This window comes from Stigmatopora nigra, chromosome 22 (genome assembly GCF_051989575.1).
Source record: "Stigmatopora nigra isolate UIUO_SnigA chromosome 22, RoL_Snig_1.1, whole genome shotgun sequence".
NCBI lineage: Eukaryota > Metazoa > Chordata > Actinopteri > Syngnathiformes > Syngnathidae > Stigmatopora > Stigmatopora nigra.
This window is the reverse complement of record NC_135529.1, coordinates 71,008-211,996: the sequence shown is the minus strand read 5'-3', so window position 1 is coordinate 211,996 and position 140,989 is coordinate 71,008. Positions and strand designations below refer to the sequence as shown.

The window sequence follows — 140,989 nt, the reverse complement described above, 5'->3', positions numbered from 1 at the left end:
GTTCCCCTGGTGCTCCAGGTGGCTCAGTGCTGTGTGAAGAGCCACGGCGATAGCATCCTCAGTGGACCTGTTTTCCCTATAAGCAAACTGGTGCGGGTCAACTGAGGGGGGAATTGTCTTTCTGATGTGTCGGGCCACCAACTTTTCAAAGCACTTCATGATCACAGGCGTGAGAGCAACAGGCCTGTAATCGTTCAAGCTGCCGATGGTTGGCTTTTTGGGGACAGGAATGATGGTGGCAGATTTTAGGCAGGCAGGAACGATGGATTGTTGCAAGGACCGATTGAAAATGTCCGTGAAGACTCCTGCCAGCTGATCAGCACAGGCTTTGAGCACTTTGCCAGGTATTCCGTCTGGACCAGCAGCCTTCCTGGTGTTCACAGCCTGCATTTCCAGTCTCACTTCCTGTTCCTGAAACTCCAGTGTATTGTCGCAGGGTGGTGGTGGGAGTGTTGACACTTGGTTTGATTTGTCAGATTCAAAGCGGGCAAAGAAATGGTTCAGTTCCTCCGCTAGTGAGACATTCGCGTTTACAGACATGGAATTGTTCTTGTAGTTAGTGATATGTCGTATTCCCTGCCACATCTTCTTTGGGTTGTTTTCTTTGAAGTGCTCTTCGATTTTCTTAGTATATGCTGCCTTGGCCTTCTTTATGCCCCTTTTCAGCTCAGCTCTGGCAGCTCTATACTTTCTTTTGTCCCCCGATCTGTAGGCGGTGTTACGGCATTTGATAAGTGCTTGTGTCTCTTTGGTCATCCAGGGTTTTTGATTTGGAAAAACTCGTATCCGTTTGTTTGTAGTGACGTTGTCAATGCCGTTTCTGATGTAGGAGAGTACATTTTCTGTATAGTCCAGGAGGTCGTTGTGTTCAAAAAGTTCCCAGTTGGTGCGGGAAAAGCAGTCCTGCAGTTTAGAAAGAGCGTTCTCGGGCCAAGTTTTTATTGACTTTATTTTTGGCTTTGTCTGCGTTCGGAGTGTGTTGTACGCAGGGGTTAGAGATATACAAAGATGGTCTGAACCAGCTAGATGTGGGAGAGGATCAGCTTTATAGGCATGTTTGATGTTCGAGTAGACATGGTCGAGAATTTTGTCTTGTCTTGTATTGCATTTGACATATTGGATGAACTTAGGTAGGACAGTCTTTAAACTTGCTTTGTTGAAGTCACCAGCGACAATAAAGACTCCATCAGGGTGGTCGAGCTGTTGTTTATTTACAGCCGTTAGCAGTAAGTCGAGAGCCGTGTTGACGTTAGCATTTGGAGGTATGTAGATAGCCGTTACTATGACGACCGTTAGCTCCCTCGGCAGGTAGTATGGTCTGCATCGTATTGCCAATAGCTCCAAATCCGGAGAACAGTGGGTGTCAATGATCTTGTTGTTACAGCACCATTCATTGTGAATGTACATGCATAGTCCACCGCCTTTGCTTTTTCCTGTTAGTTCTTTGGAACGATCGTTCCGAAAAAGCGTTCGGCTAGCTAGCGATAGCGCAGCGTCGGGTATATGCTGGTGTAGCCATGTTTCCGTGATGAGAATAATGTTGCAATACCTTACGAAGCTGTTGGTAGCAACTCGAAGTTCCAACTCATCCATTTTGTGGGTAATGGATCGGGCATTTGTCAGAAAGATACTAGGAAGCGGGGTTCGGAAAGGTTGTTGTCTTAGCCTAACCGCTAAGCCTGACCGGCAACCCCGTTTCTGTTTTCTTTCTCTTCGTCGTCTACGTCGTACTTTTGGAGGGCTGGATATCCACTGAGATCCCGGAGGTCTCCGGATGTTCTCGGGGATATCGAATCTCTAGGCAGGTTTTAATTCTTTAAGGTATTTTAACATACTTTTCAAACCTTGATTAGGTGGACTATAAGTTGCAATTTGACAAAAGTAAGAAATGTTCTATCATGGATTTGTAAAGAATGAAAAAGGGTAGAATCAATTTTTTTTTTCTCACGAAAGAAGAATGTCTATGATTGCTTGTTGGTAATTTGTACATTTGGTGTATATTTTTTGAAAGAATACTACATTTTCTGGGTCAAAGTGAGGTATTATTGTTTTTCCACTGACTGACTTACCGGCATATGACCAGTCGATGTCCTCAGTGAACTTGCGCTGATTTCTGTAAGTGTAACTTCCAACTGGAAGACAAAATATAAAAAACACAACTTTAGAGAGAGCATGTTGAAATTACATTTAAATCAAATCACATTAAATTGAAATTCGTACAACTGACAGAAAGTGTGTAAAATTTGAAAATAACGGCATAAAAAATGAGAAACAATAGCATACAATAGTAAATTGAAAACTATTAACAAATAATAAATACTACTAATAAAAGTGTTTATTTGGTCTAGAACAAAATTGCTTGTTTGGTCTTATTGGTAGTATTTAGAATAAAACCTCCATGTTGGGAGGGGGATTACAGTACACACTAAAAATACTGCAATGCTGTCCTATAACTTGATGAAGTAAATAACCATTTTCAGAAGAAGTCTTAGTAACATTCCTCACCAATCCAGCAAGGCATACCTGTCAATTAGTGTAATGTTCCTACAATAGTAAAAAAAAAAATACTTGGTTGTTCTCTTTGACTCTATTCATGGGAAGGAACTCCAAAGACAACATTGGTGCACGGACATAAACATTTTTAAATCAATCCTGTTAAGCTGCCCCCAGTTTGAGTCTGCAGGAAATTATGAGATGATGCCTCCTGCTGTGCCCATCTTTGGGATGATAGTGCTGTAATCCAGGATTACATCTTTGACAGTCTGCACACATATACTGCCCTCTTAGTGACCTACTGTACATATGGATTCATAAAGGAAGTGGTGACTAGGCGTTGTAGGGGCAGCTTGCCATCCATCCATCACTTAGAACGATGAGAAGCACTCTTGTAAACTGTCCTCTAGTCGATAAAAAGGCCCCAGTATCAAAAAATCTGTGAGTGATGCTATTAATTGATGAGTTATGAATTTTTTGGAAGGTTTGTTTTTTTCAAATCATCTGCTTCTTAATTAAAGGAACATATTTCAAAATGATTATCATATTGTTTAAAAGAACAATACATTTTCTTACTGTTCTTATTGAGTAAAGTCTGTAGGAATATTGCAACAGGTCTTGGTGTGGCAATAGTTTAAAACCAATGCAAAAACTAAATGCCTCTTTGGAGGAATACTAGTAGTATAGTGAAATCAGCAAGTGGACTATTTCTTCCTTGGGTGCAATTTCCATGTGCCCGAGTGTTATTTTTATCTGGACAACACCTTGTGAATGTCTAGCCATTGTTGAGCTCAGGAAGAAGTTTCTGTGATACAGGTACAGTACTTTTGGTCAAAGATAGTATTATTTCACAGGATTATTATTAAATCCAGAGAGAGCTGGGAATGAGATATATACTGCGCTATGAAATTAAAAAGTAGAGATCAAGTGGTTTAGCCTGCCTGCCTCAAAGTTCTGACCCTTGTAAGGATAAACGGTTCAGAAAATAAATAAAATAAACCAAAATGTCTGTCTTTTAATTCATCAAACATGCAAAGGCAGAATTTTCCTTTCAAAACAAACTGACCAAGCACCCAATGAAACCAAGTTGAGGTCATAACGCACCACTGGGCGCTTTCCCATGATGCATTGGGTGAGCATACAGCGAGAAGGATTAAGACCCAACAAAAAAAAGCAATGAAAGACACAATAATGGCAACAGGAAGCCACCACGCTTTGTTGGCGTCATTCATGCAACCATTCATTACTCGCCGATTGTTTGCATGGCAACAAGCGAGTACAACTTGTGTAATGTGAATGCAAGGCGAGAAATTAGCGAATGTTTGTTTACCGTGGTTTTATTCAAAAGTTGTTGGGACTAAATTTATGAATATGTAAAAGCTAGTATTTGGAAGTTGTATTTTTCCTGACAGTGACAGCATCTATTGTATAATAGGTGAACATACTGTCATTTTTCTAGTACATTTTTCATTCCTCACAATATACAGCTAATTTTAATTTCCAGTTCTGTAAAGAATGTCGCACCAAAGAGGTGTATCAATTTGACAATGTAAATGCAGTTTTTCAACCCTGCTAAGAAAGCAGATAGTTGTTTTAGTTGTTTCTTTGCCAATAAGACAAGTTCAAAAAACACAACAATTTTTTTTAAGGTTCACAAATCCACAGAATGACAAATGACTCATTATTTCTTATTTACCGGAAAATGTGAAGTTACAGATTGGAGACCTATCATTTCCTTACTAGAATCATTAAACACTAAGTGGTCTCTTAAATGAGCAAATGGCCCAATAAAAGATGAGAACTCTCAGGTTTGCACTCCTCTATTTAGATTACCATGATAAACAATGTAGGCCAGCGCCACACTGACAAAACACTGGCCACTATGACTCTTTTATTTGATTATGATTGTGAGTTGCTGTCCTGGGGAAACTTTGAGTTGTACTATCAAGCTGTCTGCTTCCTCTCCATCTTTGAGGGACAAAATGTTCCAGCTGTTCTTCTCCCATGTTTGGTCTCCACATTCAAAAGCACAATTTCCCTGATTGATAATAATTTAAAATTACAAAAAAATGCCATACATTTTAATGAAGTGGTATTATACTTCACTATTGTAAGCACAACTATATATTTAAAAACAAGACAAAGAAATTAATTACTAATGTTTTAAATGTTATTTTTTTTACTAAATTCAATGCAGATTGTGCTGCTTCTTTTGGAGTATGTGCCTTGGCACCTTTAAGTTCAAATAATGAACCACTTGTCAAACGGTAATAACATGCAATATGTCCCCTTGTTATTCATGAGTCCAGTATTGGCACTTCCCATTTTACGTTACTAGTAATCTAATACAATTCATGTTCAAGTTTAGAGAAACTTCAGAAAGGTGTGGCAATAAAAAGTTTGGATTATTCTTTATACTATAGATCAGGACGATGAGTACTTATACATTTTGCAAAAAAAAAAAAGTATAGAGCAGATAAATAGGCCAAACATTTTTATTGTATCTTGAAATATACTTAAATGAGGTCATTTGTTTATAGTATCATGGTCTCATAATGATACAAGACTTTATTCATGTTGTCGTTTGGCTTTCAAGACCCCTCGCCATGCTGACAACATTAGGATGGCTGGGGTGTCTAAGGGGATGTGCTCTGGGAGTGGGATAATCCTCTTATTCAGCAAGCGACGGCAAGGAGAATGAGGGGCTACGGGACCTCGACGGGCCGGCTGCACTCACACAGTCATGGTCACCGGGCCAGACTCGGTGGAATCCATCGGACTCTTTCACTCTTGTTCCAACCAGTGTGTGTACCCACCAAACCCCTTCAAATCCCCCCCAAACAACCTTGGTTCTGGTCAAAAGAAAGTGATTTACTCGACTTAACCCACACCCATATTGGCAGCACTAATGTCATGTAAAACCACAAATCATTGAATGTGGACACATGGAAGAACCGAGAGGAAAATACTCAGTCAGCGACTCGGTCTCTAGCATGAGATACCTAACACGGAGCTTGACATGTTTCATCATGTCATGTAATTTCCTCAGGGCAGGAATGAATCATCTTTGTTGCCAAAAATTTGACAGTTATACAAAAGGGAACAGAAGCAGGCAAAATGTAGCTCGACAAAAGTACCAATTAAAAATGATCATTTCCATCACTGATTATACAAATTTTTCTTTTAGTCTGTTTGGAAAACTACTTGATATAACATCTTGGAATCATGTAAAGATGGTTTTATAGAATAACAAGAAGTAGCAACTGACCAGAATTAAAGGAATATTAAAACTTACCTAATGAACTGAATAAATGTGAAATTTACATCAATCACAAATAATCACATGAAATTACTTTTGCTGTGTAGCTACCATTTTGCTAAATAAAACAATGGTTAAACAATTAACCAAAAAGGAAGACACTGGTGCAGGATTTGTAAAATTGTATCTTGAAGATTGGAATTTCAGAACCAACAAAACATTTTTGTCTGTTTTCTTGTCGAGAATTCAAAAGGTTATTCTGGGGAAAATGTGGAGCATCCAATGCCCAGATTTTAGCCCAAAAAGTCTGGAAAAAAAATCTCTGTCACAGTAACTCAGGACTCAATTGCTACTTGACATCGAGTCCTTGGTACTTACTCCCACGTCTGACATGAACACACATCAGTACATTCTAACATACAAACTCTGCTGGCATATAATAGTTTCCTGCTTTAGCAGATCAATACTTCACCTGTAAACAATTCTGACTAGATCGTTTGCAACATCTCCCGGAGCCAAAACCGGTCCACCATGCAAACATGCGCTTGCCCATGATTCACCGCTGCTGCTTTTATACACAGAGCGAGACCTCCGACGGCAAATCAAAGCGACTCATCGCGTGGCTGCTAGGCATTCAAAAGACTACTCCAAGAGTGTAAAAATCCAGCGCCGCCGTAAAGCTGCCACACATCGATCAAACACCCTCTTCTCTTGTCTATAAATGGACATGAACAAGACCAGCACTGCAGCCACCCTAAAAAGGAGGCCCTGAGGTAGATTTCATCAGGAATTTCTTCTTTCAACAGGAAAAGAAAAAACTATAGGGATCAACACACTCTTGGTGAAGTTTGTAGAAGTTAGTCATCTTCATTGAACATATGTACAGTAGCTACTGTATGCATGTCCGGTTGAAGTCAAATACAGTCATTCAAAGTGTTCGAATGTTTACATGCAAACCGTAATATCATCAACCAAGTGTCGGTCTTATGATTGACAGTCGGCACGGACAGTGCAAGCATTTTTTTCCATTCTTTTGAAATCCTTAAAAATGTACTCATTTTCGTATGTTCTTTCAAATTATCATGCTACTAACAACAAACCAAAAATGTATTCATTTTTACTTTAAGTTTCCATCACCCGGACTATTTCCAGTGAATGGTGAAATTCTGCATCCTGCAATATTTACCAGAAAATGTTCGGCCAACTCTGTGTGACCTGAAGCTGAAGAACACTTGAAGAGTCACAATTTTGTTTGACTGTGCGTATGTTAGCATTTTAACAGCGGATGGCTTCAATTTCAAGCTATCCGGATAGTTTATCGTGTGACCTGAGTGTTTATGTTGTCAAGTAGAACTTGAGGAGTTGAACGGTTGCTCCATGTGAACCAGACCCAAACAAATGAGGGTAGCATTTCTACCTGCTGACATGGCCGCTGTCCCTTACCGGAACACTCACAATGTTAACAAGTGAGATGTTTGGATTTCAACGAGAAAAAAACATGACAAGCTTCAGTGAAAACATCTGGTGTACACAGTCAAAAAAGAAATAGGTTTCAAAGACTTTTCATTCATTCATTAATTTTCCATATCACTTATCCTCACAGGGTTTGCAGGGGGTCCTGGAGGCTATCCCAGGTGGAGGACACCCTGAATTGGTGGCCAACCAATCGCAGGTCCGGGCGACCAAACGTCCGGCGACCAAGCGTCCGGCGACCAAGCGTCCGGCGACCAAGCGTCCGGCGACCAAGCGTCCGGCGACCAAACGTCCGGCCAAAATTTCCAGCCAAGATCTAGGGGCCTTGTAGGGTGTTCAATAAGCCTATCCTACATGTTTTTGGGATGCGGGGGGAAACCGCAGTGCCCGGGGAGAACATGCACACTCCACACATTGGGATTGAGGCCTTGATCTCAGAACTATGAAGTCAACGTACAAACCACTTCTCCACTGGGCTACCATCAAACTGTGAAAATAGGTGTGAATTAACACTAGTTACTGTCCATCACAGCCCTGTCACAAATAAAAGAGGAGAACAATCCTGATAATTGTTTTTACTGCATTAGTTACAATGTTCCATTCATTTTATTTATATATTTTTTACTTCGCGGTTCAATTGTTCAACTACTGCTATTCTTTTTCGTTACTTGTTTCTGGCTGCAGCGGAATCTACCGTGCCTCTCATTAACACGCCATCATTAAGTTAGGGTGCCTTGGGGAATCACGACTATTTAAAGGCACGACCTAATTCAAATGAACAGTGGCGGAGCAAATTATGGATCTGTCACTTTGTCCTTTATCTAACCTTGACACGCTTCTGTTCCCTCACCAAGTGAGCCCACTGATAGAGGTTTAAATTTGAAAGATGATCTAAGATAACATCTCCCAAGCTATATATCATTACTTATTCATTCACGTTCAACACTGCTTGTTCTTGTCAAAGTTTCAAGGTGCTGGAGCCTATCCCAGCTCCACCCAAACCGGTCGCCAGTCAGTCGTAGCTCTATATCATTATGCAGTATAAAACGCTTTTTTCCGCATGTGGCTTTCTTGAGGGGGAAAATATTTACTTGCAATGAAAAATAATTTGTGTGATCATATTCTGAAATACAGTCAACCCAGTTTGTGCAGGGCCAAATGCTTGTTCCAAGAAATAAAATAAAAAAAACTGTCAGCAAATACATTTTGGACATGGCAAAAAAAGGGAAAAAAACAGAGAGGAGGGCAAGTGAGGTTCAAATTACAAATTGCATGGTTAAACTGAGTTTCATGTAAATTAGGACCAGATTTTAAATTGAGTGTAGATCTTTTTGAGATTGTGCTATAATGTGTTTGATTTTAGATTTCGAGGTTCACATGGACACTTATTCACTGTTCATTAGTTTTAGACGGTATTTTAAGAAATCCTTTTTTTTATTTCATGAATACCACATTTTACAATATGCATTCATTTTCCGAACTGCTCATCCTCACATGGGTCGCGGGGTGTGTTGGAGCCCATCACAAAAGATACTTTAGAAAATATAGACAAAGTTACAAATAACCAGGTTTACTATTTGCCAAATATAAAACAAATTGGACCATGTCTCAAAAGAAAATTCATATTAATGATGATTTATTTTATTCATTATTTTCAAGCCTATTTAATTTCCTTTCCATGGAACACACATAATCCTGTTTTTCTTTATTTTTTTAAGAAAGTACTCCACATTTTCATCTTCACCAAATCATTTCCCATCTGAAAATACTAAACATTTTCCACATGTGGGAGTAATCAGTGTGAGCGACTAGTGCCAGATGTACGTGTCACTTTGTACCCACTGGAAATTTGATGGCTGCAATTTGGTTTAAGCACTTTCACTGACATCTCATTTCCCAGCATGCTTTGCTAGACATTAAATGACCTTCCCCAAATGTGGAAGACTCCAAATGGTCCCAAAGTAGAATTAAATAACTCAAACCATTTTTGCAGGCAAACTCTGGCCTTGATACTACTATCAGTATCAAAATGTGGATTTAATCCTTTTTATTTTAGGTTTTTTTTATTGATATACACATGAAATGGAGAAAAATTAATGACATATTTGAGGGGAAATCATCTCAAGATACTCGAAAAAGAACAGACTGCTTAATTGTTACCAGCTAATGTCAGGACATAAACAAACAATGTGTTGACAGGTCGTAAGCCAGTTGAAAGATCAATGGCATGGTCGCCAGTCAATGTTGGAGGACACATTAGGATTTCCTAACATGCCAAATTATTTTTGTTCAACTGCTGGTGTTATCCCTCCTTCTGCTTTAAAAACGTTGTGACCCCGACATCGTCATCATTGAACGCTCACCACAGGTTTACGCTCCTTTTTTTCACACCCAAAGCAGTTTAAGCTCCTTCTGGGGGTCGCTTACAAAAGGAGGCGATCCGCATAAGAGGATCAGAGGGACGGCTCGAGTGTAAAATGTTGCGTCAGGTCCCGAACCTTTTGTGTGGCCTTGCATCTGCCTCAAGCGCCTCCACTCGCCGCACAGCTTTTCCTTTTTTCATACCCCCTTTTTTTTGCCCCGGGAGTCGTTCAATTCAGCCTTTAGAGCATCACAGGCCCCTCGTATTGAGGAGCAACCACTCACTCAAGAGGAAGAAAAGTGGATGACAACGCCAATGACTCTCCACCAGCTTCTCAATGGGGGTTTTACTTGTTCTCTGTGGCAATGAGGCACCCCTACGCATCCCACGCGACCTCAACTCACCTCACCCTAAGTTCGAGCGCACACGTTTCAAGAATTTTTATCCCGGAGAGAGATATTTCGAGGTAGCTGCCCCATTATCATAGCATTAATTGAGCAGAACTAACATGGAGAACGTGGAATTCCATTGGAATTTAAATGTTGCCCTTTTTCAAGGGAGAAAAGTTAACATATTGACATCTCACCCCCAAAAAAAGCAATGAAGTCTTATAGAAGGGTTTGAAACCTTGTGATCCATGCAGAGGAGACACTTTTCCAAGGAACCCTGAATTAAACCTGAAAACCAAGTCTAACACAAGTTAGAAAAGTAATCTTGACAATGCATTTTAAAAGAATAAATGTGATTTACTATAGAAAGTCACATCATGATGTGTTTAAGTTAACTATTCAAAAATTATATTTTAAAAACTACTTTAAAAATAGATTTGTGCCTGGATTAAGGAGTGTAGTTTGTTCAGTGGCCACACTAGAAAGCATAGGAAAGGAAAACTAAAGTCGCGATGGAGTAAGTTTTGCTGGGTAGTCTTTTAAATATATGAGATACAATTAACAAATATTTCATGCTAAATTAATAGAAAATGAGAAAAATAGACAAAATTGGCAACAGGGGAGTTTTTTTATAACTAGACGCTAAAAAACAGAACTAGATCTTTTGGTGGTAAAAGGGAAAATATCAAAGGCATATAGGTCACACTTGGGTACAGCCAAACTATGGAAAAAGTTGACTTACAGTCCTGAAAATACGATAATGTGTTTTTAAAGAAACCAGAACTGGCATACTATATGACACACATGTATTTTTATTTCAGTTTGACACGAACTTAGGCCTTATATTTTCTCTTTTACATCAGTTAGGGTTACAATTTTATTTCTAATCGCTGAATTCCAGAAAATTAAAAGAGGCCTTGAAGTGGTTGAAGGATAACTAAGTCAATGATTTTAAGTGATCATCTCAAAGCCTTTATGTCAATTCCTTTTAAACTGGACAGAACTGAAAAGTCATTTAAACAATCAAATGTTGCTCAACTAAACCAGTTCCTGACAACAATTGTGAGACATTTCCAGAATGATAAGATAATGCATTTTAAAGATCATGGAATCAAATACTAATAAAATATGTTATTGTCCGACAAATGGCGAACTACATGAACAATTATTTGCTCATCATTCCAGTAACGACTTTTGGTAAGACACCTCTGTAATCACTTTTTTCAAAGCTTCTTTTTTTGTGGCGGAACTTTTGAGAATCCTTCAGCCTACCCCCCTACCCTTAACCCAACATTAATTATAGTATCTCCTCAGGATTTGGAGGGTGAGAAAGGTGGCAGGCTGCCAGGAGTACACCAGCAAAAGACAAGATGCTTGGCCAACCAAAAAGCTCTTAACAGCTCTCATCGCTCACTGGGGGTACAAATGAGGATTAAAAACATGAAGGGGGGTAAGCACTGGGGTGGGGAGGGGAATTTCCAAGTTGGGAAAATGTGGGACATCCTGATAGAGAAAGGAAAGAATACGAGAGTTTAAGAGGAACTGCAAGAAAAGAACCAAAAGAGAATAAATGATGAAGGACTCAAAGGTTTGTGCTCACAAACATTTGCTTGGAAAAGAAATTGCTGTGATAAATGTAATTCTTCTTAATTTTGTCCAGTAGCACCAACAACACTCTCTAAATTGTCCTTACTATGAGTGGGAGTGAGAATGGTTCATTTCTGTGTGCCCTGTGATTAGCTGGGAACTAATTCAGGGTATCCCCTGCCTAGCTCCCAAAATTGGCTGGGATAGGATCCAGCACCCCCGGGACCCTTATGAGGATAAGCACTTTTCTTATTGCAGTGATTTGAATGACTGGTTGAGATATAGTCAGCTCATATTTGTAAGCTCTGCTGTAGTGTGTGTATTCTATGTATGTTGTCAAAATGAAAAATGTATTGTATTATTTGTGTATAGGGAACCCGTTCATAGTCCTATTGATTCAGCTTAAGCCTTGGTATATTCAACTTGTCTTTTACAGTACTCGCCGCAGGGCGCAGTAGAAATGAGAAAACATTTAGCAAATAATTTCATCTCATCTCATTTTCTGAACCGGCAGAGTCAGCAAAAATTTCAAAATATCATCAAATACAAAGACATGGAAAGAGAAGAGAACATTCAGCCTCACTCACTTTCATGATTGCATATTAATAAACTAATGATCATTTTGCCATCCAAATACTTTTTCATTGCCTCATTTGTTCAGCAGATTTCATAATTACTTTAGTGTTGCTTTCTGGTGAAGAAGAGAAAAGTTATCTAAACGGAAGCTGCTAGTCAGAAATAGATGTAATTGTTAACATAGATGAATACATTTGATGCGTGTCAAGGTCTCTAACCAAAATGAGCTCCTCCACCTCCTCCTAATTCATGTGATCGCCAACACATGAATTTTTTCTCCTTGTGACGGCGTCTACAGGACAAATGGCTGGTTCGTCATGCTTAAATGCTTAAATGACCCCCACACTCACTGGTGCACCCCCACCCGTGAAACTCACCCCTTTCTATGAGCCCCCCTGAAGGACACTCAGTCTGCTACTGTTACTAAACAAATCTCCACTGTGACAGCATCATTCAGGTCTGCTGAGGCGATGGCGGGATGGACAGTGGGATAAACACATAATGGGATGGTAAGGACGATCAGGACAGACGGTGGGGCAGAGTGTATGAAAGACAATTGGACTGCCTGATGAATAGACTAAGGCCGATAACTTTATGGACGGGGAGAGGGACAGCAGGGTAGTGGTTGTACAGTTAATGGGAAAGACAGTGGTTCTGTAAATGATGGAATGGACTAAAGATACTGGAACGGTCAGCTAGATAAATAGGACACATAATGGGAACAAAAACAGGACTGAAAACAGGCTGTACACTGAAGCCACAAAGGGTAAGAATGAAGGGACAGATTATGATATAACCAATAGGATGGCAGCATTGATAGCGGGAGGCTCGTCAGGACCAACACCGTGAAGTTAGGTTGGACCACAAACTGGACGCAGACCGTTATTTTTGCCTCTAATGCTTCGTCGCAGTTTGCAAGCAATGCCATTGAACAACCAATCGTTCATTTTGAAATGCTTTACACAGATTACACAAAACACAAAGACTTGGACAGAGTGTATTTTGGGTTTTTTTGTGTGTTTGCGGCGAGAAACCTCTTCATGTGGTTCTTTCTGTCTGTACTGTTGTATTTCCTCCAATTTACCAAATACGAGAGGAAATAAAGTTCGAATCTAATCTAATCTAATTAATGCACCACAAATAGAACAGTATAATCGCTATTACAATGGAAGCGCAAAATTTGGCAAACACCACCAAAATATGTTGGGAGAAAATGATAATTTAGTCAAATTCCCAATGGATTACAGCTATGCACCAGTTTAGATTTAGAAAAGACGAATTTCTGACTGCGCATAACAACATTCAAACAGAAAAATATTGTGCTACTGATTAAATTAGTCGCACTGATAACTGTTTGTTATTTTTGAATTCCATTAAAAAACTGAAATTTCAGCTTTATTTTCATTTGGGAATGATTAATTGATCGTCCAATGCATTTAAAAAATATATATTCCTTCTTTCTTCATTATTTCCATTGTATTTTTGTCACGTTGGTATATACATACACAAAGTATAACTGTATACTGACTACTAAGAATATGAGTGGGGAATAATGAATTACTCTGAATGAGGTTTCAAGTTTTTGAGTGAAACTATCTTGATCACCTTTAAAAAGAAATTGCACCGAAGGAGATTAGGGAGTAAGGAATGAAGCAATGATTCTGCAAATCCAAACCCGACGGCTGAATCTCCAGAGCCAAAGTGGCTGCTGGCCTTCCAACAAAAGCGTCTTCACATCTCCACACTCTTGTTGCCAAGTTCTGGGCTAATCTTTGGAGAAAGGGATCCAGACCCAATGTTCCTCCTTCCTGGGTGCTTCTACTCCACTTCATAGTAAACAACGACATGCTCGTTAAAACGTGAATATTCATGAGCGTATTCAGACATGCAAGTTCCGCTAGGAAGCTCAATAACAGAGCTGGGAAAAGTAGAGAGATTTTTTTCAAATTATCATTTTCTTTGTTTCTAAAATACTGCCAAACTATCACAAAACAACACAAATCTAAGATTACTTCAAGATCAACATTGAAACATTTAAAACATTATTTATAATTTCATGAAATGAGCACAAAGATTGCCGCCGCCTGGCGGTGGATAAGCACAGTCAACTACAACACTGTCAATAGCCTGGTAAATTTCAAGCAAATTGTACGTATTTAATGCGGCACGAGGGCTTAGCACATCTGGAATCCGGGTCATGTACACCTGTGTGGAGTTTGCATGTTCTCCCAGGGTCTGCGTGGGTTTCCTCCGGGTACTCCGGCTTCCTCCCACATTCCAAAAACATGCATGGTAGGTAGGCCTATTGGAGACTCTAAATTGCACTTAGCTATGAATGTGAGCATGGATGGTTGTTTGTCTCCTTGTGCCCTGCGATTGGCTGACCACCAATTCAGGGTGTGCCTGTCTATAGCCCAATGTCAGCTGGGATAGGCTCCAGCACCAACCCTAGTGAGGATAAAGTGGTTAAGAAAATGAGATGAGAAATGAGACATGTAATGAATGTAAAATGGAAAATCTAAAATATTTACTACTTTCTTGAGAAAACCGGGAATCAGGTTGCCAATTGTGCGGCACAAGAAGAAAGGACAAATAATAATATTCACTCATCTATTCATTTTCTGTACTGCTGATCCTCACAAGGGGCCCGGGTAGTACTGGGGCCTATCCCAGCCAACTATGGGCACCAGGCTGGGAACAGGAAGGTGCAGAGCTGCAACCGAGAACCACCAGGCTGCCCACTTCATGTCACAAAGCAATTATTTTTCTCATACTAATCGGGGGCACACTATAGAGCGATTAGCATGTCTGCATTACAGTCCGGAGATCAAGGGTTCAAGCCTGGGTTCTATTATTCCTGTGTGGAGTTTTCAGGTCTTTAACTCATTTTCTATCCAAACAATCTAAAGCACAGCTTTTGTCTAACCATCAACAATCAGTTGAATAATAATTTCTAAGGTTATTTGCCAATTTTCTTTGTGGACATCATGTACTTGTTTATTTTCCTTTTGACAAATGACCTGTGACTTGTCATATCAGAAAAGGGCTTACCATAACCTAACATTTGAAATTCAACTGTCACATGTCCTTTTGAAAACATACTCACACACTATATATACTGTATCTGTTGTGTACAAGTATATACATATTTCAGACTGCAAGAAATACACAAGAACTTGCAGAACTACTTTTAAAAGCATACTAAAACAACTTCATATATAACCCAGTGTATCAAAATGCTCTACCTTTCACAAACTAGCCCACTTTAAGTACGATTTATACCGGAAAATTAAACTGTTATGAATTAACATTTTAAAAACTCCCCCAATCTTTTAAAACTTGTGGTTTTATTTGAAATGTGACATTCAGTTTGCAGCTGAACCACAAAATTGCAAACAAGTTGAAGCACAGGCACTGTCAGAAAGGACCAGAAGCATAGTTTTTTTTACTTTTAGACATGTAAATGGCACCACATATACATGCACTAGAGCAACACTCATATTTTGGAGCAAAAGCATCTAAAATTAGATCCAAACTACCTTGGCATTGTTGTACATTATGAATAATGTTCTTATTTTTAAGGACTGTACCTATATTATTTTCCTTCTTCCTTTGTTTGAATTTGAAAGTCGTTCTTTGTTTTAATTATCTCTATTTTTTGATAATGCCCAAGTGTTGGATGTTGCATTTGTTTCTCCAACACTTTAAATAAAGTTGAATAAACACACTTGATTAGTTGTGAATGCCTAAAATGTTGTGCGGGTCTGACCTTGCTGGAGCGTCAATAAGATGTGTAATACGGCTCGCAGCGTCACGCTGTTCACATCCATGTCCGTCCGTCGGACTCGAACAGGATTCCGAGTACAGCGGTGCAGCGCGTGAGCGTCCGTCGATCAAGCCTTCCTCACAGCACATCCATAACGCTCGGATCCTCCGAGCTTCCTAGTGGGGCGTCCTCAAGAAAGTCCGACGAGTTGTAGTGTTTTTCTCGTTCTCCGAGGACTCAGACAACCTTTTGGCTTCTCTCTTATTCTCTTCTTTTTTTGTCAATGAGCGGCGAGGCGGGGACGTGCCAGCTTGCGTGCAACGCCCCCACCCTACCACTCCCCCATTGAACACATACTTACACACAACTAACTATACGTAGACATTTTTTAATATATTATTGTTTGCTATAATCTTTTTCTCTGTACCAGGGGTGTCCAAGTCCATTCCCCGAGAACCCCTATCTAGTCTGTTTTTCAAATCTCCCTCTTCTACCACACCTGAATCTAATGATCAACTCATCAGCAAGCTGTCCAGAAGCTTGATGCCAACCCAGATTGTTCTATTCAGGTCTGTTGGTGGAGTGAGATATGGAAAACAGTCCAGATAAGGGCTCTCGAGGACCAGACTTGGCCACTCCTGAGATAGGGGGTCTGGAGGACTGGAGTTGGCCCCCCTGCTCGATATATTATAATTCAGGGCGGCCCAGTGGGGCGAGTGGTTAGCGCGTGAGGCTCACAGTGGGGGATCTGTGTTCAAATCCAGGTTTGTCCACCTGTGTGGAGTTTGCATGTTCTCCCCGGGCCTGCGTGGGTTTTCTCCAGGTACTTTGGTTACCTCCCACATTCCAAAACCATGCATGGTAGTCTGATTGGACTCTCTAAATTGCCACTAGGTATGAGTGTGAGTGTGAATGGGTGTTTATCTCTTTGTGCCCTGCGATTGGCTGGTCACCAATTCAGGGTGTCCCCCACCTCTGGCCCGAAGTTAGCTGGGATAGGCTCCAGCACCCCCCACAACCCTAGTGAGAATAATGCGGTTCAGAAAATGAATGAAAGAAATTTGATTGAACAATGATTGGGCAACCCCTTAGACCTGGCAAAGAATGTGAGTGCAACCTGTCAATCAAAGGAAAGTCAAGCGATGTTCACTCGGTTGGAAGTCATCCGCATTAGAACGCATATTAACAGGGAAAATGTAGCAGATGTGTGTGTGGTAGTGACTGAGTGTGCCTGTGTTTTGTGTGCATGTGTAGTAAGAGTGTGCATTAATGCTCATGTGAGCTTTGACCCCTATAATGTGACTGCCCCCTCCGAATGAGATGGGACTAAAACAGCAGCAGTGACCCAGAAATCATAATTCACTCAACTCCCGCTGTGTGCGTAAGCGCGTGTGCACATTTAATCTGGTAATTAACAAAATATTTTTTTTCTCCAGATATTTCTTTTATGTTTCTGTATATTTTTTAGATTATTCTATTTTTGTATAATTTATCTCTCCTCATATTCTGAACCGCTTTATCCTCACTAGGGTTGCTGGAGCCCATCCCATGCACTCACACACCCATACCAAGTGGCAAATTAGTGTCCAATCAGCCTACCGCACAAGTCTTTGGAGTGTGGGAGTAAACCGGAGTACCCAGAGGAAACCCATGCAGGCCAAAGGAGAACATGCAAACTCCACAAAGATCGTTTTACGATCTGGGACGGAGGACCCCAAAGCAGGCAAAAGCAGCAAGTCCGGATGTCAAATTCTTATTGGAAACATCTAAGAGGCGGGCAGAGGCACAAAAGGAAGCAGAGTAGGTAAATCGTTAGTTGTGGAAGGAAGGTCACTAACCGTAGGGTATGTATTGGAGTCCAGAATGTAGGAAACAATGCGGTCATGTTCCTCACTGGCTGATGAATCACACCTGGAAGTGTTTGAGTGATTAGGGGCTGGGCCTGTAATTGGGTGGCAGGCACAACCAGCCACCAATCATATCCATGCCCTGACAGATGGACATGATCTGGACTTGAACCCAGAACTCCAGAGCTGTGAGGCCGACACACTTTAGAAAGTCTTGGTTTAACTGTCTTATAGCATGTAGCATATACAGTAATGCATATTAGATCATTCATTCATTTTCTGTACCGTTTATGCTCACAAGGGTCGTGGGGGCCATTCACATTCATACCTCTGGGCAATTTGGTGTGTCCAACTAGACTACCATGCATGATTTTGGATTATGAGAAGAAACCAGACTACCCGGAAAAAACCCATGCAGACCCCAGGAGAACATACATCTCCACACAAGAAGGTTGTAACCCACCAGGGATTTAACCCTTCAATATCAAGCATTCTTCCACCGGTCTGCCTATATTTAATCAAGATTTTATTTATATATTGTGCATACAGTGACAAATTTATGAATGAAATTACTGATTTATTTCTTCTTTTATCAATTGATAGACTTTTAAGTATTGATTGATGCTTTTTTGACAACTGGCATTGAACATGGATGTATGGATTTTCATGTATACATTTTGTTTGACTTTTTATTTATTTATTGATCTAGTATTTGAAACATCTTTTACTGATGTTTTTTTAATTAATGTTTTCTGGTACATTTTTAAACAGCACGATGGCTTGGATAGCCTTTACAACCCTTGTGAGGATACTCAGTACAGACAATAAATTATTTATTGTCATATTGATGTATCTATTAGGGAGTTAAGTGGGACTACATATTGATTATTTATTGATGTATTTTGTATACATGCACAAATTAGTTCACATTTACAATTGTGAAATGTTTGTACTCTTTAATTGTCTAATAACAAAAGTGTTTTTAAACTTTTCCTCCTTGAGCGTGCGAACATATTTCAAAGTTGACAAAGAATGAGTTGACTGGCATCTTGAAACCAGAGAATACATTAGCATAATTCACACCGGATTAGCTCTAATGTATGCAAAAACTGCTTTACACTTGTTAGTGTCAATGTTCACAAGGGTAGTGGTGAGATGGTGGGGGGCAGATAAACTTTTTTTGCCTCCTCCGAATAATAAAAGAGTAGAAATCATCAGAGGACATCATTAGCTTTTATTTTTGAAAACTGTGACTCGTTCATTGGATTCTTTTCTCCTCAAGCCCCGCCCAGTCCATCACGCATGAGCAGCACTGTGGTTACCGTGGTGAAGCTGGGAAGCAGTTACCACGGTAACACCCAGACGCCCCGTTGCTGCCGTGGATCTATGTGGCTTTGTTTTTTTGATTGTTTTTTTTTCTTTTATGACCAAAAATGAAAAAAAGAAAGTATTTGTGATGTTTGGAAAGTAAAATTAATAAAATTCACCTCACAACTAAAACACAACAGAGTAGTTGCACCATAGCGATATATGGAATAAAGATCTCTCACGTTCTCCAGAGTTTCACTATATTCAACTTTTTTTCATGCTTAATGATCTATTTGTATTAAAAACAAACAAAGTTATCATCCTGTGTTAATTTCACACATTCATAGAACTCATCTTTAACACAACATTTGTTAAACATGTCGATGGTTGCAAACCTGGAACACCTTATGGACCTATTTTGAATCTCCCATCCCTGTCATGGAAAGTTGAGTGACTTCCATTTTTGAATGGAAAAGGTGTTGTCCAGTGTCTCCACCCAAGATCAAGTTACCCGGGAAAGGACTGCAACCATTGAAGGTGACAAAAACAGCGCGTGTGTAGTATATGTGCAAGTGCATGGAATTGTGATTTGTTGTTGAATTGTAGTTGTACTGTATAATCCCCTCAACATCATGGATTGAGGTAATGAGGTCACACAGAAGAGCATAGGGTATCATAAAAAAAAACCTCCCCCTCTTTAATCCGCCACAGCCGCAACTCTTACTCTATGATACCTCACACACACCTCCCTCCTTGGATTACTCCCCCTACTGAAGGGTCCGAATTCACACAAGAGCTAATGGTCCTCAGTAGGTCCACCGTCAAATGAAGAAAATAAAGAATTGCTTTGCCTTTTCATATTTTACTTTTCACATTTTGACCTACTGTGAATCTGAATGATGATGTTTTGTTGAACATCATGTCACTCAAACCCTTTAAGAAGTGGTAATACAAAATGAATTGGGACAGCGAGAAATTCCGCTTGCCACCTAAATATTTTTACCCAAGGAAACTATAGTTGAGATAAACCACTCAAAAATAGCAAATGTTATCAACCACTTCATCATCCCAATTCTAAGTCAAAGCCTGGAAATTTTGCTGAGAAAACTAATTTCGGTTGCTACTATCCTGGATCTTCACTCGGTCACAACGCACAACCGTGACCAGTGCTTAATTTTTTAAATTAAAAGTCCAGGTCCTACAGGACTTTTTGGAACGATATGAAAACACGTGATGAGTATGCCTGCCATTCAGGCGTTTTCCGTGGTGTTGATTCAATGGCTAGAAACGCTTTATCAGCCTTTGAAGTCCGGCTGTCATTGAGGTGGGCGGCTCAGATCCGCCCGCCCGCTCCTTTGTCGCCCGTTGAACTGTGGAGATGGGATTGAGCATGGCTAATGATGACTCTCAGCATACCAAGCAGCCTCGGGGAGGCTAGACATTCTTCAAGGGCCCTACAAGTACAAATAATTCTATTGCGACAATATGATGAACATTAGAACACACACACTTGCATGTACAGACACACACACACACACACATTCGCATGCCTCGAGTCTAACCCAAGACAAAGATTTACTTCCCTTCATCTAAAATGAAATACCACTTGAGGAGTCTCGGTGGGGCGAGTGGTTAGCGTGTCTGCCTCACAGCTCTGGGGTCCTGAGTTCAAATCCAGGTCACGTTCCTCTGTTTAGAGTTTGCATGTTCTTCTCAGGCCTGCGTGGGTTTTCTCTGGGTACTCTGGTTTCCTCCTACATCCCAGAGACATGCATGGTAGGCTGATTGGACACTTTAAATTGTCCCTAGGTATGAGTGTGATTGTGAATGGTTGTCTGTCTCATTGTGCCCTGCGATTGGCTGGCCAATGAATCAGGGTGTCCTCCGCCTCTGGCCCAAATTTAGCTGGGATGGGCTCCAGCACCCGCCGTGACCCTCGTGAGGATAAAGCAGTTCAAGGGTGTCATGTCCAAGCCAACAAAGTCTAGGACTGTCTTATGTTGTCTCCAAAACGAAAAACCTTCGTTTTCCCTCTTAAACTTTTTTTTAGGTCCACTATTTCCACTCTCCGCTTTGATTCAAGGCGCTTTCATCTCCTTTTCAGTAAAGTGGCAGGAATTTTATTGTTCATGTAATTTCTGCTTCACAATAAATATTGGGGGATAAACATAAGTGACAAGGCGTTAATCATTATTTTAATAATTATTCATCATTAAACTTTTAAATTAATAATTGAGCTTAGACAATATTCTATTGTCAAAATAGATTATCTTAATTACTTAATTTGTTACATCGGCCGTGGGTTCGATCCTAGGATGATCCTAAATGTGTGGAGTTTGCATGTTCTCCTCGAGCCTGCGTGGGTTTTCTTCAGGTAGTCCGATTTTAACCACATTCCAAAAGTGATGCAAGTCAGGCTGATTACTGGTTGCCCGACTCCTTGTGCACCGGAAATGGCTGGCCATCGATTTAGGGTGTGCCCCGCCTGGTGCTCATAGTTAGCTGGGGTAGGTTCCAGAACCCCCGCAACTCTTGTGAGGATAAACAGTTCAGAAAATGAATGAATGTTTGAATAAATGAATATTGTGGGCCCATTTAAAAGCTAAATGTGTCCAATTTTACCATTCACGCTCGTTCTCGCATCTCCAGCCAACATTTTGACCTTTTTAGCCATTCTGCTTTTATTCCGACACACTGAAGCAAAAATCCTTCAGAAAAGATTTTTCCCTTAACACTTTCATTAGAAAACCTTTCTTTTCTACATTTGCATTGACCACTGTAATCTATCTGCCGCCTCCCAAAGCCCAAAGACAAAAGGTGGGAATGCATAATTCATAAAGTCCTGCTGGAGCTAAAAGTGTGGCGTCGCTTCGAAGTTGCCTCAAAGGATTTTTAGGGCCTTTCAGTTCACAACACAAGCAAGACCCCCGCCCCGTTCTCATGGTGGAGGAGTGGGCACAATGCACTTCCGTGGCTCGCACACACACTCAAGGCACTACACACATGCACACAACTCGTGAGGTCATTTTATTTGTCGCAAAAATTACTTGACTCTGTGCAATAACAGCAGGCAAAGTGTGGTTATGCACATTCTAAAGTTGTCGTTTCGGCATTTCTAAGTATTATGTGTGGACTCAGTCTTGAGCAAAGCATGAACAAATCACTGGCCAAGTATTATTCTTTTGAATTAAACTGTAATAGCATTTCATAAGAGTTGTTTGTTGTATAAAATTAGTTCAGGCATGATTCTTTATTTCATACATCATTACTTTTTGCCCATTTAACTCAAGTTTCTTTTCAATAAATAAATTCAATAAACAACTCTTCCACTGTGCCACCCTAATAATAACAATAATAATGAATTATAGTCAACCAATCCACACAGTATATACACTAATGCATTGTATTGTTTTTATCAAGTTTCTCAAAGCACGAATAAGGAGACGTTGATTCTCTCTAGTGGACACTAGCTTGAACTGCAGAAGCTTTTGAAATTTACTGTTTCATTCATATTGGCTGCCAGTAAAACAAAATATTTGCACTAATTATGAAAAAATACTATAAGTACTTCGATTATATTTAAAATTGTGTTTTTGCTTCACGTTTCACAGCGTTAATCAATTGCAATGATTGCAGGTTTTTAATCTTCAAATTTACAGAGTTTTACATTTTGTGTTGGCAAATAAATCAGATAGGACATCATTTTCTTGAGCATACTCTAATATGAGATTGCACATTTTCTACCACGTTTTGTTTTACCTAGCAAATAACACAAAATGCATTTATTAACAGCCGTTATTAAAGCGTTTTATTTTGTACTGTGCCTACTTACGTCATATTGCTGCGCCGTGCTGTCAGGAGTCCTTGGCAGGTTAGCTGGGCCTTCTGGAGGTGAAACAACTTGCCTTTGACGGGAGGGCACGCCGACAAAATGCATACTTGGACGCAGTTATATCGAACAGTCGCCACGGTAAGGAGTCCACTTTGCAACGTGACCATATGCACTCGTTGTCGGTGGCAGATGATCGTTTTTCTGTGGTTTGCTTGGTTGCCGCGAACGCCCGGCTCGCCTAGCTTGCCAGCTATGTACGCAAGCATTCATAGTGGAAAAAAGTCCTATTTCTCATTTTGAATGTACGTATCACCAGAAAAAATATTCACTCTAGTGTAAATTACTATAATTTCCTCGTTTTGTGTGATCGATCGGCTTTATTCGGGATTCGCAGACGGTTATTGAACTGTGTGCAAAGCTTACCCAAAAAGTTATTCTTTTTGGTCCAACTAGAATGTTGAATCTGGTATTTATCAGCACTTTTCCCAAATTACTTGATTCTATTTACTCGTTTAATGACACAATTATTCACATGAATTTAAATACAAAAGTCTCTGACACGCCAAGAGTGAATTAGCTTAGCTATGTCTTAGCTAATGTTACTCAATGTGTTGTTATGTAAGGCTGCCTCGACCAAATCCTCATCTCATTAATTTATGAATATGGTTATATTTTAGTAAGATCGCCTCAACTGTGTTTATAAAAACGGAAGTCATCCAAAGACTCGTCTTGTTTAGTCACTACTGTCCATTAAATCATAAGATGTTTATTAGAATGGCTACAAACAATTACTTGTGTATTAAATCTTGTGTACATGACAGCTATATTTCCATATACATTATCACCTTTTAAAATACCAATCACACCAAGGTAATCACTTTAAAAAAATAAAACGTTTGGATCCACCTGATTTGTTTGCAGTTTGTGTTTCCTGACAGCATTTCTGACTAATTTTTATTTTGTCGTCACCCCATAGCGAAGTCATCAATTCCCATGCAAACTACAAGGTGCAGGAGTTTTGTCAGTCCGAACGTATGCTGACAAAGCAGCGAGTAAGATAACACAATCAGCTTCTGTACAATGTTTAACACCTGTCAAAGTACCTGATTTTTTTAAGTGTTGTTGCCTTTTTTTCTGTGCGCAGTCGATGCAGACGTTACAGTGGTCGGTTCCGGTCCAGGAGGCTATGTTGCTGCCATCAAAGCTGCGCAGCTCGGCTTCAAGGTAAAAAAAACCCCTCAAATTTACAGTGTTTGCTGGCTCACAAAAAACAAATGCCATACATTGGCTATAAGGACCAAGCCAGTTAGCAAATTTCCATAGTGATTAGAAAATAAAGCAGGATTTTACTTTTTATCATTATTATTTTTTTTTAGAAATTATGCATTTTTTATGTGTTGTAGTACAAGGTTTTGTCATTGTAGTAGTAGAAAAGTACTTTTGGGAATAATTTGATTTTGGTGCCTTGACAGACGGTTTGCGTGGAAAAGAATGCCACGCTGGGTGGAACCTGCCTCAATGTGGGCTGCATCCCATCCAAAGTAAGACCTTTCAAATTACGATTTTCATTGAGTTCTGTTCTTTCAAAGCATGTATGATAATACAAAGTATCCACACTTATGTTAAACCTGAGGAATTGTGTGCACACAGGCTCTTCTGAACAACTCCTACTTTTACCACTTGGCACACGGCAAAGACTTTGAGAGCAGGGGAATCGAAAGTAAGGTGGAAGGATGACGCCACACGGAAGCCCGAATGGCGGCCCTTGATAAATCCTGTCACATTGTATTCTTTCAGTTTCCGGGCTCTCGCTTAACCTTGAGAAGATGATGGCTCAGAAAAGTGGGGCAGTCAAAGCGCTCACTGGAGGCATTGCACATCTTTTCAAACAGAACAAAGTAGGACCCCTTTTGCTCTGACCCCCTCCCTGTTTTTGTGAGCCCTTGTTATATGGAGTGCCATCCCACCAGGTGACCCACGTCAACGGCTTCGGCAAGGTGACAGGAAAGAACCAGGTGACCGCCTTGACAGCTGATGGCAGCCAGCAAATCATCAACACCAAGAACATACTTATCGCCACTGGCTCCGAGGTCACGCCGTTCCCTGGAATTGAGGTGTGCCTCCCACGCTCCAAATGTCAAATACCCAAGGAAAGTTCAGGTTGGTGAAAAACATTGTCTGTTTTCGGTTTGGCAGATTGACGAGGAAACGGTGGTGTCATCGACTGGTGCGCTGTCCTTGAAAAAAGTTCCAGAAGAGCTGATCGTAATCGGCGCCGGAGTTATCGGTGTGGAACTGGTGCGCACTGTCTCTGCGGTCACCTGGCGCCTCATCAGCCAACGGGACTCCGCTGATCCTTTTTGCTGTCTGTGTTCCCATCAGGGCTCTGTGTGGCAGCGTCTGGGCTCCAAGGTGACGGCGGTGGAATTCCTTGGCCACGTAGGCGGCATGGGCATTGACATGGAGATCTCAAAGAACTTCCAGCGCATCCTCCAGAAGCAAGGCCTCAAATTCAAACTTGGAACCAAAGTGATGGGCGCTACACGGAGGCCTGATGGAAAGATGGACGTGGCGTGAGTAATGCTGTTAGATATAAAATATTTGTTATTATGTTATGCCATGATCATGTACACAAACTAAAAGGGTAATACAGTAAGTGGAATAATAGATGACAGATCATTTTTGCAAATCATTTGAGCTTTATTTCAAGATATTCAAGGGAATTAAACCTGTTAAAGATTTTGTTTTGATAACATACACTTGAAAACAATGTTGGCTCTTTAGAAACCAATGATGTATCAGTTACTTTTTAATGGGGATAATGTATTGGGTGAATGGGGAAAAAAAAAACAAATCTTTCTGCGGTTTTAGCGTGGAGGCGGCGGCTGGCGGCAAAAATGAGACACTGACATGCGATGTGCTGCTGGTGTGCATTGGCCGGCGACCATTCACCCACGACCTGGGCCTGGAATCCGTGGGAATCAAGCTTGACAACAGGGGGCGCATTCCCGTCAACAACCGCTTCCAGACTAGCGTCCCCAGGTACGTGACTTGATGATGTTGCAGACATAAATGGAGGGCCTTGCATATAATGTTTGTACAGCCCCTTTCCCTTCATGTCCATCATGTGATGACGATTTCACATACCATCCTCATCTTTGTGACAGCATCCATGCCATTGGCGACGTGGTGGCCGGGCCCATGTTGGCGCACAAGGCTGAGGACGAGGGCATCATCTGTGTAGAAGGCATGGCGGGTGGCGCCGTGCATATTGACTACAACTGTGTCCCATCTGTCATCTACACTCACCCAGAGGTGGCTTGGGTGGGCAAGACCGAGGAGCAGCTCAAGGAAGAGGTTGGCGCTCGTGCGAACAAAATAACTACCCGTCCACTTGCTTTACATTAGAACAGCAGGCAACATGGTGTAGTTCAATGCTTTCATTAATTAAAAAAATAACATTAGTATAGAGAACCATATTAAATAGGATTAGTATCTTATGAATTACTTAACAGGGGCTTTAAATAACATAACAATAAGTATTTTAGTTTTCTTAATGGATAAAGATGATCTAAAAAAAGAGCTCTAGACCAACTTTTCGCATATTGATTTAGTATTATTTAGATGCATATTGGGCTCCCATCCTTGACTTTGAGGGGCACACAAAATTGGACCTGTGTAATAAATGTTGATAACTGCTTACTAGGTTATCCATTATCTTCCGCAATTTTGGTTTTTCCTAGTTTTTTTAGCTTTGTCAAATTATACTGACAAAGATAATCACGCAATCTGGAGTCACTCTTCATTGTCTGAAATCGATGGTGCATAAAACTCAGATAGATAAAATAATTATGATTCCCTGAAAAGGTTGATCCTGACGATTTATGCACAATGTAGTCCGGAGAATGCTGGCATATCCAGTTTAAGTAGACTGTTATTATATTTCAAATGACTGATTCAAACTTAATAACTTGTTGCTGTTTAGGGTGTTCCCTACAAAGTGGGAAAATTCCCATTTGCTGCAAACAGCCGTGCCAAAACCAATGCAGACACAGACGGGTTGGTCAAAATCCTCAGCCACAAGGAGACTGACAGGATGCTGGGTTCTCATATCCTCGGAACAGTACGTTTTTTGCCGGGTCTATGCTGTATGATTTGCTATACCCCTTTTAATAACGCCACGTTGCCATCTGCTTATAGGGAGCTGGAGAGATGATCAACGAGGCGGCCCTTGCCATGGAGTACGGCGCATCTTGTGAGGACGTTGCAAGAGTCTGCCACGCCCACCCGGTACATTATAGCTGAAAGCAGCTGTCATTAAGTGTTACATTTGACATTTTAGGGAAAATTCAATTCTGTATTCAAATCCAAATTCAAACTACAACCAGGTAGCAACTAAATTGAATCCAAATAAAGCCCCTGGCAGGAATTATGCAGTAAAATTGGACACTTGTTAATCTTTGTTTCATTTTGGGGAATTCAAATTTGTTTAGAATTGTAAAAAAGGAATAATTCAAGAAATGAAAAGGGCTTCCCCATAACACATGCATTTCTTTTTTTCAGACGGTATCAGAGGCATTCAGAGAAGCAAACCTGGCCGCCTCCTTTGGCAAGGCTATCAACTTTTGATCCCCCATCATTATTTTCATGTCACAAGCGGCAGAAACAGAAGGTTGCAATACTATGAACGCCCCACGTTAACGCTTACTCCAGAATACCTATGAGCTTTATCATCAACTAAATATTCGATTAGAACTATATCCAGAGGGGCAGATAAATATGACACTTTTTTTTCTTTTTTTTACAGTGTAACGCGCAAACATTAATCAAAGCATTCGTTCTGAGCATTTATTTATTTTTCTTTGTCCTGTATGTTGGCACTTAGCATGTGTCGCCTTAGCCAAAACCTGTTTGGCTTGTAGGACATTTTTATCCAAATTGCAAATCTGAAATAAATACATCATGTGGTCAAACATGTATGTTTCTGTTTTTTTTAATATCTCATGTTAAAAGACATTTTCTGGGATTTCAAGGCTTTGATGGACATTTTTTTTCATTAATACATTTTTGCGGTGTTGATTTCCACTGAAACATCAGGGACAACTAGATGTATATGACTTCATGGTGTCCACTACAAATATTTTAGACGAACATTCCTTCACCTCACACCAATCACAAAGAACCAACCACTGCCATCTATTATAGTAGATGGAAAATTGTGATATTGTACAATGGCAAAAACAACACACAAAGATCCCCAGTACTTGTGTCTTGGAGAATGTCAGAAGCCACTACCTCTCCTTCCACAAAAGAAAATAACAGAAAAACCTTTATTACCATAATACTAATTATTGATTCCTAGGTTTTTCACATAACAACCTCCATAGGTATGTAGCTAGCATTCATCACATGAATTTTATTTGGGAATTTGACAAATAATATGTCTTCTATTTAAAAAGCATCAACTGCCAAGAAACCAGATAATACATTCTAAAATGCTTGACATAGTTCTCGTATACAGTCGTACCTCTACTTACAAAACTGATTGGTTACAGAACATGGATTTTTTGTTAGTAGAGCAGCATTTTATATGTAAATTCTCTAAATGTCTTTTGAGATATGCAGCTGTTTTGCCAATATATCTCTATTTTCAGATGTAATTTCAGTTTTTCCACTTGGAATTTTCAATCCTTGACACCTCTCTGGGTTTACCTTGCACTCATCATTTACCTAAGATAAAAACAAACCTTTTAGTGTGTACTGAAAAGGCGTGACACTTGTGCTGGTCTTGCAGGTGAAAGTTGAAGCTCTGCTAAAGGCAGAGGAGAAGCGAGAAGAGATAAAAAAAAACATGGTTAGAAAATGGACATGATGGATTCAGGTAAAGTTATTGTTATCAATATAATATCTATGTTATATATATCTTGGCCATTGCGAGATTGTTTTTCTTGGCTTTGTTAATATCATCACCCTAATTGCTTTTTGGGAATGTTGTCTGATATTATTTTTTATATGCTTTTATTTCAAGTGAATGACAACACATCAGATGCCTGCACCAAACTGAAGTGTTGAACACGGCCTTCATCAAGTGTCACACTTTGCCGTTTAGAACAAAGTCAACAACCGAGCACGCTACACTGGTTCTAGACAAACATTTTGTGTGCACTTGAGAAGGATCAGGATGTGTTTCTCTCACAATCCTAAAACAGATCAAATATCAAAACCTATTTAGACCGTAACCTTATTCTTTGTGGTTTCCACCCAGTCGCAGGCACTTATTTTTTTACCTAGTTAGAGGGCAAACAAACATTAGACAAGCCCTAGTGCTATTTTGTCTAAAACCTGAATTTACTTAGACTACAAGTCTACAATCTAGTACAGTAGTCTGACAGCAATCTATGCAGTTGAAGTAACTTGGGATTGTTGTCCAGGAAATTCCTGGCATTTAAGGAGAGAGAGGATGCATTTGTGCACCCATCAAACATTCTTTAAGATGTTTTGAGCTTGTTCTCTCCATGCTGAACCCAGCTTCCGTCCTTTCTTGCTCCTTCCCTTCGTTTGTCAATGTCCCAGCTGAGTGAGTGGCTTCACAATATCTGTCTTCAACATGCAGGCTTTCTGGAATATCAGTGAGTAATTTTAATGGTTTTATTCATCTTTAATTTGGTAACTGTGCTGGCGAAAATGAATGAAAGAGTTGATTTTTGTCAACAATACAACCTGTTTTTTTTGTTGACAGAGGAGCAGTTCCTCCTCAGTTCTTTTAATTGCTTCAGTTTCACCAAAAAAGCACATCATATTGTGTTTAAATTTAAATTTGTATAATGTATTGATTGTTAAGACGTTTAATATTACTGCTGTGAATCTTGAGTGATCACAATTTTTGAGTTTTAGGTTGGTCAGCGTGTGACATTGTGTTAGATTTGCAGCACTTTTTAGTCAAACTATATTTATTTTGTTGACATGTAAATGTGTCACAATTCAACTTTTCAGGGGGAAAGATACTGTAATACTGCTACTGTAAATTTATGTCATATAATATAGACATATATCTTCTTTTTCAATGGTTAATGTGAATTAAAATTAAATATATATTATACTGATACTAATAATGTACAGCAAAACTTAATCTGAATATAATTACACTCTCAATGGGAGCCAATAAAATACATTTGAAAAATATTACAAAACAAATCTGCACTTTACCCGGATCGAGAACCCTGGGTCTATAAAATGGAGGGAATGACAAAAATATATCAGTGATATTGATCATTCATTATTGCTTAAAAGGATTCAGTCTGACTATAATGTCTACATTGTAAAACCTTTTGATAGTCTTCTTATTTCACATTCTTTTCCCTCATCTTCCTAATGTCATTGCCAGGCATTGTTCCACGTTTAGATATCAGCCCACCTTCATTTTCATTCATCAATGACATCTTCGATACAAACGAAACAGCCAGTGGCTTTGTACAAGGAATCATCGATGAAATTCCATGTTGGTAACAAATTCATGGTTATAAGAATATACCTATACAACGAGATGTAGTAGGTAGGCATGCTAAACCTTTGAGAATTAACTGATTGTGTTGCATGTGGTTTTGTGCTTATGTTTCAGTGCCTCAATGGGCCATCTATGTGTTGGCGATATTGGCTGTCATTGTAATCCTGCTTCTTGTGTTATGCATCTGTATTTGCTGCTGCAAACACAGAAGGAAGAAACGACAGAAAAAGCAGCAAGAGGCTCTTGTTAAACTGAAGCAATACAGTGGACAAACCAACACTGAGCATGTAAGCAAAATGTTTATATAATCATAATTATTTGTATATATTTGACTGATTTAAAAATTCAAGGAACTTTATAGTTAAATTCTTCCTTTTGTTTTGGCACAGAATGTGATAACTGAAGTCCAAATAAACCCTAAAACCTGAAAAAAGACCACAAAATATATTATATGTAAATAATATTGTAAGATTGCGTGATTATGAGAATCATTTGTCATACATTTGCTTTTGCAACAAAGAATGCTTGCGTCATAGAGAAATTTAATATACAGATGGTTCATTTTTTTAAATGTATTTATTAATAGAGGCTTTATTAAGGATGCTAAGATGTAGACGTGGTTGGAAAGTTCAAGTTCATCACAATGTGGTGGCCTGATGAATTTAAAAACATGTCTTGTTATGTCTTGGCCAGGGTTTGTTATCTGAGATAAGCTTAAAACTCCACCTACATACACATTCATGCCGACCAAACTCATAGAAAACAAGAGGGTCTGTGATTACTTCTAGTTTGGTGGTCCTAGTCCGGTCTTCTGTTTATTTCTTGCAATGAAGGTTCAGTTTTGTCCTGTACTTTGATGTATGTTTCAAGTCTTTTTGTTGGTTAGCAACTTTGATTATTGGTCAGGGACTATCATTGATTTGGCACTTTCTAATGTTTACTTTTTGCTATCAGGTTCAACTCGGCACAAAGGAAGTGCAATTTGTCACCAAGCAACAACGAGGGAAATTGCTGTACTCGCTAGAGTTTGACCCCACTCTCTCTGAGGTGAACAAAATATTTTGACCCCGGGCCCCAAGAGCCTTTACACAATAAAACAGACAAACCCATTCATTTTGTGTATTTAGTGAGGGGTGCTATGTGCTATTCTAGAGAGGCATTGCTCTGTCAACAGAAAGTGCCTCCACTGGGAGCTGGTGGATAGATATTGCTGCTACAGGAGTATTAACAAGTATGAGAATAAGGGCAAAGTGGGAAGACAAAGAAAAATTGGATAAAATCAGAACAAAAGAGTTTAGGCCTATAACTCAGATATTCAAGACTTGATCGTGTTTTTTTTTTTGCTGTAAAAGTTCTGGCTCATTGGTGTCTTTAGCTCAAGGTGGGCGTGAAGCAAGCTACCAGTCTGAAGGCCATGGACCTGGGAGGGTCTTCGGACCCCTACGTCAAGGTTTACATCCTACCTGAAAAAAACAAGACATGCGAGACAAGAGTCCTGAAGAATACACTCAATGCCACCTTCAATGAAACCTTTAACTTCCAGGTATAACATGATAACAATCAAATTTACAGCTTGCAGCCAAAAAGATCATGCATAGTATTTCTTTCTTTGTAGCCTTCTACTATTTACACCAAAATATAAATCCAGTAATCAAGAGCTCCTATTTAGGCTATTTTACACCATAAAAGTTACGCCCAAAATCCCAAAACCCAGTCACTGGTAACTTTGAGTACAATTTGCCTTATAAACCTAGAACCTAAACTCAGTTACCTGAAGTTTACATCTCAGTAGCAATGATTCAAGTGAGAGTGTACCCAAAAATTACTATACAATGAGGCAAATACATCTAGACAACATCCTACAATAGTTGGACTAAAAACTATATCTCATTCCAATCCATTCACAATTGAACGGATATAGAAAGTTAGATTGGAAACTGAATCTGCCTATAGAGTGGAACCCAGTCCAAGTTTAACTATAACCTAACCCTAGTTAGAATGGAATTTAAACCTACTAAGTAGATTGCAACAGTGGTTAACGTGAAACTGTTTTTCAGTGGTTCAAATCTTAGTCAAAAGATGGGGATTTCTTTGTGTCAATCAAAAATCCATACATACCATGTACAATGGTCATTGGTCAAGCATATTAAAAAAAAAGACCAATACCAAAATATAGCTGTAGATTAATTGAAGTGTTTTGATTTTGTTGTCAGATGTCCAAGGCAACGTTAGTGGAGTCGACAGCTGTACTCCAGGTTTTCGACTTTGACCGCTTCTCTAAGCACGAGATCATTGGAGAGCTACGTATAAAATTATCACAAGTGGACTGGAATCACGTCTTGGAAGAATGGAGGGACCTCCGCGAGCCCACCAATGAGGAGGTTGTACATAAACCTACTATACTAAAACAGTAAAAAAAAAAAACATATCTAGTTCAATCCTATATGCTTTAATCCCAAACCTAGGTAGACCATTAATATGAATTTATTGAGACGAGATCTGAGTGCCCAAATAAACATCTACTACTCCTAACTCTATTTTCAACCAAATTCAGGAGGAGAACCTGGGTGAAATCTGCTTCTCTCTTCGCTACGTTCCAGTATCCAGCACATTGACGGTCATTATCCTGGAAGCCAAAAACCTCAAAAGCACAGACATCAACGGAAGCTCAGGTTAAATATTCACCTCACCACAAATTTAATCCTCTCCCAAAAATGACTTTAATCCTCGAATCCAGCTAAATTCAAACGTCCCCTTCAGCAGAATATGACTGGCTGATTGGACATTGCTTTGGCTATTAGATCATTTTCCATTTCAGTTGATGTGGTTGGATTTGTAATTTTACAAGGATTTGGATTTTTTTCTACGATCTGTTGTGTCTTTGGTTTTAACTTGACTTGGGTTCTAGTCCAGCAAAGTTTATGTACTAGTTAAACTGATATGTGATCTAGGCAAGATGTTGTTTGAGTGCTGGTGCCTAACTCAACCAGCAATGGGCAGTAGGCAGGGTTTACCCTGAACTGGTTGCCAGCCAATCACAGGGCACAAGTGGACTAGCAACCAATTACATACACACTCACACTGAGGGACCATTTTGGATTGTTCAATCAGCCTACCAAGCATCTTTTGGGGATGTCGGAGCAAACTCCACACTGGAAGGTCAGAACCCACCAAGAATTCAACATCTTAACTCAGAACTGTGAGGCAGGCGTGCTTACCACTCCTAAACCGTCTCGCCCATGTTTGAATACAGTGTAAAAAAAGGTATTAGAAACGATTCTGAAATTGGATTGGTTTAAAAAGAAACCTACATTTTAAATTTCTGTGTACTGCAAGGTGCCAGCACAGTATTCTTAAAGACTCTGAGCAGACTTCAAATAATCCAACACAAAATGGTTATAATGAAAACTGAAAGAATAAAAACAAGATGCTATTTAAGTCTTTCTGATCATTTCAGCCTGCACAGCAGGCTCTCAAAGGTTCTAGGCAATGCCACTGAACTAACAGAACTAAAGCTAATGCAAACTCCCAGAGGCAGAAAATGAAGGCAGGGCATCATATGACATAGGAGAGAAAGCAGTATGACTCACCAAGTTTGTGCCATTTAATGCAGCAATGTTTATAGTCTTGGATATCTAGGCCTGAATGTAGACCAGGAAGGGGCTTATACTTGTTTAATTCAAGATTCATGTGTCATCCTTTTATTGAATTAGAATCAACAGTTGAACTTTAGCCTTATATCATTGAAAATAATATTGGGTTTGTTAGTAGTAATTGATGTTTTCTTTTGTGCTTTTAAGATCCCTATGTGAAGATCCAACTAGCTATAGACAAGAGGAAGTGGAAGAAGAAAAAGTCAACCATCAAGAAAAACACACTCAATCCATACTACAACGAGGCATTCACATTCAAAGTGACTTTGGAGCAAATTCGGGTATGAGACTATAAGATCGATAAGAACATATATAGCAATTTTTCAAGTGTAATGCATTCTTTTGCCCTTCTTGCCTTCCAAAAATTTATTTTTCTTCCTATGCAATGGTGATGCTCCCCCCAAATTGAAAGAGTTACATCTTTTAAGGCCATTCTCATGCCTCTAAAAATATATTGTTTTGATGGAAAACTAAAATGAATTCACCTGAACCTAAAACCAGATATCTGTATTCCACTTTGCAACTTACTACCAACTCCACTGCACATCAGTGTACGTTTTAACACACCCGCACTAATTTATGGTCTACATCACTGATGTCAAAGTGGCGGCCTGGGGGCCAAATCTGGCCCGCCGCATCATTTTGTGTGGCCCGGGAAAGTCAATCATGAATGCTGACTTTCTGTTTTAGGATCAAATTAAAATGAAGATTATAGATGTATATTATATTTCCCAGATTTTCAACCTTTTAAATCAATAATTTCATTTTTTTAATCATTTTTTTCTGTTTTTAGTTCAAAAATAATTTAGTAATATCTGAAAATTATTTTCTTTTTTCCACTTTGATATGGAAAATAATTAAAGAACTACTGTCATCATGAAAGATTGCATTTGTGCTTCCCCAGCGTGTCAACCTGGTGATTTCAGTGTGGGACCATGACTCAATGACGCCCAATGACCCAACAGGCAAGATCTTCCTGGGGTGCGACGCACCAGGCAACCAGTTGAGGCACTGGGCCGACATGCTGGCCAACCCGCGGCGACCAGTGGCCCAGTGGCACACGTTGCTGTCAACAGAGCAAGTCAACGCCGCCCTTCCTCTCAAGAAAAAGATACCGTTTGCCAATGTTGAGAAAGTTCACCTTCTGCGTGAACTAGCTTTAAAATGAACCACTAAGTAGTTCAGGGAGTTCATAATTGAATTTTTTTAATGATCTAAAAACTAGATCAGAGTTGTTTCTTTTCTGCACAATGTGCATTTATGACATAGAGTGAGTTGATTTTTTTTTCTTTTTTAATGCCCAAAGGAATATATAATGTTTTAAATGGGTTATAATAGTAAAATATTAAAGGAAAACTAGGGCTTCTATTTGTCAAGTCAATTAAAAAGTAAAAGTGTGCTTGTCCAAGGCCAGACACAATTATTGTACTGTATTTATTACATTGGGGAGCCTTAATATTTGCTCTGGAAAGTAGAGTAGGGCTGTCAAGAAACGCCTATTTAAACATGAACTTGAGTATTTGTCAATAAGTTGAAGTATTATCCTGTTGATTCTCCATGGCAAGCAAGTTTTCTAATGTGGTAAAACCTCACTTTATTTTATTTATTTTTATATTCTGGAATTCACTCCAGGATTCTTTTAAACTTGACTCTATTTAGTCATTTAAAATAAATTACAAAATGCTAATTTAGGCCCAGTTTTTAAATTTTGTAAGCAAAAGAATTTTCTCTATAATAGATGATTTTTAAACAGTATTTTTTGCTGTTTGTATGTTTGATGTGAAACATGTTTTCTGCCAAATATACATATTTTTGTTACGGCCACTGTAAATACTGTAAGAATTGTGCCTCAGTTGATTCCTTGTGCTTAAATAAAAGTATGTATAGTGTACTGTATTAAGTAAACATAGTGTGTAAATACTATTTATGTGCACTATTTTGTGGTACTAGTTGTGTTCCCATTGGGCCTGTGAGGCAATCAAGCAGTTGCTGGGTCATCGTCTTTTTTTTTTTTTTGGCGTAGTGCTTAAAGCCTCCTGAGAGGACCTGGCAGGACTAATCATCTGCTTGCAGTGATGCCGACGGCCTAAGGGCTGCACATTGTATTTTCGTAGTTTCTTTCTTCAAAATGTAGTCTGTCCCCCATCAACCGCATGAGCAGTCAAGCAAAATATTTGCTTGTGTGTATAAAAAGAAAGAAGTGTGTTTTATTTTTTTTATTTTTTATATCTCGCTACTTGACAAAGGCACTTGATGACAATGAAGAGGTGGATGATGAACTGGGAGAATAGCTGTGACATCATGTTACCAGGTTACCAGTCATCCAATGACTCACAACACAGGAGGAGGAAAAACACTTAATAAGAGCAAGGGATGCTTTAATTAATGTGTGAATGCGGTTGACGAGCTGCTGCAAAAACACAGTGAGTTTGAATCTTCTTACTTTAACTTTACCTTAATATTTCACATTTCTTATTAACACTTTGTTTTTAAATAAAGTATTTCTTTTTTTGTTCACATTAATGTCAAACATTAAAAAAATGTTGGGGGGCTATTTCACAGCTGTTTAGAGTCAGTTATTCACTTACCCAAATTCATAATGACTTCAATTAATTAATTGGACATACATTTTGGGTTGTTTAGGTAGACACTTAGTATATTTTAGCATGTGCATTTTTATAGTGCAGTGATGCACCCCTTTGTTTAGTTATTTTTCTGGTTATAATATAATTCTATAAACAGTATAAGGGAAAACGGAAGATTGTCATTTATACTATTTTGCCTGAATAATTTGGGGGTAGGTTATTCTATCCTTAAGTGGAGAATGTCTTTCCAACCTGGTAAATCGGGAGTGGCAGTAGAGCATCTGAATGTCAGATGCCACTCTCCAATAAACACACGAAGAAGAAAAAGACGCGAAAAAAACCCTAGACGCGCTTCCGGGGTGGCTTGCGCTCCTCGGCTTGTTGTAGAGCGCTCGTTTCAGCTCTTTCGTCAAATGACCAATTTAACAGGGTCTCGCCTAAAGATAATCTTTGTCTTGTTATTTGGATCCAAATCCGGAATAAGATCCGAAGGTCTCTGGAAGGTGACACAGTTAGCGATGCTAAGTAGCGGCGCATGAATGATCAGATCCCACTATAGTGTTCATCCACAAGTTTGCTTGGCGGAAGTTTGGACTTTGGGGGTCATGGCATGACATCCACATGCTGAGATTGCCACTCCAGGCATTTGCGGCTGATGCGCCCGACTCCGTTTGATGGCGGCGTTGCGCGGATCGGGCTCAGCCGCCAAGATGATGCGCCGTCTGAGCCGGATGCTTGTGCCCTTGTGTGCAGGAGGGCCGACATGGATGCCGCCTGCTCTGAGCGCAACATCCAGGCTGCTGAAAAGCTACCGAGTATTAAGCAGGACAAACGTCGATGTGGTAAAAATCATCTTTTTTTCCCCATAATTTGTCGTCCATTCATAACATTCTTATTGCCTCCTCTTCCACGACAGGATTAGTGAACTCTCTACACAAGATCTTCACCAACCAAAACACACTCAACATTCAGTCAATCAGCCGCCTGCAATGCGCTGGTATATATATTTTTTTGTATTCTCTTCAGACAGCCAACAAATATTAGTTACATCCTAGTAAACTTAGAAAGTGGATGTTTTTCAGGAAGCATAGGCAAATTTCTACAACATCAAATCACTTTAAAGAGGCATTGATGAGATCTTACTATGGAACACAACAAAAAACATTGTTTTTGCAGGTTCCTGTCCCAATTTGATGATGAGTAAGAGAGACGTGTCCGACATGCCGCCTGCCCCCGCGGGGGCTCTAACCCCCCAATTGCCACCCCGGGCACACCACCACCATCGTCCTCTGTGTATGTCAGTGTCATCTGACAGCAGTGGACGTTTTAGGGCTCTTGAAACGCAAGAATGGAAGAACAACCTCAAAGCTCAGGTCTGTACCAATGTTGCCCGAGTATGGGATGAATACAATTATCTAATCTAATGTTAAGGAACCACAAACCACATGCAGTGATGTTTTGGAACGTTATTTTTAGATGGACCAGGCACACAACGCAGGCGCCGCCAGCAGCACCGGCTCCCTAGAGCGGGCATCCCTCTTCTGCGCCTCGGGGGGCCCATCAAAGATGACTGGTCGATTCTCGCTATTTTCCCCACCTTGGAACGTCAGTTCCGAGTCCGATTCTAACCCACCGTCTCGGTCCGGCTCCAAGAAGCTGCGTCACTACAGCCGGAGGGCCGCCACGGCCCCGGCTCACGACGGCGAGCAGCACCGTGGTGAGGTCGGGGGAGGCGGCGGGGGTGCCCCACAACATTTTGAACCGGTCATCTCAAAGGTGACAGACTACATCTACGTGGGCAACCTCAACGCGGCGTACAATGGGAGGGCGCTATGCCGCAACAACATCGACAGCATTATTGACATGAGTGGCGCCCCGGGCCAGGCGTCCCCCGCCCTCAGCCTCATTCCATGCACTTGCTCACGTGGTGCCCGGCACAGCTGGTCCCGTCTCAAGGTGGACATCGGCGACGTGAGGCAGCGTTGCTTCGAGGACATCAACGAGTGCATCCACGCCTCGGCCGGCAAACGCAAGCGGGTTCTGGTCCACTGCGGGGACGGCTTTTCTCTGGCGCCCACCTGCATCATCCAGTACTTGATGCTTAAACGCAACATGAGACTCATAGCTGCTTACGAGCTCCTCCGAGCTAAATATCCCGTCAACATCCGTGAGTGTCACCGCAACCTGCTGGTCAGCCTCGAGAGGACGCTCAGGCCTGGGGATGTTGACCCAGAAAGTTTCAAGCAGGCCATTTCTAGGAAAGTAGCTTGGACCTGACTCGGCATCTGGATTTTCTATGGCGACTTGCACTACTAATGTCACCTAAAGTCGGGGATGTTTGGCTTGGTTCAAGAGATTTGCAATGGGTGCCATGTTGGGTGCCAATCGTCAGTTCATATTAGTGAAAAACTCGACTGAACGTGGTTCTGTTACTACATGGTCCTGGAAAGGTTCATAATTGGGCATTGAGTAGATTTTTTTTCCCCCAATTGATTCGAAGTTAAAGGTGTGGATTCTTTGTCCAGAACTGTACTACTGGTACCAATTGGTAGTTTCATGACCATATCTCAGAAAAGATACCAGGTTGCCAGGTTGTGTCACGTGGACCTCAAATTGAACTTTTGATGTTTTACCTTCCAATTTTTGGGGGGTTTAAGCTGTGAGAATAAGCAGTTCAGAAAATGAATGAATGAATATATCTCAACATAAAAGGATGGATGAGTTTTTTTTTATACCAGGTGTTGCCTAAACTTCCAGTTGATATTTGTCAACAACTATTGAATAGCTTAATGTATGTTGAATGTCCTATTAGTACCTGGTGTTGTGGTAATGCCTTGTAGAAGAACGAACATGCAGATTTTTCTTTGCCTAAGTGAGGGTTTTTTTTAAAGCTGATCTCAGTGGAAGGACAAAACAAGTTGTGAAACCAGTAGATTTCTTGTTGGACTCCAGTTATTTTTTAATTTTTGTGAATTTATCCCACTTCTATTGGTCTCAAAGAAATCTGCACAGGAGATGTGTGATCATGGTTCCAAAAAAATGTGATATTGCATAGATGGACATTCATTTTCTGGAGGTTTTCATGAATGGAGTAAAACCTAGTTTTTGCTTCAGATGTGCTTGTGATTCCAGATGATGTCTCAGCCTTCATTTAAAACGTGTTAGAAACAAAGGATCGATTCAAATAATGCGTTTGGACCACAGGACGATCATAGACATCAAGTTGAGGTTATTATTTTCTTTATTTTTTTATTTAAACTATCTTAGTGCATGTGTGAATCCTAGTTTTGGTTCTGTGAATGTGAAATTGCATGGAGGGATCTCTAATTGTTACCTTGGAATTTTCAGTTCCATTTCAAGATGTGTTTCTAATAGCAAGTTGTTTCTTTTGGACTTGCAATTGTTCTTTTGCAAATGTTCCCCACCTTAATTCTTTTTTTTCCATACCCTCACACATCAAGATTTATCAGAAGAAATATTATGTATTTCTAATGTTCAAGTGGTTTCTTGCGACTTCCTACTTATTTTTTAAATAACCATCAATTGTCATCTTTGTGAAAAACGTCTCAGGATATTTGACATCTGGTTCTAAATAGGTGGATTCATTCTTGTAGATCTTAATGACCATTTTGCCCGTCAAGAACTTTAAACTCCCCACAACTACACCATCGCAATTTTTGTGTGATGTAATGTATTATGGCACCAAGCAGTCAAGTTCAGGTCTTGTGGTTGCACCCCCCAGTTGATTCTTGCCCCAAACTATTGGTTTTAACTTTGTCATTCCCAATGAGATGATTGCATATAGATGTCATGTCTGCTGCTGGAACAATAATGTGAACTTGTACACATGGAGTTCTCCTCTGTGAGGAAGAACTTGATCCTGTTTTCCATTTGTACCGCTGGACTATTTGATCATTTTGATCTTATCTGTGTTCACTGTAAAATCTCTTGATGTTTTGTGATCATTTGTGAGGAAGTAATGCTTGTGCTTTGCGACAACAGTAATTTTATGATCACATCATGCAAACTATACATGAGGTGAAAGTATGAAGTTTGAGTGACAATGAAAAATATTGTAATATTATGAAAATTAATATTATTAAAGAAGAGGGAAAAAATCCTACAACTGCAAATAGAACACTCCTCAGCTTATATGTAAAATTAAAATTTATTTTTGTAATACTTTGACTTGTTCTTACAGCTTCCATCTGATATTTTTCTCTTAAACGAGCATATTGTTACAACTTCTGTAATTTCTCATGTATTGTACACAACCAGGTGATATTATATATATATACACACTAACCATCTGATAAATTCTACCAAAATATGGAGTAGGTCATGTCCAAATGAATTGGTTTGGAATATAGACTTTGTTCTGTATAAAACATAACATAAAGGAGGGCAAGATTGTTTACTTATCGCACATTGTCATAATTTTGTAACACTAGACATCACAATTAAACTGAAGCAAATATGACATTCATATACGCCCAATAAATATAAGGCCAATTATTAACATATAGACATATATACAGTTAAAAAGCTGGGAAATACATGAGAAATTATAGTTCTGTTTAACCCTGTTCTCTGTAACTATTGCTTTATGTCTTGTACTATTACATTTTAACCACATTTCCTCACTGTTGCATTAGAAATGGATACTCTTTTTAAAGTACAATCATGTTCTGGATATTAATTCAATATTTATCAACCAACGAAAACATTTTAGTTTGTTTCTTTTTACCTAAGGTCATAATTTAGCTTTTTGTAAACAGTCCACTATTTGCCATAAACCTTTTTTACAATATATGCAAATATTTACAAGTTACATTAAGTCATACAGCAACAAAAGGATGGTAACAATGGCTGAAAAAGCTAAGTGTGTAAAAATATGCCGTCTTGTTTTTTTGTGATGTAAGATTTGCACCCCATCTTTTTGAAACAAATGTGAGCTTATGTAAATGGTGGCTGTATTATATTAATGCTTTTTTGGTCTCTTTCTGTGTGCACACTTGTTATTTAGTGAAGGTGAAATTAAAGGTGGTTGATGTTCTCAGGTGATTTCTCAGTGGTTTGACCACATTTGTACTGTTCATTGATTAAAAGTTAAAATGAATTCACTTTCGTAGTTGTTTTGTTTGCTTTTGTGTGAGCCCAGTTAATTCATTTATCCATTTTCCGAATCACTTTATCTTCACTAGGATCACGGGGGTGCTGGAGGCCCCCCTGGATTGGTGGCCAGCCAATCACAGGGCACGAGGAGACGGATAATCATTCACTCATACTTAGGGACAATTTAGAGCAATTTTACTGTCCCCGTATCTTTTTTTAAATTACATTTTAATATTTCTTAATACATTCCTTTTTACTTTACACTTTTTACTTTAATGATGAGTGATGAATATGTTAATACTTGAGTCCCTTTTTTCTGTTTAAGTTTCATATGTACTGTTAATGGATGCACTTTTTTTTATCATGTATCATATCTTGTGCTGACCCGATCCATCTGTCAAATTTTTAAAGTCAATGTGGTCCCCAGGCCCAAAAGTTTGCCCACCCCTGCATTAACCACTCAAACGCTGGGCTGCAGCCTAGTTAATGTCCCATCAAATACAAATGTGCACCATTACCTTTCACAATGGGAATTAAACAAACTACAAAATTGTTTTTTGTTTGATATAATGGCAAAGAGCCAAAAAGGTAATTAAAATGACTTCAGGATCTTGAAGAGTATCTGTTGTCACGGCTACCAGTTAAGTTTGTCAGTGGTGGCGGCATACTTTTTTTCTGCACATGCTGCATTATGTCTGTCAATAGCCCCCATTTAAGTGATAAACTTCCGCATGATTATTATTGGAGGCTGTTCCCATGGCGATCTTTAAAAGTAATGCTTATCCCATTTGGTTATATTTCTAAACTGAATGGAACATGCCATGTTGTTTCTGAACATTACAGTGACTACAACCTTTTGTCATTTTTAATTCATTTTTAAAATTTACCTAGGTTTGCATATAATATGTAATGTTCTGTGGAATCTTAAGAGTCTCCAGCTGTCCTCTTTTGCATCTTCTTGGTTTCCACTTCTTGTGTGAGCAGGACTTTGGGAATAAAAGCATGGGTCAAAGTTATTTTGAGGCATAGGGATTAAGATGTAGTGTCTCAGAAAATGACAGTTGATTGGTTGCTGAAGAAAATATACGTCCATAAAGAGAAAGACAGGAAATAAAGAGCATAGGGTCTTTTTTTTGTCCTCGCTCGTTTTTGTTCCTTTAGAGGTAGGTGAATTTTTTTCTTTCTCCATATTTTTGAATTGTATTTGACTTGATTTCTAGTGCTTTCTATAATTTTGTGAATATCTTTTTTAAGGTTTGGGTTATTTTTTTTCTATGTATTGTATATTTATGTGTATATTTTTTATATAATGGATGAAAAATATATTTTTAATGATGACATCTAAAACTTTTGACACTGAGTTTCAATATAATTTAATATTTCTTTCTTTTATTCCAATCTAACAAACTTTATTACACTTATTTTTTTGCTCAAGAAATCGAATGCACTTAAATTTATTTCTAATAATCATCTGTAATTGGGCAATAATTTAATAACAATTTGTCTTAGTATTTTAGCATTTATTTTAGTCACTTGAAGAGTGAAAGAACAAACCTAGCATAAAATTACCAATTGGGTATTCCAATAAAGCCCTGTATTGAAATCATTTATGGAATGTTTCATTAAACTTAAGACTATTTACTGGAGACAATTTAATACTTTGGGATACATCTAAGAATGTTAAAGTTATATCGTAAGTGAACACTTGGGTCTAGTACGCAACTCTATTTTTGTGTTGGTCATTATGATAGTACTTCGAGAGCCAAGTATTTTTGGAGGTGGTATTTTTAGTGTAATACATTTAAGACCTACTATGCTATAGTATATTGCAGTCGGAACTTCAAACGGAACAAAGCCGCTCCACTCGGCTGATCTCACTTGGACTACTTATTTATTGATTGTTAATTTGGCTGTTTGTTTGTTGTTGTTATTTGTGCTCTTTGTGGTGAAATCTTTAAATATCATTATACTTGTATAATGATAATAAAAGCATTCAATTAAATTACATTCAATCAACCTTCTATCAAAATAAGATTTTTGGTCAGAGTTTCCGAACACTTTTCCATTCAAACTGGCGCTGGGCACAGGCAAAATCCTTATTAAAAATAATTAATTTAAAATACTCTGAAATACACAGCGCTCCTAGCTATCATCTTTGTGTGTGTGTGTATTTCAAATGATTCCTAAGTTAGTTATGCTTTTAATATAAGTCTTTTAACCTGTTTTGTTCTTCTTTATCACAGTTTGAAATCACTACATCCAAAATGTCTGAGTAAGTCAACCAATTTTACTTTCTAAAATGGTACTTGTGTATGTATGAACATTATTTATATTTGAATTTAATTCTTTCAGGAAGAAAATGTCTTCAAGTCGAAAACATCACCTCAAGGTATGAACATACAAGAAAGTACTACTTATTATAGATGATGGTAATGCAGGTACACCTAAAAATATAGAATATAATGTGAAAAAATTAAATACATGCTGTCCAGACACTTCATATCAATTCCGATTAGGTATTAGATTCAGGTGTGTTGGTGGAGAGAGACAAGGAAAAAAAAAGTCTGGATTGGGGCTCTCGAGAACCAGACTTGGCCACCCCTAAATAGTCCTTAACAGAAGACTGTCCAGTATGTGATTGTCACCTTATGTGGCTTTCTCTTGTTCATTTTGCAAATGTGTTGATGATTGCATTCTTGACATCTGTCACCACGGCTGGAGTCATTTAGCTAATGAGGATGTGACACTGATCATGATACATATTGATTTTTTTCACATTTTCCACATAACTTTTGAGACACAAAATGTTACTAGTTAATGAATAGCACAATGTACCAATGCAAATTACAAGAAAAAAATAGCAAAATGGAATGATTTGTTGTCTTGTTGTTTGTCTTTCTGGAATATTTACGCCACAATACAAACATCACATGACAAGATATCCACCAGGGGTGGCCAAGTCTGGTCAGTTTTCCATGTCCTCCTCTACCACACCTGAATCAAATGATCAACTCATCAGCAAGCTACCCAGAAGTTTCATATCAATCCTGATGATTTGATTCGGGTGTGTTGGTGGAGGGATACATAGAAAACAGACTGGATAGGGGCGCTCGAGAACCGGACTTTACCACCTTTTTTTATACACATTGAACTAACAACAGAAAAACAGTGTTTCATGAATACTACAGGCGGCCCAGTGTACAAGTGCAGGTCGGCCTCGTAGTTCTGGGGTCGAGGGTTCTATTTCTCCCAGGGGTTACATGGGTTTTCTCACGCAAAAACGTGCATGGTAGGCCAGTTGAAAATGCCACTAAATATGAATATCAGCATAAATGGTTGTCCATCTCCTTGTGCTTTGTGATTGGCTGGCTACCGACTATGGGTGTCCCCGGCTGGGTGTCTGTATTTGCTCGTAACCCTTGTGAGGATAAGCAGTTCAGAAAATAAATGAACGATTGACCATCTACTATACACATGTTACTGGGTACACAGGATTTGCACACTAGTTTACATAAAGTAACATACTCAAGACTTAACTTAAATATTGTGGAGTGTACATACAGTACTCTGCAAAATCTACTGCATGATTATTATACTACCCCTCACATTGTGATCATTTTGAGAACCTGTGTCCGATGTTGATCATTGACTATTTTTAATATGCTTGTTTGTTTTGCCTTGGTTGTATCGGTTTTCAGAGTGTGATGCTGGCCATTGCTAAAGCTTATCTTGAGCGGGAGGCCCGTCAGCGTGAGGAGGAGCGGGTGGGCTATATGGCTCAGTGCTGCCCTCCGCCGGTGCTACCCAACACCATGCAAGCCCTACAGGTGTGTGTTTCTTTAAGTCCATGGAGATGGGTTTCCATGTGTGTGAATGAGTAGACTACTGATTGTATATATATATACAACGTGTGCATGTTTTAGCACATCATGGAGATCATCTCCATATTCAAGTGTTTGTGTTTTTGCAAAAAAATGATGTGTAGATGTAGTAGAGTTTGAGATGAATGTGTGTATGTTTGCCATATGTGCATGTGTCTATATTTCTGAGTGTGCTGTTGTCCAGGGATGTGTTTTGTAAGGGGATAAAAAGGAATGTTTGCATGTGCATGCACAGGAGTTGTGTAAGGAGATTCACCGAAAGATCGACAGAGTGGACGAGGAACGTTATGACCTTGAAGCAAAGGTCAAAAAGGGAGACAAGGAGGTAGGATATATCTATATATTAAGAACACAACCCTAAAAAAACAACATAACAGACTATATATATATATATATATATATATATATATATATATATATATATATATATATATATATATATATATATATATATATATATATATATATATATATATATATATATATATATATATATATATATATATATATATATATATATATATATATATATATATATATATATATATATATATATATATATATATATATATAAAGTTAGGAAAGTACGGTACAATAAATAGATGTGTTTTTTTTGTCTCTCTCAGTCATAAAGTTTCCTGGTATAATTTTGACTTTGTGTGCTAGTTTAAAAGTGACGTCTGGCCTGGTAATTGGCATTAGCAAATGATGGTTGGCTGTGAAATAGCAACTGGTTTAACTAAGATAAGACTGGCGCGTCTGCTATGGTGACAGATTGAAGACCTCAAGATCAAAGTCCAGGACGTGACAGGCAAATTCAAAAAGCCGACGCTAAAGAAGGTGCGCATGTCGGCTGACGCCATGTTGAAGGCGCTATTGGGCTCCAAGCACACCGTCAATATGGACCTCAGGGCCAACCTCAAGCAGGTCAAGAAAGAGGTCAAGGATGAGGTCAGCTCAACACACATTTTAGGATAGAAACAAGTTTATTTCTGCTATTTTCTAGTTCTTTTCATCCTTTCGCTGGGAATTAAAATGCCGAGTTTAAATTAGTTTGTCATTGGTTGACATCTAATCCATTTGAACACTACCATTTCATATGAATTGGACGTCTAGTTCCGTCAATGGCGGTCCACTAGTTGATCTTAGTTTTTGTTTTTGTCAAGGACAAGGAGTTGCGTGATGTTGTCGACTGGCGCAAGAACATTGAAGACAAGTCGGGCATGGATGGCAGGAAGAAAATGTTTGAGGGGGACTCCTAGTGACAAACACGGTTGGATGGCTTGCTCAACTTGGCGAAATCTTTGTGAAAAGTCACTTCAACCTTCACTTGTTTGCTGAACATCAAATCCTACACAATAAAAATATCAAATTATTGCTTTGAGTCCTCAGAACTTTAAAATGCCGTTTCCCCAGCTTCACTATTTTGCTCCATCTTTATACACACTATTCTTGTCATTTCACTATCATATTTCCTATTTTTTAAATATAGATGTAATCATTTTTACCCTTAGTTTTTCACCCTTTTAATCAACTTCATCTTTATTCTCCCGCCCTCATATTGATCGTAATTTTCAAATCATATGCCCTAACGTTTATTCTTATGTCCTTATCTTCCTTGTTTTCCTCACGTTCCTCATCCTTCATCTTTCATTGTCCTTTCTCAACTTTACACATTTCTAACGTCTCATCCGTTTCCTCCTAAGGTTCCCGTTCTTCTCTATCAACTTAACAGGTGTCAAAGTGGTGGCCCGGGCGCCAAATCTGGCCCGCCGCATCATTTTGTGCGGCCCAGGAAAGTAAATCATAAGTGCCGACTTTCTGTTTTAGGATCAAATTAAAATGAAGAGTATAAATGTATATTAAATATCCTGATTTTCCACCTTTTAAATCAATAATTGTCATTTTTAATCATTTTTTTCTGTGTTTTTAGTACAAAAATCATTTTGTAAAATCTAAAAATATATTTTAAAAAAGCTCAAATAAACATTGTTTTAGATATCTAAAAAAACTGAATATTCAGGGATTTTAATCCAGTTCTTTTAATCCATTTGTTAAAAAAATCGAAATATTATATCTAAAATGGTCCGCCCCACACTAAACATTAATGCGGTCCGCGAACCAACCCGAGTCCGACACCCTTGCCTTAACCTATCTCCACCTTGCTCATCTTTATTCTCATCTAACCTCACCGTCTATACTTTTTCCTCATCTTCTTCCTCTTCTCCTTGCATCCATCACTATCGTGATAATAATAAGAAAACACTCTTAAAGGTCAGCCAGTTATTTATACAAGGGGCCTTGGGGTAATGTAGAGGGGTCCTTTTGAAGGAGGGTCTGACTGTGTGCGTGTATGTACGTGCGTTGTATTACATGACCTTGCGTGGCCATTGGCTTGTCTACTAATCTGCTTCCCTAAAGAGGAGAGGCCGCATTCCCACCAGCTTGGCATTTAAAGCTCATTTCTGCCCAAGCAGGACAGCGACTCCTGACACCGCCCGAGACCACCGACACCACCAGAGCAGGTCAGTGACATGTGACACGACTCCAATGCAAGCATCCTTTGACATCCTGTTTTATATTATGATCAAATATTGATTTATTTCATAGTAGTATTGTGAGCAATAATAGGGTTGTTTGATTGAAAATGTTTGTTTCCATGACAGTGGTCTCTTGGTGCTGACTTAACTTTCTAAAGCTTATCATCAATGGTGTCAAATTTCAGCAGAAAAAATCATTTTGACAAATAAACAATATATTAACAATGCTATAACAACTATGTTTAGATGTAAATAAGAAAAAACATGTAGGTTTTTCTAGTTTTTAAATTCAAGTTATACTCTTATTTATATACATACATTTAATCCAATATAAATATAAATGATAACATTACTCAAGTACATTGGATGAAATATTTCAAATATAATGCATGAAACATTATATAAAACTATATATGTGTATGTCCAGTGTATAGATTTACATACAGTACATAAATAAGCACAATAAATACTAAAAATATGAATCTGACCCGACAAAAATATTAAAAGCATTTCAATTAAACTTGAATTACACTTGAAAATTTGCAACATATTCAAATCGTTTTTCTTTCTTTTAAAATTCATTTTTTTCTGTAAAAAAAGTTGACCTCATTTAATGTCTTAAAAGTCATTTAGAACTTGTTAAAGGCACAAAGTCTCCCAGAAAATAAAATGTCTGGTGAAGGTCATGTTCTGTAGGTTTCCCGAGAAGTTTATCTTGTTAAATAGATTTATACCTATTGACAATATCTTCAGAATCTTCTTTTTACGTCAATGGGACGAAAGAGCACAACCTCTGGCGTGTCATTGTTGTTCAGTATTTTCATTTAAAAAGTCTAGAGTTTACACAAAGTTAGTGGTTAGCTTCTTTCTTGATGTGTCTAAATGGGCTACCCTGATTGACTGAGAGGAGGCGACAACTTTTGCTTGTTTTGTTGACTTTTGCCTCAAAATAGGAACTTTGAGAGGGGTTTTACGCTGATATACATGGGGTAACACTGAAACAAATGTTGGCGGATAAAACAACCTCATGTAAAGAATCTAATTTCAAAACTAGTGTTTATCAGAACCAATTCATAGTATCTCTTGCATACTCATAGTTAGCTGGAATAGACTCCAGCACCTCCGCGACCATTGTGAGGATAAACGGTACAAAAAATCAATGAAAGTTTATCTTTTTTTTTTTTCGCAAATGAACTCCTCATATCTTCATACATACCAACTGTAAATTTTTTTAAACTTAGACAACTTTCAAGACATCGGCATCCCCACGACCCTTGTGAGGATAAGCGGTACAGAAAATGAAGGAAAAATACATAATACTTTAGCAATGAGTCCAGAAAATCATCAACATTCCATTTTTTTATATTCGTTGTCTTGGTTGTCATGGCAACATGGACAACACAATGCCATGAAGCAGAGCCCTGTTTCTAATGAGGCACATACACTACCAAACAATAAATGTATTGATTCATACAGTACTTGTAGAATGTCAGAAGACATTTTGACTGAATGAAATGATGAAAACGATACAAAAAACTGGCGAAGGCAAAGCTTTTGGAGACAGCTGAGTTCTATTTATTTCTCATGGCTCATCTCAATGCTTCTTGCGGCTTGCGTGTTGGGTTACGCAGCCGAACAGACAATCCCTACCGCAGATGTCCCTCAGCATCATGTCCCCACGCCTCCCAAAATACTTTTCAAACCCAACCCCATCATATACTTGAATCTGCTCCTCCACCCGACTGATGACAGCCATTTGTTTGTATGCCAACTGCGAGGATGCGCTCGTCCCTGAGACATCTTTTTCTTTTAAGACAAGCCTAACGTCATTTTATTCCTTCTCAGCAACAGCTGAGTAGTCATAAATAGATACTTGCCCTCTGAAGACCCACCAACTGATACCAAGCGCTTTGGGTTGTAAACGATATTGGTCATGACAGGATATTTCAGCTTCAATAATGTCGAGAAATAAGCCTTAGCTTTAATCTTTTCGTGCTGTATTTTTTTCAAGAAAGGGTGGCCCGTTTGAGCTAGTAGTTAACGCATCGGCCTCACAGTTCTGGGGTATTCGGTTCAAATCCAGGTCACATTCACCTGTGTGGAGTTTGCATGTTCTGGGTGGGTTTCCTCCGGGTACTCTGGTATCCTCCCACATTCTAAAGACAAGCATGGTAGGCTAATTGGACACTCTAAATTGCCCACAGGTATGAGTGTGAGCTTGAATGGTTGTTTGTCTTTTTGTGCCTGTAATTGGCTGGCCACCAAAATCAGGGTGTCCCTTACCTTTGGCCTAAAGTCAGCTGGGATAGGCTCCAGCACCCTCCGTGACCCCAGTGAGGATAATTTGGCTCAGAAAAATGACAACATTTCATTTAGAGGCCTAGTATCATACTAATTACTGTTTCATTGATTCCATTTATTAGTTATGCAATATGTAGTTAGTCACCATGTAGTAAGTTTGTGACACGGAGGCGTGCTAACATTAGGACTCTCATTACCAGAATGCTTAAACGATAACCGATATTGTCTGGATGCTTTTCAACAAGAACTTATTTCTAAAATTAAATGTTGACATTGTATCCATGGGGATTACTTGAGACATCTTCAAGTCCTAAAATAACGTTAAAGGCTGCAGAGAAAAGGAAAAGACAATCCTATTTTATTTTGCATTGGCATTCATTTAAAAGTAAAAACCTCAAAATACAAGCAAACAAACCGCAATGCATTTTTGACAAATTTTGGACTAATATATAACTGAATTAATGTTTTTAATGTGTATTTGTTTCATTGTTTTGCAGATAACGTCAATATCGAGAAGCCATCATGGCCACTGAGTGAGTGATGTCACTATAATCAAGCTTGCTTATATTTGGAATGTCAATAACCCTTTGTATCTCCAATTAAAAATATTACAAGCAACTTGCCTAAATGGTATCAGTTTATATCATAACATTTTCAATTATAATTTGAGATTAGAGCAGTAGTAGAGTATTACATCTGAATTACAAGGCATTTTAGTGCTCAGAAATCAAAATCATATAACATTTTAATGTCAATATCTGTGCAGGAAGCGACTATCTGCCAGGCGCAAGCATACTCTGAAGGTAGAAGGATTTGAACCATACACTAATATGTGCTTAAATTCTGTGCATGTGTGCGTGCATGGATGACTACGTGTAAATATGTAATACTATGTGGAATTCTGAACCAAATGACCATATGTTTGATGTTAGAGTTGCATGCTGGTGGTGGCCAACAACCTCCTAGAGGCTGAGGGTGTTGAGAAGGCTGGGGAACGAGAGAGGTTCCTGTCAGACAAATGTCCTTCAATGGATATTCCATACTCGGGCGATGAGTTGCGGGTGAGTGAACCCCTACCACCTTCCTTTTTGACATTAATATGCTCAAGTTCCTGTGGTGTTCTCCTTAGGAGCTCTGCAAGAAACTACGTGAGCAGATAGATGAGAGCGAGGAAGAACGTTACTGCCTTGAGTTCAAGCTGGACATGGTTATCAATGAGGTGAAGACATCTTTTGATGATAAGAAACAATTCATGCCAATGGAAAATTTTATGGTCAATGTTCAGTTCTGGATAGACGGATCGGGTGGGTTTGATGGATTTTGGACGCATAAGACATTTTCTTCATAACTGACTTTTATGTGATGGCATAGGCCACATATGTCAAAGTGGCGGCTTGGGGGCTATATCTGGCCCGCCGCATCATTTTGTGTGGCCCGGGAAGGTAAATCATGAGTGCCGACTTTCTGTTTTAGGTTTAAATTCAAATGAAGACTATAGATACATATTACTTTCCTGATTTCCCCCCTTTTAAACCAATAATTGTCATTTTTGAATCAATTTTTCTGTTTTTAGTTCAAAAATCATTTTGTAAAATCTAAAAATATATTTAAAAAAAGCTAAAATAAACATTGTTTTAGATATATAACAAACTGAATATTCAAGGCTTTTAATACAGTTCTTTTAATCCATTTATAAAAAAAAGATATTTAAATATTATATCTAAAATGGTCCGGCCCATGCGAAACCGAGGTGGGGTTGTTTTCTTTCAGGACGTGATAAGAATCGCAAAACTAATATGTTTCAAGTTTGTCTTCCTTTTTTTTTTAATCCTACAGGTCCGGGATCTGAACATCAAGATTGTAGATCTGAGGGGTAAGTTCAAGAGACCACGTCTGAAGAAGGTGCGCATGTCTGCTGACGCCATGCTGAAAGCTCTGCTGGGCTCCAAACACACCGTCAACATGGACCTCAGGGCCAACCTCAAGCAGGTCAAAAAGGAAGTCAAGGAGGAGGTGAGAACCGGATTTGGCAAACATTTAAGTTTGGGAGATATTTCGAGAACCATTTTGACTGAGAGAGCCAAAACAGTGCAGTAGTAGTAACAGCTCAGAAGTACCAATTGGTATAAGATAATGAGTTGTTTAAATATTTGGGGATGTTAATAGATCATTGGAACTCTTGATGAGATGATTTTTATATTATTTTATTTGCTTTTTTATTATTATTTTGATAGTTGTTAGTAATTTCTGGTCAGATAGTTCCAGATGCGCATGAGAAATGTGTCGATTTTTGGTCAAAATATAACATGAGCTTTGTCTGTTTTTAGGACAAGCAACTTCGTGACGTTGGTGATTGGCGTAAGAACATTGAGGACAAATCAGACAGGAAGAAGATGTTTGACAGCTAAACATTGATGACCCCGTTCAGCTTCTGCTCTTCTAGTCCCAAACTCAAGAGTTTTAGCCCAAAATATGAACGTGTTAGGGTGTTCACTGTAAAGTTCTCTATAGGTGCTTCGTAAGGTTAAGATAGAAGACAGGAAGTTGAAATATGTGGTGTTTCTTCGCCTCCATGTTAACTAGCTAACTTCTTTGTTTGGAATAAAACTCTTGTGCTTGAGCCAAATTACATGTTCTTGGGTTTCTTCTTCTCCTTTTCAGCAGAATGATCGGCTTTTGCGCCGTGGCCTAGTACTTACAGTACAGTACCTATAAAAATGGAAATTATTTTCTCTCTCGACGGCCCGGTGGACAAGTGGTTCGCATATTGGCTTCACAGTTCTGAGATAAATGGTTCAATCCAAGGTTCGCAGCAGTGCATGGTTGTCCGTCTTGTTCTGGCCCGTGATTCAGGGTGTTCGTAGTTCGTTGGGATTGGCTTCATATCACCCCCTGTGACTCTTGGAAGGGTAAATGGTAAGGATACTTTTATCTGTCTCTGGGTAAAAGGGTTTTTCCTCTGATAATTCAAATTGCATTCAAGAAGTTAGTGTTCTTTCAGCAAGCAGTAGCGACTTAACCATGCATGACACAGCTCTCTTTGCAGGGACTTTCACGTCGTAAACGATGACACAGCTATCCACCTGTTAGAGATCTAAGGTGGGTAAGTTACTTAGTTAAGATCACAGCGGAAATAGACCAAAAACGTCTTTGAATGGTGTCCAAGAGATCAATTATTGACTCATTTTAGTTCCGTTATTTAATTTTGTGGCACTTTTTCAATATTGAATATTAATAAATTAAAAGTAAGACAAGTAAAAAGGAGATAAAATGCTATGAAATTAGTAAAAAAATGCAAATAAAATTGATGCAAACAGAAATTTTAGAATATAATATAAAGAATACAATATATGATACAATATTTTTTTTAAATTAACATAATATGAATTTGGTGCACAGGTTCTGGTGATGATTTTTTAGATGACCTTTGTCCTTTTAGCACTTGGTACTAAATTTTGTCCTGGATTATTGAATTGAACCTAAAAGTTGTCGTTTTTGACCTTCTGTGATGGGAAATCATGCATCTTTGGATGTTCCAAGCCAAATGCGACAAATGTTCAACCTAATTACTTGCCGAGAATAATAACATTATTTCCATTATTTTGTGAGAGCCATATATATGGCTTTAAATTGGAATTAGAAAAGTTGTCAGGTATTTGACATTCGGTCATTAACTGGGCTACTGCCTGTCTAACCTAATTATTAAAGAGCTATTTACTGCCTGTAAACGTAGCCACTAATCACAAGGCCAGCGTGCTAGTTACTATGTGGTCATTTCACATGATAAAAATATCCAGCCACTAATACAGAACTTTCCATTCAAGCGGAGCCTGAAGCAATTAGTGAGGAAACCAAATCTGAGCACAAATTGGAATGCAAGTCTGGTGCCACCACAGTTTCTGCAAATAACAAAGCACACTTTTTAAAAAATTGTACTTGTTAAGCGGGCTTAATATAGACTGGATCAATGTCAGTGTTGTTGGGAGCTTCATCACATGGGTTGTTAGCATAGTAATCGTTAAAACTAACTTGCTAAAGATGTCACACTTGAGGCTGTTAATGTTATTTCGACTTCACACATGAATTTTATCACTCTTGTAGGTTGTTAGCACCAAGATGACCAGAAGTGCAAATATGTTAAAGAACTGCTTTGCTCATGTGAGGTCAAAATGATATTTCACTTCAACCAAATAAATGAAAATGAAGTAACATTTAATGAACATTCAGAAATATGTGAAAATTCAGTGAAATTTTGAAGTATTGAGGTAATAAGCGGTATTAAATGAATGGATTAAAAATCTTCAAATTACAGTATATTTGTTAACGAACTTAAGACCTCATTTGTCCCTTAGAACCAACTTGAGGAATGAAATATCCAAATAACTTTTTCATTTATTCCTTTTATGAACCATTTTATCCACACTATGGTCACGGGGGGTGCTGGAGCCTATCCCAGCTGACTTCAGGCCAGAGGCGGCGGACACCCTGAATTGGTGGCCGACCAATCGCAGGGCACAAGGAGACAAACAACCATTCACGCTTACACTCATACCTAGGGGCAATTTAGAGTGTCCATTTAGCCTACCATGTAAGTTTTAGGAATGCAGGAGGAAACCAGAGTACCTAGAAAAACCCACGCAGAACCGGGAAGAACATGCAAACTCCACACAGGTGGACCGACCTGGATTTGAACCCAAGACCCCGGAGCTGTGTGGCTGACCGGCTAACCACTCAAGCTGCTGGGCCTTGAAATATCTCTAATATTCTTATTATTTTGAATCAAACAAAATAATTTCTTTTGCAGAGATATTCTTTCAATATACAAAAGTAAAATATCCGAAAACAGATTTGTTCAATTTAACTAACTGTAAAAATACGCTGATATACACATTATTTCAATTTGACTATTTTTACAGGCAATGCAACCTGTTTAAAAAAGATCATGACAGATTCTTTCCGCTTCATTTCTTGACTTGATTTTCAGCCTTTCAGCCATTTTCTCATCACAGTGAGTGATCATGTTGAGGAGGTGGAGTTGTCAGGCTCCTCCTCAGCCTCGTAGATTTGGAGAGGCAGTTGTTATTTGAGCAGTGGCAAGCGTCCTTGTCTTTTCCATAAAGAGGAGCCACACGTATTTTCATCTTGATATGTAAATCTATACGAGTATATATTGGGTCGCGGGAGTCGTGTCCACTCTTACCGCTGTCTTTGCTGCTGCTTCTCCTTGGTGGTCTTTTTCTTCCTCAGCACAGGTGAGCTGGCTCATCTTGCATGTGCTCCTCCCCCTTGCACTCTTCTTCATTGACCTTACGACCCCTTGGCCTCCTAAACTAGGGTTTGAGCAGCTGCTGCATGATTCTCCTTATAATTTAGCTAATTTATTGATCTTTTTGTTGTCATTTGGTCTGTTTTGGAGAGCAATGCTAAGTACATATACAGAGCCGTTTTTTAACCCCGGGGATTGTATCAGTGATACCAAGTAATATCTTGAGAAATTGACAACAAATGTCATCAAAATTGCACATTTTAAAATACAATAGTACTGTTATATCATCTGCTATAGTAGTAAACAAGTGTAGTAGTTGTTTACGTACTTGTAGCTGGTAAGAGCAGTGGGATCAGCATAAAAAACTAAACAAATACAGCATACCCTGGCTGTCTCATTTTTACCATAAAAAATATTGTTTAATGTGTTTTCATATCAAATGAAAATCTAAGAAAATTTGGGATATGAGTGATTTTATTTATTTATTTTTTCAATAGTGTAGTGAGAAATTATTGTTGCTTCACCTGGATTGCCGATTGTCTTTTGTTTAATTAGTTTAGATGTCAAAATTTCTGTTATGTTAATTTGTTTTTTACAATGACTTTTTAAAATCTTTTTAAAGTATATTTATTGTCCATGGTTTTGTATATGCTTATTTCAGAGGTAGTTTTGTTATTTTGATTTCTTATTGCATTCTTTTTAAATTATTTTCTTCATTATTATCACTTTTACATTACCATTTACATTATTAATATGTATTTATTACTTCCTATGTTTTTGAAAATTGTCTTTGATGGGATGATTTAATTTGCATCCTATTTACATTTAACTGCAAATTCCATTTCAATGTTGAAAATATTTCTTATATATATGTTTAGAAATTTACATCTTTACACATTTAAGAATATTTTTTTATAATATAATTATTATGTTTAATATTTGATCTCATTTTAAGTTAATTAGCTTTAATTTACATGCATCTAATTTCATTCAATCCAGTTTTTGTCTTTTGGTCTATGAAGAATCCGTTATTTCCATTGTATTTTCAGTTTATTATTATTATTTTTCTTCATTTAAATTTCTACTTTCAACAGATTTTTTTGCAATTCAATTGTTTTCACGTTATTGTTTTTCATTTCTACTTTCTATACACTATTCAACTCATTTGCATTGGTTAATCTTTGGACGTTTCCCACCCCCCACTTTTACTTATTTGTGATATTTGTTGCTGTGTTTGGAATTTGTCGCAAGGCTTTTGTTATTGACGATGTTGACAGATTGGATCATCATCTTGTTATTTGATATTTGTCAGCTTTTGAATGAGAAGAAGACCATCATAGTTGTTCAAGTTTCGATAAATTGATGATAAAGATGATGATGTCTGCTAAAGTTTTTAAGGCCATGAAGCTTTGTAGTATTTTTAGGCGGGCAATGGGCGCTGGCGCTCGACATGCTGCAACAGCTTTTCCTCAACAAATTCTTTTCCGTGAAAGGAGTCTTGCCGAAGTAGATTCCACTGAGAGATTTGATTTCCTGCCATTCGCTAAGGAGATTAGTATGAGCGACATTTGACCCCCAGCTGCTATAAAATCCAAAGTTAGCAAATCGTTAGGGAAGCATATTTAGTTCTCTACTAATTTGTCTTCTTCTTCTTCTTGTTGTTTGTGGTCACAGCTCTCAACCTAGAAGCCACTATGTCGGAGTAAGTTAATGTTTTTCAAAAGCACTCACAAACTTTGGGTAAAATGTTAGTGAAAGTGATCTTGATTTATTTCCATTTTTTTAGAAAAAAGATGTCTTCCAGCCGCCGGCATCACTTGAAGGTAAACTTTGATAACATTGGAGCTCATAACATGTTTGTAGCAGTTTGGAAAAAAATATATTTTTGCCTCATCTAGTATATGATAAAGCTCACCAAAATTCATTATTAACACAAAAACTCATCCGAGACATAAAAATGTGTTTGATTTTTGTTTAAACAAGAAAATATTAAGCTTGTTTGTAAAATAAATAGTTTTTTTTTAAAATTCTAATAAACAATTTGTTGTAAAAGCTGCAGGGTTCAAATAATTAAAGGCTTATAGTAAAGAAAATATGTAAATAACTCTTCTCCATGACAGGTTATTTTGAAATACTACTTTCCTTTTTTTTGCTTTATATTGTTTTTAATCAACTACAATTAAACAGTAGGATGATGTCAAAATGCATGCATGATTAAATGGGAGACTTATATATTCAATTTTGTAACGTGATATGTTTTGTGAGGAGGGCTCCTGTTTAAAGAAGATTTGTTATCATGTTTAAACACAATAAATTAAGATTTTTTTAAACATAAGTTGTAAAAAGTGGAACTTTCATGTAACTGCGTACTTACTTTGCGTTAATTTTACAGAGTTTGATCCTTTCGATCGCCTTCAACTGGATCCAGCAGGAGAAGAAAGATCTGGTGGTGACCAAGGAAAACCACATGGCTGAGGCGTGTCCCAGGCCGAGCCTCAGCGGCGACCAAGCAACGCTCATGGTCACTTTTATTTCTTTTTAATTTAATCAGAAGAACAAACATGATGAAATATGTTGTTGCTATCCGGGTTAGAATATTCATTCTGATGATGTGTGCAGGAAACATGCAGGAAGATTAATGCCCTCATTGACAAAGTGGACGAGGAAAGATATGACATGTTGATGAAAGTCGGAAAAGCTGACAAAGAGGTAAACCAGCATCGTATATTAAGTTCACTTTTTTAACATTAGCAGTTTGTTGGACTAGTAATCAACATGTTTGCATTACACTTCGAGTTTTTGGCTCTTCAAGTATTGATGAGTGTGGAATTTGTATTCGCTTCTAAAAGAATGTTAAGATTCGAGGTTCAAATTAGACTAAAAAATGTCAGTTGGAAAGTGTATTTCTCTTCAATTCAGTATACTGACTGGTGACTAGTCTCTTTGTTTCTCAACACACGCATTTTTTTGGCCTTTTTGATATCATAGACTTTAACGAAATGTACATAATAACGGTGATGTCACCTGTAGCTTGCATTTGAAGCACACTTTTTATTAGTCAGGTGACAGTATATTTCCTCATTTTAAAGCCCATATTTAAAAATATGTGGGCAGTAAGTTTTCTCAATCGGCCAACTAGTGTTACGATATCAAAACATGCAAGTGGCTTATATTCATTGTCTTACTTGAAATTTTGAAAATGACATTAACTGGATCTTATTGGATAGATCGAAGACCTGAAGATCAAAGTGATCGATCTGGCAGGCGTGAAGAAGCCAGCCCTGAAAAAGGTGCGCATGTCGGCCGATGCCATGCTCAAGGCGCTGCTGGGTTCCAAGCACACAGTCAATATGGAGCTCAGGGCCGGCCTGAAACCTGTTAACAAGGAAGTCAAGGAGGAGGTGAGAACCCATGCAATGTACATCAATGCCACTATAACATAAATCATAGAGCGTATGTCCAAAGTGAAATGAATTAAATTATAACACACTAGTGCACAGTTATCAAACAAAAACATTTTTGTGTGTCTTAAGAATATAAATCATGTGTATCAACTTCATATTACTTGCAAAAAATACAATTTCATCCAATTTCTATCAATATTTACATCGTCCTTAACCCTGAATTGATTTGAATTGAATACTCTTGTTTTCATTGTACAAGTCAAATTGATTTAAAGCTAAATTCACCACAAAGTGCACAAATGACAACAACAAACAAGCAGACAAATAAATAATCAATAAATAATAACAATGAATCAGTAATACATACAAATAAACATATACATATATAAAAAAGGGTAGTTTTCAATAAAAAATGTAAAGAAATATGACCATTTATGAGACTTTAAATAGGCTTTGGATAATCATTACAGCTCTAAAACGATTCAGCTATCAAAATCGTTTATTACTTTGCAAGTCATCGTGGCAAAAGAAAACATCATTTAAAGACAATTGTAATGTTAAAACATATAATTTACATTAGGCTCAGAGCATTTTGTGAGAAAGCTGAAAAATGTATCATAGATGTAGGGTTGATAGACAGTGTGTGTTTGTGTGTGTGTGTGTGTGTGTGTGTGAGTGCAGCCAGCAGAGGCAGTGGGCGACTGGCGTAAGAACATTGAGGACAAAGCAGACAGGAAGAAGATGTTTGAGTCATCTTAAAAACATTTTTGGAGTAATTATCACCAAAGAAATATGTTGTTTCATTAAATGTTTTTCAAAGGAAAAAAAACATCAATTGTGGCTGTGTCACTTTGTATTAACATTTCTCATTCATGTTTTCTGTGTGGAGTTTCCATGTTCTCCCTGGGCCCGCGTGGGTTTCCTCCGGGTACTCCGGTTTCTTCTAACATTCCAAAAACATGCATGGTTGGATGATTGGAAACTTTAAATTGCCCGTAGGTATGAGTGTGAGCATGAATGGTTGTCCGTCGCCTTGTGCCCTGCGATTGGCTGGCCACCGATTCAGGGTGTCACCCGCCTCAGGCCTAGAGTCAGCTGGGATAGGCTCCAGCACCCCTTACAACCTTAATGAGGATAAAACGGTTAACAAAATGAGATGTCCTCTAGGTCACATGTGTCAAAGTGGCGGCCCGGGGGCCAAATCTGGCCCATTCCATCATTTTGTGTGGCCCGGGAAAGTCAATCATGAGTGCCAACTTTCTGTTTTAGGATCAAATTAAAATGAAGTGTATAGATGTATATTACATTTCCTGATTTCCCCCTTTTAAATCAATAATTGTAATTTTTTAAATCATTTTTGCTGTTTTTCGTTCAAAAATCATTTTGTAAAATCTAAAAATAGATTTAAAAAACCTAAAAATAAACATTTTTTTTATTCAGGGCTTTTAAATACAGTTCTTTTGATCCATTTATATAAAAAAAATCTAAATATTATACCTAAAATTGTCCGGCACAACATAGGCAGTTGAGGTTGTGGGAGACTGAAAGTGGAGGACAATGCAGATAGGAAGAAAATGTTTGAGGCATCTTAGTTTCTATATTCTAACTTGTGCCAAACTGTAATGATTACAATATACCAAGAGATGTCAGTACAGACGTTTTTATTTATTTATTTATTTTTTACTTCTCACGCTTTGTCTCATTTTATTTTGAGCCTTCCCAAATGGACATTTTTCACAACACAGTAAAGATGTTTAAAAAATAGTCCAAAAGGAAACATACTACATTATTGCGTTTTAAAACAAAAAACGAAAAATATCAATTTATTTTTAACCAAGATCTTGCATTGATGATTATTTAGCCGGACCGCTGTGCAAAACCTACCATATCCCAAAGATTCTCATTGGGGTCAAAGGTCTGGATTCTGTGGTAGTCAATTTATGTAATAAAATCTTGGTGCCTGAACCAGTTTAAACCAGATGAAACCTGGCATCTTCGTGTTAGAGCAGACATGGGCAAACTACAGCCCATGGGCCACATACTTAGGCTTTTTAATCCGGCCCGCCGACGTGGCAGTAACTCTGTCCGATCTATTTCTTAATACATTCCTTTTTACTTTACTTTGTACTTTATACTTTTTACTTTAATGATGAGTATGATAATACTTGAGCCTTTTGTTTCTGTTTATGTTTCATATGTACTGTTAACGGATGCACTTTTTTATATGTATCGTATCTTGTACTGTATCTTTTTCATGTTGAAATGTTATCATTGTGACTTTGTGGGTTCCCAACGTACTTCTGTTTCCTACCACAAACCAAAAAAACACGCATGGAAGACTGATTGGACGCTACAAATTCTCCACAGGTCTAAATGTCAAAACATGATGATTTCAATTTTTTAAATATTTTCTGAGTTTGCAGGAAAATTTGCCGTGAGGGAAACCCTAAGAACGACGTGGTCAATGAAAAAATCAGTTTGACATCCTTAATTTAGGCATTTAACATTTTTCTTTATTAGGCGTCCGATCATGGTGTTTCGGCGGCTCCACCCTCCAAATAGTTGTGCGACCATTCCTAGAGTGGACACAGCTGACGCCATTGCTGACTTTGCTGTCACACATCTATAAACACATCTTTTTTAATCATTGCCCCTGCCTACTTCCTGTTTCCTCCCCTTCTTCACTTCATCCTCTTGAACATCATCAGCAGTCAGAACTCCACTCAGGAAGAAGTCACAGTCACAGGTTGGAATTTTTTCCCGTAGTTTACCTTCAGCGGGAATACTTTCCTCTGTTATTAATCTTATTTGGTTAACAGTTGTTAAGTTTGAATGCAAATCATTAGTAAGATGTGTATACATTTGTGTGGGAATGTTTGTCTTTATTGTTGGCGTTTTTGTGAGTAGAACTGTATGTTGCGTTTCAGCGTGTACTTATTTGTGTATATGGATACATTTTTAAAGTGTGTCCATCTGTAAAGTATGTTTGCCTGCCTTAGTTGTGTTTGTGTGGGTGGTTGTTTGTATGCGTTTGTTTGTCGTGTTCGTGATGTATTTTTATCTATGCGGTTGTGTGTATTCGCAAATGTGTGTGTGTGTGTGTGTGTGTGTGTGTGTGTGTGTGTGTTTGTTAGTGTTAATGGTCTTGCATGCTCACCTGCTGTGTTGGTGGCCTTTCACGTAGCAACAATTTTCAACCCGTGGATCAACCAAACACGAGGCGGGAGGTGTGGCCTAGCTAACCCAAATTAGCTTTTAGTAGCTGCAGGTGTAAGAGGTGTGAAAGTAGGTGGGGCTTGTTATTTACTGGTAGCCAGTCTGACTGCCAATGTCTTTTTTTTCCAACAGACACTGACCAACAGCAACCAAAATGGCTGAGTAAGTACAAAATTACTTACACTGTAATAATACATATTCATACAAAAAGAAAAGGGAAAAAATATATGCAGATGTCATAATGCACACTGTCTTATTTTGTTTTGTTTAAGAGCTTTTTATCATACATGTTAAATTATGAAATAGCTGTTAGTTCCCATTACATTCGAAAACTTTTCAAAGGGGTTTATTTCTTTTAAAAACTTAATGCATCATTAAAAAATAACATTTTTATCACTTATGGACTACTTTTTGTTTCAAATTTAAATATTTTTTTCCGTTCCAAAAATGTAATTGAGTATCTTTTTTTAACAGTCCAATACGTTAACATCAGTTTAAAACATATTCATTATTACGTATTTGGAAAATGAGTTCGATAGTCGTAGCTGATATTGGCTGAATGGATGAGGCTAATTATAACTTCCTGCCACAGTGCAAAGAAGATGACTTCCAGTCGCCGACATCATCTGAAGGTAAGCGATTGATGCTAACTGGATCGCTGTTTTTTAATTGAACGTGGCTCATTCCCCCGCAGAGTTTGATGCTCCAGATCGCCGCCACCTGGATTGAACAGGAGAAGAATGACCTGGAAGAGGCCAAAGTGGTCCACATGGCGGAGACCTGCCCAAAACCAGACCTGAGTGGGGACATGGCCAGTTTAGTGGTGAGATAAGCACCGCCGCTTGGCCATTAACTAGTGAGTTTAGGCATGAAAACGGATTTTTTTTTGTCTGTTAAGTGCTAAGAAAAGCCTGCAAAAAGATGTTTCCACATTCCTATTAGTAAATTGTAATAATGCAGATTTTAACTTGTTTTTGTATCTTCTTAACAAATCTTGACTTTTTTTGCTACCAGGAAATCTGCAAAAAGCTTCAGTCAAACATCGATAAGATTGACGATGCTCGCTACGATGTAGAAGCTAAGGTGCTCAAGATTGAGATTGAGGTGAATAATTTTCTGATAAGAATATACATTTTCATTCATGAAATTATTTTTTTTCTAATCTAATAATTCAATTCATTTGGAAATTAAACTCATAATCCCAGTTAAAATGACTTATAATGTCATGATCTGGTTAAAAAAAAAATCTCATTGGGGCCATTGACGTAAACACCCAATCTATTTCAGACTACAGAGGTAGGGGACACCCTGAATTGGTAGCCAGCCAATCGCAGGGCCCGAGGCGACAAACAACCATTCACACCCACACTCATACTTAAGGGCAACTTTGAATGTCCAATCGGCCCGGCCTACCATGCATGCCTTTGGAATGTGGGAGGAAACCGGAGTACCCGGAGAAAACCCACGCATGTCCGGGGAGAACATGCAAACTCCACACAGATGAACCAACCTGGATTTGAACCTAGGTCCTGCATTGTGAGGCCGATGCACTAACCACTCGCTCCACCGGGTTGCCCTTAAATGTTAGTCTATAACCTAAAAATGAACTATAATCTTGTAAATGTTAACTATAAAAGATAATTCAAGAGAATGGACAGAAATAGAAAGTTCCAGTATTGTCATGTCCATGTGTTTTTGATGGAATGTGAACAACAATACAGATTCTGGAATCAGTTTTACTACGGAATCTCTTATATTCAGAAGAATCTAAAAAATAACTTTTTGCCAATAACTGCCATGTTTGGAATATAGATTTTTTCTTTAACCAAATCCTCCATAACTGGCAATTAAATACTTTATAAATCAGAAAATGTTCCCTCATTTTATTGCATACAATAGTGGAACTATACCTATGATGAAAATTACAGGGCTGGGAAATGAATCAGAAGCCAAATTAAAGTACCACTATGTTATAAAATTAGTTACAAGCTTGTTTATTGGACAAATTCCACTCATATGTTTCTGAGGGTCCTACTGTACTGTGCTGAAACAGTCTGATGATGGTGGAAAAATTGAAATACGATCTCATGTCTGCCCACTTTTCCAGATCCAGGACTTAAAACTAAAGGTGGTCGAGCTGGCAGGCGTGAAAAAGCCAGCGCTGAAGAAGGTGCGCATGTCAGCCGATGCCATGCTGCAGGCACTGCTTGGCGGAAAACACAAGACCACCATTGACCTCCGGTCCAACTTGAAGCAAGTCAAAAAGGAAATCAAGGAGGAGGTAAGTGGAGAACATTACCAGACTCAATATTATTGCGTTCAGATTCAGCGCAGTGACATTTGTGTGATCTGCGTCAATTTCTCAGAACAAATGAGATTTTGTGAAATTGTATTAGCCTCAATCATATTCACATTAAATTTAAGTCAGAAGTTTGTGTTTTGTTTAAATTAAGTTCTGTTTGATTTTGATTGTTGCAATGTGATTGATTTTATTGGAAAGGGTGCTCGGACGTTTGGTCGCTGGTCTTATGGTCGCCAGTCTTTTGGTGGCTGGTCTTATGGTCGCCGGTCTTTTGGTCGCTGGTCTTTAGGTCACTGGTCTTTAGGTCCCTTTTGGTCCCCGGTCTTTTGGTTGCCGGTCAAATGGTTACAGAGAGTTTACTGATGAAGCCAACTCTCAAAATTATATTCATGAGAGAGAGTTTAATATCTAAGTACTGTTTGATATCTCAGTACTGTTTAATATCTAAGTACTGTTTAATATCTAAGTACTGTTTAATAGCTAAGTACTGTTTAATATCTAAGTACTGTTTAATATCTAAGTACTGTTTAATATCTAAGTACTGTTTAATATCTAAGTACTGTTTAATATCTAAGTACTGTTTAATATCTAAGTACATTTGACCGGCTACCAAAAGACCGGCGACCAAAAGACCAGCGACCAAAAGACCAGCGACCAAACGTCCGGTCACGATTGGAAAGAGTCTTTGTTTACATGCCGCCAATAACCTTTTCAATTCTTTACCACATTCTGGTCAGGCCATGTAATAGGAGGTTGAAAACCTGAATATGGCTATATTTTATGTATTTATTTTTCAAATATTATTCCCCCTCCACTGACCCTTTTCTGAAATATAATAAGTGGAAATTTCCTTTCAGAAATAGTTTCTGTGTTTGCTCTATTCACAAGACATCTAGTTTTTTAAAAGAAAAACAAGATTAAATGGTTTTGGAGTGAGTGAAAAAAATAATGTCATTATGATTGTCATGAAAAACTGGAACATTAAGGTTTTTAGTGGAGGTAAAATATCCCAGGAAAGTATTCACAGGATTTAGCAAAAAGCAAACATTTCAGGCTAGGTATCTAAAGCTGATATACCGCGTGTTTTTGTGTTCAGTCAACAGAGGCAGTCGGCGACTGGCGCAAAAACATCGAGGACAAAGCTGACAGGAAGAAGATGTTTGAAACCTCCTAAAACAAACCAAAAAACAATAAATCTTGACAAATATTCATGACTAATATTCTCATTTTGCCCCTTAAAAAACATTTTTTCTATTGGACAGATTGAAAGAAGGTCTGTCTTTTGTTTTTTACTTCTCTTAATCATTCATCTGAACCAATTTAATCCAATAACGTGAGTCATAACAAAAAATATAAGACTTTTTAAAATTGACTTTAAGGCAGTTGCAATAATCATTCAATTTAAAGGCTGGTAGAACATTAAACATGTCACTGACCATGCATTTAAAGGTGAAAAAGTAAGTGAAAACATTAAAACGTCAATTGAGTCTGACACCAAGGTATCTCAGTTAGAGGAATGAGGGCCGTGGGGGTGGGGGCCCATGGGGGTCTGAGCTTAGGTGTATTTCAGGAGGCCGCTGGCCCATTGGCCTTCCAAGGACTCCACTTCCATAATGAGGACGTACACATTTCGTCACGCCGCATATATAAATGCACACAGGACGGCTTCTCGGAGGATTTGGCAACGTCTCCACTTCCTGGTCCTCTTTATCCTTCTTCCCAGCCACTCAGGTGAGCTCCCAAATTCACTGGTCAAAAAATCTAAAACAACTGCGACCAAAAGGGTCACCGACTTTGTTTTGAGACATAACATAGACCAGTTTCAAGTAAAGACTTATATCACCCTGACTGTAGTTGTTTTGATCAATGGTTAAACCAGAACCTGTGTATTATAGAAGCCAGTGTTTTTTTTCTTGTCTTTTGAAAATGATTCATTTCCATAGAGCCTTAGACCTTTTTTTTTCAAATGAAAACGACCAGTCTCACATAATTCAATTCTAGCTACCACTCATTATTCTGAATGTAGTTATTGCAATTTATGGAGCTCCTGAGTTGTTTTCTTCCATTCTGCTAACAAGTCAGACCTTTAATTTGCTGTATTTCTGATTTGGGGGTCAATTGTAAACAGTTTTATTAGGCTAACTGCATCATTTCCAAGTAAGTCTGTCACCACATATGGCGACAAGATTATATTGTTTCAATGCATTACAGTCAATTAGAACTAAAGCTAAACCTTGAGCAATGTCTAATGATTTTTAAATTGAATGTATTCTTTTTCAAAATAGCGTATTAGTTTGGCTTTTCTGCCTGGTCATGTGACATCCATGTATAATGTTTTTTCCACTTAAATCAGCATGATGACTTGGATTCTTCAGTATAAGAGTGTGCACTCTTCGCAGCTTTAAATTGGCCAAACAAATGATCTTGTAGACAGAAAAAATGAAATTAAGAATGTTACTAATCCCAGTAACTCTTGACAACATGATTAATCACCAAAAAATATATTTTTTGTCACATACCACACACACACACAATTTCTAATTTGTGTCAAACATGTTCAGAATGCATTCATGATATACCTTGTTTTCGGTTTTCACTTATTTATTGTGAAAATGTTAACTTTAAACATATATCCTCCAGCTTGTCATCTTGTTTAAAATTATGACTTAATTTACGTTTTTTTTTTATCTCATTTTTTAAAATTAAACTATTTGTGAATGTTCATTTTACTTTAGAATGCATGCATGTATTCTTCCCTTACATGATTATTTCGTTTTAATAATTTATTTATTTTTAATCCAAAGGCTGTTAAACTATTTTTTAAAGTTAAATTTACTCATTAAGGGGTAGAGCATTACGATTTTGTAAAATATTCCAGGTAAGTAGCTCAAAAAATTAAAAGAAAAACAGTTGTTGAAACTTGTCCAGATGTGACACCTGATCCCAAGTGTCCCCATTTAGTGCTCGGGCATATTGGGATCACTTTCGCACCCGAAAATGTCGCTGTGCATCAATCAACACAACACGCTGATGTCAGCATTCATGATGTTGTGCGTCATGTTTCATTAGTCTTTCATTTTTCTATTTCATGTGTGCAGCTGCTGAGACGCAACGCACGGCAACATGTCTGAGTGAGTCATGTTGTCATGGCGACATCAATTATGTGTGTGTATGGATGTGGTGTGTTGATTGGATTATTAAATGCTCCGTTTCCTTATATCTTGACAGGAAAAAAATGAGCTCGAGCCGCAGGCATCACCTAAAGGCAAGACATCATGTTTTTTAAATTGTGTTGCTTTTTATTTGGGTATAGTATATACTATTTTATCTTTTTAAAGACTAAGTAAATATCGGACACATACTGTGGTAAAAATACCAATACAAATCGGATGCTACCTTGGATTGATGATCTTGCAAACATCACACAATGATGTCAACCTAGAATTGAACTTGCAACCTCAGATGTATGAAGTTGACTTGCTAACCACTGAACCACTAGGCCACCCATCATAGATCAAAATAATTTATCACATTGCACCTATGAGGGACACAAATATATTTGACCTATTTTAAGAGTTTGTAAAAACAGTAAGTTATTTTAAATATCTGACGTGGTTAAAAAATAATAATAATGATAATCTGAATTTTGCCCAACCTTGGGTGGTTGAAGAGTCTCATTCTGCAGATTGCCTTTACTTATTTCAAACTTGAATCATGGCATTAGGCAATGGCATTAATCAATTCTATTAAATTCAAAATAGGTCTATTGTTATCAAGTTTCTTTCCATTACTCATGAAAATTAAAATTTTTCATTCTATTGGGGGACACCCTGAATTCCTGGCTAGACAAATGCAGGGATGAAGGAGACGAACAAGCGTCATTGGCGACTATATCTAGGGACAATTTCAAGTGTTCAATTAGCCTGACATGCATGTCTTTGGGATGTGGGAGGAAACCGGAGCGCCCGGCGAAAACCCACGCAAGCCCAGGGAGAACATGCAAACTCCACACAGTGAGGATGACATGGCATTGAACCTTCAAACCACAACTGTGAGGCGGATGCGCTGACCGCTCAGCCACTGGGCCACCCTGTGTGCCACACTCAAATAAATTGTACTTATTACAGATACGAGTATATGTCCAATGTTATTAAATTTATCATAAAAGCTTTTTTAAAAAAAGTAAGTAAGTATTTCTAAATATCTGACACATACTGTGGTAAAAATACTACTCTTAATATTTCCCGAACTTGGACCTATGTTGTTGTTGCAGAGTCTGATCCTGCAGATTGCATTTAGCTGGCTGGAAAAAGAAAAAAAGGAATTGGTTGAGCAGAAGGAATCTCACATGGCTGAGCATTGTCCCCGTCCTGACTTGAGCGGGAATCAGGCCGCACTTATGGTGAGTGCGTTATAAGGCATTACCAGTTTTTCTTGTATATAGTACTCAATTTCGCATTATAAATCACCATGGAGAGTTGATATTCTAGATGATTTTTGCTAGTTATCATGCTAAATCATGGAAGTATACACTATCTGCATAATGTTTGAAAGATTGGTATTTCCTTTGTCCAGACACTATCCCACCTGATGGTGTAGTAGTGTTTCACTTGCCTGATTTCAGTGCGAGCAGGCGTGGCCTGCTTGGTTTTGGTGTGTTTGTGTGTACAAATGGTTGTCTATCTATTTCCGTGCCCTACTTGCGACCAGTCTAGGCTGTAGTCTGCCTTTTGCCTGAAGTAAGGTGGGATCGGTTCTAGAAATCTCTGCGACCCTTACGAGAATGCTCGGTAGAGATAGCGAGTCAATGAATTTCTTTTTGTGTAAATAGAAGCTCTTGCCTCTGCCTAACTGTTTCAACTCGTTCATTCGTTAAGTTTCTGAACCACTGATCCTCACAAGGCTCGCGGGACCGTTTCAATAGCCATGTAAAATTGAGTCCAAAACAGGTTCTTCATCTTAAACTTGAATTCCTTACATGAAGCTCGTCTAAATTAGCTTCAAACTGGCTCTTTAAAACTTGTTTTCTTAAACTGACTTTTTTTTTACTATTAAAAAAGGTTATACTGCTTAATTATTGAATCTCAGCCTTGAATATAAGTAAAATTATCTCTGTTTTTGTTGTGTTAAGGATATGTGCAGGAAACTCCACGCTGCTATTGACAAGCTGGATGAGGAGCGTTATGACACTGAGGCCAAAGTGAACAAAGCCAACAAGGAGGTGAGAGGATGCGGCTTGATATGGGCAAAGAGGAAAGTGATGACACCCCAATGTGTTGCATAGATTGAGGACTTGAACATCAAGGTGGTGGAGTTGCGTGGCGTCAAGAAACCGGCTCTGAAGAAGGTACGCATGTCGGCTGACTCCATGCTGAAGGCATTGCTGGGCTCCAAGCACACTGTAAACATGGAGCTCCGAGCCAACCTCAAGCAAGTCAAGAAAGAAGTCAAAGAGGAGGTGAGAGCAACACACAATAGGAGTACAGTCGCATTGCTATTGTCGTCAAGAGCCTTAACAAAAGCAAAAGCTTTCAACAAGGTCAATGCATCTGTCAATCAACAAACCCATCATCCATCCAAATATCTATTAATACAAGTAATCCTTTCAATACTCCACAACCCACCCATTTAAACATCCCTTCCATCCATCATTTATCCTCACAAGACCAAAAGATCAATATGTTCAATATCTGTAGAGTATCAATTTACGTATCCATCATATTCTATCTAACTATACTCATCATTCATCCCCCTATACACGTGTCATCAACCAAACCACCCATCTCACCTCATCTGATCCATCCAACATCCATCCAACCATCCATCCATCTTTTATTTTCATGGCATGCATGACATGAATCATCCATAAAATCATCCTGACCCCTAATGTTCAACCTCACTATAGTATCCATTTGTCAATCCATCCATCCATCCATGTATCCATGCATCCATAGGCAAAACAACCCATCTCAGTAGAGTACCCATCCTATCATCCATCCTTGATGAAATCAAGATAGTTAACATTCTCTGTATACAATATACATATATCTTCATACATTTCATTTGTCCATTGACAACCAATTTGTAAAAATACCCAACCGCCCATCTAACCACATATCCATCAACCATTACCCATCTCTCTATTCATGTCAAACTAAACATCATCCATCCATCACCAACACCCCTTCCATTAATCCTCCCACTACATAACCATCAAACTATCCATCATCCATCAAATGAATACATTTTTTTCCTTGCATCATCTGTGAATCCACAAATCCATCAATGTACATTAACTATTCGGTAATTCGTTTAGCTATTGGCCAAAACAGCCCTCTCACATATGTCCGATATCTGTACATGTGTATAAACAGTTCCAACAATAACAACATGTGAATATTTCCCCCTTTTTTTGTGTGTATTCAGCCTACAGAGGCAGTGGGTGACTGGCGTAAGAACATTGAAGACAAAGCTGACAGGAAGAAGATGTTCGAGAGTTCCTAAGCGGATTTATTTTGGTCTTCATTGTGTTTTGATGAACTTCCATTTTGTTCTGGTAGAAAGTTATCTCACATGAGAGGGCTCCTCTTTATTTTTTTTCCTTTTCTGATGAAAAGTTCTTCCCATTGTCACACTACGCAATAAAGTTTTCATAGTTGTGTGTGTTCATGTATTTTCTTAAACTATATCTGAATGAGTCTTGGTTTGATCAAGATTCATAAACTGGGATGTTTCATTTCTGAAAGATTGTATCATTTCCATCTGGTTTTGATTGTCCAACAGCAAAATTGATTCCAAGCTTACGATTCAAAGAAAAGCTACTTCGACTACTTCCAAATTAAAAGAAACGTAGCCCTAAAAATCCCCGTCAAAGCGAAATAGCTAAATTGTGTCAAATAGTTGGCTATTATTTTTATAATTTGTTTTGAGCCTATGATTGTCAAATTTCTTTTCATTAAGTATTTATATTTAAAACACTATGAGTAATATATTATACACCAAATATGTGGAAAAAGATTTTTTTTATTCTATTGGGGGACATCTTGAAGCTTGGCCCAAGCTCAAAGGTACTATGAGACGAACAAGCGTTAATCATCACACTAATCTATCTAGGGGCAATTTGGAGTGTTCAGTCAGCCTAACATGCATGTTTTTGGAATGCAGGAGGAACCCCAAGTGCACAGGGGAAACCCACACAAGCCCAGGGAGAACATGCAAACTCCACACAGTAAGGACTAACCGAGGATTGAACCTTCAATCCCAGAACTGTGAGGTCAATGTGATAACCACTTGACCACCGGGCTGTCCAGTGTTATGAAATCATAATGCAGTACTTATCTTATTTCAGATAGGTACAGATAATATTTATTTAATGTTTAAAAAAGCAGTAAATAAATCTTAATATCTCAAATAAATCAACAAAAACCTTTTATACGATGATGATAAACATGTCCTCATGTTCATGTGGCTCATGTCAGGGGAAGTTTATATCCCCCAGCATTTCCAAACTAACCAGCTTGATGTTCAGGTGGTGGCATGGGTTGAATGTCAATATTCTTAGGATAGGCATACCCACCAAATGTTATGTTAATTGCTTAAACGAGTGTTTTAAAGGGCCCACGAGGCCAAAATAGCCCTCAAAAGCAACTTTAAAGAAAAATAGTTGAAATCCTGTCAAAGTATTGGCAATGGCTCTTCTTTTTAGAACTTGTATTGTGAAGGCCACATACTATTTATCAAGGCTTTAACCCCTCAAAACTGCGGTGTTTCCCTTACAAGCTTAAAAAACAACAACAACAAAAAAGATTGATCTACTGCAGGTGGTCTAGCCTGGATCAGGACGACTAGGAAAAGAGTACGAGGAAAACTGATACACATTTACACACACACTCACTCAAATGACGACATAGTGACAGTATTTAAATTTGACACAAAGTTCACAGTTTAAAAAATCTTAAAATTTTATTCTATAATTTATTTAGTAATGACTACTGTGCATACTGTATATCCCAAAGTATGTGAAACACTGTGAAAGGTGCTATTAAAAAATAACGTACTTAATTAGTAATTCCTTACATGGCACTGCTGTGCCAGGTGTCCAAGGTTCTAAGGTTTCCAGCACACTCTAACTATAACTTACTTGTTGGCTCCCTGGAGAAGGAGGAGGACACGAATATTGGACGGTGTGAAGGGACACCTCCTGGTTATATTTGGAGTTTAGCTTCGGTCAGCACTTTTACTCTCAACTTAATACTTTTACACCGAGAAAATCTCTTTCATTCTCCAGTGATCTAGCCTTGTTTGAAGTACAACTTTATTTGTATTTCAAAACGTGATCTTCACAATCACGGAATGTCTTGGTTTTGATATGTTTTTTTTTTAGGACTTTTCTTATCAAGATGGAAACTGTCCCAGAAAAAAAACTCCACCTGGACTTTGCTTTTGAGGGATCCTTGGAAAGGGCCATAAATGGCTACCTCAGAGTAAACTTTCTTAACTTTATTTAACCTGCATGGTACCTCCAAGAAGAGGGGTCAGCTATCGATAGGGACTGGGCAGGAATAACTCAAGTAAGTAGGGTGGTTCGAGGCCATGCAGAAACTTAAACATGAAGAAAATAATTCTTAGAAGGACTATAGAACCCACTGGCAGTCTTTTCTGTCACTGGATTGTGAGAACCTTTTGTGGATTTTTTTCATAATAGACAATTAAACTGTAAATTGTCCGAATTGTCATCTGGACTTAAGCGAAATTTTTGTGTAAATCTTTGTAATACTCCTGCGACCCATGTGAGGATAAAGCACTGAACAAAATGAGATGATAGATGGCTTCAGGCAGTGATTTTCCCAAATAAATGAATTAAAGAAAAGAGAAAAACTAACTAAAAAGAAAAGAAAAACAAAGGAAAAAAAGACTCATTTTCCTTGGCACAATTGGACCTCATAAATGGACTCGCTATTAACTTGACTTATCCATGACTCCATATTTCAAAAGTTTCTGGAGCTTACAGGAGAGCATAAATATAGGAAAAGCATGAGGTTTTCACTCCCCTCCACGCTGCGTGCATACCCATCTCGAAAGTTATCTGGATGTGCCCCCTGGGGATTCAAACACATCTGGAAAGGTTAAAGTTCAAAAATGTGATTACATAAGAAAGCACATCTGGGTCAGTCAGGCCTCAGATAATTCCAGTTGAAAGGGCAGTAGGGTCTACCAGGCAATTTATCGTTTGCTGCTTCCAGAAGGAAAACACTTTTGGGTAGTATAAGATATATGGAGGTACACCCCACCCCTAAACCCTTCGAGGAGGACACGTGGATTTTAGACAGCCTTTATAAGAGGGGTGGCTAACTGCAGTCCTCGAGAGCCCCTATCCAGTCTGTTTTCCATATCTCGATCCTCTACCACACCTGAATCAAATGATTAACTCATCAGCAAGCTGTCCAGAAGCTTCATATCAATCCTGATGATTTGATTCAGGTGTGTTGGTGGAGGGAGACATGGAAAACAGACTGGATAGGCGCTCTATAGGACTGGACTTGGCTAGTAGAGGACATTTCTTCTCTGCTGTTCATAAGTGTAAGCCTTGAGTTTGAGTTCATTTTATTTATTAAAGTGACAATAAATAATAATGAACATATACATATTCATGTTAATGAACATACAAATGTAAATCTGTAAGATTATAGCCAAAGACGAATTTCCATGGCATAGCACAAATTCTGAACACTTTAATGGTTAATGCAGTTTTTTCAATTTTGGTGATTTATTACAGTTTATCACACTTGCTCAGTGAGTGGGTTATAAAAACAATTTGATTGTGGATAATAAATGAAGAATTGATGCATTTATGTTCTTTGGATATATGATGAACGGATTTCCATTATGTAGCACTAAATACATTCATTTATTTTCTGAACTGCTTTATCCTCACAAGGGTTGTTGGGGGTGCTGGAGCTTATCCCAGCCAACGATCGCAGGGCACAAGGAGACAGACAACCATTCGCACTCACACCCATACCTAGGGGCAATTTAGAATGTCCAATCAGACCACCGTGCATGTTTTTGGAATGTGGAAGGAAACCGGAGTACCCAGAGAAAACCCATTCAGGCCCAGAACATCCAAACTCCACACAGGTGAACCAACCGGGATTCGAACCCAGGACCCCAGAGCTGTGGAGCAGACATGAAATCCATTCATTCACTATGTGAACACAAAAAAAATACTCTGGACTCCATTTTATTTGCAGCTCCAGTTTTTTTATACTGCCCCAATTTGTGAAAGAAGAGTTTGTTCCTTAGATGGAATTCAAGGGGGTACATTCTTGTCAGACAGAGGAATCGGGTTCAGGTGATTAGTGCAAGTCGGGGGTGGGAGTATGTGCGTGTGCGTGTGTGTGTGTGTGTGTGTGTGTGTGTGTGTGTGTGTGTGTGTGTGTGTGTGTGTGTGTGTAGGTAGGGGGAACACTTAGGGTCTTGAATTGAGAAAGGAGGTTGAGGAGAGTTGTTTTCTCTTTGAGTCGAGGCAACTTTAGCTGTGCTCCCCCCCCCCCTCCATAAAAGCTTTCCACAAAAATAACTACTGTACTTTTGTGACTGTAAGACGCATTATAAATTCTTTATTTTTCATAAAAATCTATAATACGTCTTGTAGTGTGAAGGGCCGAATTCTTAAATAGCACAGAGCAATTATATAAGTTACCGAAGCTATTGCTTTATGAGTAATATAAACTTTGCACACAAATGATTTCATACATTTTGTCTTGATTTGTCCTTCTAAACGTTTATATTTGTTTTGTTGGAGTTTTTGTCCTTACATCATCTATCTTGTAAAACTAGTCACCCTTTTATTATGAGTGTTTGCCCTGGTGCGTCAGAGCAGACAGAGGCAGGCACGTCAGGGGTCTCTCGCTTGCTCACAAGATGTTTACGAGTCGGGACAAGACAACATGTGCCGTATTTTAAATCGCTTATTAATATTTTCTTTTTTCCCCCTTTTGATCTATTGTTTTTTTTCTGTAGGTCTAGCAGCTGGTCTTGCCCATTATTGGATACAGAATCTGAATCAGGGTTCAAAACCAGGTGGGTCTACCTGTGTAGAGTTTGCATGTTCTCCCCGGCCCTACGTGGGCTTCCTCCAGGTACTCTAGTGTCCTCACACATTCCAAAAAAAATGCATGGTTGGCTGATTTGACACCCTAAATAGCCCCTAGGTATTGTGCATGGTTGTCCGTCTCATTGTACCCTGCGATTGGCTGGCCACCGATTTACGGTGTCCCCCGCCTTTGGCCTGAAGGCCGCTGGGTTAGGCTCCAGTGACCACCCAACATTTTATATTGATAAATGAAAAAAAAACATTAAACCTTAAAAAAGGACACTGAATTTTGAGCACTTCCTTTTCATTTTTTGGGCACTTTGTATCCATTTTAGAGCACTTCCTGGTCATTTCACATGCCTTCCCTGGCATAGTCATCATGGTGTCAAGAACCACATCAGAGACATACTCCTTCCAGAGTGTGTGTGTGCATGTGAGTGTAGTTTTTCTTATTATACACACACACACACTGACACATTTGAAATCAGTTCCTGATGCCATGGCAACTTGGTGACAAGTTCAACACAAAAACAAGAAAAATTGCACCTCTGGCGTCTGCTTTCAGTTGCACTCAATGATGAAATCGTTAAGGTATTGAGGGGCACACATGGGCATTTGGGATCATCACTCTGGCCAGGAATCATCTTTCAACCCCAACAGCACACATGCTCTCACACCAGCTCGCAAAAGACCAGAAGGATGCTGAGCTCTTCTCAATAGAAACCACATGTAGGACAACAGAGGGGGGGATTGGGCGGTGGGAGGGTGGCAGCGATGACTAAAACCCGCTCCCCGTCCATGCACCCTTGTCCCTCCCACCCTCCAACATTCCCGACACGCCGTGCAGGGGAGGGAAGAGAGTGAGAGGCAACAAAAGATCCAACCGTGGTATAAGCACAACATTACCTCAGAAAAATCTCAGAAGAAGGAGCAGGGAAATCCAACATTTGGAGCCACAGAAAAAGACTAAAGTCGAAGAAGGTATATTACCCAATATTTGGAACGTCGCCGTCTACAGCAAGGAACCCCTGAAGAACTCTGAAGATGTCCAATGCACTGGTGAGGAGAAATTCCAGCAAACAAGGTCTCCAGAACCTCATAAGGTGAGTTCCAACACTCAATCTGACTTTGTATCAATGGATAATTTCTAAGTGTGATTATTTGAGACTTTTATTGTTTGTCAAATCATGATAAGAGCACCATGTTTTATGATTAGCAGTTTTGAAGGCTGAGACTAGTTTTTGGATGTAATGAGTGCTGGATATGCGCCCTAAAATGGCAACTTTTGAACAAAATTCCTGTAAAATTATTCGCTATTCTTTTTAGAACTTGTTTTGGGCCTATTGTTGTCCAATTTCTTTCCATTAAGAATTTATATTTAAATCTCGCATGTACTGTGGTCAAACAAATCAACAAAAATCTTTTATACGATGATGATAAACATGTCCTCATGTGACTAATGTCAGGGGAAGTTTATATCCCCCAGCATTTCCAAACTATTCAACTTCATGTTCAGGTGGTGGCATGGATTGAATGTCAATATTCTTAGGGTAAGCATACCTACCAAATGTTGTGTCAATTGTTCAAACGAGTGTTTTAAAGGGCCCACAAGGCCAAAACTGCATTCAAAAGCAAACAAACATGTTTTGGGCCTATTGTTGTCAAATATCTTCCATTAAGAATTCATATTTAAAACACTTTGTGTAAATGTTATACACCAAACTCATGGAAAAATACTTTTTTTGTTCTATTGGGGGACATCTTGAAGCTTGGCCCAAGCTCAAAGGAACTATGAGACGAACAAGCGTTAATCATCACACTAATCTACCTAGGGGGAATTTGGTGTTTTCAGTCAGCCTATCATACATGTTTTTGGAATGCAGGAGGAACCCCTCGTGCACAGGGGAAACCCACACAAGCCCAGGGAGAACATGCAAACTCCACACAGTAAGGACTAGCCCAGGATTGAACCCTCAATCCCAGAACTGTGAGGTCAATGTGCTAACCACTTGACCACCGGGCTGTCCAATGTTATGGAATCATAATGCAGTACTTATCTTATTTCAGATAGGTACAGATAATATTTATCTAATGTTTACAGAAATCACTAAGTAAATCTTAATATTTTGTACATACTGTGGTCAAACAAATAATCAAAAAACCTATTATTCGATGATGTTAAATATGTCCTCATGTCCTGACATTCTAAGTAAAGGAAAGAGTTCTTCATTGCAATTAAATCTATAATAATGTAAGACTAATAACCCTAACAATGCTAGGAGAACACCTGGAGGTGTCCAGTATTTCCATTGCTTGGAAAGTTCAGTACACATTTGCAAATGTACACACATTTTTGTCAATTTGGGATCCAATTTTTGTGCAAGGAAATGTTGATGTTTGTGTATATCAGAGATGGGATTACTGGGAGGCTTCTGGGTCACAAAGGTTTTAGGGTTTGGGGGATTTGGAATGTTCAGTCAGAAGCACATGTTGACATCAATTTCACGGTAGAAGTGGGGCTTGTTTTTTGTTTGTGGTGGTTTGAGGAGGCTGGGCAGGAAGTGCTGGCAGTTTCAAAGGTTATAAGGTTATTTGCTGAGGTGTTTGCCATACCATCCCTGGGGAAAAAGTTAAGAGGAACTACAAATTGTCAAAATTTTAAGTAACCAACCAACACAATTTTTTAAACAATGGAAATGTTTGAGGAAAAAAAGAAATAGAATAGATAAACTAAAAAGTAAAGGATGACTTGTGTACTGTGTAATCTATATTGATACATTCATTTTCTGTTTTGTTTATCCTCACAAGGGTTCTAGGGGTGCTCTAGCCTATCCCATTCAACTATGGGCAGTAGGTTGCAAACAATCTTTTGTGCTCATATCTAAGGATAGTTAAGAGCACATGTGTGTCAAAGTGGCAGCCCGGGGGCCAAATCTGGCCCGGGAAAGTAAATCATAAGTGCCGACTTTCTTGTTCTAGGATCAAATTAAAATGAAGAGTATAGATGTACATTACATCTCCTGATTTTCCATCAATAATAAATATATCAATAATCGTAATTTTTAAATCATTTTTCTATGTTTTTAGTTCAAAAATCATTTTGTAAAATCTAAAAATATATTAAAAAAGCTAAAATAAACATTGTTTTACATCTACAAAAAACTGAATATTCAGGTCTTTTAATCCAGTTTGTTTAATCCCGATACATTAAAAAAAATGCATCAACGCGGCTCGTGAACCAACCTGAGTCTGACACCCTTGGATTAGAGTGTACAAGCAGCAGGTTTCAGGGATGTGAGAGGAAACTGCACTACCTGGAGAAAACCCACATAAGCACGGGCAGAGCATACCAACTGTGCTGCCCTACAATATATATAGTATAATAATATATATTTTTTCTATCGAGAGCCTCTTAGTCAGTGTGACGTTGTCGTTAAAGTCGGGGTTAGCACAGCAGACTACGAGTCACAATGATGTCATCACCCAGCACGAATCATCTTGACGGCACGGTGGCGTTAGCTCACCAAATAGCCACATTGAGTCACGTCTGAACAATAAAAGTAGGAGGTGTAGCTAAGTGTCACTTTTTTGGGCATGTGGCCTCGATGTCATATTGTGATTATGCCATCACAAACTGAGAGAAAGAAGCCTAAAAGATTTGGTTTCTATGGTAACGTAGTGATGTCATGTCAAAGGAATGGTAGTACTGTAGTAAGATCTTTATCACTCTAATTTTGACATGTTTCAGACTGTTTTTCTTTGAACATACTAGAGGAGTAAAGTAGTTGAACAAAAAGCAAATGTGTGTTTTTATCTCAGCACAGTGATGATGTCATCGTTCAGGAAGCAGAACAACTGTAAACAGACTGAAACCTATGACCTGTCGGTCCTACACGCTCACACACACACACACACACACACACACACACACACACACACACACACACACACACACACACACACACAAACACACACACACACACCTAAAAGCACAAAAATACAGAACCCCACACAGACTTCTAAACTTACATGGAAGCAGCTTACAAACAGACACGCATACGAACAAAGAAATGTTGACAATTGGAACAGATGTGCAAAAGAAATGTTTTAAATTGTTTTGATGAAGGTATCAGATTGATTGACAGGGGATTGAACCCCCCACTAAGCCCAGACCTCACCCGGCCCAAACCCTCCCCCTCCCCCAACCATCATGTTAAATAAATAAAGACAACATGTGGCACATCTCCTGGTGCCTCACTTCCTATTACCCCCAAAATGTTCAACAGTCCAATATGCTTAGGTCATTTTCATAGGTATTCTCCATACGTCATTAAAATATAATTTTAGCATTTTAAACAAAATATAATTATTGTAGTGGTTCCTCATTCAATGTAAAACCACATTACCTAATGGGATGTTTATCTTAATAGGCTTAGTACACTAGTGAGATTATTGTTGTGCTAGTTGATTATTATTATTATTATTATTTTTGCTGCTAAATTGTCAAGTTGTGCGCAAATGGCTGAGTAGAAAATCTCCCTATTTCAAATTGCGCTCCTTATAACGCTAATAAAAAGTGCATTTTGAAATAGGGTTGATTTTCTATGACAAATATTGAGAAAGATATGACATAACTCATACAATGCATTTTAACTAATAGGAACTTCAGCCCATAATGTTAGAAAAGAGGATTTCCTTTTTTGTGGTTGTCAAGTTGTGACAGTTTGAAATTTATGGCACAGTCTCATCACAGCCGGAAAACCTGTATATTGCATGTAATAATTTGTCTTTCATCCTTGCTGCATCATTGTGAGGCGGATCATTTGTCTTTAATCTTTTCCGCAAGTCCTCAGACATTTCGTCATACCTGACGAGTGCAGACACGTCTGCAACAAACCAAACAGGTGTCTTTCAGAGAGAGTTCTGTCAACCTGTGGAGGTCTTTTTTAAGGGGAAGGAAGTGGGTTTTTTTTAAACCCAGCTGTACATCAACCTCCAACCTTGCCAACTCTGTTGCCTTCGTTTCCTGTTGCTCACATTGGAAGGACAAAATATGACAGGAAGTGGCGTTTGCAAACAATGGGAGATTGAAAATTAACTCATTTTAATGTATGTGTAAACCTTAAGCCAAGGGTGTCAGACTCGGGTTGGTTCGTGGGCCGCTTTAACGTTAACTTGATTTCACATGAGCCGGACCATTTTAGAAATAATGGATTAAAATAACTGAATTAAAACCCCTGAATATTCCGTTTTTTTTATAGAGCTAAAAGAATGTTTATTTTAGCTTTTTTTCAATATATTTTTAGATTTTACAAACTTCTTTGAACTAAAAACACCAAAAAAATGATTAAAAAATTACTATTATTGATTTAAAAGGGGGAAAATCAGGAAATTTAATATAAATCTATACTCTTCATTTTAATTTGATCCTAAAACAGAAAGTCAGCATTCAAGATTTACTTTCCCGGGCCACACAAAATGATGCGGCGGGCCAGATTTGGCCCCAGGGCCGCCACTTTGACACATGTGCCTTAGGCAAATGGGTAGACATTATTCACTCCAGCACCCCTGCAACTTTTCCAAGGATGAGCAGTAGATGATTAGTTTCCGTTAATTACAAACTGGCACTGTGGCTTTGTTCCTTATTATTTTTCTTTATTTTTCTTTATTAGAACCTGAAACTATTATCACTGTCACAAGCTATTTCCATTTACCAATCAGGCAACAGTGGTCTTCATCAAGATAAAGTTGGTCTTCCAGTAGTCAACTAGTCTTTATTTCCGAGCCTGTTTCCAATTGTCGCTCTGTGCTTTTGATTATGATTTGTTTTTACTGCTGGTCACAGCAAACCAGCATCCATCTGTGGCCCAGCTGGTTTGCACTGACAAAGGAAAGATCAGCACTGAATCATAAAAAAATCCAGCATGGTTTAAATGGTTGTGTATCTATGATGCATTAACTACAAACTACAAAAATACTGTGTCAGTTTGATCATCTGTATATTGACAATGGTTGGATGTTGTTGCAGGTTGACAGCTCAGAGGAGCGTGGAGGATGCCGAGGAAGTGGAAAGAGAACGTAGAAGACGAGCTCGAGAGGAGGGCTATCACAGGAACAGTGATGCGGCGCCCCCAGAGTACGCGAGCAACCAGACAGACAGCGATGACACGTACGTCTACTGTGATGCAACCTTAAAAGAATGTGTTTTGTTGTTGCTTATTTATCATTTCACTTCGCACCTTCAATATAATAATCCCCTGCAACGCTGTTGTTTGTTTATGTTATGCCAAGCTTGTAATTTAGTTTTTGTCTTCTTTTGTGTGATTTTTTTTAGACTTTGGTAAAAGGTATCTTTCTCTTTTGATTAGTAGTCTGGAGTATAGTCCTTTTCTAGTGGATTTGGTGAATTTTACATTTAGCAAATATGACATTTTTTTGCTTTATTTTCCATCGTTGATTGGTTAGTTGAAGCAAAATATCATAGGTGAATGATCTCTTATTTGGCTGAGGTAACCGATAAAGTTGACCTCGAATAAGGTTAAAATATGGGATTAACGACTCATTTCTGTTCAGTGAGAAGAAAATATTTTTTTTTATGTCCACTGGTGCGCTATTTGCCCATTTTACCTTGGAAAAGTGTCCACATGAATCCTTACAATATGATTACCCTCATGAATAATTCAATGCACACAAAAATCCAAGATAGTTATTTGTATGATTTATCATGCGACAAGGGACAACAGCTGACAAGTTTTATTATTTTGAACTCTACTTTGACAAAATCTCGATACAATTAAGAGAGAGATTTTTCGAATAATTGTAGGGCCAGAGAGAGAGCGAGAGTTACCTAATTCTTTAGTACTCCTTAGGGAGTAACGCGATTGATTCAAATTTCTTCTTCCTCCAGATTTCAAGGTGTGGTGAAACCCAACAGCTCGCCATCTCTGGAGGAGGATGAAGGCTTCAGTGACTGGACGCAGCGCAGACAGCAGAGACGACAACAGCGCCTCGAGGAGGTGGCCAAGGGAGGACGGGAGCACTGTGAAACTGAGGAACGCAACAGGGACACCCACGGAGCGCCCTCAGAAGGAACCATAACATCCTCCTGTACGTCATCATCTTCATCCAATCACGAAAGTCAGGTGACCAATCATTTTATACCACCAGCATTCTCAATTTTCTTATAATTTAAAGAAAGTTGCTTGATGTTTTGCATCTGTGTGGCGTTTATTTATTTATTTTCGGTTCTTACCATCTTGCATAGTGTTTCTTGTGAATCTTGTTATTAGTTATTGTGATTTCAATTCCTTTCTGGTTATTTTTGTTCTTGTAGATTTTTGGTTTTATTGTATTGTCAGTTCTTGTCTTTTATTGTATGTGGTTTGCGAAAAAACTGTCATGTGGTCATACCATATCAGCAATCATCAAACTACATACACCATCATTCAAAGTTTAAAAAAACTATTTGCTATCTTGTCAAATTCTTGTTGTTTTTGTTTTCTAGAAAAAAACACAACAAGAATTTGACAAGATAGCAAATAGTTTTTTTAAAACTTTGAATGATGGTGTATGTAGTTTGATGATTGCTGATATGGTATGGCCACATGACAGTTTTTTTTAGCAAACTACATACAATTTCATGCTCTCTCATCTGTTGAAACCGTGTCTCAAAAATCGAAAAAGCTCATTCTGGGATTTCCAAAATTGAAATGATAGCATCATCACTCGCTTCATGGCTTCAGATGCTTCTAAAAACAAAGTTCAAAACATTGTGTGTCAGGTATTGGACCGCAGATTTAGGAATAAAAAGCAAAACTAAACACTACACTAAAGTAGGGTTCGGTGAATGCGCATATGAAATATTGGTAGCTTCAACAAGGTTAAGAATCACTGGTCTAGACATGCTTTTACTATCTTGTGATGTAAATTCAAGTGTCAGTTATAAGAAAAAAATGACTGTATTTTGCACACAGATTGCAAATAAAAATGTGTGTGTATGAGGTACTCTTTAATTTGACAAAATACGTCATATGTCTGGAAATAATGATTGGCTGGCTGCCGTGGCTTGTATCACATTATCATACTTTGTTCCACCAAGCGCACTTTGATTCTAAACATGCAGTACTCGCTTCCAGGTGGAGAAACGAGAACCAGGCGAGGTCTCTCACACGTCAGAAGATTTCTTATTCCAAGTTTCTAAACCCGATGGAGACACTAGCCGAGAGGAAGTTTCATCATATCCCAGAACACAATCCAAGAGCCGGTTTCCCAGGTACAACATAATGCAAAAAAAACCAACACTGAACAGCAACATTATTATCGTGTTGGTGAATTGTACAATGTTTTAGGTGTAGCGAGACGTCGGGCATCGTGGAGGTGGAGCGCCGTACGGAGAAGATCCACCGAGGTCTCCAGGAGAAGGAGTGTCGTGAACTGGAGCAGCTGAAGCATCGGAACTCACAAGCCGAGCTCGAGCTAGAGGAGCTTGCTAGGAGGAGAGAACTGAGGAGAGGCCTCAAAAGTGAGGAGGAACGGCGGCGACAAGATGACGAACGGCTACGTGCCACTAAAGAGGAGGTGGGTAATGTCTCTTGTTCATAATCTGGGTCAGATGCTATGGATATTCGGCAAGGGTGTCCGACTCAGGCCGCTTTAACGTCAACTTAATTTCACGTGGGCCGGACCATTTTAGATATAATATTTAGATTTTTTTTTAATAAATGGATTAAAAGAACTGGATTAAAAACCCTGAATATTCTGTTTTTTTATAGATATAAAACAATGTTTCATTTAGCTTTTTTATGTATTTTTAGATTTTCTAATGTGATTTTTTTTAAACTAAAAACTGAAAAAAATGGATTAAAAAATTACAATGATTGATTTAAAAGAGGAAAAATCAGTAAATTTAATATACATCTATACTCTTCATTTTAATTTGATCCTAAAACAGAAAGCCAGCATTCAAAATGTACTTTCCCGGGCCACAAAAACTGATGTGGCGGGCCAGATTTGGCCCCCGGGCCGCCACTTTTACACGTGATATACAGTTTAATTTGAATTGGCTTGATGATTTCTTTTGGACAGGAGGAACGTCGTCGTATGAAAGAGGATATTGAGAGGAGGAGGATGGATGCTGCTGTGCGGATGAAGAGCTGGAGTGGCGACAGCGGCGACACAGATAAGGCCTTCAGCCCCATCAAGACGCCTACGCACAAGGTAAATGGTTGCCCATCGAGCACCCCCCTACCCGTGGTTTACATTTGGAAGAGTCACCTGATCAATTGGTGCCATGGAGACAAAATTAAACCCCCATAATAATGAATAAATAATAGTAAAAATTAGAGATAAATTGTATTGTCAATTATAATTATAGTTATACATCTTGTGTTGCTTCTGTGATGTTTATCCATAGTAACTTTAGCTCCAATTTGGGATGCTTGTCAGTAGAAATCGAGATTTATGCAATTCATTATTCAATATAATAACCATGGAGGTGGCATTGACCAATTAGATGTGGTGTTGCTTCACAGCCGAGTGCTGCAGACGCCCCCGCGCGTAAGTCAAATGACGCATGTTGTTTCACTGTTGACACACGTGTTTTAATTCGTTTTTTTCTTTTTTGCATTATATTTTTGGGATACAAGTATTCATTCTGCACGTTCATCTTTGACTTTTAAATGTGCACAAATATATGTATCTTTAGGTCATGCAATGGTGATGTCATGTTTAAAGTTTGCATGACACAGCATGTTGTTGTGAGAGTAGAAGTAAATGTAATCATCAATGTACACATGATCAATTGTACCACATGTGACAATGCTGCAGAGGCTTTCAATTTGGAAATGAATAAGAAAAAAATAAGTTTGCGCTATAATTGAAACTCCTCAAAGTACATCTCATTATCCCCAAAAAAGCCTCTACAGTCTGTCCATCCCTTTAGTTACAGCCAATCACAGCACATTTTGCGCAATTATACCAGTAGACATCTTTTGGTTGCCTTGTGGGCACCAAAACATTATACTGAATTTATTTTCATCCATTTCAAATGGTTAGAAACTAATTTGATAAACACAACAACACATTTAAACAATATTCTATAAACATGAAAAATTGGATTTACACATCTTTGCACATGATTCTTTAAAACCATTTCAAGCATTGTTTTTTTTTAATTAAAAAAAATCTTGCAACACATAAAAATATCTGTCATTTCAAGCATAATTTCAGATTGAATTTTTTAAAACATTATAACTATTTTTAAATGTTTTAACATTTTTTGGACATTGACGGCAAGTCACCACTTCCTTTTTATTCTATCTGTATGTGTGTGACTTCCAGATTACAGAGAGAACAGAGTCCCTCAACCGCTCCCTAAAGAAAAGGTAAATGTTATATATTTGAAAGATTGACATTACATTTACAATAGCTATACATATATTGCGAGTTATCTGCAGTGTTAAACCTAAATATTTTAGTATGAAATGTTCCAGGTTTCCAAAGTGGAAACGCTATCTCAAGAATTGTTGTTGTTTTCATGTTGCCACAGTGTTGAGATATTAATTATTTGTAAATGTCTGTGATTGGTCAGTAACAGTTTTAAAAAGACAACAGCGATTGTCCCTGTCCGCATCGATGACAAGATGGAGCAGTACGCTCATGCTGTCGAGGTACGGCCACAACACACATACATAGTAGTACAACTTCCCTTTTTGTTCTTCATTGAATTGTATAACTCATTCAATATTCATTTGTTTGCAAAATATATTTCCTTCATTTAATTTTTATTGTTACAATTCCTAAATTGTCTGCTAAACTCGCGAATATTAATTGTTACATTTTTATTTGTGGTGCACTTTGTCAGTCAGTCTGTCTATTTCTCTATGTGTATCTAACTGCTTTCTGCATTAAAGTCAAGCCTCAATGTAGTATTTCGATAGTGACAATATTTCACTTTGTTTCCAGACCTCTCAGGAACCTCGAGGATTGAAACCCTCAGTGGTTGACTTTCCCAACTCACTGGAGGCTGTTACTTCCAAGAAGAACTTGTTTGAGGCTGGTGATATGCAGACTAGCAGCCCACCCAAAACATCTTCCTGTCGGGTAAGAAACCTTTTGGTGTCCACTTTGTATCAGCAAATATTTCATTTTATTTCTAGTTTTCCTCTATTTCAAACTCTGACTGTGATGCTTTGATGCAATTAAGTAAATGTGAATAATAATTAGCATTATCTTTGGCTTGTCCAACAAGTTGGTGTCCTCAACAAAGCTGTCAAGTCATTAATCGATTCATTTTGGCAGCCTAGTTGGAGAAAATAACGGCCCCTGAAATCGAAACTATGACGTGGCCCGCAACAAAAATATCAGTTTGACACCCCTGACCTAGATTAAGTACTGCTCACTTTGACTGTATCCTTAATTTACCTCATTAAGATACTTGTACTCAATTTTTGTTGGGCAATTAATCGTCAATTTAGGGTATATCTGTGCTGGGTTTAAAAAATCAAATAACTCTTACATTTTTGACTTATCCAATGAATCAGGACACTGACGGTTTAAAAGTCGGCGTTGCCAACCTCATCAACCAGTTGGTGAAGGGCCAACCGAATATTAGCCGACCTACACAAAGCCAAGTGACCGTAAGTTTACAAAGTACTCCAAGATGAATGACTGCCATATTAATGTTTTTAATCTTAGCGTTAAGGGATATCTTTTTTGTCAGGATGTGAAGTATGGAGATGTGATGCAGAAGAAAAACATGTGGGAGATTATTGGAGATTCAACAGGGAAGTCTGCCGCAGACATCAAGGTAATACAGACTAATGCTTAGTAGTTAGATGTGATATTATTGTGCGAAATGTTGATGAGTATATCGTGTTTTCAGGGCTCAGCAGCAGTGAGTAAAAAGTTCAAATTTGTGGTGACGGGGCATGGCAAGTATGAGAAGATCTCCGTGAATCAGGAAAATGAAGCTGATGAAAAATGTGGTAAGGGAATTAAAAATCCACTTTATGTCATCTGAAATTGAAATTCAAGGCATTTTTCCCATCATGAATGACCAGGAAATTTTAGTTGTGGGACATTTATTCCTTAGAGGATAGCCACAATTTAAAATATGTCTGTTCTCATTGATTTACAGTTGTCTTTTAGGCACAATATTGTCAGTCATTTTCAATGATTCTATAATTATATTCTTAGTGCATAACCAGCAAAAGGTGAAAAGCTTTGCCTTGTTCATTTATTTTGAAAATTATTTCCGATCTGAAGCTGGAAATTCAGACTAAAATCATATACAGGAAAAAAAAGTAAGGCAAGCACAAGAACACACAGAAATTGAATCGAATATTTGTACAAGTCCGTCTATTCTTTTTCCAACTTTCATAACAACTTTCAAGTTATGTGACATTCTGTTTTTCTCCTTTTATATCTTATATTTAAAGTAGACTTTTTTTAGAACACAAAACAGTCAACAAATAGTGTAAATGCCGTTATTTGTGTTCTCTAATCTCTTATCTAAAAATTCTAAATGAAATCTTGATGCTTCAGGAGATACATGGATGGACTTCAAAAACCACTATAAAAACCCTAACCCTAACCCTAACCCTAACCCCTTTGCAAACAGATGGGAGGCTTCTTAAAGAGTTGAAACATATAATCTTTTAATAATAAGAATAACAAGGTTATCACTTGAAGCCCAAACAAACAGAACCAGTGATGACTAGTGGAGCCCAGTCCATTACGAAGCAGTGACACATACATTTCCTTCATTTTCTGAACTGCTTATCCTCACAAGGGTCACAGTGGGTGCTATAGCCTACCCCAGCTAAGTATGGGCACCAGGCGGGTGACACCCTGAATTGGTGGCCAGCCAATCACAGAGCACAAGGGGACGGACAACCATTCATGCTCAGACTCATACCTACGGGGAATTTAGAGTGTTCAATCACTGAAACTAACTGGGATCGAACCTTCGAGCCTAGAACTGTGAGGCCGACGCACTAATCACTCGTACACCGGGTTGCCCACATTTTCTTTAGATTCTTTTCTGAACTGTCTAAGTTCCTCACTGGCTTTTTAAGAAGAGTTGAAGCCTCTAGCTGTTCTGTTAAAGTCTTTTGGTTCATCTTCTTTGGCCTTGCGTGCAATCAAACCCATCTCAAAAACAGTGGAGAACTTGGTAAGTGGCCTGGATGCCGCCTCCTTCAGCTTTTTGGCATCAAATCTGGGGCTGAAGAGCAAGATGGGCAGCCGATGTGCAAAGGAAGGGATTTCCTTGGTCTCATCCCTGGCCTTGTCTTTGTCTTTATTTTCATTTGGTATCTCCTGCTCTTCCTTCTTCTTCAACTCAATTTGGTGCATGATGTTCTCCTTGCTGGAGAACATTTGAAAGAGGACAGCATCCCACATCTTTAAGGCTTTAGGTGGGGTGGAGCCATCGGCGTTGACCTCCTGGCTCTGATCCTGGCTTGCACCTTGTGTCTGTGGAAATGAAGGGTCCTCCTGCTCCACAACCATGTGCTTCTTCAGCCTGGACCAGCCACTCAATTTGGATTTTAAGGCCTTTGGCTTCTGGGTAGTTTGAGCCGAATCGTCCTTCTTCTCAGCTGTGGGTACAGTTTCACCTTTTTTGTCATTTTCTGGATTTTGTATAGAATCTACTTTTATCTTCTCTACCTCAATGCTTTTCACTTGTTGTTCAACACTTGCCTGATCTTGACCCTTAGTGGGCAGGACTTTCTCTTTGCCAAGAAGCTTTCTTACTACCTTCATAGGGTCTTTGGCAGAAGTGGGGGGAGCTTGTTTTGTCACAGGAGGTTTTGGTAAGTCTGTCTTTTGAATTTTGTTTGAATTTGCAGGCCTGCTGTTTGGTGTTTCTTGGATCTGATGTTGTTTCTCTGGGATGTTGGGAGAAACTGTTGTTGCTTCTAGTGGTGGTGTCACTGCTGTGGTTTGAGGCATCTGAGAAACAATAATCATAGGAATTGATGGTGTGACAGAAATCTCCTGTACTTGGGGTGTCTTTTTGACTACTGTCAGCTCTTGGGTAGGTGTTTTACGCAGGGGTGTTTCAGCCGGTTCAATAGCTGTGGCCTGATCTCTGGAAATTCCAAAGGTCGGTGTGTGTGTCCTGATTCCTCCAAAAGCAGCATACTCTCCAGGCATTAGTCCACGGTAGGTAGACTTAGATTTGGGCCCCACTAGTGTTGGGGTCTTTGATCTCTGGAAGGCCTCAGCAGATCCACTATAGGTGGACGCCCCAGGATATGTAGGTGTTCTTGGTCTTTTAAAAGCTGGAGATGAGCTGAGTAGTCGGGTTGCCTCATACGTTGGCGTTTTAGGCCTCTGATATCCAACAGATGTCACAGCAGGTGTTAGCTCAGCAGTTGGGATTTTTCTGGTCAAATCAGGTTCTGATTTGGACTTTGTAATTATGGTTGGGAAGCTCACAGGAGCGTCCTCAATCAGAACTGAGCCAAGTACGTTAATTTCTGGAGTTTTTGCTCTTATTTTGGGGGTTTTTGACCTCTCTGGTTCCACCATCACTGGTGATACTGCAAACAAGAGAGGGTTAGGTTTGGAGATCTCAAAAAGAGGTGTGGCGGCGCGCTTTGCTGGGGTCCTCGGGCGCCCTGTGAGACATCGTGGTGATTGTATTTCCTGTGTTGGTGTTTTGCTTCTCATTTCCAATGTTGGTGTGTGTCTGCTGAGTTCAATGGTTGGCACTACAGCAGGGTTTATCTCTACTTTGGCAGTTTCTCTTAAATACGTTGTTAATGTTTGTGCCTGTTGTTCCAACGTGATTGAAGTATTCGGGGTGGGAACGCTACCAGTTTCAAATGCCAAGTTTGCTTCTAGATTACTTTCAGTGGTGACGGTAGTCCCGATGGCAGTTAGAGCGACTGTGTCATACACGGGTGGCGTCCTGGATGTTTCGTAGTAAGAGGTACTCGCCGTATATGAGCGTATTTGGGGGACCTCAAACATGGACTTGGGAGATTTTAAGTTTTCAGTGGCTTTGAATGTTGGACGAGGACTTTTGGGCTTGTCGATCTGAGTCAGCACAGTGAGAGGCCGAATCAAAGCATGACTTTGCTTTGCTGGATACAAGGTCGGATGGGGACTTACTGGCTTTGGCATGGTTGGTGGGGCTACAGTCAGTCTGGGAGTTTCTGGAAAAGGAATCAAATCAGGGGGTTTTAATACAGGAGGAGGACCTGCTAGCTGAGATGAAAAGGGGGAAGGTTGCTGAGGGGGCATCGGGTGAAGAGGCAATGGTTGGACAGGTGTCCTCAGAACGGCTTCTGCTTCGCACATTTGGAAAGAATTTGGATAAAGTGATGCCACACCACTGCTAGGTTGTGGGTATGAAGGGAAGGTGAATGGCTGAGGTGAAAACCTGCCTGCTCGAGAGTAAGCTGCCCGCTGCGGATATGGGGATGCAACATGCTGATATAGTGGCCGTGCAGCAAATCGGGATGACGACTGGCCACTGTAGAATCCGTATGGCACCTCGGGAGTTTTGGGTGGTGTTGAGTGATCACTGCGTTCGAGGTCGGGGCTGGCTTCATTCACAGGGGAAAGACTGGAGCGGAAAACACTGGCAGACTGTGACACCTGTGGGGACGTCTTCTTTTTGGCATTTCGTTTCAGGAGCTTCTGTAGACGTGCATTGTCTTTCCCTGGTTTGGGGAAGAGAGGGGGCGGGTACTGGAGGGAAAAGAATCCGCTTGGGATAGCGGTTCCCAACGTGACTGCCATTTGTCCCACTGCCCCCTAAAGACCAAATCACAACAAAAAGTAAAATATAAATGAAACCTGATCATGTAATACTGCATTCATTGATTCACACAGGTGGCTAATTCTGGGATTTTTAGGGGCTATCAAATATGCGTCCTTGTTGCAAAGCAAATATTTCATTCACACCAAGTTGCTAGGTGGATGGCAGGGTCACAGTGGTGCTTGGATCAGTTCAGAATCTTTACCAATCCGAGAAAGAGTCCTGGTGCATTTTCAACATAATTTTTGGATTTGTTGCCATTACAGTATTAAAATCATAGGTCATGGGCAACTTTAAAAAATAGTTTACCATTCAAATAAATACATTTAAAAAGCACATCAAATGTTTACAGAACATTTTTACATCTTTTTTTCATGTATGTAAACTGTTTCTCCTATTTAAAATATTTTATTGCTAAACTGTAAATTTAAAATCAGATCAGATCAATTTTATAAGCAACATAACGGTTGATAGTGATTTTTTCTAAAATAAACAAAAAGGAATGTATTTTTGTCTTTTTCAGATGGCTGTCAAAGTGATTACTGAGTCCACTGCACCCCAAAGTCACAAAGTGATGTTCCACATTCTGCATATACACCACTTGATGTCTTCCTTTGTTCACATTATTTGAGCTGGACAATCAACTGTTCGTGTGTTTACTTTTCCTCATTTTTGTTCATTTTGTTGTGCTTCCGTGACTTTTTAATTCCCTTTTTTTAAGACAATTATAAGCTTTTTAACAGTACAATCCATATTTTTTGTCAGTGATTATATTTTACAAAATGTTACTTTTTTAATATTAAACTTGTCATTTGAAAAACAAAGTAAGCACTCTGATTCCTTCTCCATCATGGGTTCCTGATTCCTGGTCCTGAAACACTGTGGAATTTCAAGGGAATCGTACATGAATGCACTTATCCAGTATAGAGCTGTATCCATGGTGAATCCTGGTTTACACCCTCCCGGTTCCTGAAAGGCTTTGCAGAAGCTAACATTTGTCCATTTAGGCACACATTCATACACAAATGTAAAGCTATCCCATTGCACTAGGAATAATCTTCAAGTCTAAGCTGCAGTTCGGTTTGGAAACAGGTGAGAGAAATATTTTTTTAGTTAGCCAGTAGACATTCTGTGTGCTCTTCAGGTGTGCTTATCATGTCTCTGGGCTGATAAGATGAGCTAAGTAGATGACGTTTATTTGAATTTGGTTCAAGTTTCAAATTCAATGTGAAGTACTGCTCTATCTCGTGCATAAAAAAAAAATGGTAAACTGACTTTATCCCAGTGCATATTTAACATGTTTTCATACATCTTTTGGTCAGATTGTTTAGTATTTTCAATTATTATGAATGTCCGCAATTTAATTTTTATTTCCAATCCCTTCAATGTCAGTAAACAACCATGGAAGGCAGTTCTGTGTCTTTAGTCTTTTCACATTGAATATAGTTACAGTATAGTGTGTGTATTTATACTCTTTAACATGCAGAGTGCAAAAATAGATGTCAGGCATGACAGCAGTGACATCACAAACCCACTGACAGCCGATTTGCTATTACCAAACCCAGCCAATTGTAGAAAAAAGACTAAGAATAATTGAGAATAATAAAAAATCTGAATGATCATAAAGAATCAGCTGTCACTACATGTTACAATGTAGGCCAGCAGACCCTCGAGCCCTCTCCAAGTGCACACACTTTGCACAACTGTCTTAGTTCAAATATGAGAGCCCCCCTGCCCCTGACCCCCTCCTTTTAAGGTGCTAAATGGTTGGAGTCCAAAGTCGGGACAGTAAATATAGCTGTGTCAGAAAATCCATGCTGGTCTACAATGAGCAATTTCAACCTAAAAAGACCCAAACCCCCCTGAAGGTAATTTCTTACCGGCTTGAGGCAGGTAGCTGGATTGCAGCAAGCAGGGCTTCCCCTTCAAGCAAAATAAGTCCAATCAGGAACTCATATAGCAAACACACAAGCACTTTTCAAGATCTGCAGCCCGCCCTCTCAGCAGTAAGGTGCCCAATGGGTTTAGCCCCTCCCCAGACACTCAATCTTCCCTGCCGCTGGATCAGAAAAATAGGTAAGTTTACCTGGTTCAGTGCTGCTAAGGGGGGCAGCCGTCTATCCGGCGGCTGCCTGCTTGTTGTAACCTGGACTGTCAAAGCTGCAGTTTTGCGCCGCGCCCCACTCGACCCCCTTGCCTCAGAACGCAAGGACCGCACGCCATGACAGTCCCAAAATAAACGGAGTGACAGCAGAGGCCGAGTAAGACGCCAACCTGAAAATGCACGCTCCAAATCTTAGGTTTCATCTCCTCCGGTCAGGGCTTTAGAATTGAGGGAACATGGCCTCCCAAGGGGACCGGGCTACATACTTGAAGAAAACAAAACTGTCTGAGAAACGATGCAAATGATGGCAATCTTAAAATATATCGTTATGTTACGTTGCAGTAAATGTTACTCACATGACACGTTATGTCATATTAAACAGAGCTGTGTAACATGATGCAATTTTCCTTTCTCATCTAACCCATTTTTCAAAAGAGATTTTTTTTATAGCGAAACAACTGACTTTTGGTTCTAAACAACCCTGATAGTATTAAATAGAGCTGTGTAACATGATGTCACATTTATGATTGCATGTTCCTTAATGTTATGCTATATTTTCGTGTGTTATATTATGGTACATTAAATCATCGGCTTACAAATTGATTTCAACTGTCTTATGATGCTGATTTTTTTCTTGATACCGTGTTTCCTAATGTTTGGTTCTGTAGGGCATGATATTGTTTAATTACATGTTGAGTTGTCCTGCTTTATATTGGGATACATTGCGTTATGTGGGCTACTCTCGTAAAAGACCTAACTGTCGATGTGATGGGAGGCCCGAGTATAGCGGGGATGCCGCTGAGGCAACTGAGCCACACTGTGAGTGCCACTCGCCTGTTGGGGACTTATAACAGCAAATTTTTCAAATGGCTTGTTGAGAAACAATGCATGTTGGACTGTATACCAGCCCTAGCACGAGGTGTCTGGACCTCCCTTTGTGACCAATACACCTCCTATGTGAGTTAGTGTGGGCTCAAAATAGGTACATAATCCTTTTTTTCCCTTGGTTTGTGTCAAACACCAACAATGGAAAGCAAAAAAATGTTCAACTTGTTTCTTTCCTTCTCCTTTTTCATGAAATTGCTCGAACCTTTCTGGTGCCTATCCCAGCTGACTCTGGGCAGAAGGCAGGGGACACCCTGAATTGGTAGCCACCCGCCCGGCCGCCCCGACTGTATTAGTAAGTTTTTTTGTGGTTCAACCATTTCAAATCCGATTATTCATTCATTTATTTTTAACACAACTTATCTTTTCGAGATAGACCAGGAGCTGACTTTGTGTCAGAGGCTGACTAGCCGCCAGTCAGTCATACTCATCGGGAACACAGGCTCTCACAATCACACCACCAAACTAAAGGTGAAATTTATCTAATTCTAATCTACCAGTCATTATTGCATTTAAATAGAAACTTGACTATCTCAAGTGACATGTTCACCAAAAAAGTCATTTGAATGAGAATGAGAAGTGAGGAGGACATCTTTTCCACTTTATCACTCGTGGGGGGTGCTGGAGCCTATCCCTGCTGGCTTTGGGACACTCTGTATTGGTGACAGTCATACACACTCAGACCCATACCTAGGAGCAAAATAATAATATTGTCAGTAACCCAGTTTACCAGCTTTTAGTAAAAATATTTAATACAATAGTTTTAAGAAAAGGCAACTTGATGAATGAGTGGTTAGGGGCATTGCGCTCACAGTTCTGGGATCAATGATTCGATCCCAGGCCAGGATTTTCCCATCTGGAGTTTGCATGCTCTCCCTGAGCTACGCACTTCATATTGTGTTACTGCAGCACCCCCAAGTGCATGAGAGGGTTCAGGTTAGTCAGAACAGGTATTTCAGGCTTCTAAGAACTGTAATATTATTACTTTTTCGTGAAGATTAATGCTTTACACTGGTTGTTAAAAATGAGGCATTTCCAAAGTGTTAAAAGGAGGATGCTAGGTTGGCTTCAGAACATCAAGATGCAAACTTTGAGAAGATAACTTCAGATGAGGAACAGCAAAAACATTGGAACAACAACTTTTTAGAGTGCCTGTTGATCATCAAATGTTCTCCTCCTTCTTTTACTTGTTCCTCTTCTTGGTCTTAAACGTTCTAAAATGTGCTTGTCTCATGCCCTGCTCCCAGAATAGCCCAAAGACTTGGGAGAGCAATGGTTCCTTTCCAAACTTGAGCCAACGTCTCCTCCTACTTGCCGGAGTGCTGGCATCTCCTTATTGAGGACCAGGAGGAGGAAGGAGGTGTGGTGTGGGTGGCGCCCCCAATACGCCAACCCAGCCCCACCGGTACTGAAACCCCGCCTCTTTCCTGACTTCTGGACCAATGAGGCCGTGTTGTGGATCAAGTGTCACTATAACAGAAGAACATCATCAGCGCGGCAAGTTTGCAGATCCTGACAGCCGCTCTGGGCCAGCGGGGACCTCCACGCTTCATACTTCTTCTTTCTTTACTTCTTATCTCAGGTAAGGAGGTCCAAATCCCAATCCTAATCCTTATCCTGGTCCTATAGTCCAACCATCCCATTGTCTAGTGATTCACAACTAGTGTGCCATGAGAAATCCTCTACTTCTTAGACTTAGTCCAGAAACGATATAATTGCTCCGAATAATTTATCAACTATCCATCCATAATATATATACTGTCAAGCAGAACAAATTACGTGACAGAAAGTACTGAATCAAAAGTGCTGTGGAAGTACTTTGGCTCGAAAAAGGTTTAAAAATACCTAAAAAAAAACATTGAAGAGTTGTTATACTGCTTCTGCCTGATTTAATCTTTTAGTCATGTTTCTGGTGTAGTGATAGGTTTTAACTGAGAACTGTTTTTGATGTCAAATTTACACCGTTGTTTTATGCATTGAAACGATGTAAAGGTGTCCAAATTCCATTTGCGTGGTGGTTCTATTTGAATTTTATGGTTAGGTCATATGAGTCTCCATCTGGTCCATTTGGAGCAGGCGGTCATCAACATGGACGCTCCCAAGGACCATATGAGTTGCTCACAGGCCTGTTCTGAAAATAGCTCATCTTTTCTGTTATGTTGTATGATGGGTTAGAATACAAAAACTGGCAATTGTGTCCAATTACTGTTCTTTTGGATGATTTTGTAAAACTTCCAGAGTTGCTTTGTTCTTCTTCTACTGTTGTAGTTACACGAACAACCTGAGTTGTCTTGATTGTTGTGTAGGGATTGCAAAGTTTGTTAAATACCAGCCAATTAAGTAATTGGCACAGTTAACGTGTTTGTTTTTAAAGGGGATCAACAGCAGATAGTTTTGACAGCGTTGTTTTTCTGGGTTTGGCGTTCCAGTGGGTCGGTAGCTTCTATAAGCGAAGCTGCAAATGGTTATGGCTCGCAGCCACATGGTGGCAGGATCAACACTTTAGCACCCAGATGAAAGGCCAAGATTCTCCAGACGGATGAACTCACGTCAGCAAATTCCCATTGGGAATTGTCAGCATTCTGGAAGCAGAACGCAAGGACCTTTTTACCTTCTGAGGTTTATTCTGAAAGGCATATTAAGCAGGGAGCAATTGGGCTGGGAGAAGATTGAAGGAAGCCAGCAGGCGGCCACATAAGGTGACGCCAGGTGCAGGGACGGGAGCTCCTCCAAGGAAGGAAAGGGATCCAGGCATGGAGTTCTGGGAAACCTGAGTCGGTTGGGCACTGCACAGCTGCGACTCGGAAATAGATGAAGGAATGCGATAATCGGAATAATGTGGGCCTAAGCTTCTTTTCTTATTGGATCAACTCTTCACTCTATCACTCAAATGTAACATCTTTGCTATGCTATACTATTCTATGTCATTCCATTCTGTTCTCTTTTAGGAGTATTGTGTTCCCCTGATTGGTTAAAGTATTGCCGGACTTGTTATTATTATTGGATATTAAACTTAATTCCATATAAATATATTTTTGTAAGTTCGATTTTTATCAGAACATTTTAACCAACACTCACAATTGCATAATCACGCACATGCATGATAGAGTCCGATATGATTAAATCGCAATCTTTGTCTACATTGCTATACCATCTGAAATTAAAACCAAAAGTCACCACGATCAACACAACATTAATATTTGAGGAAAAATGCGCATGAATGAAGCTGAAATGTGTCTTTCTAGTTAAATGTACCATATGTAACCTGTTATCAAAAAAATAACAACCTCCATAACTTTTAGAACATTTATTTTGAGGTATATAAAATATAAAGACATCTTGTAGTTGAGGAGTGGTAATGATATTACGATTACTAATAATAGTTATTTGAATTTAGTTGGGCTGCCTTTTAGTGTAGGGGTCCACTCGCCTGACTTCGGTGTGGGCAGGCGTGGGTTTGATTCCCGCTGGGGGCCAAATGATTGAGAGTGCGGATGGTCATTTGTTTTTCTGTGTGTCCTACGATTGACTGGTGACCAGTCTTGGGTGTAATCTGCCTTTTGCCCGACAACAGCTGGTTAGGCTCCAGCAAACACCAGTACCCTTTCGTGGATGGACAGAATGGAAGATGAATGAATGATTAATTAAATTGAATGTTTTTATTCTCATTAAACAATTATAATGATAATTAAAGCTTCACCACAAAGTACACAAATAACAATAACACAAATAAATAATCAATAAGTAATAAATAAATAAATAAATAGTCAAGATAAGAATAAGTAGGGAAGTACACAATCAACAACAACAAACAAACAGATAAATAAGACAAAACAAACAATCGGTAAATAAGTAATAAATACTAATATTAGTCATCATGTTATGTCTAAACATTGGGAGGCAAAACATTAATAGCCCTGCTTCCTCCCACCAGTTAGTTAGCTAGAATAGGCTCTAGCACCCCTAAAATCCTTAACGAGTTTTGCATCTTGTGTCTAATTTTAAACTGTTGACAATTTTTGCAAACTGGAAACTTCTGAAATCGGACTCCAGTGGAGCACATGCACATTTTTATACTCCTTTTTGGTCTGGGGGTCAAGGATATGGGCGTGTAGGGAGAGGGTGTTAAATGTGCATGTGTGTGACAGGGGCACTTGTTCAAGTTATTTTAGAGGCGAGCTTTAAATAAAGTTAGTTCTTGGCTAAGGAACTTTGAAAAGCGAGGTGACTTAAATGAACAACCTTGTTAAACGGAAGCGCTTTGTTATGTAGACATAATCATTGTCCTCCATCGACCCTCCATCCCACCCCGCCATTGTACCCCGCCTCCTCATTTGCCCGTCCCAGGTTGGTCGTCCTTCAACAGCGCAGTTCTAAGTGTCAACCACAAAATGGTGGCACATTCATATGCTTTGCACTGTAAATGTGGCTACACAAGCCCAAGGAAGTGCTCAAAAAGTGCATTTAGCGTTCAATAACCCTTGGCAAAAACTAGGGTGTATGGCTGTAGGCTGTAATGTAAATGTATATTGTTAAATAAATGTGACAAGTAGTGGTCGACAACAGGATTACAACCAAAGTAAATGGGTGGAAAACCAAATTTGAGTAAGATTTGGACAAAAAGGTTAAATGATTAACTTGGATATAATAAAAATATGCTAAAATAAATGTGTTACATTGAAAAATGCTGTGGTATATCAATCTTGTGGTTTGACTTGCAGGTTTTGACGTCCATTTTCAACATGTCTGACACCGAAGACTAGTAAGTCCCCTAGTGCCAAAAGAGTGTAGTGATTAATTATTTTTGGGGTTTTCTACTGATTAAGTTATTTGCACTTTATCTCCTCTTTTTGTTGTGTTCTTATTTCTTTTGTCACTTCTTGTGTCATTTTATGTGGTTTGAGCCCTTCTTTCTGTTTTTGTTTCAAACTGTCACTTTTCCCCAGTCCCTTTTTGTGTCTTAAATGTTGTCTTGTCTTTTCATTTATTCTCATCTCCTGTCTATTGTCCTCATGTTATCAATTGTCTTCTCTTGTCACCTTCCCCTCTTTCATCTTTGAGTCAATTTTGTTATTCTATTTGTATCCATGTTTATCATGTATCCACTTTTTTGTGTCATTTCATGGTGCCATTTTGTCTGCTCTTGTCTCTTTTTCTATATTTTTATATTTTGCTGGCTTCTATTGTCTTATTTTATCCATTTTGAATTGTGTAAAGTATTCTTTCCTGCATTCTGATCTTTTTTCGTCTTCTGTCCCCAGCGATCAGACGGAGGGTAAGTCATACGAATCATTATGTTCTATCACCACCACCATTTTTATCATCATCACTATCATAATCATCATTATCGCCATCATCACATTGGTCCTCATGGTCATCACGGTCCTCAGTCCTCTGTCTTCGTTGGTTGTTGTTTGTTATTGGCGGTCTGGCTTGATTCGTCAGAAGAGGCGCGTCCAATGGCGGTGGCTACCCTGGCTCATTGGCATCGTAGCCACCACCATTGGCGCCTCAGCATGACAGCCCGCATGGATCCCGCCAGTGTACCGAGGTACACGCAGGATCTTTTTTGTAAATGTCCTTCTGCTCCTTTTCTTTCTCGGACCGCCATGAAGATTACGATGGTAAGATCCTCACATTAACCAGTAACTAACATATGAAACCTTTGCCGGCTTTATAAATGAATGCCACTTGACTATCAATTGCATGTGGAAGCCGTTTGCACCACTCACTTATTGACTCTGACAACAGACACTTTGTGTTTCATCGCTAGTGGTTCTCAAACTGGGGTCCCCGGACACCATTGGGGTTGGCAGGTTTTTGCTTTGAGATCTGCAATAAACTGCAAGAAAGCCAAATGTGAATCAATGGTAGTTAAATGCTCTAAAGTTTGCTGGTACTATCTAGATGTGGGACTCTAAATTACACTTGTATCTCCAATATAGGTCACCAAGAAAAACATAATTCACTTGATTACTTTGGCTTTTTCGATTTGATTGGTATTAGGGTCACAATGAGACGATGGTTATGATGATTATTCGCTGAAATACATATTTTTGAAGAGATATGCACTTCTGTACTTTTCCCTATGTGGGAAATATGAATTAGATCATTAATCGTATTTTGCATTTGGATTTGCATAGTTAGGGTTCTAATGAGCATCTAATCTTTTAGGAAGGTTTCACTTATTTACTACCTTGCAATCCATTTTCAAGGACTCATAATAACGTCTAAATGTCCTCACCATCTTAAGATGTTCATTTTTCACCATATTACAAAAAAATGGTTTTGAGATTCTAAGAATATTTTTTGAAAGAAATGTCTATCCTGTCGGAAGTCCTGGGCCTCCAAAAGTTTGAGGAATCTACGCATAACTGCCCTTTCTTTGCCTCCATTAACCGCACGTGGTGTATCTTTAGCCGAAGAGTTATTAGAGGACTCAGAGCTGGCCCCAGAAACAGAAGTAGAAGTAGAACCCGAGGTAGAACCAGAGGAAGAACCCGAGGTAGAATCCGAACCTGAAGAAGAGGAAGCAGAGGAAGAGTACGAAGGTAAGTGGCATGGACAGAGGATGGGGTGGTGGGGTATTCTATCATCCTTTCCTTTCCCATACAACAATGTACGCTCCAGTCATGCAAATGATAATGCTAACTTACCTTCCTTTCACCTCTGTGCGAAGTCGACGACTCACAGCTAGTTTCATTTTATATTTTGGTGGCATTTTGTTTCCTTTGCTGGAGTTTGGCTTGATATGCTGGCCAGCACTCAAAACATTTCGTTAGTTATTGGAAGAGTTTGTTTAATCTGCACGTTAATTTGGGTGCTTTGTGTATTATTTTTTTCAATAATAGTACACGTATGATTTATTATATTTCCATTTATGCAATAATTTGCATACAGTGGCAAATATAATACCGACACATATTTAACACTCAATATTTATTTAACCTAAAATCACAGTATTATAATAGAATTGTTGTTTTCTTACTGCAAAACAGAAAATAACCAACAAATGGTAAATGTTAATTTGCCGACATCTACTGGTGAAATAGTATCGCAACACTGTAAGTCTTGTGTGCGTATAAGCCTCTTGATTCAATCATTTTCTTTAGTTAGATTAAAGTATATATAAAAAAAAATATTTAAATACATACAAAATTACAAATACGGCTTTTGTGCAACAAAATACGATAAGCAAACAAAACCATTTTAAATGTTGAATTTCTTTTGCCTTCGACGAGCTAATGTGCTAACCAAACCACACTAGCTAGCTATAAATTTAGTGCTTATCACGCTAACAGCCCTGGTGGTCACAAAGATGATTGAAAATCAATCATCGACGCAAAATGGATAACAGCTTTTTTTGCTTTATAGAAATTAATTTATAGAAACTATTTATTGAAATAGTTTGCTTGTGCTTCCCCAGTGCCAGCGCTAACGCTTTTATTTTCTATTCTGCTTTTGTTCTCGGCGCTTGCTGCATGCAGAGGCCTCTGAAGAGGAAGGTATGTTCTTTTCAAAATAAAACTCTTATGTTTCAACCCTGGAGCTCCATGCAATCAGGTTCAAAATGAAAAAAAGGGTGAAAGAATATGAAAGAATAAGACATTTTAAAAACTCCCCACCGCCCACCTGTCAACTGCATGGCATGAAGCGGTCAACCAATCGGAGAGGACTCGTATGATCATATGACCTTACCTGTCTTGTGGAGAGGGAAGAGGACAAGATCCTGGTCCAGCCAACGACACAAACATGAATCATTTTCTTAGCAGAGGAGGAGAATTAATAATAACAAAGTGAAACCTTGCTGTATAAATGGTTGTAAAATGTTTATTTTTTACTTGTTTATTAATTGCCTATACTACTAGGTACAAGAGCGACTCCGTTACTGGACAGTTAGTCAATTATCAAATCAATCAACACCTTGATAATTGACTAATCATTTATAAACCTTGAAATTCCCACAATAAGCCAATTTCTAATATACTATATGTTGATATTTGATAAAGTTTTGAAAGCATTAACAAAATTCCTGGCAGGTTGAAGACAAACCACTGGTAGTTGAACAATTCTTCATCAGATTCATTGATTATTAAAACTCACAATAGTAATTGACATATTAATTGACAAGTAAAACATTATTTTGTTCTAACATGATATGATATTAAAAAATAATGACAAGGCAGCTAACAGAAATCAAACACCAATACTTATGTATAATGTGGGTTGAATGTAATTATATTTTAATATGTTTGATTATTTTGTTCCAGTAAACTCTAATCACCAAATAATCATTTTATTGCTTGAGAGACTTTTATATGTTTGGCTTCTAACAGCATTGATTATACTTGTGCCCCCTTCCTTCCTACTACCGCAACCTTCTTCATTTGCTTGCTGCAGAGGAGAAGCCAAAATTCAAGTAAGTCACTAGGCTGAATAAAACTTATCTTTAATTTATTCCAAAATAGTAAAAAACTAAAACAAAGGTTCTTTCTAGGCCAACTGCTCCCAAAATCCCTGATGGGGAAAAAGTGGACTTTGATGTAAGTTGATGGCCTAAAAGGCTTGATTTAAGACTCTTAATTGACGTCAAATGTGACTGTGAACGTGGTTGAACTGAGAATAATGAGAGTACATTGTATATTATATTAGATACCAGTATTAATATAGTTATACACAAGGTGTACTGTGCATAAATTATCTACATGCCTGTCGGTGGTGTCATTGTTTTCAGGACATCCAGAAAAAACGTCAAAACAAAGACCTGGTTGAGCTCCAGGGCCTGATTGACGCTCACTTCGAGCACAGAAAGAAGGAAGAAGAGGAGCTGATCGCCCTCAAGGACAGGATTGTGAGTGTGGAGACCAATCATCACAGAAAAAAAACTTAAAGAATAGTAGTTCACACTCACGCTTTGTATCGACATTTACAGTTTCCTCTGTTAGATTGTCCGTAAAATATTTGCTAAATAGTTTAATTTTAAATGAACTAATTATAAATATACTGTCTAAATATTGGCGGCATTATGGGGTTGAAGGTTCGATTCCAGGTCGGTCCTCACTACAGTGAGTTTTCACGTTCTCCTCTGGGTTGTGTGGATTTTTTCGGCGTACTCCGGTTTCCTCCTACATACCAAAAACATGCAAAACGAGTCAAAACTTAATGATTAAATTAGTTTTCATCATAAATTTCAACTTGTTAAACAAAAGAAATGCCGCGTAGTTTTACTACATTTGTCGCGATCATCTTCCCTCAGGAGAAACGTCGTGCCGAGAGAGCTGAGCAACAACGCGTCCGTGCCGAGAAGGACAAGGAACGCCAGGCCAGGCGTGAGGTGAGTAACCCCTCGGAACCACCTTTTATAAAGCCAAGACTGGGATTGGTCATTGCCGTTTGTGTGCAGGAGGAGCGTCGCATCAAGGAGGAGTCGGATGCCAAGAAGAAGGCCGAGGAAGAAGCCAAGAAAAAGTCTGCTTTGTCAAACATGGGCTCCAACTACAGCAGCCATCTCCAGAAGGTACTAACAGACAAATCATTGTTTTATTCCCAACGTGAACCATACACTTTGTATTTGCTTTGGAATAAATGTTGTATGTAAGAGTTAAACCCTGATAAAAACCTGGTTGATTGAGAAAATATGTCTATCCTACATTTGGATTTCTCCTGGTGCTATGTGGCAACCAAGGACCAACATGTTAACATTTTTCAACATGTTTCATTGACGTGGTCGTACACACTGAAATTTCTGTGACATTTTTCAATCCGCTAGGCTGACCAGAAGCGAGGAGGAAAGAAAGAAACAGAGAGAGAGAAGAAGAAGAAGATCTTAGCCGCTAGACGCAAGCAACTTAACATTGACCATCTCAATGAGGACAAGCTCAGGTATAAGAATACACTATGAGATGCTTGCAAATGTCTTTTTTTTTAATGAAACACACATTCAATGAAAATATATACATATATGTATATATATATATGTAATATATACATACATTTCTTCCAGGGACAAGATCAATGAGCTGCATGATTGGATGTGTCAGCTGGAATCTGAGAAGTTCGACCATACAGAGAGGCTGAAGAAGCAGAAATACGAGGTTTGTATCGTGCAGATTAAACAAGGAGGGGAAAAATTGCCAAAATGTATGTAAAGTATGGAATGGTTTATGTGCTTCATGTGTACCTCTTACAGGTCACTACCCTGCGCAAGAGAGTGGAGGAACTCAGCAAATTGTAAGTAACATTTTGGCATGTTAAACTCCAAAAATATGATTTCAACACATAGTGGCTATAATGCTAATGTTTTATCACAATTGTTCTTTATTTTAATCAAGTATTTTCCCCAAAAAGACTATAACTACAATAATATTAATCTTTTACTTTTCTTTGACCTGTCAAAATGTTAGTTGATGATTACTTCTATTTTTGGGGATCTTTAAAGTGAAACTGAAATTTTAATATGAAAACAAACTAATATGGGTTTGTTTTGTGATTTGTGCTCCACAGCAGCAAGAAGGGAGCTGCCGCCCGCCGCAGAAAGTAAACCCCACCGGCCAAGATAGTTTAGCTGAGAGGACTCAACACTTCGTCATGCTGAGGATGCCCATCACCACTCATGATCGCTTAGCACTAACTGCTAACGATTGAAATAAAATCACGTTGGCCCTCATCGCTCTTTTGAATGTTTGGCTCTCGGGATTTTTGTAAATAAAGTTTGACTCTTCAGGACGATATTTTTGCACTTCTCGTCATTACAGCTGTTTTTTAAAAAAAACACTTAAAATCCAATATTTGTAATGTACAGGTTCATTAACATGTATGTATGTAAGGTCACAGGGGTGCTGGAGCACCCCTGCTGACTTCGGGCCAGAGGCGGAGTAAACCCTGAATTGATGGTCAGCCAATCAGAGGGCACAAGGAGACAAACAGCCATTCACACTCATACATAGGGGCAATTTAGAGTGTCCATCTTTAGAATGTGGGAGGAAACCAGAGTACCCAGAGAAAACCCCACACTGGAAAGTCTGAACTTGGATTTGAACCCAGGTCCCCCCACTGTGAGGCCTGTGCACTAATCACTCTGTCGCCAGACCACCCAGAAAAGTAAAAATACATTAAAAAGTGTGCATATCACCCCTTTTAACGTAGAAAACGTATCTGGATTCTTTTGACGAAACGTGTCAGAACCACAGTGTCACTCCTACTGGTGCGTTCAGGGCTCAGCTCTCTCACCAGCAATTTCCATATTTTAGCTCACAGGTTAGCGAAGAGCCATATGCACCCATCAAAAGAGCCATGTATAACTCCCGAGCCACTCGATTCCTGCTGGTGGTTGTATGATTGTGAGTGTGGATGATTGTTTGTCTCTCTGTGTGCTCTATGACTGACTGGCAACCTGTGTAGGGTGTATTCTGCCTTTTCCCCAAAGACAGCTGGGTTAGGCTCCAGCAACCCTCCAACCCTTAAGATGATGTGCAGTATGGAAGATGAATGAAGATGAATTTTATTTATTATGTGTATATGTGTGTATATATGTGTGTATATGTGTGTATATATGTATGTGTATATATGTGTGTATATATGTGTATATATATGTATGTGTATATATGTGTGTATATATGTGTGCATATGTGTGTATATATGTGTGTGTATATGTGTGTATATATGTATGTGTATATAAATATATAAATGAACTCAATAAAAAAATACACATAAAAGCAGAACACATGATAATGAATGAAAAATTAAAATATAACACAGCAAGCAAGATACTTTAGTATAAATAAAGTTTATTTATTATTATTAATATTATTATTGGAGTGTCACTCAGTTTGTATAAATATAAAGTTGAGCATGTTCTTTCCACGACAAACAAACAAAAGCATGAATTAAATACAGTGAACAAACACTCTTATTTACAAAATTATCTCATATGTACAAAAATGGTCCTGCTGCAACGGAGCCACCAAGCAGTAAATAAATCAATCAATTTTTTGCGTTTTTCTTGATTTTGTTGGAGGGTGTGAAGCTGAAGTTGGAGGAATGTAAGCGCATGTTTGACCTCCAAACACAAAAGAAAAAGTGTTCATATTCACCATTATTCATAATCACAACAATTAGAAAAACCTGCTGCTGTGTAGAAGCCAACAAACCATAAAAACAAAAGCATCCTAGAGGTTTAAGAAACTACTCCTAAAATCACTGTGTAGTATTTAGGACAATGATCATTGTTTAATACTGTTAGAAAAGAAATAGAGAAGTGTCTAGATACTGTTTAAATATGTCACTGTGCGCTACAAAAAATGAAACGTGTCATAATAATAATAATCGGACATAGACTTTGTCATCATCATTGACTCGACAAATGCCTAAATGTCATCGTACCCAGATAACTGCATATGACGAAATTAATTACTTGACTTACTATGGCATGATTAAATTCATGTTTTAACTTATAAAGTTAAAACATCAACTATAATGTATTCAAAGGTGTTGAAATGATATTAAACTCTTTGAGATGTGGGTGTGGTAGCAACACATTTCCCTATTAAAAACAATCATCAATAGTTTATAAATAGAAATGTAATATTACACAGTTTGCTTATCACCAAAGGTAGACATCTTGCAGTGATGCTAATTCATCTTTGTATATAATAATTGCTACCATTATTATTGATAAACACATTGAAAAACAAAAAAGTATGGAAGCATTAAATAATATGGCTGTAAATAATTATCCAAAATCACAAGGGAAAACTTACAATAAACTTGATATGGTCAAGATGATCTTTTTTCTTGATTTTTTGGGACATTATTGACATCTGTTGATCTTTTTGTTGTTGTTTAACATGTGTAGACTTAGATTAACATAAAATATAGATTAAATTAAATATCTGCAGTTTGTCTCTGTGCAGAGTTATTTTCAATTAATTATAATGTAGTGTTAAAAAACAAAAAAGTGACATTTTTTAGCAAAGAAAATGTGTTTGTATGTATTTACAGACTGTCTATTTAATTTATTAGCTGAAATTGCAGAAGTATTTTATATATTTTAAAATACTTGCCTGTTTACAAGCAATACTTTAACCTAAATTTTTAGGACAGTTAAACTTGTCGCATTGAAACGTAACAATTTTCACATTAAAACCTCAAACTCACCACACCAAAATACAAAATGTATCACATTAAAATGTAAAACCATGTTTGGAAGTGTGGTTTTTTTTTGTCCTGTTCTGACAGAACATTTATTAAACAGGTTAATTTGTGGTGAGAATTCCATTTTTTTTTTGTAGTTTTGTGGTTGCCCTATAGGACTTGGTATATAAGGTTGGGGTCGCGTTCACCATTTAGGGTGTTGCCATCGCCAGAGGGCGCAAGGGCGACGGTGTCCTCAGTCTGAGTGTCAACTTTCGGCGAGCAGGGCCCATCATTGGGAGTTACCAAGTTGCTGGTGCCGTTGGTAATGTTGGTGTTGCTGTCAGTAGAGATTCGCTCCACGATGCTGGACAAACAATCCAAACTGGACACCACCGAAGCTCGCTCACATTTGGCACCTGAAACACAGGATAGTAGATGATAAATTATCTTATTGGTCAGACCGCTTGACAATTGAGGCGCTGACAACTTTGTTTTTGTCTTTTTTTTAACTGAAAGGAACAGTGAAAAAGCTTATGTTAACGTGACAAAGGTGAATCGATATTTGGCTTTTATTATGAAATGGATGTTGATGATCACTTTATTATTTTATTATTGATTAATTTGATGGCTGCTGAGGTTTAGACTACTTGTACTGTTTTTTTTAAGCCAATGTTGTATCATTTTTTTCAGGCATATTCATGAATTTGTGGATGCTGACATATAACAAATCATATTTATTTAAAAGAAAAAAGTATTTAGTAGCCAGAAGAGGTGACCATTTATATTTAAGTGTTACGTGAATACTCCTAAATGTACATAAACATTGCATAAAAATCATCTTAATCCTTATTCATGTTGCACAATTCACAAATGATTCTTCAAATGACCTAATGCTCTAAAATAAAACTATATTTAATTAATGATTTTAGTTAAATTGCTTAGAATGTCATGATGTTTACATTATATATGCAGTAAAACTTTGAATGAAATGACTAACTTCTTGGAAGGCCAGGTGTACACACCAGTATACTGCTATATGTGATAAATAAATACATAAATAAAAATCTTATGATTTATTTGACTTCTCCCAAAAATCATTTTTGGTTTGGACTGAAAGAATATTCTGGAAGTGTTGATGAGGCAAAAAAGAAACAATGGTCTAATTAGGGGTTATACTTGTGGAGGCAATCTAAGCCAACAACATGCACCTGGATGGGGTCACCCACAATTGGTGGCCAGCCAATCACATTGCACCGGCAGACAAACAACCATTCGCCCTCACACCCACACCTAAGAGCAATTTAGTGTCCAACCAGCCTACCATTCCCAGTTGTTCAATGTTGACTACGTATTATTAATTCTGTAGACTACAACATTTTATTTTATGTTGACTACCTATTTATTTACCACTTATGTATTGATTATTTTTCAATTTTCACAGCCCAAATATTGTATTTCACTGAGCTGATTATATATATATTTTTTTAACTGCCCACCTATTGCATGCAGCCTGTAAGTTTCCACTTAGTCAGTAGAAGGCATGCACGCTCTTCAGCTGTGCTTTTCATAACTGGGTTGATGGCTGCTCGTCATAATCGTCCTCATTCACTGGTATGTAAAGAATTGGGTGCTACACCATGTTAGAGAAGATGCAGTAAAATTTATACATGTGCATTTACTGTCGTTTAGCACAATATTTTTAACTGCAACCTACACTTACTGGCGCTGTTCCAAACACTTGATTTGATTGGCGGCAAAAAATGGCACTTGGTCAACTTTTTGTGCATGTAACTCGTCTGACCAGTTTGTTAAGCTTGCTGTCATTACAGAACAATTATAATTAGCAATCTATCTTCGTCACACATTGGCAATGAAAACAAACCAACATACCAATTGTATAATTTCCAATTGGATCTAACTAGCCTAATTAAAATCTTTGTTTGCAGAAGAGCCCAACAAAGAGCAACTTGAATAATCAAATTAGTGCATATTCAAACCAAATTGTTGAAAAATGGCTTTGAATGTTATAAAATACAACACTTTAGTAATATTTTAATCAATCTTGTGAGTAATATAGAAAGGCAGTATTTTCAACTGGGGTGGGGGAAACACTTTATTAAAGTTGGTGATCTTTTGGCCAGTGAAATGCAAGTACTTCAAGTTTTTGGTGGGCCACCCCTTTAAAAAAAAAATCCCAAAGCCCCTCTGCAAAATAGCCGTGACGATCAAGGGGAGCGATGGAACGGGTTAAGGTAAGAGAATACTTTTTGAGGGGGTCAATTTATCATACAATAAAAGCAAGTGGAAAACATTGTTCTAAGAACTGTATTCAGAATAGAAGTTTGGAGTACATAAGTACACCCTCCACACACATACACACCTTGTGTTCTTAAAAATGTTGGGATTAATGATAGATTTTATCCAATTGTGTTTGTTTATAAAAATAATTTAGCTGTTTTAAAATTTGTATTTACTAAAGATTTGGAAGTTTTCATCGAATATATTAAGCAACCATAAGATTCACAAGCATGCATTTTACATTTTGTGTAGTCTTTGTAATAAGGCCAATCATTCTTTTGCACTTGGAATTACACAGCTTCCTTTATTTATAATGAGAATGTATGATAGATGGATGTTTCTCTTTTTTTTTTTCTTTGAAAAAACTTGTTATTTTTGAAAAGTAACATCCTTCCATATCTTACCTTCATTGCTGTTGGTGACGCTCAAAAAGCCAGCGGTGTTAAAAGTTGTTCGAGTCGATGACGGACAGCCCGGCCCGTTGAAATCCGTCTGGACAACAACACAAAACAGTATTTTCAATATAATTAATAATTAAAACATTAAAGAAATAACTGAAATTTCTTATGTAAATTTACTAGGACAATCATTATCAGTACAGATTAATGTCGATGAGTATCTTTCCTAATTTAAACCTGAAAAGTAAAACAAAATGCCATCTGAAATGGAATGATTTGGTTACATTGGATTAAACAATTAACATGTTGAATTTGTGTTAGAATATTGATAAGCTAATTTTAAAAATGACTTTCTGTTCCCTTGATGTCGCATTTTCTTAAAAAGATGTTAAAATCTGGATCATGACAAAAAATCATTTCAAACAAAAACAACAACAACAAAAACTTTTCAGATGGGATTTTAAAATCAAATGTTTAATAGCATAATCATAAATAGTCAAATCTGGGAAAAGTCTGTCTTCCCTGAAAGCTGCACAGTAATTAATTCGATTAATTAAATTAAAAATGTAAATGATTTGTTTTTGTGAAAACTGAGAAATTGGAAATAAAACGTTAGTATTGATTCAGCATAATTACTGTTTTTTTTTCTAAATGTATCGTAGAATTTGTGTTGTTGTTGTTGTCAACATTATCTTTCCATATTTACATCCATTCTGCCAATTTCTCATGTATAAAAAAATCATTTGGGCCTCACTTATGAATATGTATTTCATTTGTCATTTAATAATTTCTAGGCCAACGGTTTGAAACCAATTAACAGCAAACTGCTGTTATTATAATCATCATAATAACTTATTTACGTACAGAAAAAAAATTAAGGAAACAATGGAATTAAGTGCATAAAACGTTTTTTTTCGGTTGATCTTGTATTTTCGTTGTTTGTTTCCATTTCTTCCTTATCCACCTTCTCATTAAAAATAGATCCCCGCCGCAAAGATGTACTTCCATTTTAATGACGAATATTGGTCTTTTCTTCCATATACATATACAATAACAATATAGATTTTACTCCAACTGTAATGTGCAAAACAGGCCTACAACTGGGAAGATCTAATTATTGAACATTCACACATTATGTGACACTTCCAGTCCTTTTTTTCAAAGGCAAATTGGACTCACCATGCCATCTGAGCAATTGGAGCGGGGGCTCGAAGCGTCCGAGTCCCCGCTATAGTGCTCCACGAGCGGGTAGAAGGCATCGTGCTGAGGGCCATTTCCTCCGGGGGCGCCGGGGCTGTTGCCCGCACCGGCGCGGAGCAGCGCCTGCAGGGCTTCGATGTAGCTAATGGCATTGCGCAGGATCTCCACCTTGGGAAGCCGCTGATTGGGATTGGCCGACGTGCAGCGCTTGAGCGTCTCGAAGGCGTCGTTCACTTTGCCCAGACGGCGGCGCTCTCGCAGGGTGGCGGCCTTGCGCCGGTCGGCGTTGGTTGTCTTGCGTTTACACGCCTTGCAGGCCCACAGGAGGCAGCGTCCCGCCTGGTGGTGCCCGCTGGGCGCACGCACGTGTTCATCGTCCTCGTTGGTGCCCGCCGCCGGGTGGTGGTGAGCGTGCATGTTGTGGTGGTGCGCGTGCAGAGGTGAAGATCCAGATGACGACGACGAGTCGTCTGGTTTGTTCAGGAGGCCAACGTGGACCAAGCGAGGGTCTAGGTCCTCAAAAAAGCGCATATCGCTTGTGTTAAAACACGGGTCGTCGTAGAACTCGTCGCCCGGACACCCCGAATTGGCCACGCCCGAATTTGCCATGTTGAACGAGATGTCCGAAAGCTCCATGATTCACCCACCAGCAACCGGAAGTCCAGCAGAAAAAGTACACAGCAAATTTAACGTGGATTCATATGGGAAAGGGGACGGGGGGTGTCAACTTCATGTGGACCCCAAACACCCGCCTGAGCCTCTTATACCTGCAAAGTCCCATGTGGGCGCAGCCTGGAGACTGACGTGGGTGTGAGGGTGGCCAATCGGGGCGATGGGAGCCATTTTACGACTTCATGGCAATTAGGATCCAATTACGGTACCCCCACATAACCCACCATAAGCCCCACCTCCATCCACACACACACATAAACACACACACGCACACATATCCAGTTCAACATTTGTATATTCTCGTCTGAACTTTGTACTCACCAGCACGACAATTGGATGAATCATAGAATAAAGCCAAAGGGCACATGTGAATGAATGTTTTGTAACGTTTTTATTTTTTTTTTATATCAGAACATATCCTTCAAATGTAAACTCAGAACTATGAACTATTAGTACTATGTGTACAATCGACTACTAATATAAATACACATTGATAAACTATATATACATATTTACTCAGGATTTCCACCCCCAATTTTGGTAATTAGTCCCTGGAAAGGTTTTAAATTAACATTTATGTTATATTCACATTGCTCATTTTCATCGGCGTCCATAGGCAGATCACTGAGCATGTCTTCTGGCATTTTCACGTTGAAAGTAGCAGCTCGGCCTTTTCCTTTCAGAAAACCATTCATTGTGAACGTGTGAGTGGCGTTCATAACAGCCGAGAGCATTGATGGTCATTTTGTAACGAGCGCAAAGCGTGAATGAATTTAACATGGAGGGGGCGGGTCACGAAATTGAATCTTGGTCTATTTCAGAGCAGTTGTGCTGGCGTAGTAATATCTTTGTGGTTTGGTGGACAGATACACATAAGTCTCAGCACAGGAGACTTTGATGAATGCACTTTCTCACAGATTCCCAAGCTTCGAAAAGTGTCTCCATTTGGAATTGTATTTATGAACAGCAAAACTTTTCAAAACCTTTTCACAGCTGTTATAATCACTCCTTCCTCCTTAAAAAGAGAAAAGCCGCACTTTCTTGTGCAATGATCAAAAATCGATCAATTGGTGCTTGAGACTACAGTGAACCAACCTGCTTGCTAGAATCGCCACTTTTCTCTTTCTGGCTACGTCAATACTACGATGGCTCATTCCTATGCCAGTCATGTGGCATGAATTGTGATGAGCAATCTGGTTGTGACTGTATGCTACAAAACTTCCTCTTGAGGAATGATGGTGCTAAATCTGGCCCGCCGTATCATTTTGTGTGGCCCGGCAAAGTATATCATGAGTGCCGACTTTCTGTTTTAGGATCAAATTAAAAGGAAGAGTATAGATGTATATTAAATATCCTGATTTTCCCCCTTTTAAATCAATAATTTGAATTATTTAATCCTTTTTTTCTGTGTTTTTAGTTCAAAAATCTAAATATATATATATATAAAAGCTAAAATAAACATTGTTCTAGATCTATAAAAACTGAATATTCAGGGCTTTTTAATCCAGTTATTTTAATCCATTTATAAAATAAAAAATCTAAATATTTTATTTAGAATGGTCCGGCCCACGTGAAATCAAGTTGACGTTAAAGCTGAGTCTGACACCCTTGGATTAAATAATAGAAATACATCATTGAACATATACTAACTAATGTCAGGGATTTGTTTCATTTCCTCACGTCATTTAAAATGTTTGGTGATTCTGTCAATAGAGTAGAGTATTCCCCCCTTCTTTATTGAATTGAATCCTTTTATTCTCATTATAAAAGTATAATAAGTTTTAAAGGAATGAATAAAAAATGTATTAAATAAATAAGTAGTCAACATAATAAGTAGTCAACAACATAGAAAAGTATTGAGGTGCACAAATAACAACAAACAAACTGATAACTAATCAATAAATACTAAATAAATAAGTAATAAATATATTGGTCGTCAACGTAATAAATAAGTAGTAGTCAACATAGCTGTTGATTGACAGGAAGGCTGCTAGCTCAGTGGAGGTGGTCCGAGACCTCTAACATCATTACCCCCTTGGATCGTTCCGTGATCACCTGGACACACGGGGACTGAAGTGTGGGTGCGTTTTCCTTGCTCTTTGTGTGTGTGTTTTTTACACGGCACAGACGTTGCAGCTGTCAACGCACAATCAGCTGCAGCCGATGTCATTGTCAGCATCATGTTAACCTACATTTGCTGTGTGTGGGAGAGCATGTGTGCATTCATGTGTAATGTTACTAGAATACATAGTAAGTGCTATACATGATTAAATAAACATTAAGAGGTGATGTTAGAACTTGAAAAATTATAAAATATGAAAAAATAGGGGAGCACAAGCTGACCAAAAAAAAAAAAATCATTACAAAACTTCATAACAATTCATATGACAATTCTTATTATTAAATCAAATGTAATGTTGGATGTAATAATAAGCTGTTATAAATCAAACCCAATTGTATTGTGCTTTTTACTATTAATTAGTATTGACATATTAATGACAAAGGGCGGCCCGATGGCGCGAGTGGTTAGCTTGTCAGCCTCACAGGTCTGGGGTCTTGGGTTCAAATCCAGGTCTCATCCACCTGTGTGGAGTTTGCATGTTCTCCCGGGGCCTGCGTGGGTTTTCTCTGGGTACTCCTGTTTCCTCCCACATTCCAAAGACATGCACGATAGGCTGATTGGACCCTCTAAATTGCCCCTAGGTATGAGTGTAAGAATGAATGCTTGTTTGTCTCCTTGTGCCCTGGGATTGGCTGGCCACCAATTCAGAGTGTCCCCCGCCTCTGGCCTGAAGTCAGATGGGATAGGCTCCAGCACCCCTTGTGACCCTAATGAGTATGAAGCGGTTCATAAAATGAGATGAAATTATATATTGATGACAGAATCAACATATGGAACTTGCATACCATTAATATACATACATTATGGTACAAAATTATGATGTCAAGATGCAATGTGACAAAAATGCTGACATGTTTATCTGAGAACATGGGAATGGAATGAAATTAAAAGATGAGGATATCATTAAATATGTATTTAGTATATGAAAAAAAACATAACAACAACTGATATAATTATATGAGAAAAGACTAAAAAGCACAACTCCATTTCACTGTACTCAATTGGTCATTTCGGCAATAATAAAATGGACAGCATCACAAATGACAACCAAATCACAGCAAATGAACATAACAACAGAAACAGAAAAAGACATGTTAGCTGACAAAAGGGACAGCTTCACTATATGAAACATAATACAAACTGATAACATTGCAACCTGACAAGGTGACTATAGAAACAGTCCTGAAAACTTTGTGCCATCAATAAATTTCACTCTTTACAAATTTTAACAAATGTACCAGTAAATGTGACATGTATTATATATGTGCGCAGTGTGTAGTGGTGTTGGGTGGTCCCATTTGGGGGTCTTGGGATAGTTTTAGGGGCTCAGCTGTTGGGTGAAGAATCTTCCTGAAGGTCTTCAACTCACAAGTGCTCTCATTAGCACACTTAATGGGTACATCCCCACTCACATACAAATATAGACGGACCCCTGCGCACATATAGCTACGCTGTATCACCCTCACACAAATAAACACTCAGAAATATGCACACGCAAATTCACACACGTGATGAAAAATTTGCATATTGTATGATGATGATCAACGTAGTGTTCATATGTTGACTTTTTTTTGGAATGTTGATACCTGACACGTGTTAAGAACTTTAATGAGTTTGTCATGTCATGCGGGCCTCTGAGGCCTTTGGAATGCCACCCGAAGTAGTTTTAAGATACTACTTATATAGAATAGATACAATTGGGGCTTGAATATTTTGTAATGTGCAAGGAAAGCGCAATGGCGTCATAGGTGTGAATTTTTCTTAATGTCTATGTGAGTACTGTGTATGCGTGTTGGTGTGGTGGGAGTACTGTGTGGTGTGTGGAGATGCAAAAGTGTGTGTTACACTGAGATGAATGTGTAGTCTGCTCTGTGTATTTGTTATCAAGCAGTTAACGTGGTGATGGTGATGAGGACATGAGAGTTAAACCCTTGCACATTAATGAGACTCGGGTTACAAGGGGTGCTCTGGTGTGTGTAGGGTTGAGGATGTGTGTGTGTGTATGTCTGTGTTTTCGTGTGATCATGTAGTGGTTGCGGGCCCTTGTGTGGTCTGTAACCTTTGAACCTGCAGGTGACGAGTCTCTTCGGTCTGAGTCAACACAATCTTCTTGGCCTTCCCCACTAGTTGCCATGACAATATTTCATGTTCATATAGAAAACGCTGGCATGCCTTTTGAATCACTTTTGTTCACGTTTTGTTTTCGTTCTGTGTTATGTTGAGTTAGTAAATTTAAAATCAATTCATCAATCATCCTTCTTTGCATTCACATAGAAAAATAAGTTGCAATCAGGAAAGGCAAAATATATTTGTTAACCCTAAATCTTCTGCATGCCGAGATGAAAAAACATTCTGATTGATACTGCATATGTAGAATGACAAACAGAAGCATTCTTTAAATTTGATTAATCTTTTTGGGGGGGGGTGAGCGGTTCCATTCTGTCCAATACTGCCTCTGGAGTGGACCGTAATTTACTTAACAATGGTTTCGGTGCAGGGAGACAATACAAGGCCAAGCCTAAAAATTATATATCTGTATATCTAGCAAGAATAACTATAAATGGGTGTTCAATTTTGTTTAAACAAAGGTTTTGGAATTAGACATTGTCCCAGATTGGCAATCGCTCAATGAATTTTACTTTCATCAAGTCTTAGACACTCAGTTACAAGAAGACTTCCAGTATTGTCATTTTTACTTCATTCATTATGATGGTCATTAAACCCTCAAAAAACGGCTATAAAGTTCTCCAAACTGACACTTTTACTGCATGTCTATTTAGTTGTCTCTTAACATGCCTCATTGTGTATCTTCTTGGGTGTCTCATTGGGTAGCAACAAAAAACAGGGTGCACTGGTTCAACCTGGTCTGGGAGTTTAATTATGGGTACAGGTTGTCATGTCAGTGGAATCCTTGAGAACATTAGCAAACCTCAAAGCAGTGCATTGGTTTACCTTACATCAAGATCATTACATAAGAAGCACTCAGGGGGCTAGACCAAAAGACCCTATTGTCATGGAATAAATGAATGCCGACACTGTTGATGTCTCCTTGAGCAAGACACTGAATCCTACATTGCCAAATAATAAATACAAAAAAAACAAACACTTATAAAACCCCTTGTGGGTGACAGCTGAACAATCCCACTGTCTCCTAATTATGTTCTTATCCTGGTGGTCCTCTCAGACTGACATTTTGTTCAGTTGGACAGCGTTGACATCACTTTGGACCTTTGTGATCATGAAAGTGTCAACACATTGTTGTAGATGAGAGAACATTCCAGAAGGGATGACCAATCAAAAAGGAAAGAACAATGCTGGAGGGTGGCCCAACCTCTCATCTTGGAAGTCTTTGTCTGGTTTTTGGTTAATTTACATTCATCTTTATTCTAAAATGGTGGATTTTTATCACCAAAATAAACTTGTTTAAACTTTGGTTAAAAATTTGAACTTGTACTGTATGGTGACATAATACTACACAATAACTGATTGATCCACAATCGTTAGGTCCTAAAATACCTCTAAAAATGGTGGGTCAGTAAAGACCCAAGCACTTCCCAGGATATTTTGGAATTTTTATCCATTGCATCAGAAAGTGCAGGACAAATTGGAGGTGGTGTCCATTATAAATGTCTTCACTTGTACTATGTGTAGTATGTGTAGTAAGTTATTCTTTACAGTCTATGAGTGTAACCACATTTTCTTCATAGTCAAGACAGTATATGCTCCAGCACCCCTGTGACTCTCACGGGGAAAAGCAATATGAATAATGTGTGAACGAAAAAGGTTGAGTGTTGTAATCATATGATTAATGTTAAGACTCAAAATAATTGTGAAAAGTTTTACTTTACAAGAAAATAAGTATATATGGTATTAACATGATACATTTCCATTTTGAATGTTTAAATGTGATATGTTCCAGTTAGGGTTACCTTCCAGTTCAAATAACTTTTCATGTTTTCTACATATAGTTTAGGCTGTTAGCTGTAAATATATTTATTATGAAATAACTAAAGGGTTAGTTATTAATGACTCATATTTAAAGAAAAAAAACTATAACTGAACTATAACTGGAAGAATCGTTTCATTTAAACAACCCAGAGAGCGGTCAGGAAGTACAACATAGTCGACTGAAAAAGAAAAACAATGATAAGTGATGAGTGGTTTTGGATGACAATGACAAAAGAAATTGATGTGCGCTCAGAATCAGAACCAAAACCCAATCCGGTGAATCGTCATCACCACACAGCTGCTGTCTACTTCTACTGGCCAGTAACCGCAAATTTTAGATAACGTGTCACTTATTCCAAAGAGGGCACACAGCCGCCAATGTGGCTTCACGCTCACACACACTCTTTCTTGCAAATTTACACATTCTCTGACACTTAACTCTCTCACCCCAATAATAGCATTCTGTAAGTCACATACACATATTATCCCTCTCTCTCTCATTCTATCTGCCATGCTAGTATTATCTTGCATTCTTCCAAATATACAACCAATCACCATGACCGATAGACATTGCTCTCTTCTCTTACAAACGCAAGCCCACAATCACCACACACAAGTCCACACTCTAGGCTATAGCATGGCGCATAATCCCCCTGAAGTGAAGCTTTGCATGTGTGTAATTGACGCTGCAGCTGTCCACTGCTGGAAGAATTGAGAAATTGTGTGCTCAAGTTCAGCTGTATGAACAAATGTTGGGAATGGAAGAAAAAAAAAAGACACCTGAGTAGAAAATGTGAATAACTAGAGGCTAATCACAATGCTGTTTTGCACAGTCTCAACTTTTGGTTCTCCTACTTGAAAACAAATCGGGACTGGTTTTAGAGCAGGTTTTGAACATATAAGGGACCACTTACATAGAGGGAAAGGCATCTCTTCAATTTATTGGATACAAAACTTGACACTGAAAATGATTGTTTGCAAATACACACAGGGTGAAAGATTCTTTATAGACACTAACGTCAGAAGAACTGGTTCAAGAATCCTAGTATGGCATGTGAAAGGATTGCAAAAATGAATGGCTCGTGTTCTTTTGAAGCTCTGTCTCTTGTTAACAAAACGTTATAGTATACCATTCATTCTAACTGGACCAAAAACAGAAAGGTTTAGTATTTTTATTTCATGTCAGACAGTTTACACTTGTAAATTTCTTAGGCCGAGGAAATATTCGCCCATCAAAGAGCAGCAATGAGAGCTCTCAGCTAGGAGAAAGAATCCAGAATGTTCCAAAGCGTCCTAACCAGCTCTCAGATGCATTAAATGGTCAGATGAGAAATTCCACCGGAAAGGTCACGTCGCGCCACCCGTCCCAAAATAGTGGCATAAAGTCATCTATCACGCCACTGGGCAAAGGCTCGGAATGACGGGGCATCGGGTGTTGTTGTAGTGGGAACTTACTAGATTATCTCCATATTCGGCCTTTTACAACAACTGTTACAACTGTTTTCCCTTTTTCTACTTGTTACAACAGATTACATGTATTGTTCATATCATTAATGTCATATACTTACTAAAAATATTGGCTACATTTGTAACTCAAAAACATAAAGCCAGTTGAAACTTTAGAAGTTGGCGTTTCCACCAATGAATCTGGGTAGCATTTCAATCGCCTTCCTCCTCTGTAGTTAAAAAAAAAAACATGAATATGATCGGATGAGATGAATGATGGAATACATTCATTCATGCATACTGTAAGTGATACTTAACCGGCAATCGTCATAAGTGAGACATTCATTCAAAAATAACCAGTGATTCAGTCATCCAAAATTTTGCACGGTAATTTGGTAAGATAATAATGTTGTTCTCTCATTCATGTAAAATGCAGTGATTCGTAATCAATTAATTAACTGTGATCAGCCTCAGTTGAATCTTAATGCTACACATTAAAAAATCAACACAAAGCAAGAAGAATCAAGTAACTTATCACAACAATTAATTCTTTCATTCCCATTGTTCATTAATAATTGTTAATTAATTCATTACAAACCTAATATTTAGGGAATTAAAAAGCAATTAAAAACTGCTCATCAAACAAAAATGATAATTAATCATTAAAAATCATTTAAAAGAACATACAATTATGGCAAATACATGCAATTGATTCTTTTATTCAGAAATAATCCATAACTTTGTTCTGTCAATCAATCTTGAATTCAATAAACAATACATTCATTTTTTAGGGGAGATCTATTTCCTTATTCTAACTTTGATTTATGTGTGGTTGTCTGATACGCTTAATAAGCTTCCCGGAGGTCAAGAGGTTAGCAAGTCGGCCTCACAGTTCTGGGGTCGAGAGTTCGATCAAAGGTCGATCTTCACTCTGTGGAGTTTTCTTCCTGGGCTTGGGTGGCTTTGCTCCGGGTACTCCAGTCTCATGCCACATCTCAAAAACATGCAGAGTTGGCTTCACCAACACTCTAAATTGCCTCTAGTGTGACTGTGAATGGTTGTTCGTCTCCTTGTGCCCTGCTATTGGCTGGCCACTGATAGAGGGTGTCCCCTATTAATCTGGGATAGGGTCCAGCACCCCCTTGTGAGGATAAGCACTGTAGAAAATGAATGCGTGATTAATACCCTTAGTTTTTTTATGGAAATATAATACATGCATTCTTTCATAAACAATGGGAATATTTGCATTGTATTCATCTTGGTAATTCCATTGTAACATCAATCAGAATGCATAACCTCATCATGGTTACGCATGGTTAGTTATGCCATAGGCTTACACTGACGCAACATTAGGGACTTGACACCCTTACTGAGTATATTTTTATGTCTGTCGGGAACACTACACAGCCTCAGATACAATACCAGGAACTTATATGTACACACTGTACCTGTTAAATGCAAATGCGCACTGTAGCTGCAGGGTATCCTAATACATACATTAAGTAAAGTACATACCGTGCATGGGATATACAGTATCGTTCAGTGAAAAGTATTTAGCATTGTTCAAGATCAAATATCATATGACCTAAGTGAACAAAATGCAGTTTCTAGCTGATAATTGTCTATGGCTCAGAAAAAATATTTAAGGTAATTTCAATCTTTGTAAAGGTCAGGCAATCCTCCCAGTTGAACACTTAAGATGCCCGAGTGAGCTGAGTTAGACAAAAGATATGCCAGATATTCTCAACATGTTATTGCAGAACCAAGACATCATAAACTGCAATAGAAGGGGTTTTCCTTGAACTGAATTCTTGTATTGTAGATCCCAGAGAAATTGCAGCATGTAAAAATTGAAATGGAGCTAGTAATTGGACAGAATGGTTCATAGATCATGAGGCCAATTTTTCTTGAGTCTATGCTACCTTTATTTTTTTTTACTTTTGTTGCTTTGGTCTTGACACTCTATTTAATTTAACCGACATTAACATATCACTCATTAATATCTGTTGATGCCCGAAAGCATGCCTCGGCCCACGAGGAAGGCCTCGCTGTCCCAGACAGACTGGTCAACCCCATCCGTCTGAAAAGGATCCAGCTGCAAATGAAAGGAAAACAAATGTAGAAGCCCCTTCCCATGATCTGACATGCCCCCACCGTCCCATAAGAGATAACAACATCAATATTAAACAATGGGCGGGTCCAGATGGCAGGGATTATGTCTCCTTAAAGTTCTAAGCATCACATCCTCCACTTAATTCTCGTCCGGGATCGCTTTCCTTTTCCTCCCGTCCACGCGATGTCCGTGAACGCCTCACGTCGCCCGGGAACACGAGAGCTCAGACGGGCTTAGCGCTTCCCGGCCGAGTTTTGATATCATTTAGATGGCTGACATTTGAGACGTGGACTTGCTGCCCACCAACCAACATCTGCACAGGATAATGAAGGGGAGCAGGGGATTGAGAGGGGCTAACCTCTGGTGCCTCTTGAAATTGAGGGAGGGAGGGAGGGAGGGTTGGATTGATTTTGGACTTGCTGATGCAAATTCAAAGTCATCTTGAAAAGCCTCAATAAGCTTCATATCATAGCCAGAATAATAATTGCAGAAGAATACACTCCTCAAATGCTAAAAAGAAGAATTCTAACATAAACTGAAAAGCCCATTCATACTGTGTCATCTCCATGAGCCCTTCTTTAATAGAACTTTGGGCCGAAGGCAATGTAAATCAGGAATCGTTCTATTGCCACTTGTTCTGCACGTAGTCATGTTCACTCATATTGGCAATTTACAATGATTCAATACATGCATGTTTTGGAATTTGGGAGGAAGTTGCAGTAACTAGAGAAAATCCATGCATGCAAACTTTAACCGGGAGGTCCAGAGCCTGGATTTGAACTCCCCACCTCTGAACTGGGGGACAGGTGCGCTGACCAGTTGTGTACCCTGGAGCCTAATAAAAACTGTGGATAGGAATTCCAGAATGGAATAAATTTTGTGTTGGCATCATAATCAGAAAGAAATATGTCCCTCAGTGGCCACAATTGTGGGGTCAAAGTCAGCTCTCGTTGTTCCCTTCCACCACTTACTTGCCCAAATCACTCTGCCTAGCAGAGCCTGTGGACATCTCGTGTTTCAAAGCCAAAGGCCAGCTGTGGACCCCACTTTTCTCCTGTCTACAACGGCCAAGTGACGAGACTTTTGGAGAAAAAGTTGGATGTTAGAGAACATTTTCGCCCCAACAGATAAATATGCATTAGTTATGGATTCATGTACATTTATTTAGTTAAGTGAAGCATTTATTCTTGAATACGCGTGTTTTGATATATGTAGTCACCTAATGTGTAAATAATTCAAATTTTAGAGACAAACAGATGAACCAGATCAATCATAAAAAGGATCTAGTGCATACATGGTCAAACTACGGCCCGCGGGCCGTTAAGTTTTTAATCCGGCCCGCCGACATTGTCCATTTTTTTTTCCAAGATGGCGCCGTCACACGGAAGCCAGTAGCAGTAGCTCTGTCCACTCTTATTTGTTTTTCGTGTTTTCAGCCCCTCTATCTTTTTTTAGATTACATTTTAATATTTCTTAATACATACCTTTTTACTTTACTTTGTACTTTATACTTTTTACTTTAATGATGAGTGATGAGTATGTTAATACTGTAGTCCATTGATGCAACATTAAAAAATGTTCATTTATTTATTCAAGTATCTTTAGTTTACTATCTAATTTATTTCATAAATCATACATGTGCTAGGTATTTGGATTGAGTATATGATTAATGCAGCACTTCATCAATAAATACATTCATTTATGTATTAATGTATTCATTCATTCATTTATCCATTCCTAATTATTGCATTTCTTCAATTACTGCATAACTGAACATGTTTGCAAAGAAGTGTTGTGAACTGACCTTCTCTGAAAGTTACTTGTGTTGACAACATCTTGTTTGCACAGTGCAGGGCGCACACCCGATGCCCGACTCTGCTAAAAAGGCTGTTCATTGGTTGGGAGTGCCAACTATCGTTTCGCTTGCCTCAGCACCTGCTCGGATTGGCCTGCCCCCTCCAAGCAAGCATGCACACGTATCGGCTTACATAGCAGCATGCTTGCCAACAGCTAACACGCGGCGCTACGCACGACTACGCAAACCCTGTCGTTGGGTTTTCGTGACACTCACAATTTCACAGATTTTAACTAACACCCGCACAGCGCAAAGACATGCCCACCAATGGGGGTAACAATATCTCAGGTTACACATTTTGCAACAAATAACTACATGCGCACACACTAACACACTTCCAAACACACAACAACATACACCCACGCAAAAACGATAACTCTTATATACACAAATCAATTTACAGTAAATGGATAGAGGTATTTGTGGTCATACAAATTCATACACAAAGCTACACTTTAATGCATGGAGCCTCACAGATTTCAAACACAAATTCATCTTAACCATTACACAACTAAATGTACTATCCTAGAGAATAAGCTTCGTGTTTTGTACCTATTTTTTAGGAAAAAGCCCAATGTTGACACCAAATGAGCACAAATGAAAACCTGCAGACACTCACATTTACACACAAGAGACAGAAACACACACATTTGCACTACACTTATTCAAATGCAAACCTATGTAAGCATCATAAAAATGTACACATCCACACCCATACAGTATGTACATATACGCAAGCACACACATAGACATATGCACAAGATCATACAAAATAAGCAAAAAAAAGTGGAAATGAATACAATAAAATAACTGTTAAATGTCACAGCACACACAAAAGAATCATATTATTTTCTTTTTTGCGGCTCACATTATAGTTTAGCAAAGGAACGTATTTGTTCAAAATTACAGGTAGATAACATCGAAACTGTCTGTCCAAAGTTATGTGTGGAGTTGTGTGCGTGTGTATGTGTGTGTGTGCATGTGTGTGTGAGTGGTCTGCACACATCGCATGTGTTGTTTTTTCTGATGGTCACTGTTCCAACAGTGATCACCCTAATTTGCACCTGCCACCGATACAGCAAATGTTCACTCACAGACGGAGACACAGATGGCCCTCACACTGACGAGTGTCTGACCAACCCACAGAAAAGCATGCAGAGACATGACATAAAGAGATACACATTGTAATTGAAATGTGTGTACAGTGTTCCCCCGCTACTTCGCGCTTCAGTTAACGCCGACGCAGAGCTTCGCAGATTTTTTTTGGAAGAAAAAAAAAATATTACATTGAAACAACATATTTTACAGTTTTTTTTTGTTATTACATGAATTTCACTCTCTCTACCCGTATTCTATATGGTGTACTGTATACAGGGGGGTAAAAAAAACCCTTAAAAAATGGGGGGGGGGGGGATTAAATTCAAATTAAGCATTTTGGAAGGGGAATCCCTACTTCGCGGAAATGCACTTATTGCGGGTGGTCCTGGTCCCCATTAGCCGCGATAAGCGAGGTAACACTGTATTCGTGTTACCGTATTATGGCTAGGAAATGTTATCAAGTCATTTTTTTGCAATTTCCCCCATACTTGCTCTTTAACACAATGACTACATTTTTGTTACACACAAAACTTCTAAAATTACGATAGGAAATACACTGTTTTAATGAAGGTGACACTTTCAGATACAACAAATTATTTGGACATGAGCAGACTGGTTTAATATTCCGGAAATAGTAAAAAGATGAGGCGTCCACAAAACAGTCTGCCAGTATTCCTTTTTAATCATCACCAAAATTTTGCTTTCATTTCCAATTTTTCTACATCAGGTCTTTCAATAATATTATTATCTTTTATTATCTCCTGCAACATTTTAGTCTCAGATGCAGACAAGCTCAGTTTATCTTGCACTCACTCTGCTTTTACTAGCTTGCGAGAATAACAGTATTATAATGATGTCAAAATGTGCTGTCAACATGTTATTGTTTTCTAAAGTTTAAGAACAATTTTTATGCCCTGTGATTGGCCTGGCACCAATGCAGGATGTCCTCTTCTCAAGACCCTTGTGAGGATAAGCAGTATGGGAAATGTTTGAATGGATGGAGCAGAAGTGTTATGTAACTGAATGATCCAATTGGATTCTAAATCGGAATAAATTCTTGATTGTAATTGACTTGACTGGGTTAGAAAGGGGTGTTGACATGGAACATTTTTATTCTGATTAGGCTTTTAAGTGGAATAAATGTGTCCATTTAAATCTAGCAATCAAAGAGTACTTCAATTAAGGAACCACTGAAATATCTTGAGATGTATATGAGATGAACTCAATGTATCACAGCAGTACTTGGGCAACAGTCAAAAACACATGTATGAGAACCTGTAGTAAAAAATAAATATACTACTACCTCTTAAAGGTGGGCTCAAAGGTGAAAGGTTAGATGTTTCACTTAGGTACATGTATTGTTGTTTTTGGCTGACTTGCTGTGTGTGATGAGAGTACATGGGGGTCTTGTGGAGTGCATGGGCAGTACCGTTTTTTTTTATTTAACCGTGCCCGTGGGGATGAGAAGTTGGTCACGGGGTCACAGGTCATAGGGGGATAGCAAACTGCTCATACTGTTATGTGTGTGTGCATGCACATGTAAACAGGTGGGACACACACATATGCATAGACACAAATGACCCACCTGCCCCACCTGTCAATCATCATGCAGCCCTCAATATGCACATTCATAAGAGCCCGAGGAGATGGTTTAGCATGTGTTACTGTGGGTATGTGCTTTTATGTACATTTTTGTGTGTACTTTTCTGTTTTTCTCCATATGTGCATTTTTAATAGCCTTTGTCAATGTGCTTGGGTGCATCCATGTTTATGCTAGTGTGTGCGTGTATATGTATGTGTGTGTGTGTTAGGGTCTCCTGTGGGACGCTCTAGTTGCAGGCCTGCAGACTGGCTGGCACCCTCAAAGTAGCTTCTTCATCCTAGAGACAGCTGTTGTCTCTGTGACGACACAGTAGACCAATGAGAAGCCACACAGTGTGTGTGTGTGTGTGTGGGGGGGGGGGGTCATATTCATCTGTGAGTTAATGCACTCGCAGTTGCCTGTTTGTTGAAAACACCATTCTTTCAGTCCAACTGAAGCACAAGAAGTTAGATGCAAACTTTTGACTTTTTTTGTGTTTATGTCCTATCTGTAGAAAGAAAATTATCCAGTGAAAATTTTGAAAGAAGTCATAAAAAGACAATAAACATAAAAGAACGGAAGGCACAATTAAGTTTTAATTAACTTAACAGGAAATATTGACATATCAATAGAAGGTCTAGGAGAGTCTTTTATGGTTCTCTATTTGGCCAAGATTTAAATGGTAACCAAAGAAACAACAACAACAAATAGCAAACTGAACGGTTCAAAGGGTTCATTACATCCGCCGTTACAACCCTAATGTTAAATGTTTCCTGTGCTAACGCTAGGTCCACATGGACAAAAGCGTGCTCTCACGTTCCCTATTTTTTGCATTTGTCGACATGGAAGAGGAGACTGGGAGCTTTGGCTTTCAGCACGTAAACTGCAACACCTGTTGTCAGCTGTACGCTGCCCAGTTGCAGTTGCACTTTTTTTTGCTCGCTCGCGCCAGCAAATATTTATGTGCCTCTGTCACGCTCTTCCATAAAGAGCTTTTCTCTCTGGATTTTGTTAAAGTGCCCCTACTAATCATATTTTCCACTCCCGCACAGAGTGTGATGCTGGTGAGTTAAAAGGCGCCTACCAACTATAATAGCCCCTTCTGCCCGATCCAGGCAGTCAGCCAGGATGTGTGAGGGGTCCTCAGGGGAAGAGGGATCCCCAAACACATGGAAGAGCTAGTGCATATGTGTTGAAAGAGAAGAAGAAGCTGCAGAACAACTAATTCCAAGATGGCCACTTCTTATCCTGTTTTATGTTCATCATCAAAATGAAAGAAGTGAAAAATGCTGACTTCTTCTACACTGGAAGGGTACTTGTCCACTTGTTAAACTCATTGCTGATTAATTGTGAAAAGATCTAGAGGTTAAAGTTATGTTTTGCTCAAGAGAAGAAGTCACTTGCTATTCACTGTCGATCCAAGGTAAAGGGTGCTAATTGACTTTGAGTAATTCCTGTAAAAAAAGAAAACAGTGACTCAACTCATGACCATTTAACTTGGTCAACTATCAAACTTTCACATCAAATTTAATTTTCTTTGATGGAAAATCTTATTTAACGCTTCTCCCACCATCTTCCCAGTCCATGCACCCAGTCAGGGGTTTTGTGTTGGGGTATGCTGAGTGGTATAAGTGGTTCAACCAAGGTATGAAATTTCCAGACCTCCCACCCGTGTTTGTTTTACTGGTTTCTGCTGAGCTTCCATAAGGTCCTCGACAAGTATTTTTAGTCACCTATCAGCCACTCCGTCACACACTGTGACGAATTGTGATTGGTCGACTCAGCTGAAACATTGACAATTTGAAGTTGGAATGGGAGACCCATTCTAGTGATCTTTTGTCATGTTGTTGGGCGGATAAATGAAACGTAAGGTAATCCTAGTTCATATCATTTTGTAGTAACGTACAGAAAAACCGAAAAGTGCACGTATATGTGTGAAGAACTTTTTAATGGTGCAGTACAATAATAGTGTACATTTGACAAATACCATGTGCAATTAGATATGTGGGAAAAAAAGAGGAATGATATGGGTTATGGCTAGGTATCTAAAGTGCCAATAGAATTAGCAGGAAAAACACCAGACAAAAAACAGCAATCAAGCATATTAATTGGTATGTTGAAGAAGTGTGAACATGTTTTGTGATAAATCCGCCGACTCAGCAACAGAGCGGTGCCTAACTTGCACTCACTGGACACTCGATCCCAGGATTTCAAAGAGACTAAATGAGAACTCTGGGGAGGGCAGAAAGGCAGGCTGGGAAGTGAGGCCTTCCTGATGCCGCCTGATGAGCAATGGAAGAAGTGTGAAGGGAAACACGATGAAATGACAGCTGACATGCACACGTGTACACATATAGAACACACAAGTATATGCACATGTACTTACGCACAGACACACCCCTACAAAAAATGTATATGTACGCACGTATACACTCAAGCACACAATCATATACACACAGTCAGTTGCATAGGCAGACCCACACAATTGCACAAAAAACAACTACTAATAAACTGCATACATTAGACTCAGAAACAGGTCTAATAGGGATTTTGTTATGAGTTTTTGTGTGTGTTTTGCTAGGTTGTTTGGGATTTTTTGTTTTTTTTCCCTTATTTTTCATTGTGATTGTCCATTATTTTCACCTTTTGTCTCCCTGCCTGATGTATTTTCAACAAAGCTTTTCATAACCTGAATATTTTTACATATAGAATCTTTTGTAAGCAGATGTACCACTGTATATTTTGTTTGCACCTTCCCTTCCTTCATTGGGTCTACTGCCTCCTTCTCTTCCCAAAACTCAGGTGACTATTGGAGACCTCCACATTTAACAACAAGTCCTTGAAGGTTTTACAACTAGGACGTCTCCATTCCGATGCTATCACACTTCTTTGAGTTATCCTGTGAGTGTCTTTTGTCTTCACTTCATGTGTAATTGGTTGGATGACGCATTGAATCATTGGATCGATGGATGGAGCAATGATTGACAACTGTTAAACAGGATGCTGCAGTCGAGAACATCAGAGGTGCAAACAGCTGGCGAGACTATGTAGCCTTCAGTGAGGTAGGAGAAACCAAGCTTTACGTTCCAAGCCTTGACATTTCACCAATGCCCGTTCCCCAGATGCACACCGTTGACACAGTGGTCCTTAGTGGTCTGTTTGTCAGTGACGTGAGCTGGCCGCTGCTTCTCTTCACGTCTGGAGCGTGCCACACAACAGCTGCAGGGTCTCCAACACTAAAAACAGCCTGCTTGTGCACCCTACCACCCTTTATGCCTCCATCCCATACCCCTTAATGCTTCCTTTCCACTCCATAGCAGGCCATGCTGGGCAAACTTCTTCTCAATTTAAGTACTATTGTTCTCTGTTAAACTCAGAATAACCGCTGACATACACACTCACATATTCTTTCTTCCAAACATGACTTAAGTGAACGGGGCAACAAAAGACACTGGGTACTACTCCCACACAGACATGTCAGACACAGGGGTTTAAATACATACACTGGGGCCGATTACCAGTCAAACACACCTGGCCACATCAGAGAAGGGGAGCCTGGAGGGTCACAAGATGTATTGTTTTATATTATATTAAAGATAACTAAAAATGAACCTAACAATCGGGTTTCCAAAAAAAGGGTCCTATTCACACCAAATTCGACACACATTCCCAATCTGCCGCCAGCATTTTTTTTTGACAGAGCCACAATTTGACAATCCATAACACTTCAAACCGGTATTTCCTTGAAAACGTTTTCAGAAAAAAATAAGGTGAGCGTGCAGTGAAACAGAAGGACGAATTGGGGAAAAACTTAGCGGCATCTTTTACCCCACGCCCAAACTATTTATTGGCATCCATATATTAATGGAATTGCTGATCAGCAACATTCCACATCGTTACAATGTATATATAATCGGCTGTCATCGACACACGAGCAAATACAGTGAAGACTACGGATGCAAAGGTAATTCTAGAGCCTTCTTTTCAAATTGTGTTTAAATGTACTCCTAAAATGAAATGAATTTTTTCTCTGTAATTCTACAGATGGCATTTTCTCTTCCTTCGTTGTTGCTGCTTTGCGTCGTCCTAACCCAAGCTGTAAGTTCAAATCACACCAATAGATCTGATTCAAAGGCTTTTGATAGATTTGATTTGATACAATGCTATGAAGACAGAAACATATGAAGCTATTGCATGTTTGTTACAATTTTCAATTTGTATTGTCAGACATGGCGGCTTGGTGGTGCGAGTAGTTAATGTGTCGGCCTCATGGCTCTAGGGGTCCTGGGTTCAAATCCAGGTCATGTCCATCTGTGTGGAGATTGCAAGTTCTCCCCGGGCCTGCGTGGGTTTCCTCCCACATTCCAAAAACATGCATGGACACTCTAAATTGCCCCTAGGTATGAGCGTGTGGGTGTGATTGGTTGTTTGTCTCCTTGGCACCTGCGATCGGCTGGGCACCAATTCGGGGTGTCCCCCGCCTCTGGCCCGGAGTCAGCTGGGATAGGCTCCAGCACCCCCCGTGACCCAGATGAGGATAAAACGGTTCAGAAAATTAGATGAGAAATATGAGACGTATCATGGGCCATCACTATATTTAAAAAAGAAAAACACACAGCTTGAAGATTAATTGCACATTGATAAATTTTGACGCGATCAGGCTTAATGAATCAATATATCCATTCAAATGGGATGATAGTTAGATTTTTACTGTTTACTTATAAAATAAATGAACTTCTATGTCTTACAAGCACCAATGAGATCAATGAGATTACTATTTAAAACAAAGAATATTTTCCTTTTTACTTCAGTTTGCTCGGCCTCCGACTCATAAAAAAGGTGTGTAGAGCAATTTTAATAACCTTTTAAAAGCAACAGATTTGATATCAGTACGTATGCATTTGTCCCTATGAAAACTATTGTGTTGCAGACAATGACTGTCCTAGAGGCTGGACTCGCCTGGGCTGCAACTGTTACATCTACCAAGAAGACAAGCGGTGTTTTTCTGATGCAGAGGTTTGGAAGTCTTCCAATACACCAGTGAACCTTATCAAATTTAATTTGTATTTATTTTTTTTATTCCCCAACAGAAGGTCTGCAATATTCTTGGTGGCAATCTGGTCTCCATCCACAGTGCCCTTGAAAATGCTGTCGTTCTTGAATTGATTCGAGCTGGTACTACTGAACCTGAAACTTCTTGGATTGGACTCCATGATGCAATTAATGTAAGAGAAAAAAAAACTCAACTGTACACATGCACACACATCACATATTGCATGTTAAAACATTTCTATGTAGGAAGTAGATATTCCATTTATCTTTAAGATACAAGTTTTCAATTAATCTATTCTTCAACATTTTGCCATTAAAACAACCTTGGAAATAATTTGGGTTTCCAACTACTACTACAATAAAATAACATTGACGTAGGTCAATAACACAACCAAGTATTCTTTGAATTAATAATTTTTATAACAAAAAGCAACTAGGCCATTGAAGATAGAATTGTTGGAAATTTCCAATTCATTTTTCATTCATAAAACGATATGTGAAATATTTGGTGCACAGAGAAGATATTGCACATTTAAAATAATGAACATTTTGTAAATTCATTCATTACCAATCCCGTCATGTTGTCGATAATCAAAGCAATTTCTACCCCCTCCCACTCAAGCTGGGTTGCCCCAAAGCATAAATTTCCATGCTCACTAAGGGCAAGGAAAAAATCAAAAAGGCAATCTCCAAAAATGGGAAATGAACACGTTTTATGACACAGCACCCAATAGGAGTATAAAAATATTCACTAATATCCAATTTGTCTTCTTTGAAAAAAATAAAGAAAGATGAGGACTTCATTTGGACTGATGGAACGCTTGAAGATTTCTCAACATTCAATGGAAATCCTCTAAGTAGCGATGAGAACTGTGTTGAGATTAGTCACAGTGGTAAGTAACCATTTTTTAGTCAAATTAGTCGCGCATAAATTACCCTTACATTTAACTACGTATTTCTTCTAGATGGCTGTTGGGAAGATGCTAGTTGCGACGTTCTTCTCTCCTACGTTTGCATCAAAGAAGCGCATGTGTGGTGATTACTGCCATAATCTCAAAATGCTTTTTGTAGAAATGGATTCCCCATATCATAAAGGATACCATATAAAACTTCGGTATGATCATTTACTTGCTGCCTTTAATTTTTCTTCTCCTTCTTCATTGTTATTGACAACATTCCGGGTAATCTCATTAATAAATAAATGAATCTGCCGCTAAATATGTCGTCTATTTTAATGACATTCAACTTCATTGCAGAATTCTACATATAAACATGAACTTTAGCTGGCAGAGACATGTTCATTTTATTTCCTGCTAACAGCAATGAGAATTGGAGTTGTTCAGAAATCTCCCCATCGAGTGGTAAAGTGGATAAAGCGGTTCAGAAATCGAATGAAAAAATATCTAGGAATAAGACATCTTCATAAATGCCATTAGAATTTTATTTTACACATCTGTCCTTCTCACTTCTCATTCTCATTCAAATGACTTTTCTGCTGAACGTGTCACTTGAGATAGTCAAGTTTCCATTTATATGCAATATTTATCCATGATTTTGGTTTGATTTATTTAATATAGGGATAGCACATAATAATGAACATATTCACAACTATAAGGCGCTCATAAAAGTCTTACATTTTCCCCAAAATAGACAGGGTGCCTTATATTCCAGTGCGCTTTATAAATGGACCAAATACTAAAATTGTTATCACGATAAAATAAAATAAATCAGTCGATAGGCAAGCAGCCCCCGACACTACTTTTTTTCCCGTAGATAAAGTACTGTGCAGTGACTGCTGGGATATAGAGTTCTTAATACACCCAGTTCTTCAATAAACCCAGTATGACGGCGAGCACACTAATTTGGTGCTCGCCGTCATTTCGGCTGTATTTACAAAAGAAATCCTGCTGCTAGATGTTGGCGTCAACAAAGCATTCAAAGCTAGATTGCGAACTATATATATATATATATATATATATATATATATATATATATATATATATATATATATATATATATATATATATATATATATATATATATATATATATATATATATATATATATATATATATATATATATATATATATATATATATAGATATAGATATATATATATATATATATATATATATATATATATATATATATATATATATATATATATATATATATATATATATATATATATATATATATATATATATATATATATATAGATATATAGATATATAGATATATAGATATATATATATATATATATATATATATATATATATATATATATATATATATATATATATATATATATATATATATATATATATATATATATATATATATATAGCAGTGGCGGGCCGTCAGGGCCTTCAAGGCCTTCTTTGCTGGCCTAAGGAATATCTGAATCATATATTAGATTTTGTACATCAATACTTATTAAATAATTCCAAATTGTCTGTTAGCTTCCTTTCATTGCTTTCCCCCTGGTTCCACTGCTTCCAGATGTGTGTATTCATATTGAAGCATTTAACCAATCACATTTCAGCCTTTATTTGTTGCCAGGGTGAGGAATCTGCCTCAAGGCCTTCACAATCAGTTCTCTGAGTTCAGGGCTCTGCTGCATTAGACAAGCGTCGATAAGACATTTGCTTTAACCAATCCGAATTCCGTTTGGTGACACCAAAGCCATTTCACAGGCACAGGATACGTCATCGCTTTCGCCAACTATGATTGGCTAGTCTTTGAGTAAGCGGGCCAAAGCCAGAGTGAGCCAGCCAGAGATCGCAAACCCCAACCACAATGGCCGATGGAGGAAAACAAATGGATTTGGTTGTAGATTTGCTCACGAAGCTATTTTCCAGAAAAAAATGGACATCATTCAGAAAGGGCGGTCAACTCCTAGCAAAGCTAGCAAGCCTGTTACAAGCTGTTAAAAGGGTGTGTCCGCCACTTTCAGTGTGCTAACTAGGTCTGTTAATCACTCTTAATTACCTTGTTGTTTTTTGTTGGATGACACAAAAGAATTTGCCTCACCTTGTCTTGAAAAAAAAGTACAAGAGCAAGACAGGAAAGACGGGAAAGTAGGTGTGAAGATGAGAAACAAAGAGTGTTGTTTTCAGCAAATTATCATCTTTCTTGATTGCTTAAGACGTTTGGCTTTTCATTCAAACAGGCTTCATCAATTATGAAGAGACAAAGCTATCCTGTATTTTGGTTTAATGTCTAAGCTCTTTTTCTCTCTCAGTATATTAGATTTGGGTTCTGTAGGGGTGTTTTGTTTATTTATTAATTTATTATTATTGGCTTTTTCTCTCTGTGTGACTCTTCCACCTTGAACTATCCTCTTTCATTTGCTGCTGGATTAAGAACTTCTTAACCAATTGTCCACAAACTGTTAGACTTGGTCCTCACCTCTCTTCCTCCATTACACTGAGCACTGGCTCCCCTCAAGGCTGGTTACTGAGTCCTCTTCTATACTCCCTGTACACATACGACTGTACACCGACCCACCACTCTAACTCCATCATCAAATTTGCCGATGACACCACTGTGGTCGGACTCATCTCGGGGTGTGAGTCTGCCTACAGAAATGAAGTCCACAAACTGTCTTCATGGTGTTTGGTAAACAATCTCACACTACACACCAACAAACAAATAAAAAAAATAATCCTGCACTTTCGCAAACGCAGCACAGATCTGGCCCCCTCCTCTTAAATGGAGTATGCATAGACATGATCCAGTCCTTCAAATTCCTGGGGGTCGACGTCACGGACAAGCTCTCCTGGTCTACCAACACCATGGCAGTGGGGAAGAAGGCCCAGAAACGACTCCATTTCCTGAGGGTACTCAGGAGGAACAACTTGGAGACTGGTAACCTTCTATGGAGCCACTGTGGAGAGCATCCTGGCATACTGCATTACAGTGTGGTACGCTGGGAGCATGGCGGCAGATAGAAAAGCCATGCTGAGAGTGATCATCACCGCCACTTGTGTCCGCCACTTTCAGTGCGCTAACTAGGTCTGTTAATCACTCTTAATTACCCTGTTGTTTTTTGTTGGACGACACAAAAGAATTTGCCTCACCTTGTCTTGAAAAAAAAAGTACAAGCGCAAGACAGGAAAGACGGGAAAGTAGGTGTGACGATGAGGAACAAAGAGTATTGTTTTCAGCAAATTATTATTTTTCTTGATTGCTTAAGACGTTTGGCTTTTCATTCAAGCAGGCTTCATCAATTATGAAGAGACAAAGGTATCCTGTATTTTGGTGTAATGTCTAAGCTCTTTCTTCTCTCAGTATATTAGATGAAGATCATCAGCTGCTCTCTGCCCTCACTGGATAACATTACCAGCCCTCGCTACCTCAGCAGAAACGCCGGGCCATTGTTAGGGACCCATACCACCCTGGTCACAACGGACAAGCTGGCAGACGCTACAGGTCTCACAAAGCATGGACAAATGGACTTAGGGGTAGTTTTTTTTCCCACAACCATCAGGACTCTGAACTTGCGTTAGCACAAAACACAATCCCTTCTGTGCAATAACTTTGTGGTGTGCAATAACAATGTGCAATATCGTAGGCCACATATGTCAAACCGATTCTGCCGAGGGGTGAAGTGGGTCCTGGTCTTTGTTCGAACGATCCAGTGCCGACATTTTAACCAATCCGGTGTCTTGTTAAATAAGGAGCACCCGACTTTAATTAACAGATTACACTTGCAAAAGGTATCCTCTTTTTGCATTTGGAATGAAAACCTACACCAACAACAGTCCTTTGAGGACCGGTTTGACGACCCTGTCTTAGACTGTGCAATAATTTAGAATTTACCTTGGATGTGACTTTTTATATTACTTATTTATGTTTTACTACTTTATTACTTAATTATGTATTTTACTTGGAAAACACACTTTGTGGAGTAGCACCACCAATTTTGTTATACGCATCTGTGTATGATGACAATAAAGGCTTTTGATTTTTGTCCCATGAGTTTCACCTGTTGTGATCTGCCCTCTGTCTCAGCCAATCCCTGCCTCTTGTGTCACCCAATTTTTCTTCATTCTCTTGTCAACCTCTGTCTATTTGAACCATTTATGAGCGCCTGCTCCTTGTCCGAATGTCTGTTTATTTTCTGTGTATGTCTAAAGTACGGGTATGACTCCCCCTGTCCTGTGCTGCCCCCCCCCCTTAAGTTTGGTTTTGCCTTAGCTGTTACTTTGCATTTTTTTCTCGTTTTGTCCCATACCCTCGTGCGCCAACTTCCTTCCACACAGATCCATCACTGCTCACTCCGCCCTTCGTTCAAATGCATAACTCTTGGTTCAGTTGCACACCCAAACTTTAATATCATATAATTGTGTTGTTGTGGAATTTTTAATCAACAGGTGTTTCCAAACTCAGAACCATCTTTAATTGTTGGGTGTCAGGTTTTGTGTCATTAACAATGCTGGTTCGATCTGTACGCACATTAGAAATGACAGTGGCAGCCTGTGTTACACAATGCCATTTAAAAATAAGTGGGAACATAAAGAAAGACAGGAGTGCCAAAATGATGCGGGACAGAATGCCAAATTACGAGTCCGTAACTATCACTTATTTCGGTATTTTTCCGAGTAAACGCACATTATAGAGAAGCACTACCAATTTCGTCACACGCAGTTTCTTGGTTTGATGACAAGTAGGCTTTTGTTGTTGATGATGACGACAGGGCCTATGTCCGATTATTATCATGACTATCATTAATTGCAAATAAAATGGGTGCCACGTGTCGTGGATATTATAGGTAAGGTGGCTTAAAGGGGCTTCTCATAGTCTTTTTACCAGCAACGATGGGACAAGGTGCATCTCTTTGTGAACAAGTGCAATGGGAAAATAATCAAACAATTTGCGAATGGTTACCAATGCCAACAAATCACATATTGCAAACCAAGGCATTTATGTCAACACACCTTGACAACCTAATCAAAGTATAAGTTTGTGTGCATCTGTTCGATCCATACGGACTCTTAAACGGCTGAATCGATTTTCATGAAAATCCACAGAGTTGTACTTTAGGCATCTCGGAGGTCTATGTTTTGTGTCAAAGCACCCCTAATAAGTATCGAAAATCGATAGTCGAAAAAATCGGGTTTCCAAAAAAATGGTCCTATTCAGACCAAATTCACGTTTGCAATCTGCCGTCAGAGGGTTAATCCAGAGTTTCAATATCGTGGGTCTCTTCACAGAAAAAGAAAATATATAAAATTAAAAAAAAACAATACGCTTTGATTGCAACTAAACCGTCTGCTAGATTTCAACAAAAATTGTCAGGGTTTTGAATCCGGCCGTCCAGAAGGTCCATGCCAACTTTCACCATATTTTTTTTTTTTGACAGAGCCACAATTCGACAATCAATAACGATTCAAAAAGGTATTTCACGAAAACTCTGAAAATAATAAGGTTGGCGTGCAGTGAAGCAAAAGGATGAATTGGGGAAAAACTTTGCAGCGTCTTTTAGCCCACGCAAATTGTTGATCAGCAACATTCCACAACGTCAAAATGTTTATAAGGATCGGCTGTCGTCGACACATGGGCAAATACAGTGAGACTGCGGATGCAAAGGTAATTCTACAGCCTTCTTTTCAAATTGTGTTTAAATGTACTCCTAAATTGAAATGAATTTTTTCTCTGTAACTCTACAGATGGCATTTTCTCTTCCTTCGTTGTTGATGCTTTGCGTGGTCAGTGGACTCGTAACCCAAGCTGTAAGTTCAAATCCCACCACATGAAAAAGGGGAAATTCCCAATTTCACGACAGTACAGTATATATTGCTCAGGCATGGAATAGATATATACCGGTATTAGTGAATTTTCTACGACTCGCTACATTTCAATCTGATTCAAAGGCTTTTGATAGATTTGATTCAATACTATGAAGACAAAAAAATATGAAGCTATTGCATGTTTGTTACAATTTCGATTACAGACATGGCAGGCCGGTAGTGCGAGTGGTTAGTGCGTCGGCGTCATGGCTCTGGGGTCCTGGGTTAAATTCTAGGTCATGTCCATCTGTGTGGAGGTTGCATGTTCTCCCCGGGCCTGCATGGGTTTCCTCCGGGTGCTCCGATTTCCTCCCACATTCCAAAAACATGCATGGACACTCTAAATTGCCCCTAGGTATGAGCGTGTGGGTGTGATTGGTTGTTTGTCTCCTTGGCACCTGCGATCGGCTGGGCACCAATTCGGGGTGTCCCCCGCCTCTGGCCCGGAGTCAGCTGGGATAGGCTCCAGCACCCCCCGTGACCCAGATGAGGATAAAACGGTTCAGAAAATTAGATGAGAAATATGAGACGTATCATGGGCCATCACTATATTTAAAAAAGAAAAACACACAGCTTGAAGATTAATTGCACATTGATAAATTTTGACGCGATCAGGCTTAATGAATCAATATATCCATTCAAATGGGATGATAGTTAGATTTTTACTGTTTACTTATAAAATAAATGAACTTCTATGTCTTACAAGCACCAATGAGATCAATGAGATTACTATTTAAAACAAAGAATATTTTCCTTTTTACTTCAGTTTGCTCGGCCTCCGACTCATAAAAAAGGTGTGTAGAGCAATTTTAATAACCTTTTAAAAGCAACAGATTTGATATCATTACGTATGCATTTGTCCCTATGAAAACTATTGTGTTGCAGTCAATGACTGTCCTAGAGGCTGGACTCGCCTGGGCTGCAACTGTTACATCTACCAAGAAGACAAGCGGTGTTTTTCTGATGCAGAGGTTTGGAAGTCTTCCAATACACCAGTGAACCTTATCAAATTTAATTTGTATTTATTTTTTTTATTCCCCAACAGAAGGTCTGCAATATTCTTGGTGGCAATCTGGTCTCCATCCACAGTGCCCTTGAAAATGCTGTCGTTCTTGAATTGATTAAAATTGGTACTGTTGTACCTGATACTTCTTGGATTGGACTCCATGATGCAATTAATGTAAGAGAAAAAAAAACCTCAACTGTACACATACATCACATATTTCATGGTAAAAAAAAGACATTGAAGAGAGAATTGTTGGAAATTTCTAATTCATTTTTCGTTCATAAAACGATATGTGAAATATTTGGTGCACATTTTAAGAAATGAACATTTTGTTAATTCATTTATTACCAATCCCGTCATGTTGTCGATAATCAAAGCAATTTCTACCCCCTCCCACTCAGGCTGAAAGCATCAATTTCCATACTCACTAAGGGCACAGAAAAAAATCAAAAAGGCTCCAAAAATGGGAAATGAACACGTTTCGTGACACAGCACCCAACAGGAGTATAAAAATATTCACTAATATCCAATTTGTCTTCTTTTAAAAAACTAAAGAGCGATGATGACTTCATTTGGACTGATGGAACGCTTGAAGATTTCGATAACTTCCTTTCAGGTCAGCCAGACGGCAATGGGAACTGTGTTGAGATGGATGACAGTGGTAAGTAACCATTTTTAGTCAAATTAGCCGTGGATAAATTACCGTTACATTAAACTATGTATTTCTTTTAGGTGGCGGTTGGGGAGATGCTAGTTGCGAGGATTTACTCTCCTACGTTTGCAGCAAAGAAGCGCATGTGTGGTGATTACTGCCATAATCTCACAATGCTTTTTGAAGAAATGGATTCCCCATATCATAAATGATACCATATATAACTTCAGTATGATCATTTACTTCCTGGCTTTAATTTTTAATTTTTCTTCTCCTTCTTCATTGTTATTGGCAACATTCCGGGTAATCTCATTAATAAATAAATGAATCTGCAGCAAAATATGTCCTCTTTTTAATAACGTTCAACTTCAATGCAGAATTCTACATATAAATATGAACTTTAGCTGGCAGAGACATGTTCATTTTATTTCCTGCTTACAGCAAAAAGAATTGCAGTTGTTCAGAAGTCACATTTATTATGAGTGGTGTGTATTCAAGTTGAAGACTCATTGAATTGAATTAAATTGAATTCGTTGTCAACATAGTAAGTAGTCAGTACAAAAAGTGACTGAAATGGTTAGCAGACTGTGGGGTTACAGTGCAAGTACAAGAAGAGAAATTAGTCTAGATTAGGTCATCCTAGGTGCAGTAGTAACTTGATGCAGTTATGGCAAATGTGTTGTTTTATTACAGGTGAGTGGTTATTGTACATTTAAAAAAACAAAAGCCATTCATTTACATATGTGATTGCACTTTAGTTTACATATTTTGACAATTTTTGGATGATTTGAATGAAGCAAAATACCTTGCTTTTTCTCTAGAATACACTTATTCTTATAAACATTTTTTTGTAGATGTACTGTCATTATTTTAAGTATAAGATTGGAAATTTGTGTTCATGGGTCTTTTTTCAAACGAGTCTTTAAAAAGAGGGCGGTCCTTTTATATTCCGCACCCAGTTGATCACGTGTGAGCTGGTTTTATGGAGACTGCGCCCTCATTGGTCAAGTCGATTCCCAGCGCACCTGGATGTTATTGCAGTCGAAACGCTCTGTTTAGCAGTTTAAGCCGTTTAGCCATCATCTACCCGCATACATATAT

General features: G+C 38.6%; 15 protein-coding genes across 21 annotated transcripts in view; 12 read left to right on the top strand and 3 right to left on the bottom strand.

The window, feature by feature from the left end:
- Window positions 1-16,330, bottom strand: part of LOC144215344 (receptor-type tyrosine-protein phosphatase zeta-like) — a 51,452-nt gene extending 35,122 nt beyond the window's left edge. For all 3 annotated transcript variants that reach the window (XM_077744206.1, XM_077744207.1, XM_077744208.1), the window contains exons 1-2: window positions 15,909-16,330; window positions 2,070-2,132 (exon numbers count right to left, since the gene is read on the bottom strand). In XM_077744206.1, the coding sequence (XP_077600332.1) occupies window positions 2,070-2,132; window positions 15,909-15,969 (124 nt within the window). In that variant the 5' untranslated portion in view covers window positions 15,970-16,330. The remainder of the gene's footprint in view (window positions 1-2,069; window positions 2,133-15,908) is intronic.
- A 6,533-nt stretch (window positions 16,331-22,863) lies between these two features.
- On the top strand, window positions 22,864-27,865 carry LOC144215956 (dihydrolipoyl dehydrogenase, mitochondrial-like). Its single transcript, XM_077745187.1, has 14 exons — window positions 22,864-23,030; window positions 23,869-23,944; window positions 24,037-24,116; window positions 24,365-24,433; window positions 24,543-24,612; window positions 24,690-24,790; window positions 24,863-25,006; window positions 25,089-25,190; window positions 25,275-25,465; window positions 25,764-25,934; window positions 26,060-26,249; window positions 26,878-27,015; window positions 27,093-27,182; window positions 27,456-27,865. The coding sequence occupies exons 1-14, from the start codon at window positions 22,992-22,994 to the stop codon at window positions 27,519-27,521; spliced, it is 1,527 nt and encodes a 508-aa protein (XP_077601313.1). The 5' UTR covers window positions 22,864-22,991; the 3' UTR covers window positions 27,522-27,865.
- Window positions 27,866-29,041: 1,176 nt separating this feature from the next.
- LOC144215601 (synaptotagmin-2-like) lies at window positions 29,042-35,754 on the top strand. Its single transcript, XM_077744650.1, has 9 exons — window positions 29,042-29,521; window positions 30,277-30,390; window positions 30,511-30,683; window positions 31,351-31,443; window positions 31,772-31,939; window positions 32,610-32,777; window positions 32,951-33,068; window positions 34,197-34,330; window positions 34,954-35,754. The coding sequence occupies exons 1-9, from the start codon at window positions 29,500-29,502 to the stop codon at window positions 35,215-35,217; spliced, it is 1,254 nt and encodes a 417-aa protein (XP_077600776.1). The 5' UTR covers window positions 29,042-29,499; the 3' UTR covers window positions 35,218-35,754.
- A 1,234-nt stretch (window positions 35,755-36,988) lies between these two features.
- On the top strand, window positions 36,989-41,757 carry LOC144215334 (uncharacterized). Its single transcript, XM_077744186.1, has 4 exons — window positions 36,989-37,476; window positions 37,551-37,631; window positions 37,811-38,007; window positions 38,111-41,757. The coding sequence occupies exons 1-4, from the start codon at window positions 37,290-37,292 to the stop codon at window positions 38,909-38,911; spliced, it is 1,266 nt and encodes a 421-aa protein (XP_077600312.1). The 5' UTR covers window positions 36,989-37,289; the 3' UTR covers window positions 38,912-41,757.
- A 1,040-nt stretch (window positions 41,758-42,797) lies between these two features.
- LOC144215335 (troponin I, fast skeletal muscle-like) lies at window positions 42,798-46,903 on the top strand. Its single transcript, XM_077744188.1, has 7 exons — window positions 42,798-42,912; window positions 43,993-44,021; window positions 44,102-44,138; window positions 45,448-45,576; window positions 45,866-45,955; window positions 46,405-46,581; window positions 46,797-46,903. Exons 2-7 carry the CDS (start codon window positions 44,014-44,016, stop codon window positions 46,890-46,892), a joined length of 537 nt encoding a protein of 178 aa, XP_077600314.1. The 5' UTR covers window positions 42,798-42,912; window positions 43,993-44,013; the 3' UTR covers window positions 46,893-46,903.
- Window positions 46,904-48,057: 1,154 nt separating this feature from the next.
- LOC144215336 (troponin I, fast skeletal muscle-like) lies at window positions 48,058-53,044 on the top strand. Its single transcript, XM_077744189.1, has 7 exons — window positions 48,058-48,155; window positions 50,969-51,004; window positions 51,238-51,274; window positions 51,404-51,532; window positions 51,601-51,690; window positions 52,308-52,484; window positions 52,799-53,044. Exons 2-7 carry the CDS (start codon window positions 50,994-50,996, stop codon window positions 52,877-52,879), a joined length of 525 nt encoding a protein of 174 aa, XP_077600315.1. The 5' UTR covers window positions 48,058-48,155; window positions 50,969-50,993; the 3' UTR covers window positions 52,880-53,044.
- Window positions 53,045-55,548: 2,504 nt separating this feature from the next.
- LOC144215338 (troponin I, fast skeletal muscle-like) lies at window positions 55,549-59,965 on the top strand. The gene is made up of 7 exons (XM_077744191.1): window positions 55,549-55,723; window positions 57,412-57,439; window positions 57,524-57,560; window positions 58,130-58,258; window positions 58,357-58,446; window positions 58,965-59,138; window positions 59,823-59,965. The coding sequence occupies exons 2-7, from the start codon at window positions 57,432-57,434 to the stop codon at window positions 59,898-59,900; spliced, it is 516 nt and encodes a 171-aa protein (XP_077600317.1). The 5' UTR covers window positions 55,549-55,723; window positions 57,412-57,431; the 3' UTR covers window positions 59,901-59,965.
- A 1,795-nt stretch (window positions 59,966-61,760) lies between these two features.
- On the top strand, window positions 61,761-65,868 carry LOC144215337 (troponin I, fast skeletal muscle-like). Its single transcript, XM_077744190.1, has 7 exons — window positions 61,761-61,887; window positions 62,490-62,519; window positions 62,950-62,989; window positions 63,052-63,180; window positions 63,372-63,461; window positions 64,465-64,638; window positions 65,756-65,868. Exons 2-7 carry the CDS (start codon window positions 62,512-62,514, stop codon window positions 65,831-65,833), a joined length of 519 nt encoding a protein of 172 aa, XP_077600316.1. The 5' UTR covers window positions 61,761-61,887; window positions 62,490-62,511; the 3' UTR covers window positions 65,834-65,868.
- Window positions 65,869-68,917: 3,049 nt separating this feature from the next.
- LOC144180885 (troponin I, fast skeletal muscle-like) lies at window positions 68,918-71,284 on the top strand. The gene is made up of 4 exons (XM_077709038.1): window positions 68,918-69,061; window positions 69,791-69,880; window positions 69,944-70,117; window positions 71,086-71,284. Exons 1-4 carry the CDS (start codon window positions 68,918-68,920, stop codon window positions 71,161-71,163), a joined length of 486 nt encoding a protein of 161 aa, XP_077565164.1. The 3' UTR covers window positions 71,164-71,284.
- Window positions 71,285-74,152: 2,868 nt separating this feature from the next.
- LOC144215993 (uncharacterized) lies at window positions 74,153-92,243 on the top strand. Of its 2 annotated transcripts, XM_077745269.1 has the most exons (15): window positions 74,153-74,238; window positions 75,682-75,741; window positions 76,090-76,187; window positions 81,783-81,923; window positions 82,662-82,896; window positions 83,890-84,026; window positions 84,103-84,331; window positions 84,839-84,970; window positions 86,093-86,136; window positions 86,343-86,421; window positions 86,717-86,854; window positions 87,295-87,390; window positions 87,474-87,560; window positions 87,636-87,738; window positions 92,053-92,243. In XM_077745269.1, coding segments are annotated over exons 3-15 (1,446 nt in total). In that variant the 5' UTR covers window positions 74,153-74,238; window positions 75,682-75,741; window positions 76,090-76,185; the 3' UTR covers window positions 92,076-92,243. The 2 variants fall into 2 exon arrangements, with proteins under 2 accessions (XP_077601395.1, XP_077601394.1); XM_077745268.1 differs by lacking the exons at window positions 74,153-74,238; window positions 75,682-75,741; window positions 76,090-76,187 and adding an exon at window positions 76,377-76,857.
- On the bottom strand, window positions 88,399-93,903 carry LOC144215992 (uncharacterized). Its single transcript, XM_077745267.1, has 3 exons — window positions 93,616-93,903; window positions 93,410-93,452; window positions 88,399-91,525 (listed from the first exon to the last, which is right to left on the bottom strand). The coding sequence occupies exon 3, from the start codon at window positions 91,508-91,510 to the stop codon at window positions 88,826-88,828; it is 2,685 nt and encodes an 894-aa protein (XP_077601393.1). The 5' UTR covers window positions 91,511-91,525; window positions 93,410-93,452; window positions 93,616-93,903; the 3' UTR covers window positions 88,399-88,825.
- Window positions 93,904-95,965: 2,062 nt separating this feature from the next.
- Window positions 95,966-105,246, top strand: LOC144215796 (troponin T, fast skeletal muscle isoforms-like). 3 transcript variants are annotated; one of them, XM_077744938.1, is made up of 14 exons: window positions 95,966-96,100; window positions 99,240-99,280; window positions 99,780-99,793; window positions 100,938-101,069; window positions 102,006-102,023; window positions 102,919-102,937; window positions 103,016-103,061; window positions 103,253-103,369; window positions 103,775-103,852; window positions 103,922-104,035; window positions 104,288-104,400; window positions 104,522-104,612; window positions 104,708-104,748; window positions 105,022-105,246. In XM_077744938.1, exons 2-14 carry the CDS (start codon window positions 99,261-99,263, stop codon window positions 105,056-105,058), a joined length of 840 nt encoding a protein of 279 aa, XP_077601064.1. In that variant the 5' UTR covers window positions 95,966-96,100; window positions 99,240-99,260; the 3' UTR covers window positions 105,059-105,246. The 3 variants fall into 3 exon arrangements, with proteins under 3 accessions (XP_077601064.1, XP_077601065.1, XP_077601066.1); XM_077744939.1 differs by lacking the exon at window positions 102,006-102,023; XM_077744940.1 differs by lacking the exons at window positions 100,938-101,069; window positions 102,006-102,023.
- Window positions 105,247-106,968: 1,722 nt separating this feature from the next.
- LOC144215902 (myoblast determination protein 1 homolog) lies at window positions 106,969-112,261 on the bottom strand. Its single transcript, XM_077745102.1, has 3 exons — window positions 111,528-112,261; window positions 110,355-110,442; window positions 106,969-108,068 (listed from the first exon to the last, which is right to left on the bottom strand). The coding sequence occupies exons 1-3, from the start codon at window positions 112,182-112,184 to the stop codon at window positions 107,821-107,823; spliced, it is 993 nt and encodes a 330-aa protein (XP_077601228.1). The 5' UTR covers window positions 112,185-112,261; the 3' UTR covers window positions 106,969-107,820.
- Window positions 109,000-132,570, top strand: LOC144215483 (galactose-specific lectin nattectin-like). 2 transcript variants are annotated; one of them, XM_077744452.1, is made up of 10 exons: window positions 109,000-109,263; window positions 127,437-127,696; window positions 129,187-129,285; window positions 129,384-130,348; window positions 130,429-130,482; window positions 131,196-131,223; window positions 131,315-131,400; window positions 131,475-131,609; window positions 132,224-132,329; window positions 132,402-132,570. In XM_077744452.1, the coding sequence occupies exons 5-10, from the start codon at window positions 130,429-130,431 to the stop codon at window positions 132,473-132,475; spliced, it is 483 nt and encodes a 160-aa protein (XP_077600578.1). In that variant the 5' UTR covers window positions 109,000-109,263; window positions 127,437-127,696; window positions 129,187-129,285; window positions 129,384-130,348; the 3' UTR covers window positions 132,476-132,570. The 2 variants fall into 2 exon arrangements, with proteins under 2 accessions (XP_077600578.1, XP_077600576.1); XM_077744450.1 differs by lacking the exon at window positions 127,437-127,696.
- A 5,405-nt stretch (window positions 132,571-137,975) lies between these two features.
- LOC144215664 (galactose-specific lectin nattectin-like) lies at window positions 137,976-140,228 on the top strand. The gene is made up of 7 exons (XM_077744736.1): window positions 137,976-138,030; window positions 138,111-138,173; window positions 138,997-139,024; window positions 139,116-139,201; window positions 139,276-139,410; window positions 139,792-139,897; window positions 139,969-140,228. Exons 1-7 carry the CDS (start codon window positions 137,998-138,000, stop codon window positions 140,040-140,042), a joined length of 525 nt encoding a protein of 174 aa, XP_077600862.1. The 5' UTR covers window positions 137,976-137,997; the 3' UTR covers window positions 140,043-140,228.
- The last annotated feature ends 761 nt before the right edge of the window (window positions 140,229-140,989 follow it).

Coding starts and splice junctions, on each gene's coding strand:
- LOC144215334 (XM_077744186.1), top strand. CDS start 37,290: ATGCGCCCGACTCCGTTTGATGGCGGCGTTGCGCGGATCGGGCTCAGC. Junction 37,632..37,810: donor CAGCCGCCTGCAATGCGCTG/GTATATATATTT, acceptor TTGTTTTTGCAG/GTTCCTGTCCCAATTTGATG. Junction 38,008..38,110: donor AGAACAACCTCAAAGCTCAG/GTCTGTACCAAT, acceptor CGTTATTTTTAG/ATGGACCAGGCACACAACGC.
- LOC144215992 (XM_077745267.1), bottom strand. CDS start 91,510: ATGGCAGTCACGTTGGGAACCGCTATCCCAAGCGGATTCTTTTCCCTC.
- LOC144180885 (XM_077709038.1), top strand. CDS start 68,918: ATGTTGTTGTTGCAGAGTCTGATCCTGCAGATTGCATTTAGCTGGCTG. Junction 69,062..69,790: donor GGAATCAGGCCGCACTTATG/GTGAGTGCGTTA, acceptor TGTTGTGTTAAG/GATATGTGCAGGAAACTCCA. Junction 69,881..69,943: donor TGAACAAAGCCAACAAGGAG/GTGAGAGGATGC, acceptor TGTGTTGCATAG/ATTGAGGACTTGAACATCAA.
- LOC144215956 (XM_077745187.1), top strand. CDS start 22,992: ATGCATACTTGGACGCAGTTATATCGAACAGTCGCCACG. Junction 25,007..25,088: donor CGCCGTTCCCTGGAATTGAG/GTGTGCCTCCCA, acceptor TCGGTTTGGCAG/ATTGACGAGGAAACGGTGGT. Junction 25,466..25,763: donor GATGGAAAGATGGACGTGGC/GTGAGTAATGCT, acceptor CTGCGGTTTTAG/CGTGGAGGCGGCGGCTGGCG.
- LOC144215902 (XM_077745102.1), bottom strand. CDS start 112,184: ATGGAGCTTTCGGACATCTCGTTCAACATGGCAAATTCGGGCGTGGCC. Junction 110,443..111,527: donor CCAATTGCTCAGATGGCATG/GTGAGTCCAATT, acceptor GTTGTTGTCCAG/ACGGATTTCAACGGGCCGGG. Junction 108,069..110,354: donor CGTCACCAACAGCAATGAAG/GTAAGATATGGA, acceptor CCTGTGTTTCAG/GTGCCAAATGTGAGCGAGCT.
- LOC144215664 (XM_077744736.1), top strand. CDS start 137,998: ATGGGCAAATACAGTGAGACTGCGGATGCAAAG. Junction 138,031..138,110: donor GTGAGACTGCGGATGCAAAG/GTAATTCTACAG, acceptor GTAACTCTACAG/ATGGCATTTTCTCTTCCTTC. Junction 139,411..139,791: donor GACTCCATGATGCAATTAAT/GTAAGAGAAAAA, acceptor AAAAAACTAAAG/AGCGATGATGACTTCATTTG.
- LOC144215336 (XM_077744189.1), top strand. Junction 51,275..51,403: donor GGCGCAAGCATACTCTGAAG/GTAGAAGGATTT, acceptor GTTTGATGTTAG/AGTTGCATGCTGGTGGTGGC. Junction 51,533..51,600: donor ACTCGGGCGATGAGTTGCGG/GTGAGTGAACCC, acceptor TGTTCTCCTTAG/GAGCTCTGCAAGAAACTACG.
- LOC144215338 (XM_077744191.1), top strand. Junction 57,561..58,129: donor GCCGCCGGCATCACTTGAAG/GTAAACTTTGAT, acceptor TTAATTTTACAG/AGTTTGATCCTTTCGATCGC. Junction 58,447..58,964: donor TCGGAAAAGCTGACAAAGAG/GTAAACCAGCAT, acceptor CTTATTGGATAG/ATCGAAGACCTGAAGATCAA.
- LOC144215601 (XM_077744650.1), top strand. CDS start 29,500: ATGCAGGCTTTCTGGAATATCA. Junction 32,778..32,950: donor GCGAGCCCACCAATGAGGAG/GTTGTACATAAA, acceptor AACCAAATTCAG/GAGGAGAACCTGGGTGAAAT. Junction 33,069..34,196: donor AGACATCAACGGAAGCTCAG/GTTAAATATTCA, acceptor TGTGCTTTTAAG/ATCCCTATGTGAAGATCCAA.
- LOC144215335 (XM_077744188.1), top strand. Junction 45,577..45,865: donor ACACCATGCAAGCCCTACAG/GTGTGTGTTTCT, acceptor GTGCATGCACAG/GAGTTGTGTAAGGAGATTCA. Junction 45,956..46,404: donor TCAAAAAGGGAGACAAGGAG/GTAGGATATATC, acceptor CTATGGTGACAG/ATTGAAGACCTCAAGATCAA.
- LOC144215337 (XM_077744190.1), top strand. Junction 63,181..63,371: donor GGGACATGGCCAGTTTAGTG/GTGAGATAAGCA, acceptor TTTTGCTACCAG/GAAATCTGCAAAAAGCTTCA. Junction 63,462..64,464: donor TGCTCAAGATTGAGATTGAG/GTGAATAATTTT, acceptor CCACTTTTCCAG/ATCCAGGACTTAAAACTAAA.
- LOC144215483 (XM_077744450.1), top strand. CDS start 130,429: ATGGCATTTTCTCTTCCTTCGTTGTTGCTGCTTTGCGTCGTCCTAACC. Junction 131,224..131,314: donor GCCTCCGACTCATAAAAAAG/GTGTGTAGAGCA, acceptor ATTGTGTTGCAG/ACAATGACTGTCCTAGAGGC. Junction 131,401..131,474: donor GGTGTTTTTCTGATGCAGAG/GTTTGGAAGTCT, acceptor ATTCCCCAACAG/AAGGTCTGCAATATTCTTGG.
- LOC144215796 (XM_077744938.1), top strand. CDS start 99,261: ATGTCTGACACCGAAGACTA. Junction 103,370..103,774: donor TCGCCCTCAAGGACAGGATT/GTGAGTGTGGAG, acceptor ATCTTCCCTCAG/GAGAAACGTCGTGCCGAGAG. Junction 104,401..104,521: donor CTCAATGAGGACAAGCTCAG/GTATAAGAATAC, acceptor CATTTCTTCCAG/GGACAAGATCAATGAGCTGC.
- LOC144215993 (XM_077745268.1), top strand. CDS start 76,799: ATGTCCAATGCACTGGTGAGGAGAAATTCCAGCAAACAAGGTCTCCAG. Junction 84,971..86,092: donor TCAAGACGCCTACGCACAAG/GTAAATGGTTGC, acceptor TGTGACTTCCAG/ATTACAGAGAGAACAGAGTC. Junction 87,739..92,052: donor TGAAGCTGATGAAAAATGTG/GTAAGGGAATTA, acceptor TGTCTTTTTCAG/ATGGCTGTCAAAGTGATTAC.